Genomic DNA, 142,988 nt, shown 5'->3' with positions numbered 1-142,988 from the left:
AGATGTCCATGCTGACTGCAGGGGATTGGACTATAGGTCCCTTTATAGGTCCTTTTCCTGATGTTATGTTTCTATGTACTTTTCTCCACATTTCAAGCAAAGATGCTTGAGCTGCCCCTTAGCAGCTGCTTCTGGGCTGTGTTCTTTACCATAATGAAGGGCCATAACAAAGAAAGAGAGACATGGCACAACAGGTGATGGAATACAGTGCATGAGGATCATGTTAAACTACATTGTCAAGAGAAAATTAAATACCCTTTGGTATTAGAACCAGTGTGTCTGAAGGTGTGAACATGACACTTCAGGACATGGTTTAAAGGCCATGGTGGTGGTGGGATGATGGTTGGACTTGACGATCTTAGAAGTCTTTTCCAACCAAAGCAATTCTATGGTACAATGATTCTATAAAGGGATTCAGAAGGAGATTTCTGCTCAGGTGAGCTGGTATCTATGGTTTGCCAGATCTTGAGGACAGGGCAGATTTGCTCTATGTGGGGAACCTACCAGGGTCAGGTGTCACAAATACCTACAAACAAAAGACCTAGAAACACAACACTGCAAACAGCAACAGGCAGAGTAACATTGATTGTGGAGAGTGGGTCTCTTAACACATGTGACTTCAATGTTAAGTAGCCATAGTAAGAGGCATTAAAATAAATCTTTGGAGAAACAGGGTTACAGTGGGAGTGGCATAAATGCCATAATTTGGAATTGTACTAAACCAGGATTTGCTGTATGTCAAGGAAGGGATTAGGGTATCAATCCCTCTGACCTACACACCGAGATGAACCCAGGATTCTTTACACTGCTTTATTCATGTCTTCTCCCACATTCCCTTTCATCTGCTTCTTCTAATTTGAGTTTCAGACTCAAATGGCTGCAATTATGGAACAATGAAATCACAGGATGAGGAAAAGATGGAAAACAACCCACCAGCACGCGGTTTGGCAGGGTCTCCTCTGTCTTTAAACGTGGATTGTTCAAAATCAAATAAACTTATGCAAGCAGTTAGTGCAAATTCCTATAAAATTGGATTATTTCTTTCTGTTGCTATTCATCTGCAACAGATTAGTCAAAAGAGGAATTTTCCTTTTGGGGAGTGATGGTCAAGGCATCCATATAACAACTAGAAAGTTCACTCAGTATGGTGAAAGTTCACTCAGTTGTGTGAAGATTTTAAGAACAGCTGAAGCTAAATTTGTTAAACTGGCTTCGTTTAGGCTGAGAACCAACATAAAAACCATCAAGCAGGCTAATTTATTGGTTCTCATGTGCAAAGTCAAGTGGAGATGAAATGTCAAGAAATGAGATCTGATGAAGTCTGAAATTACTGGAAGAAACGGATGTATCTTTTTGTTGTCCTAACAGCAACCAGCCCTCTGGCTGACATTTCAGAAAATTCAACCCATAGTCTAAATTGTCTTAGAATTTGAGACATATTTCGAGGAACAAAGAGTGATTAAACTTAGGTTTCCCACGTGAGTAGGACCCATTCAATTGGGACTGTAGCACAGAGATTTCCAGGAACAAGCCACTTAGCTCAGAAACGTTGCTCTACTGCCTTACTCACCTTGGGTGAAACATCAGGGGATCAGTCTGACCCAGAAAGTTGATGCATAGCTTTATACATATAGAAACCCCTGAAGATGACACCATGTTATGAGTTTTCTTTGCCCTGCACACAGGAAGAGGCAGCAGTACACCTACAGGACATGTGCACATCGGCCATGTACTGATGCCAAGGTAAATTGACAGCTTGTGTAATTTGGGGACCTTCCAGCCTTGGAACTGAAAGCTGGAAGCCAGAAGGGTGTTACAACCACACCTACATAATGTTTTCTAAATGAGATAGACACTCCAACAGCAATGAAGAATTACAATTTCATTTTATTTCAGACACATTACAGAATCACAGGACCCAAGCATGACAGGGGTTAGAAGGGACCTCTGGAGATCAGCAAGACCAACCACTCTGGTAAAGCAGGGTCACCCAGGATCTCAACATCCAGGTGGGTTTGGAATCTCTCCAAGAAGGAGACTTGACAACCTCTCTGGTTAGCCTGCTCTAGGGCTCCAGCACCCTCACAGCAACGAATTTTCTCATTATGTGCAAGTGGAAGGTTCCATGTTCCAGTTTGAACCCATTGTCCCTTGTCCTGTTACTGGGCACCACTGAGAAGAGTCTGGCCCCATCCTCTTGTCCCTCACCCTTTAGCTCTTGCTGAGCATTGGTCAGATCCCCTCTCAGGCTGCTCTTCTCCAGGCTAAACAGCCCTAGGTCTCTTAGACTTTTCTCCTCACAGAGGTGTTCCAGCCCCCTCAGCATCTTCTTAGCCTCTGCTGGGCTCTCTTCAGTAGATCCATGTCTCTTGAACTGTGGAGTCCAGAACTGGACACAATACTAGAGATGTGGCCTCCCTAGGGCAGAGAAGAGGAGGATGAGACACTTACTTGACTGCTGGCCACATTCTTTTTAATGCACTCCAGGAGACCATTGGCCCTCTTGGCCATGAGGGCACATTGCTGGCTCGTGGTGAACTACTTGTCCACCAGCACTCCCAGGTCCTTCTCCACAGAGGTGCTTTCCAGCAGGTCAGCCTCTCACCTGTACTGCTGCAGGGGGTTATTTCTCCCCAGGTTCAGGACCCTCCTCTTCCCTTGTTGAAAGGCACACCACTCTTGTAATTCCAAGAACACAAGTAAGTCCCCATTTTCTGAAAATGAGTCATTGGGTTTTGGTCCACCATCATTGTTTCCAGCCAAAACATTTGAAAAAGGAAACTACAGCAGCCAAGATAATCACGCATTGAGTTCTTGGGGTGGATATTTTTGACACCTTGATTTTTAACATGGAAATTAATTCATCTTGAGTGAATCAGCAACCGGGAGAAAAACCAAAATGAGTAAATAAATACAATAGGCTGTGATTCATTTTTTCACTGTTAAGTGGCTACGTGCATTCATACCATGCTAAAGGACACCCTGTGAGGAACACAGACCAAGGACTGTCGTGAATAAGTTAACTGATGAAGCAGCATGTCTTAGTCTATGGATCACTGCCATGTCTGCAAATCCCCATAATTTCACTAATCTCATCAAAATTCCACCTGTTCTGGTCTGAATCAGGCTCATGTGACGCAGGGAGATGCAGCACTCATGGTTGAACCATCAAATATCCAGATCTGCCTCCTGCGCACCCATTGCACACTGACAAAGATCTCTCCTGCTTCCCAGCTCCTCTTGGGGACGGCAGCCAGCAGCTCCCCATGGAGGTCAGACTTTAAACATCAGGCTGAACAAAAACAAAGTCAGTATGGGCCAAAAAAATAATCACAGACTGTACACTCAGCAACATGAACTCCATCCTGTTCAGTTTCCCCCAAGAAACAAAATACCTTTGGAGTGAAGCAAGGATTTAAAAATGCTCAGAACTTGGGGATTATTTGTTGATCATTTTCACATGGTGGGGGAAAGGAGTTAGAAAGTTCAAAGCCATTTTGACAGTTTTAAGTGGAAAGTTTCTCCTCAGACACAGCAAAATCTTTAAGATTTTTTTATACTAGTTAAGATTAAAATTAAAATTAAAATGTTATCCGAAGGCAGCACAGTGACTTCAACATTAATTAAGGCATTTTCACGTGGCACAGAGTTAAGCCAAATCATTTTTTAATGTTTTAATTTCAACAACAACAAAAAAAAAAGTTAAATTTTCACTCAAAAAAAAAGGTGTTTTGTAGGTTTCAGTTGCTTTGCTGAGTCACATCTCTCTTCTGTGAGAGACTCTACTTTGCCTGTGCCCAACTCTATGGATACAGGACATCTACAGCCTACCAGCACACAGATTGGAGCAACTGTTGTAGCAAGCACAGACTAGATCAGGGGATTTAGGCTCGAGGTGAGGAGAAAGTTCTTCACAGAGAGAGTCATTAGCCATTGGAATGGGCTGCCCATGGAGGTGGTGGAGTCACCGTCCCTGCAGGTGTTCAAAAAGGGATTGGACGTGGCACTTGAAGCCATGGTTTAGTAGTCGTGAGGTCTTGGGTGACAGGTTAGACTTGACAGTCTTTGAGGTCTTTTCCAACATTACTGATTCTATAATTCTGTGATTTCCTGCAGGGGGAAAAAAAAAAAAAAAAAAGAAAGAAAAAATTTGTTGTTTCAAAAAAATGGAGCAGGCTGCCCAGGGAAGTGTTGGAGTCCCCTTCTCTGGAGGCATTCAAAACCCACCTGAACACATTCCTATGCGACCTACTCTGGGTGATCCTGCTTAATAATAATAATAATAATAATAATAATAATAATAATAATAATAATAATAATAATAAACAACCAGGTTGGAAGAAACCTTCAAGTTCATCGCGTCCAACCCCTCAATCAATCCAACCCACCTAACAACTAAGCCATGGCACCAAGCACCCCCATCAAGTCTCCTCCTGAACACCTCCAGACCAGGTCATCTCCATCCAACCCCTAATATTCTGTGATTCTGTGAATTTCAGAAGGTCATTATTAGCCTAATAGAAAGGGGAGAGAGAGGAGAATTAAATTTCCTTATTTTTATAGAATCACAGAATTGTTTGTCTTGGAAAAGACCTTGAAGATCATTGAGTCAAACCATCAGATAAGTATTCTACGTTCATAATGTTATTTTAGGAATCCACCTGGCATGCAAGACTGGATTCCTAGCTAAGATGGCTGCATCCAATTTGCTGAAGACACTCAATTTTATGTATACTCACAACCTAGGATGTTGGAGTACTTTTTCCTCAAAAAGAAAAACCAAAACAAAGCGGAAGTTGGGATTTTCCTTCAGAACACAAATGTTTTATTTCAGAGAATGAAGCCACAGAAGATCAGTAAAAAGAGAAACTAAAATAGAAATCTCTATTTTTCCTCGGAACGGATTCCTAAACCACTGTGCCGAGGCTTCAGGAGCAACCAAAGGAGAAAGTTTCTTTCCTGGTGAACTCCTTGGCAATGAGTATAAAATTACATTATTGTCCTTCATTGATCACTGGCAATATTTACTCCACTGTTCACAGGCAAGGATTACAAGACTATTTTCTTAGCTGGAAAGTAGAGCTTATAATAGTTCAGGCTCAGCTCAGGGGTCCACCCAGGGGAAGATGCCGCAGACATGGCTGTCCCCTTCCTCGACCCTGCACTCACTGTTACTAATGGCAGCCTGCTGCATCATGGCCAGGCAGACGAGCCACGCAGGCATGACTGTACCATGATGTGCTCCAAGGTGCAGCTGGATGAGGCGTAGAAAGGCAAGGAAAACCGCTCTGGCGTCTGACCTTTTGAAGCGCAGGGACTGCGGTTTCGTGGGTTTCCTCCCACCCCTTCCCCAGCAGCCCCCCGTGGTCTGACACCAAGCCTGTTTTCCAACCGTCTGGATATCAGGACAGCAGACATGAATGGTAGACTAGTTTATTATTTTGCCTAGCAATTATCTTCTATCTTTTGATAACAGGCTGTACCCTCCTCTTGCGCAGCCAAGAGCTGTCCTGACACAAACCTTCTCATAGGCAGCTCTGGAAACTGCTGGCCGCTCCAGTTTGGGGTTTCCATCCTTTTCCTTTAAATATTTATGTTGGAACAACCTGTTGAAACATGCAAGTGTATACAGAAGAAGCCTTGAAACTGGAGGAGACAGCCAGTTCTACTTCCTTCATCTACTTGTTTTCCTGCTGCAGCACAGAGAAGCCAAAGTATAGGGCTGGGAGGAGTTCAGACTTAAACCCAGCAGTGAAACACAGCAATGAGTTTTTTCCATTACTGGGTAGAGTTTGGTCTATCAGTTTGGAAAAGATTCTCAGACCCTGTGAGGGAGAGGTTAAGGGAAGGTCAGTAAGAATGAGAAAGCTTCTTCCCATCAAGCCCTTGCTTCAACACTTTCATTCTATGAAACTACACAACAAACTCTAAAGACAGAAAAAGTGCAGCAAAGGAGAATGATCACAGTCTTCAGCCACAGCTGTGGGACTTGCAGCTGGGTAATGACAGAGAAGAAGCTTTAAGCCATCTTTGTGGTCCCCTAGGCCCAGGCCAGATGTGCCTGTTCAGTCGTGTCACATAACTCACAGCATTCTGCTACAATCTAAGCCAGTCATTGACAACCTCCAGAGCTGCCAGAAGCCATTGCAAGCCTTGCAGCATCATTCTCTCTACATGTGGCCAAGATGGAAAGAGAATGGAGGAGGAAGATGATGGCTTTTTAATGCATCCACTCTAGTTTCAATTCCTTGTAAAACTGTGATGCTTTATTACATCTGGAAAGAGCAAGATACTTTCATTTCACCTCAAGCCTTCATTTCCCTTTCATCCTCCTTTGAAGTACTTGTATCATCTGCAAGGTATTTTCTCATTAGCTACCTGTCACATGATACTTGAAGTCCCATTAGCTGTAAGGACTGCATCTCTGCAGCATAATTTCAGTGATCTTTGTCTTGAGATAAAAATGTTTCCTATAACCCAGAAGTTTACTCAGTTTTCTCTCTCCTTGTAGTTCCCTCAGTAAATCATTTATAGGCTCTCAACACTTCCAGTCTGGCTGATACCTCCTGTTCAACTGACACCTTCTTCAGAAGTCCTTTGTAACTGTGAAAGTAGCTGAACTTTGTAACTTTGTCTTGGCACTTTCTTCTTGCTCCTCTTGTAAGTGCAAGAAAGGAAGAGTGTGACATAAACCCTCATCTAAAATCTCAAATACAGCACCAGTTCTGGTGTACCTCATAAAAAGGACATGGAAGTGTTGGAGCAAATCCACAAAGGATCCAAGAGCTGGAGCACCTTTGCTATGAGGATAGGCTGAGAGAGTTGGGGTGGTTCAGCCTGGAGAAGAGAAGGCTCAGGGTCACCTTATAGCTACCTTCCAGTACCTGAAGGGAACTTAGAGGAATCTTGGAGAGAAACTTTTCACACGGATGTCTAGCAACAGAACAGGGGTGAATGGCATGAAGCTGAGGGAGAGTAGATTTAGACTGGATATTAGGGAGAAGTTCTTCAGTGCAAATGTGGTGAGACTGAAACAGGTTGCCCAGAGAAGTTGTGGATGCCCCCTCTCTGGAGCTGTTCAAGGCCAGACTGGATGAAGCCTAGTAGAGAGGCATCCCTGCCCATGGGAGGTTGGAGTAGATGATCTCTATACTCCTTTCCAATCTAAGCCCTTCTATGATCTAACCAGACGTTTCCATCCAGAGCGCTCCAGCCTGGCTGTACATTTTACACACTCACTTTCTCCATCACACACAAAAAGATGTGCTCCTCCTGATGAGACTCCTCTGAATGGATTTGCTTTAATGAGAATTCTCTGGAGTTCAGCAGTCCCCTCATGAATCACCGTTTACCAGAGGGGATTGATGATGTGAAGTGTTAGGCACATTATTCTCCCTGATGATGGTGAACTTTGAATTCATCCATTCAGTTATGTAGGCTGGGGTTACTGAAAGGAGGCTGAGGGGGTTTAGGTGGCCAGGTCAGTGCAGTTTGATGGGAACATGACACTAACATTATGCATACATCTTCTGGTTTTTGGTATGTCCTAACCAGACTGCCATTTTACAAGCAAATTCCTATCATTTATCGTCATAGGCTTCAGGTTCTTGACTTATAAACAAAACACGACAGCTAAATAGATCCTACACAGACATTTAAAAAGTCAATTCCTCTGAATTAAATTGATTAAATTAAATTAATTAGATCTTGAGGTGGGCAGGGGTCCAGTTTTCTGAGCAAGCCAGTGTCAGATGAAAGGCTGCCAAAATAGACGCACCATCATGTTCAGGGATCTACTCTGACCTAAAGGCAGTCTTGACTATGTATATCCTTCTGTCTTGTCTCCTCTTATTTTAAGCTCTTTGGGCAACAGATCTGGGGATCTGATCCAAGCTAGCAAGACCAGATCCACAGAAATACCAGCAAAAAGTGTATATGTATGTATGAAAAGTAGAGGCCTCCAAACCCTTTCCCTCCTGCTGCATAGTTAGGATGTTTTCCAGTGGAAGAGAAACTGAGATGGAAATACTCACAGTGATTAGCCAAGCAATTCATGGAATCATAGAATCAGTGTGGTTGAAAAGACCATTTATTCCAACCATAACCCAGCTACCATGACCACTAAACTATACACTGAAGCACCACATCTACACAGCTTTTCAACCCCTCCAGGGATGGTGACTCCACCACCTCTCTGGGCAGCCTGTTCCTATGCCTGACCACACTTGCAAGACAGAAATTTTTCCTAATATCAAATTTAATCCTTCCCTGGCACAAGTTAAGCCCATTTCCTCTTGTCCTATCACTAGTTACTTGAGAGAAGAGACCAAAACCAGCCTCACTCCAGCCTCCTTTCAGGTAGTTGTAGAGAGCAGTATGATCTCCTCTCAGCCTTTTCTTCTCTCATATAAAGAACTCCAGCTTTCTTCAGACACTCCTCATACCACACCCTCCAAACCCCTCACCAGCCTCATTGTTCTTCTGTGGACACCCTCCAGCACCTCAATGTCTTTCTTATACAGTGACATCCAGAACTGAACCCAGTACTCAAGCTGTGGCCTCACCAGGGCCAGATGCAGGGACACAATCACTGCACTACAACCGCTAGACCCACTGGCTTTCATCCAGACCAAGATGCTGTTGGCCTCGTTGGCCACCTGGACTCACTGGTGGTTCTTGTTCAGCCAACTGTCCACCAGCACTCCCAGTTCCTTTTCCTCTGAGTTGTTTTCATCTTATTGATAAGATGATTGTGACCACAGCAATATTTCTCAACATTTCCCTGGATGCATTGTAATGCAATTGATAATAGAAGAAATTGTGCCAAGACCGATTCCAAGATTCTTTTATACAACCTCTTCAAGGCCACATCTTGAGTACTGGCTTCAGTTTTGGCCCCCTTAATCTAAGAAGAACATTGAGGTGCTAGAGTAGATCTAGAGAAAGGCAATAAAGCTGGTGAAGGGTCTATAGCACAAGACTTGTGAGGAGCAGCTGAAGGAGTTTGGGTTGTTTAGTCTGGAGAAAAGGAGGTTGAAGGGAGACCTTCTCTCTCTCTACAATACCTTGAAAGGAGGATCAAGCCAAGTGGAAGTCAATCTCTTCTCTATAACAACAAGTAATAGGACAAGAGAAAATATCCTCAAGCCCAACACAAGTTGGACATTAGGAAAAATTTCTTCTCCCCACAAATGCTTGTCAAGGCCTGGAACAGCCTGCCCTGAGCAATGCTGGAGTCCCCATCTCTGGAGGGATTAAAAGGCCATGTAGATGTGGTACAGAGGGACATGGTTTAACAGTGACCTGGCAGTGCTGGGTTATGGTTGAATGGTTGGATTTGATAATCTTAAAGCTTAAAGACCTCTTCCAGCCAAAATGACTCTGTGATTCATCAAGTCATGTCAAGGGGACCTCTGCCAGATATTGACAGGTCCACGCATGAAAAATCTATTAAATGTTCTTAATTTGCATGACCTTAGATTTTTAAATAACTTAGGTAACAGAGTATGTTCCAAAATTTACTACAAATCATTCTCTTTCCTCAAAGCCAGCTGTAACCCTTCATCACAGTAAAGTGCCTTGCTGTGTTGTGCAGCTGAGCACAGCCTGCTGCCACATCTCAGGGGAGGATTTGTAGGAAGAGGAAGGTGACACTCCTGCTGAATACAGAATAGAATACAGAATACAGCATTAACCAGGTTGGAAAGGACCTTCGAGATCATGGAGTCCAACCTATCACCCAACACCATCTAATCAACTAAACCATGGCACCAAGTGCCAGTCTCTTTTGAAACACCTCCAGTGATGGTGACTCCACCACCTCCCTGGGCAGCCCATTCCAATGGCCAGTCACTCTTTCTGTGAAGCATTTCTTCCTAGCATCCAGCCTAAACTTCCCGTGGTGCAACTTGAGACTGGAGTTATCATAGTATCATAGTATCAGTCAGGGTTGGAAGGGACCACAAGGATCACCTAGTTCCAACCCCCCTTCCATGGACAGGGAGAAAGTTTCATGCAGGACCAAGAAAAGACTGCAGCACTTCAGAGGCATGATTACATATGGCACTGTCAAAAACAGGTGTAGGAGAATCACAGTGCACCTTGTAAGTACTTTCTAACCTGAGAGTTTTATTTTTATAATCTTGGGCTAAAGCTGCACAGAGGGTTGGACAGTAAGAGCTCACTCTCCAGCTTGCTCCAGTTAGCTTAGCTGTCAGACCCAGAGAAGCTCCTGGCTTTCATAGAATCAACTGTTTAGAGCAGCAGTGCCTTCCCCTCAAACCTCTTCTGCTACTTGCCAAACACAAGAAGGAATGGTCAAAACAAAACATGGCCAGCCTCAACGTTATGGTGTTGCAAAAAGTAAGCAAGGTCATGGACATAACCCTTGCAAAGACACAGTATTCCATACAGACAGAATGACAGGCAGGTTGTTGTGAATTCCCTGCTGTTGTTTTTAACTCATTTGGGGAAGTGAAGAGAGAAGAGAGAAGAGAAGAGAAGAGAAGAGAAGAGAAGAGAAGAGAAGAGAAGAGAAGAGAAGAGAAGAGAAGAGAAGAGAAGAGAAGAGAAGAGAAGAGAAGAGAAGAGAAGAGAAGAGAAGAGAAGAGAAGAGAAGAGAAGAGAAGAGAAGAGAAGAGAAGAGAAGAGAAGAGAAGAGAAGAGAAGAGAAGAGAAGAGAAGAGAAGAGAAGAGAAGAGAAGAGAAGAGAAGAGAAGAGAAGAGAAGAGAAGAGAAGAGAAGAGAAGAGAAGAGAAGAGAGAAGAGAAAAGTTGTTCCTGCTGCTCAGGAAACAAAGCTTTGTGAGAGATATTCACATTCATTCTTACCCAGAAAAGTCAACTTTTCCTCCACAGCCAGAGAGAATAAACTAGCTGGGTTTGTATTATTTTAAATAAAAGTTGTTAGAAGTGCAGTATTGTAGGACATAATTTGGATCAGGCTGCAGTGCTTATACAGAAAAGATCCAAACCAAACCCTTGGAGGCTTCTGGAAAAAGGAAAGAGCCTTCAGCACAGGCATGTTAAGATCACATAAATGAGGCAAGACTGGGAGCCAACAACAGTATGAGTTAAGAAATGCTTTAGTTCAAACAATAGAAAGTGGAAGCCCCAGGACACAGAGAAAGCAATTTCTCTCCCTTAAAATATGGAATCTGCCAGATTATAGAGCTATTGGGCTTGGTGCCATCAACACCATGCCAGACGAGGAAAGAATCCTCCTCCTCAGGCAATGATTGGCAGGTTCAACAAAGAAACTCTTTCGAAAGTCAGATGAGGTAACACAAATATCCAAAGAAACCAGAAAAGGCCAGGGGACTATTTATAGCCCATTGATAGCTTTTGAAGTTTGTGAATCTGATGTACCAGTGAGAGAAATTAAGCCATTTGGCCTATCACCTGAGCAAAGCCAAAGACTACACTGAGGCTGCTTGGACTGATGAAAATTTTAGTGTCCCTCTCTTGATCAGTTATTGTGCTTTCTACCAAGAACCAGGTGCTTTGAAGTCCCAAAGCAAGACTTAATTATATCTCTGTCACCATCCCTGGAGGTGTTCAAGAAAAGTGTGGACATGGCACTTCAGGATGTGGTTTAATGGCCATGGTGATGTTAGACTGACGGTTGGACTTTATGACCTTGGAGGTCTTTTCCAAGGGTACTGCTGTAAATCTCATGCCCTGATTGCAAAATGTCCTATCTTACGCTACCCACTTTGGTCTACTCAAACACAGATGGACTCTGCTTGCTTCCATGGACTCCCTTGGGTACACTACCATGAACTGCAATGACAGCAGGAGTGACCTGTGAACCCCACTCACAGAACGGCTGACAGGTACAGATAGGTGCAATCTCCTTTCTTCAGCCATATGATATCTAGAACTTGAGCATAACCTTGTGCCCTAGTTCATCTGAGGAGGTTTGAACTTCAAATCATAGAATGGTTTGGGTTGGAAGGGACCTTTCAAGGTTGTCTAGTGCAACCCCCTGCAGTCAACAGGGACATCTGCAACTAGAGCAGGTTGCTCAGAGCCACAAGCAACCTGACATCTACCAACTCTCTGGCAACCTGGGCCAGCCTCTCACTACCCTCAGTTTAAAACATTTCTTCCTTCTCTCCAGTTTAAATCTCCTTCTTTTAGTTTAAACCATCAGCCCTTGTCCTGCTAGAAAATTTGTCCCTGTCTTTAAGTCCTGAAAGGCCACAAGAAGGTAGCCATACAGGACAACACAAACCAACATACACATCTGAGTCAGAGCTACTTTAGTAAAAAGCTAAGACAGAAAAAAAGCTCAGAATTTCAACTCCCAAAGGACATTTTCCAGGACTCCCATTGAGGAAACAAATTTTCAAGCTTACTTATCTGATAAAAATACTTGGGTGGAAGTTACTGAGCAGCAGTAACCATGGAGCCCAGAGGATGCCATTTGTCACTGTCATTTCCCAGCGTTTAACACCACCGCGCTGGAGCGCTTTTGTTTGTAAGACATGGACAGCACAGCAAACTGCCAAGAAACATCTTTGCTGGACATAATGACTACTTGGCCTCCATCAGAGGAGGAGTGGCTCAGCATAATTAAACTCTTCCATGACGCAGGGGAATGGACCTGATGACCAGCAAAGGGTTCCTTCCAAATATCTTTCTGTTATTATATGCTGATTAAATACCTGTGTGTATTGCCAGCTCATTTCCCCGTTTTGCTCCAAATTCATTGGGCAGGCTCAGACCTGCATCACTTTATGACATCCAATATTGTATCAGGACCTATGAATAACTGCCCGTCTCCTTTGTGTGTCTCACCCAGTCACTCTGCTTCTCTTTCCCCCCAACTTCACTATTTTTAGGTTAATTTACTCTGTCCATGTTATAACCACAGCCCTTGTACTCAGACCTCCCACCCAGCCCCTGCATGCTGCAAACCACCATGACCACTCTGACATTCCCGTGGTCTGTCCTCCAAAGAGCTTCCAAAAAGATGCCCTTGATAAACTGCAAAAGCCCAGGCAATTAGAGTTTCACTGCTGCCCATGGCATTCCACTTTAGATAAACTTTGGAGCAGCTGGCCATTGGAGAGAAATCTGAGAAGGAACACAAGGATACAAGCAAGCGCTGTGCTTCTCTCCCTGTTCTCTACCTGTTCGGGTATTCTACAAAACAGGGAACTAGAAGTTGTCCAAAAGACTTTTTCTGGGGTCTTAGTGACATTGGCCAGTGGATGATGACTGTGGCTGTGAGAGCTGTGGCTCTCTACCATATGACCTACACGTACTCTGATTCTTGGAGATATCATCAAAAGAAGTGTGACCTGCAGAATGAAGGAGGTGATTCTCCCCCTCTGCTCTGCCTTTGTGAGAACCTACCTGGGAGTACTTTATCCGGCTCTGGTGCTCCCAACACATTGATATTGAACTGCTGGAGCGGGTCCAGAGGAGGCCACACAGATGATCAGAGGGCTGGAGCACCTTCCCTATGGGGACAGGCTGAGAGAGCTGGGGCTGTTCAACCTGCGCAAGAGAATGCTCTGGGGAGATCTTAGAGCAATCTTCCAGTACCTGAAGGGGGCCACAAGAAAGCTGAGGGACTCTTTACTAGGACTTGTAGTGATAGGACAAGAGGAAAAAGATTGAAGCTTGAGGAGGACAGATTTAGACTGGAGATTAGGAAGAAATTCTGTACAGTGAGGGTGGTGAGACACTGGAACAGTTGCCCAGGTAGGTCATGGATCCCATTCCCTGGAGGTGTTCAAGGCCAGGTTGGATGAGGCCTTGAGCAACCTGGTCTAGTGGAAGGTGTCCCTGTCTATGGCAGAGGGGTTGGAACTAGATAATGTCCAAGGTCCCTTCCAATCCAAACCATTCTATGAATTATCTAAAGCAAGAGGAGCAAGATAGCCTGGCACTAGGAAACAGCTGTTATAGCTGCAGACTCTGCACCAGTTACTGTGACATCCTATATTCAGACATCCACTTACTGCCTGCCTGCAGGTAGCTGTCACCTTAACACCTGTCTGTGTGGTGAATCAACAGCTCCAACAGATTACATGTGTTGCCTGGACTCTGCTAAGGGAAAGCTTCCTATTTGCTCTTAAAGCCTCCACCAAACCTTGTGTGGAGCTCTGGTTAATCCCTGGGAAGGAAAACAAACATGTGCAAGATGTCTGGGCTTGACTGCTGAAACCTTTGGAATACTGGGGAGACCGATGGGTTGGTTCCCTTGGTGCAGTTTTGAGCCTGATCCTTTTCTCCAACTACATATTGCATTTGAGTAAATAATGCAGCCCATGGCAAATGCAGTGGCACTTCCACCTTGCTAACATCTTAGATGGTACCGTATTGACCAGGTTCGAGACCATCCGAGGAACACGAACAAAGTCCATGGGCCTTGGTGAAATGTATCCCAGGGTCCCAAGAGAACTGGGAGGTGTAGTCCCTAGGTCACTTTCTTCCATATTTGAACAATCTCAGAAGTCAGGCAAAGTCTCCAGAGACTGGGAACATCACCCCCAGTTTTTGAAAAGGCAAAAGGAAGATTCTGGGAACAATCCACCATTTAGCCATTCTATGTTCAGTAAGATCATGGAATGAACTCTCCTGGAAGCTATATTAAGGCATATGGAAGGCAGGAAGGAGATTAGAGACAGCCAACATGACTTCATTAATCATGTCTGACTAGTTTGATGGTGTTCTACAACGAAGTGACTGCTTTGTTGGGTAGGAAAAGAGGAACTGATGTGATCCATCTTGAATTCTACAAAGCCTTTGACACAGGCCTACACAACATCCTTCTCTCTAAATTGGAGAGATACGGGTTTGAGGGAGGGACTGTTTGATGGATATAGGACTGGCTGGAGGGCCATGTCTAAAGAGTTGTTCAATGTCCAAATGGAATCAATAACAAATCTCTAAAGAGTCCATACTGGGACCAGTACTATTTAATATCTTTACCAAGAACATAGAGAGTTGGGACTGAATGCACCCTCAGCAAGTTTGTGGATGACACCAAGCTGAGTGGTGTGGTTGACATGCCTGAGGAACAGGATGCCACCCAGAGAGACCTTGACAGGCTTGAGGAGTGGGCCCATGTGAATTTCATGAAGTTCCACAATGCTAAGTGCAAGGTCCTGCACCTGGGTCAAGACAATCTCTGGTATTAGTACAGCCTGGAAGATGGAGGAATGGAGATTAGCCCTGAGGAGAAGGACTTGGGGTGCTAGCGGGTGAAAAGCTGGACATGAGCCAGCAATGTGCACTCACAGACCAAAAGCCAGCTGTGTCCTGGGCTGATCCCCAGCCGCATGGGCAGCAGGTGGAGGGAGAGGATTTTGCCCCTCTGCTCAACTCTGCTGAGACCCCACCTGCAGTGCTGGAGCCAGCTCTGGAGTCCTCAGCACAGGAGAGACAGGGACCTGTTACAATCAGCTCAGAAGAAAGAGGGAGAGAGATTTTTACCCGAGCCTGCAGTGACAGGATGATGGGTGATTGGTTTAGCTTGAAAGAAGGTAGATTTATATTAGGTGTTAGGAAGAAATTTGTAACTCTGGGAGCAGTCAGATACTGGAACAGGTCACTGTGGATGCCCCAATTGTGGAAGCATTCAAGATCGGGTTTGACAAGGCTTTGATCAACCTACTCCAGTGAAAGGTGTCCCTGCCCACGGCAGGAAGAGTGGAACTAGATGATCCTTAGAGGTCCCTTCCAACCCAAACCAGTCTATGGTCCTATTGAGGAGTGGCAATATAAGGGACATCTATCACTGTTTTGGAAAGACATAATGGCAAATCCTTATGAGAAGACAATAGGAGAATTGCTTCATCTTACTCTGAACTGCTATTCAATTTTAGCAAGCAAAGGCTACCACCAGGAATGACAGAGTCAGAGAAGTCTTATTACGTGGCAACAAATTAATGCAGAGACTGCAGGAGTGTTGCTGAGCAGTTCCCAGCCTCACCCTTTACCCATTGTTCAGGTGAAAGAATTTGCTGCCGACATACACCAAGACAGAAGAAACTATGGGGTGAGGGGAACACCACTGTGCCTTAGGTAAGAGTGCTCCCTTCTGGCTATTGGTCTTAGAGAAGATCATCTTCAAAGAAACCATCTTCAGTTGCCTAGATGTACGTTGAGAAAGTTTCACAGGATGCTCTATGCGTTATGTTAAAAAAGACATTTAGGGGACACATACCTGGGCTCAGAGGGAATATTTCAGCATTCCCAGAGCCCCTCAGCCCACTGCCAAGACACTTATGGGGTGAAAACACTTCCAATGAGGGACAAAGAGTATAAGAAGAGATGTATAGAACCACAGAATCACAGACTAGAATCATAGAATGCACTGGGTTGGAAGGGACCTCTAGCCATCATCTAGTCCAACCCTCCTGCGGTAAGCAGGGACATCCCCAACTAGAGCAGGTTACTCAGAGCTTGACCTTGGATTTGTCCAGGGCTGTGACCTCCCCTGGGCAACTTGTTCCAGTGTTCCACCACTCTCATAGTAAAGAAATTCTTCCTAATGTCTGGCCTCAATTTGCCCTTCTCCAGTTTAAAGCCATTACTCCTCATCCTATCACTACAAGGCCTTGTAAAAAGTCCCTCCCCAGATTTCCTGTAGCACCCTTCAGATATTGGAAGGCTGCTATAAGGCTTCCCTGGAGCCTTCTCTTCTCCAGACTGAACAACCCCAACATAGGAGAGGTGGTCCTACCAGGTCCATGTCCTTCTTCTGTTGAGGGCCCCAGAGCTGGATGCAGTACACCAGGTGAAGTCTCACCAGAGCAGAGTGGCAGAATCAGCTGTCTTGGTGTGGTCACCACACTTCTTTTGTTATTTGCCTGCATTTATAAAAAGCTCCACATGTCATGCCAGCCTCACCACTCCACAGCACAAAGTAGTGTTCAAAGAAACTATTCCTTAGGGGTATTTAATTGACTGCTTTAACTTGATGTGGTGGGTTTCCAAAAGCACTGGTTGCACCAAGCTCTCTGCAAACATGTCCTTAATATTCTCTTGTTCGTGTAAACTTTACAGTCAATGGAACAGTAAGAGCTACCCAATTCAATCAATTGGTTTGATTTTTGTAGAAAATCCCTCCTCAGAGAGGTGTTAGCCCATCTTAATTAAACCAAACCACAGATCTGCTAGTGCTAGCTTTTTCTTTTATCAACAGGCATGAAACACAAGAATTCAGACTCTCTTGCAGTCAGGCATACTGCTCACAATCCTTGCCACCCAGCACACCCCACGGACCTAAGGAGTGCTTAGTTTAGTAGGCAAAGTTTCCATGTCTTCATATGATTTTTACTTTTTTTTTTTAATCCAACCAGGAAATTAATGTAACAGCTCTTAATGCTTACAAAGCGCTTGGACAGTTCAGTAAACAGCACAGCACACAACTGAGCAGTAGTTTACAAATACAGCTGACACAACTGAGAGTGGTGCAATCCATGTGATCCTTACCCCACTTTCCATGTGAAAGCAGGCAGAAAATAACTCACAGTAATATATTTAAATGTGGACATGCAACATGAGCTATGGTTCATAGAAGCAGAGACTACTTTGGGTTGGAAGGGACCTTTAAAGTGCATCTAGTCCAACCCCCATGTAATCAGAAGGGACATCTGCAACTGGAACAGGTTAATCAGAGCCCTGTCCAACCTCACCTGGAATAGTTCCAGGGATGGGGCATCTATCACTTCTCCGGGCAGCCTGGGCCAGGGACTCACCACACTCAGTGTAAAACATTTCTTCCTTCTCTCTAGTCTGAATCGCCCTCCTTTAGTTCAAACCATCACCCTTTGTCCTGTCACAACAGGCCCTGCTCAAGTCTGTCCTCAGCTTTCTGATCAGCCCCTTGAAGAGCTGAAAGGCCACAAGAAGATGTCCCTGGAACCTTCTCTTCTCCAGGCTGAACAACCCAACTCTCTCAGCCTGGCCTCACAGCAGAGGGCTTCCAGCCCTCCCAGCATTGATGTGGCCTCTCCTGGCCCCACTCCAACAGGTCCATGTCTCTGCTGTGCCCAGGACTCCAGAGCTGAGTCCAGCACTGCAGATGGGGTCTCAGCAGAGCAGAGGAGAGGGGCAGAATCCTCTCCCTCCACCTACTGCCCACCCTGCAGGGGATCAGCCCAGGAGATGATTAGCATGTAAAGACCACCTTAGAAGACAGTCCTTACAAAATACAATTGCAATTTGGGGGTTTGGAGTAACCATTTTTATACTCTACTCACCCAGCACTCACTCAAAACCACTCTACAGACTTTCTTTCTCAAAGTATCTTCTGTAATATCAGGCAATTCACAGAATCACAGTCTCACAGAATACATCTGGTTGGAAGAACCAAAAGAACATCTAGTCCAATCTTCAACCCAGCTCTGAAGGGCTATTATTCTCATTCTCATGTGATTATTCTCATGCAGCCACCACTGCAGGTGCCACTGACAAATAACCACAGATGGGTCTCAGGATAAAGAGGGAAGGTTTTCTTCTGCAAGCACATCACTGAAAACATTTCATGCTTTCAGCCAGCAAATGACTGCCTGAAATATATCTAAGATGATAACTGCAGAGATGGTTCTCACTCTGAATCATCCTCCATTCCGCTTTTAGATATGCAAACACTTCATGAAATGCCAAGTTTGGGGGGATTTATTTTAATGCCATGTTTAATCTTTTTAAATGTGTTAAAGATAGCAAAACCTTAATGACCAAAATACATATGAACATTTTCCTTCTCAATAACAGCTTTAGAACCTCAAAAGAGCTCAGTGCTCATGTCATTAACTGAGGGAAATGCGTAGAGGCAGATCGGAAGGGCAGCTGCGTGATGCGACAGGGTGCTTCGGGCAGAGGATTCTGCTTTTCAAAGGCAAACACCGACCTCTATGGGCAGCAGAGTAACGGTGCAAAAGAGAGCGCAGAAGAAAGGCAAAAACACTGCATAGAATCGTTTCAGTCGGAGAAGACCTTTAAAACCATCCAGTCCAATCATTCTCTGGCTCTACCAAGGCTGATGTTAAACCATGGCCCTCAGCACCACATCTCTATGTCTCTGAAACACCTCCAGGGATGGGGATTAAACCACCTCCCCGGGCAGCCTGTTCCAGTGTTTGAGAACCCTTTCAGTGAAGAAGTTTCTTCTAATGCCCAACCTATACCTTCCCCTTGGTGCAACATGGGAAGGTTTTGTCCCCTCTTCTTATTAGAGAGAAGAATCAACACCCACCTCCAACCTCCTTTCAGGTAGTTGTAGAGAGCAAGAAAGTCTCTCCTTAGCCTCCTTGCCAAAAACCTTTGCAAGTCAAAGTCATTACACTGAAGATGGACACAGATCACAACTTCTTGCACTGCTAGTGGTCCTGAGCCCTCAGGATGATGGGGAAACATGGGCATCTCAACCACACACCAGCACTTAAGATCCTCCTTGCCAAGGCTGTGATGGTAGTCCAGCCCTGGCCCCAGGCTTGCACAAAGTATGTAAGGAGGGGCAACAAGGCCGAAGGAACAGATACAAAGTATGTAAGGATGGACAATCAGGATGAAGAAGCAGATATAGAGTATAAGAATGGGCAACCAGGAAGAAGGAGCAGATACTATGTATGTATGGAGGGCAACCAGAAGGAAAAAGATGCCACAGTGCTGGATAATGTCTGGTTGGGAATATTTTTGCCCCTCTTCAAAGACAGGGTACTGCCAGCAGGTTCAGAACCATCACCTTTTGAGTGACAGAGACTCAGACTACGCTGTGAGAAAAACCACTAGGACAGAAAATATAAAACTATGAGCCAGCAGTGCATGGCTGGGCAGTGGGAAGATGACTACCCCCCATCACCTCCACTACCATCATACAGTTGCAGGAGATGTTCTCTCACCTCTTCACTGACAAAATAACTAAACAGACCAAACAGGGCAACACACTGCAACTTCATGATGAGTGAGACATGGGAAACACGTTGCTCCTCTTCCAGCTCCTTGTTTTAATCTTCCTTAAGTTAATGACAAGGATGCAAACAAATGGAGTTCTCCTAATTGGTTTAGGATCAGTTTCCATGCCAAGATTTAATCCACCCTTTTCAACCAAGGGCTTCTTAAACCAATGATGAACAACTGCAATTTTGTAAACATGGCTGCAGGTACAGACTCCTCATCATCAGGCCGCAGACTATCAGGAAATAACACCAGAGATCAATTTCTTAAAGAGGTATTTGTCTGAAATGGTGGCACTCTCCACTACAGCTTGCCAGCAAAGAAATGTAACTTTAAATGAAAAACGTTAGGGGCACAGTTTAACCTAAAACTGTGGACATTTCCCCTCTCTATAGAGGAACCTGGAAAGGCTGGAGTGACTGGTCAAGGCCAATGGGATGAGGTTCAACAAGGTCAAGTGCTGGATCCTGCTCTTGGGTCACAACAACCCCATTCAATGGTCCAGGCTTGGGGTGGAATGGCTGGAAAGCCGCCTGGTAGAAAAGGACCCCTGGGGCTGTTGGTTGATCAAAGTCTGAAAATGAGCCAGCAGCATGCCCAGGTGGCCAAGAAGGCCACCAACATCCTGGGCTGTATCAGCATAGTGTGACCAGCAGGAGCAGGGCAGGGATTGTCCCCCTGTACTCAGCACTGGTGAGGCATCATCCTGAGTACTGTGTTCAGTTTTGAGCCTGTCACTACAAGGAGGACATTGAGGTGCTGGACTGGGTCCAGAGATGGGCAGCAAAGCTGGTGACAGCTCTAGAGTACAAGTCTTGTGAGGAGCAGCTGGAGGAACTGAAGTTGTTTAGTCTGGAGAAAAGGAGGCTGAGGGGAGACCTTTTGGCTCTCTACAACTCTCTGAAAGGAGGTTGGAGCCAGGGTCTCTTCTCCCAGGTAACAAGTGACATGGCAAGAGAAATGGCCTCAAGTTGTGCCAGGGAAGGTTTAGGTTGAACATTAGGAACAATTTCTTCCCCAAAAGGCTTTTCAATGTCTGGAACAGGCTGCCCAGGACAGTGCTGGGGTACCCATAACCAGAGGGATTGAAAAGCCATGTAGATGTGGTGCTGAGGGACATGGTTTAACAGTGACCTGGCAGTTCTGGGTTAATGGTTTGACCCAATGACTTAAAATCTCTTCCAACCAAAACAATTCTGTTTCTCTCTCTTCTTTATACACAGCCATCAGATATTCATAAACACAACATTCCCCTTGAGCCTTCTCTCAAGCTGAGCTCATTCAGCTCTTTTGGCATCTCTTTATACAACAGATGCTCCAATCCCTTAATCACCTTTGTGGCCCTTCCCTGGACTCACTTCAGTAAACCCACATCCTCCTGTCCTGGGGACCCCATGCCTGAAAACAACACTCCAGACATGCCTCTCTAGTCCTGTGGTAAGCAATAGTGGCCTCATAATGATACGGGCCAGCTCCCTCAGTACTCACCAGTGTGCCCCATGTCCCATGGACTTGATTACATCCAATTTGTTTAAATATTCCCTAATCTGATCCTTATCCACCAGGAGAAGGAGGAGTCTTCCTGTTCCAGACTTTATGGGCTCAAGAGGATGTGGCTTAATGAAGGCTGGTCTTAATGATGACTTAGACCTCTGGTAAACTTTCAGTTTTGTCAAGAGTCACTGCTGGATGGATGAAAGCAGGATTGGCAGTTGACTGAAAGCTGATCATTACTTTATCTATATTACTATCTGTATTAGTCACAAATCTCAGCTGACTCAAGTTACCAGAGGGCCATTCTAGCAACCATTTCAGAACTAAGTTTTCCAGAGCTCTTGGTATTCTGTGAGTCTTGCTCACTATAGGTATGGGGCAGTAACCCTCATGTTGCACCTATGTAGCATGTTCTCCATATGGACATGGGGGTGTAACTGAATTTGATGCAGAAATAAACTATCTCCATGGCTTCTGCATAAGTGCTTTGGATGGTTGGACTGAAACTGTGTGGTCCATAAAAGGAATGCAGCCTGCACTAATTTTCTTTACTAGCTTTATCCCAGCAGACATTATGAAACTTCTAGTGGGATAAATCCACCAGCTAGCTAATTCAGGGTCCAAGTAGAGAGTCCAAACTCCAAAAGAAACATGCTGCAAGAGAGAGCAAACAGCATCAAGCACAGCAGTTGCCACTGTCCCATGGGGCCTTGGTGACACCAGTTCTCGGTTCTTCTTGGCTGCACCACTCAAATGAGATACACACTCAAGAGCAGGAGTGCTCCCAGTACTTCCCTGTGCTTGCTCAATTTCTACACTGCCTCAACAGAGATCAGTCATAGAATCATTAAAGTTAGAAAAGACCTTTAAGATCATCAAGTCCAACTATAACCCAACTACCATGACCACTAAACTATACCCTGAAGAGCCACATCTATACTCTTCTTAAACACTGCCAAGGACGGTGACTCCACCACCTCTCTGGGCTGCCTGTTCAAGTCTCTGACCACTCTTGCAGCAAAGAAGGTTTTCCCAATATCCAGCCTAAACCTCCTCTGGCACAATTTCAGGCCATTTGTGATTCTGTGATTTCCTCCTGTTTTGTTACTTGATAGTAGGGAGAAGAGACCAACTTCCACCTCACTAAAACCACCTTTCAGGAAGTTGTAGAGAGCCATGAGCCCCAGCTTCCTTTCCTCCAGACTAAATAATCTCATTTCCCTCAGCTGCTCTTCACCAGACCTGTTCTCCAGACCCTGCACCAGCTTTGTTGCACTTCTCTGGACACTCTCCAGCTCCTCAATGTCCTTGCAGTGAAGGGCCCCGAGCTGAACCCAGAACTCAAGGTGCTGCCTGACCAGTGCAAAGTACAGGGGAACAATCACTGCCCTAGTCCTGCTGCCCATACTATCGCCAATCGAGGCCAGGATGGTTTTGGCCTTCTTGGCACCTAAGACACAACAAAGGCTGCATGCAACAATGGGTTCTTCTACCATGCTTATAATTCATCTGTATAGCTTTGGCGTTTTTAATACACCTCTGTCTGTAACACCAAGATACCATCTGTATCTCTTCTCCAGGCTCAGTTGTTTTTCTCCCTGCCCAATTATATCTGTGCACTAAATCCTTTAAACCTCAATCCAGGCTGCAACTTCATTGGCTCAAAGTAACGAACAGAATTTTCTAATTCCCTTATGGCAATCCTATTATCTGTCCAAAGCTATTTCTGCAAGGGTCATCACTACACAGAGATGTAAATCTGAGACCAGGTCTATCTCTGGTCAGTTGTAATCCAGCTCCTCTCCTGGAAACCACCAAGGACATTTGTCAGCAGTCAGAAAACGTGGAGCTGAGCAACTGAGCCTCTCAGGTAGAGTGATTTGCATGTTGATTGACTTTCAAGTTTTATTTTAGTATGGGAATAGAATATGGTGTTTTGGAGATGGCCACAGCTGCTGGAATTTATTAGCTGTGCCTTAAACGTTCTAATAGATAAACTTAACTGATACGGTCTCTTGGAAGAGCCTCACCTTTGGCACCAGGCTGAAATGTAGCTGTTGAGATAAAAAATAATGCCACATTTCCAGTTAGGAATTTGGCAGGCTGTTTTGATTAGGTTGAGAATAATGAGCTCAAAGAGCTGCCATTATTCATGCTTAAAATAAACAGAGGTTTTGATCTAGCATGGTCAGTAAGTGCTGCTTCACTACAGATAGCGAAGAGGAAATGCATTAGAAACCAGACCCCTGAGCTGCTGCTGGTGTGTGTCCAGACACCTAGACCTAATTTACTAGAGCTTTATATTCCTTGCATGGAATCCTATCCCTCTTTATTCAGTTTTGGCATTTATTTCATTCAAAATGGGATTTCTGCTCTTTTGTAACCTGCCTTTGAATACTAGGTAAGAATTGTAAATACACCATTTCTCCTGCTTGTATGGGAAGTTCAAATGTCTGGGATAATCCCCAGAAAATTTTCATGTCTGGGCCCATCATTTTCAGACCCACTAAGAAAATCTAAAGCCTACCTTCTGGATAAATCCTCCTTACCTGGGTATCTAACTTCAGGCTCAGAATTGTCTTCTTGCAGAAGAAAGTTTTGGTAAGGACAAATATTGGTCATAGAATCACAGAATGCTTTCAGTGGCAAGGGAACTTTAAAGGCCATCTAATTCAACCCCCTGAAGTCAGCAGGGACATCTAAAGCTAGAGCAGGCTGCTCAGAGCCCTGAACAACCTGACCCAGAATGGTTCCAGGGATAGGGCACCCACCCCTCTAGTGTGAAACAGTTATTGGTATGAAAGAATAATAAACCACATGTGCCAGACAAGAAATTTTTCTGTGTAGCTGGTGTGACAGCATGAATTTTAGGCTAATTGAAATAACTAAAGGTATAAATTACATGTTGCATGAAAAGGTGAAGAAAATTATTCTGTCTAGCTGGTGAGCTACTCTGAGGGCAATCTGCCATTGACAGCAATGGAAAGAATCACCAGGCCCACAGCTGAGTGTGGATGCAGAAGATGCTTCATCTCCCTGCTAGTATTTTGCTGTCCTCAGTAGCATGTCTTTCTCATTTGTGCTCATAGCTGAATTTAGGTGTGAACATAAGAGCAGTTGTGTTTTATATCTATGTGTCAATCCTCAGAAAATAATCACAACATCAACAGACAAGGAAAATTTAGTATATATAACCATCCACTAAATCCCCATTTTTCAATATGGAGAGATTGCTTTCTACAGCTGAGGTGCCCAGAAGATGAGTATGCTGCGAATTGTACAGGTCTAAGTGGTCAAAAAACCTTGGGGCAAAACACCTTCAATTCTTGCATCCAACCTGCTCACATGAATTATACCATCCCCACAATCAACACCTTTACAAGTTTGCTGCAAGTGCTTGAAACGTTGTTGACAGGAGGGAGCAGTTTGTAGATGACATTGCTCTTCTGTAGCTGATACCTACCAGACTGCTGGAATTATACATGAACACATCACCCTGTTTCAGAGTGGGGTTTTATCTGATCACTGTTATAAATATTAATGTCTAATCATAGCAATTCTGATTACAACACAGCTAAAATCATGGAGAGATGAATTAGGGAATGAAAGATAGCAACCAAAATAACACAACCTGAGAGTAAATTGCATCGCTAAGGATGACTGTTACACACCAGAATATGCAGCTGCTGGTTTCCAGTGATAAAGGGAATTCATCACTAGCAGGGATAGTTCTTGAAGCCATCAGAGACTTCCCTTATTTCTAATTTACAAAGTGCAACCCACCCCTATTTCAAAACACTCGCACTGCCATCTGTCTGTGTCCTCATCTCAACTGCAAAGCTTTATCCTTTTCAGTCCTAAAAAAAAAAAAAAAAAAGGCAAAGAGAGCAGCAATTCAGGAAAAAAAGGGCCTGGTACAATCAGCAGCCCCACCTCAGTGGGGAAATAATTTGCAATAATTGCACTAGGCTGGATTACAGGGATTAGACAGCTCAGTTGTGCAACCAGCTGCAGTTACAGGACTCTGTGATTCTCACTACACACAAAAGCTGTGCAATAGTCCTAAATGCAGAAGATGCAAAGACTTAGGAAAAATCAACACCATCCTTACACTTCCACCCTGTCTTTTGGGCTTCTTGCCTTCTTAGACCACTCTCAGCCAGCCAGTGGTGTAAAACCAGAATTAAAAAAGACATACACTACAAGCCACCTGTGGGCAGAAAACCCTCCAGAGACTGTGCAACCCTCCAGTTGGGCACTAGTGAGCAAGGGGAGGAAAAATAAAATCAGATTGACTCCATGATTTGGTGTGTTTAATCTGGCCAAAGGACACAGAGAACTCACCTGGAGAGCCTGGTAACCAGCTTTCAGTGCTATCCCATCTTAAACAACATAATGGGCTTCATTTCAAGGCTAACCAGGGGCTGACTGAATTATAAACTTAATTCTGAATTTCTTGAATGAGAACAAAGATTTGGCCTGGGTCTCAATGCAGTAAAATATTTCTCAGTGGTTTAAATGTAACCTGGGACTTGCTTTAAATCAAGGCAGAGAACTCCATTGCATTGTGGCAAGCATACATCATAGTTTTTGCTCTTGATATTCAATGTCTATGGATTTCAAATGAAAGCAGTAGAGCAGTTCTCACAATCAGCATCCAAGTACAGAGCAAGCCCTATTCTGCTGCTTACTGGAAGGCAGATTTCAAAGAACTCTGAGAAGAAAAGCATAAAATGAAAGAAAACAAAAAGGGGGGGGGGGGGGGGGGGGGGGGGGGGCAGGGGGGGGGCGGGAAGGTGAGAAGGAGAGGTCTAACCAATATCTGGCATGAGCAGAACTGGCCAAGATTATAGAATAATAGAATCATTAAGGTTGGAAAAGACCTCAAAGGTCATCAAGTCAAATTGTCAATCCAACACCACCATGCCCACTAAACCATGTCCCAAAGTGACTCCACCACCTCCCTGGACAGTCCATTCCAATGCCTGACCATGCTTTCAGTAAAGAAATGTTTCCTAATATCCAATCTAATAGCACTTTCTGAGTAAAAGAACAACAATCAAAAGAAAGAGAAAAGTCTTTTCCAGCTCTTTGAAGTCAAAGTCTTTGTGAACTCATGTCACCTCTTATGTTAATTCCTTTTTAAAATCTGAAACAATTTGGGTTTTCATTGCCATCCTCATTTCAGCCTTGTATGCAAGAGGAGAGGAACAATGAGCAGAGGAAGCATAATAAACCTGAAAATAGCTCTATATATTTGCCTGCCAAAGCAAGAAACTGCTTTGGGTGACTTAGAACCCTTTCCATTCTAATAGCCACAGATAATAGAAGCAAAGGAAGGAAGGTGCAAATGCCATATCCCTTTTCCCACTGCATTCAATCAGAGGAAGAGGTGGCAGTGTTGTGGCAATGTGGATTCTTACAGAGAGACCCTGGCTGGACTTTGATGAGCCATCTCAGCAGCTCCCAGCAAGGTACCTGATGCATTATGAAACTCCACATGGTCAAGGCCCCTCCAAGAAATTTCCAAATTATCACTCCTGTTACCTAAGCTAGGTTCTGTAAGTTGTACTAGCAGCAGTGACTTCAGCCTCCACCCAGCCACACCGGCTGCCAGGCTCAGTTCTTCATCTTCCTCACCCTCATACAAAACTGCTGCTCTCAGGTCTTGCACAGAGCCAGGTGAAAATGTGTTACAAAAAGTTATTCTTAACAAAAAGTATTTCACTGATCTTTATTTTTCTTTAATTGTCCTGGTGTAGATGAGAACATCCACAAAAGCAATATCTTTATCTTTAGAACTGCAACGGTTTATGGATGCATAATGAAAACTGTAACACATTCAAATGGCAGCTTCAAATAAAATGGTTAGATTTGCTGAAATAGTTTAAATTTGGTTCTATTTGCACATCCTTGACCTTTCAGTAGTGTAACAGTCATTCAGGACATGACATCATAATTAAAATACTCTTAAATGATTCCATTTAGGCAATATTGTAAGGAGAGTTGCTTTGCTTAATCTGAGATGGAAGCGAGTTATAGTAAAGTCTTGTCACTTAGATGCAAAGCATCAAATGAAATAATTGTGGTGCTGAGCCCTGTCCTTCACAACTGCTGGTATCCCAATAAAACAACTGTCTCTGGAGGTACTCAGGGACAAGCATACATTCCCATTTCTCCTTGTAACAGTGATCCTATCTAGTCTGAAAACAGTAGAGACACCTTTTCTCAGAGAACAGAATAAGGCAGGGCTTTAAATAAAGCAAATTGGGACTGTTTTGAAAGGAATTATGGAATTAAGGAATGTCACCTCTTTGAAAGCACACAATGATGAAATGACTCCACAATTTTAAGTTAAATCCTGTCATATCCATGCTGTTGACCATTAAGTTCACTGGTGTCAGTCTTTGAACCCTCAATGAGATGCAAAACTGGCAATGCGGAGATCTCAATTGGTCTTCTCAAGACCTTTTCAAGAGAAGAGACCCCAGAAGGCAGCATTGGGTGACTGCTCACCTTTGTTCTCTTTCATGTTGAAGGCTGTCTGGGTTTATTTTATCGCACATTACATTGGGTCACGGGCCAGAGGCACTTTTGGAAACACAGCCTAGCTAAAAATAACCTTGCTAAACCTTAAGCCAAACAGGATGAAGTAAACCCTCAGAGTTAGGAGAAGTCAGGCTCTATCAGATGAGGAAACATGTCAGCTATCTGAAGTCTAAATATAGAATGATAAAATGGTTTGGGTTGAGAGGGAACTTTAAAGGTCATCTAGTCCAACTCCCCTGCAGTAAGCAGGGACATTCCCAACTAGATCAGGATGCTCAGAGCCTCATCAAGTCTGACCATGAATATCTCCAGGGATGGGGCTTCCACCACTTTCCCAGGTAACCTGTTCCTGTATTCCACCACCCTCACAGGGCTGTCAGACCCTGGGGACTTCCTTGGTGCCCAAACTACTGCCATCTCCCGTCACTCTTTGTCTTTAAGGTGACCATCTCTCCTGATGAATGACAGTCTTTTTTTCCCATTATTATCCATGTCTGCATCCTCTCAAGACATGTAGTTAAACAAAAAAGGGTTTCAGGCCACTGAAGCAGGTTATTCTGGAGATGTTAGGAACCCACAACCTGTGGTAAAGCACCCAGTTCCATTCTTACTTAGATAACTCCATAAATTATTTTAGGAAGTGAGTATTTATTTAAAATACAGCAGCAATCTCTTCAGCACTTAAGAACTTTGTTCTACTCTTTTGTATGACCACTAATGCATTGTCCAAGGCTCTCCTGCAAAATTTAAAATGCAGGGTTTAATGTAGACTTGCTGTCATACAGATCAACCTACTGTTTCTTGACTGCTCAATGAATTAGAATCAGATTTCGTATTTTTCTTTTAGAAAGCTTTGGAACACATCAATAAGTGAAGCTCTTACAAACTGACTCACATCTGTACTGTTCTGCTGGGACAGTTAATGCTAGCACAGTCATTTATCATGTGAATCCTAATATCTGACATCATGGTAATCTGAAAGAGCATGTTTTTCCTCTGATTTATGGAGCTCTCTAGTTTTGTGTCTGAGTCTGATTCTCCTAAAGGGAGATGAGCAATCATATCTTATTCTTTAACACTGTAGAATCCACAAGTAGAGCCCTTTTAAGTGCCGCAGAGAAAAGCTTAGAGAGCCCAAAATCATTAGGAAAAAAAGATCCTAGAAAAATCAGATTTCATTTTTCTAATGAAGTAATCACAGATTTTCGCTCCTTTCCTAAACAGAGCACTGTGCTCATGGCTGCTACTCTATCCACCTCCCATGGCTGCCACAGCTGCAGTCAGGTTCTACAGCATCTTAGGTTGAGCCAAATGTTACACTCTGCTGCATAAACAAATATAGCAGTAGGAGAAAACCCACCACCAAAACACCTTCAGTATTCCTTGTTCTTACCTCTCTTGATCCCATGGCTAACTGCTGCAAGCATAAGAGGTCGTGACCTGGCTTGTCACAACAGCCCCATTAACAATGAGACTCCCTGGAAGGATTCAAAGCCAGGTAGCATGGTGCCTTGAGCAACCTGGTCTAGTGAAACATGACTCTGCCCATGGCAGGGGGTTTGGAACTAGATGGTCTTTAAGGTCCCTTCCAACCCAAACTATTTTACAATTCTATGAGACAGGGCTGCTCTGGCACTTTGCAGAAGGTACCTAAATCCTGCAGCAACTCCCTGCAGGGAACTCTGTGATCAGTCCATTACTACTCCATTCCTGTTTTGTTCACTAGAAACTCAGGCTGTAAAGTACATTTTCCATTTTAGGTTAGCACTGAGAAACCAAAGGAATTCAGACATCTGTGGACTGCAGGATTTGTGATACTGTTATTTTGTGGGATTTGCATAAGCATTTTGACACACCACAGGTGATGGTAATGCTTCACCTGGGGTTGGCCCCCAATTCTGTCCTTGGGAGGAAAACTGGCATTTGAGCACTGCAATGGTGTGCACACACAAAGTGGGTGAAGTGAATCAGAGGTATTTATGGTAAGATTTTTCCTGATAGGATCATTCCACTCGCTTCATTTTCCATTTCCCCCTTTCTTGCCTTTCCCTGACTCTCCCTGAATCAAACCAGCTTCCTGGTACCTCCTGCTGCTTGTTCCAACAAGACTTTTCCTGCTGATGCTCTTTTCTTGTGTTCAGATGGGAAACATAGAATCACAGACTGGGTTGGGTTGGAAGGGACCTTAAATATCATCTAGCTCCAACCCCCTTCCATGGGCAGGGACATCTTCTTCTAGACCAAGTTGCTCAAGGTCCCATCCAATCTGGCTTAGAACACTTCCAGGCTTGGAGTCTCCACAACTTCTCTAGGCAACCTTTTCCAGTGCATCACCACCCTCCTGGGGAAGAATTTATTCTAAATGTCTAACCTAAATTGAGCTCCTCCCAGTTTGAAGTCATTACCCCTGGTCCTGGTACTCCATGCCTTTGTAAAAAGTTCCTCTCCAGCTCTCGCATAGCCCCCTTTAAATTCTGGAAGGAGTGTTAGAAGCCTTAAAGAAAAGATGTCTGTTAGATGGTTGCAACCAGGCCAGCTTCTTATGAGGCAATACACCCATACCCTGACTATGTGGAAGGATAAAATATTGGGAATTTTGGGATAGAGCCCTGGCAATCCCTCTGAAGGAGCCTGAGAAACAACTAACTGTACACAGAAAAACTGGCCCAGAAATTGTGCTTGAGTTGTTACATAAATAGAAGTAAATTTGAGGGAAAGGATGTCCTCTGGTACATATCCCAGCTGTGTTTTGGAGCAGGATGGGAAAATTGTATTTTAAGACATCAGTGACATTTGTTTAGATGTTCAGAGAAACTTGTGTGAATCTCTCAGTTGCTGCATAACTGGAACCCCAGTCTGCCGAGTTTTGGTCTGCAAAGGAAGCAAACTCATTCATTCCTGCAGTTTTACAAGCCACAAGTAAAGCTGTTCACAGCTTAGCCAGAGAAAGTTCCCCATTTCTAATTAAAGTCAGTCACAGGATCCAAAGGAAAACATGAAGCCTCTGGAATGACATCAAAAATATAAAAGATCTGTGTAGGAAAAGGATAAAATTGGAAGCCATGGCCCTGATGTGGGAGTTGCCAGGCTCCCTATGTCTAAAGGATATTGTCCACTGTAGGTTCCGTCTTCTGATTAATAAAGAAAACATGAGGAAAACATTCATGGAGTCATAGAATGGTTTGGGTTGGAAGGGTCCTTGAGGATCATTTAGTTCTAACACCCCTGCCACGGGCAGGGAGACCTCCCACTAGATCAGATTGCTCAAGCCCTCATCCAATGTGTCCTTGAACACCTCCAGGGAGGGGGCATCCATGACTTCTCTGGGCAACCTGTTCCAGAGTCTCACCACCCTCACTATAAAGAATTTATTTCTAATCTCCAGTCTAAATCTGCCCTCCTCATGCTTCAATCCATTCCCCCTCATCCTGCCACTACAAGCATTTGTAAAAAGTCCATTCCCAGCTTTCTTGTAGGCCCTTTCTACTAATAGTAATTCCTACTACTGCTTTCCTTTAGGCAGTTGTAGTTGCCACAGGAATGTCGGGATCATATAGTGGAGAAGACGTTATTCCTGAGATTGCAAACAAGAGGGACAGACAACCCTGGAGCACACACCATGAGGCTGCAGCTGTTTGGAACAGGGCTCTGACATCCATTACTTAATAAATTACTTTATAAACAGTTACCCATTTTTTGGTAAATGGTCAAATAAAACAACCCAAACATTCTGCTGTAACACATCTAGCTGGTCACGGCTTTACAGTGCAACAGAGGAAGTGTTTTATTTCCCATCAGGTTATCCTGACCCAACTCAAGATTGCCTGTGTGTTCCTCACAGTGTCTTTGCTAACTTTTGACAAATGCACCTCAGAATCACAGATTGGGTTGGGTTGGAAGGGACATTTCAAGGCCATTTAGTCCAACCCCACTGCAGTCGGCAGAGACCTTTGCAACTAAAGCAGGTTGTTCAGAGCCCCATATGGTCTCCTCTGGATTGTTTCCAGGGATGAAGCACCTACTACCTTTCTGGGAAACCTAGGCCAGTGTCTCAATGCCCTTATCATAAAAAAATTCTTCCTTCTCTCTAGTCTGAATCTCCCTCTTTTAGTCTAAACCATTACCCCTTGTCCTGTCTCAGGAGGCCCTGCTCAAGGTTGTTGCCAGCATTCTGATTGGCCCCTTTAAGGACTGAAAGGCCACCAGAAGGTCTCCCCAGATTTTTAGATTTTCACCTGTGGATCTTCCTGTTTAAGATAAATATGGAATTTAATCCCCCAAACTGGCAAGTTTCCTGTAAAGCGAAACCGCTTTAGCAGCCAATAGCTGCACAATAGCTGTGTTAATGTAAGTGCCAGGAGAGAAGAAAAACATTTTGTGTTCATATTTTCTGCACACCTAAGAAACGTTAGTGAATGGCTGGGAGCTGAGATGACAGAACTGTGGAAGTATCCCACTTTCAGGTACTGGCTCTCACCATACTAACAGCATGGCTGAAAACAACATGATTTCATAGTGATCTGGCAGTGCTGGCTTAAGGGTTGGATTCAAGGATCTTAAAGGTCTCTTACAGCCAAAACAATTCCATGATTTCATTACTACAGAATGAATATCTACTTGACAGTGTAACAGCCAGGAAGATGGGAGAGTCACACCAGCCTAACTCAACCACCTGAGTTACACAGCCAGACTCTCTAGCTGCAAAAGGCAAGATGAACTCTTTTTTTTGCAGATCCACAGGCAGGGATTACCCCCCTGAACTGACTAAAACTGACCAAAAACCCATCTTCCTACTGTTAGTGCCTTAACTTAAATGCCTGTAATGGGATGAGGTAAACAACTGGCTCCATCAACTCTTCTAACTCATGGAGATGTGCTTAGGGGAGTGTCAGGACTGAAAGAACAGTAGCACCTAGTAATTCTGTCAAGCTCTAGCTGCTTGGCTCTGCCAGTTATTCAGGAACAGCTCCAAGACAGCAGGTTGGAAGACACAAGCAATTCCTGAAAGCACAGCCTGAAGATATCTTCTTCATTAATGTCCTTTTCCTTACCACAGCACATCTGGCTTGAATGCAAAATTTTACTCTTCTATCATCACCACAAGGTGTATGTAGATCTAACTATTAAATCCACCCTGTCAGGAGCTACTACCCTACCCTGCCCAAAGCACTGGATCACAGAATCACAGAATTGCCTAGATTGGAAAAGACTTATTAGGATCATCAAGTCCTATCATTGACTAAACCATATCCCTAAACAATACATCTACATGACTCTTAAATATCTCTAGGGATGGTGACTCCATCACCTCCCTAAGCAAACCCTTCCAATGCCTGAAAACCCCTTCAGTGAAGAAGTTCTTAGAATCATAGAATTGTTTTGGTTGGAAAAGACCTCTAAAATCATCAAGTCAAACATGTCCACTAAACTGTGTCCACATGTTTCTTGAACATCTCTAGGGACAGTGACTCCCCCACCTCCCTGGGCAGCCCACTCCAAAACCTGAGCACTCCTTCACTAATGAAATTTTTTCGAGCATCCAATCCAAACCTCCCCTGGGAAAATTTCAGGCTATTTCCTGTCTTTCTATCACCTGACACTATAGAGAAGATGTTGCACTCTGTCCAACCAGGATGAACAACACTAATTCAGTGTTCAAGACTCAGAAGTGGAAGATCATAAAACTTTTCAAATGATGACAAAGCAGAAAACAAAAGTTTCACATATTACAGAGGACATGTTTTAATGCTCAGAGAAAGCCAGGAATGAAGAACACATGAATTTGAAAGCTGTCAGGAACAATTTCTTTTTCAAATTGTCTAATTCTCTCAAATTCAAGAGAAAGATGGCTTAGGCAGAGCCTGCAGGTATAGGGAGCCTGTTGGCTGGGTCAAGCCTGTCTTCTGTAGACAATGATGGGAATTAGAAAATGGTTGGACTTAATCATCTTGAATCTCTTTTCCTACCAAAACCAATCTGTGATCCTATATGAGGATAACATGAGCAAACCTTCCTACTGATTTACTTTTACAGTTGCAAATACACACTGCAGAAAAGCCTTCATCCAAGCTAAGACAAAATATAGCATCCCACATCAGAGATAAATATTCACCCTTCTGAGCCAAACCCATTTTGCCAGCTGTTTTCTGTGTGCACTATCCAGAGCCTTAGGGGGCATTCTTGCTCAAGCCTTACCCCAAACCAGACAGTGAATGTTTTCCCAACTTCCCAAGTTTTGATCCTTCCCAGCCCTCCCTTGCAGGCATTCTGTTGTGTTTTCCTCATGGAAAGGAGCAATAAAAGCCTGCTCAAAGTCCCTTCAGGGTACTACATCTTGTAGATCTTTAATTAACCATACAATAAATGTAAGTTTCTTCCCTTTTCCATAAAGGATTGCCCATCAACCTCTTTAAACACATGTCTCTAATCACTACCCTGACATAAGTGATTTTTGACAAATTATAGGGATTATACATGCTGCCAAACATCTGCTGAGCTTGGGAACAAAACATACATAAAGCCTTTTCCCTAGGCTTCTGCCCTTCATCACGTCTTTGCTAATTGCAGCAACAAACTCCAACCAAAACTCTAAAGGATGTGTCAGTTCTAGCAGCCATACAGATGTTTACTTAGAGCTCAGAAATTATGTCCTTAAAGGTCAGCTGGAAACTCTGTCCCGACTTTCAGAGCACCACAGTGAAACACGCAATCAGTCTGACAAATGGGGCCAGGCATTGAGGTTAAACATGGATTGAGGTTCATGCCCTTAAATATCTGCATTTGAAAGTGTGGGCTGTTCTGCCCCAGCTCCAAAGAGAGATTTTCTTACATCCAGCCATCCTTCTCTTCCACCCCTTTTGATACAGCCAAGATTTGTAGGAAGATAAATGAATTAGAGGCTTCCTGACATTAAAAACCAAAGGATGAGTTTGTCACAATAGTACTATGCAAATGTGTAAAGTTTCCTTCTCTGGAGGGATTCCAAACTCACATTGTGATTTGGGGAAAATCTGCTGTGGGTGACCCTGCTTTAGCAGGCAGGTTGGACTGGATGATCTTCAGAGGTCCTTTCCACCCCCCACCATGATTGGATTCTAGGATTCTGTAATTTGCTCCAATAATTCAGATCTTGACTTTAAAAAGACTTCCACCATTTAATATTCAAAATTATGCTTAAAAAAAAAAAATAGTTAATGCTAACTGACATTTAACACAATTAATGTCAATTAATATTTTTTCTGAGATTAATCAAAAAAAGACTTGTCTTAAAATAGCTGCACTCTGCCTCTCCATATGAATCACAGTGGTACTGTGGTAGAATCATAGAATGGCTTAGGTTGGAAGTGACCTTAGAGATCATCTACTCCAACCTCCCTGACATGGGGATTGGTTGCTCGAGACCTTGTTCAACCTGGCCTTAAACATCTCCAGGGATGAGACTTCCACAACCTCCCTGGGCAACCTATTCCAGTGTCTCACCACCCTCATACTGAAGAACTTCTTTCTAAGATCCAGTCTAAAACTACTCTCCCTCGTCTTAAAACCATTCCCCTTTGTCACTAGACACCCTTAGAAAAAGTCCCTCTCCTGCCTTCCTGTTGGTTCCCTGCAGGTATTGGAAGGCAGCTAGAAGGTCTCTCCAGAGACTTCTTCTGTCCAGGCTGAACAACCCCAGATCCCTCAGCCTGTCCTCAGTCCTTGGATCATCTTTGTGGCCCTCTTCTGCCCTCAATCCAAAAGTTTCATGTCCTTCCTATGATGGGGACACCAGAACTGGACACAGTATTTGAGGTGGGAACTTGCAGAGTAAAGGGGAGGAATCACCTGTCTTGAAGCTGACTGATGTGCAAGACAAAGAGGTAATTTCCCATTTTAGAGTGAAATCCAGAAACAAATGTGCACTCAGTATTTTTTTCAGTCCTATGATTTTTAACCTGACATAATGCTGAGGCCTGGGGTAGCCACATCGAGAACTTCCTGACTGGCAAAGGCCTTAAGTGTAAATGAAACATGGAACTGAAGCTATTTAAAACATTTCCATCTCACAAATAAAGAACAGCATAACTCCCCTAAAGCGGATAGAGGGAATAATCCAATCCCATAACCCTCTCATCAGTCACAGGGACCTGCAGCAAAGCTGACAGCTTTCTACGTCAGCCCACCCTGGTTTGTATTTTCTTCCTATTGTATGACCTCTTCTTTTAGCAAATGAAGTCCCATTCTGGTGTTTGCAAATGACAGTTTTAAAGCTGTGGAGATGTGGTGCTGAGGGACACGGTTTAGTGGTGACATGGCAGCTCTGGGTTAATGGTTGGACTCATTGATCTTCAAGGTCTTTTCCAATCAAAACAATTCCATGATTCTGTGTTATTTTCCCTCAGCACAGTGACCTAATCACTATATGATACATCATGTTTTTCCTTCAGGTGAGCCCAGGTAATTTCCCTGTACCCATATTATGAGCCTGGCTTTGCATATCTGGGTAATGCCAGTGTGAGTAGCCAAACCAGGTGGCTGCAGCTCTGAAATCTATATTTACCCACCCTGGTGTAAGGGACCTGACTGTCTCTGAGCACACAGGTTGCTACAGGTACTCCATGTTTTCCACTAGCAGCTCTCTGGCATGGCACCCAGCAGTCCTCAGCAGCAGCAGATCGCTAAAGGTGCTTATGGCTTTCAGCTCCCTCTGCAGCGCTCTGAAATTCTGACCTCTGCTCTTGACACTGATTTTGCTTACGTAATGACACTAATGCCTCTTGCAAAGCTGAATGCATACATGACTTAGTGACATGCTTTAGTGGTGACCTGGCAGTGCTGGGTTAGTGGTTGGACTCAGTAATATTAAAGATCTCTTCCAACCAAAATGATTCTGTGATTCTATGCCCAAGGTTGGATGGAACTCTTACTTTTTTCACTCATCCCCCTTTCTTTTTGTTTCTTTTTAAAAGAAACCAACACACACTTCATTCATATGATACTGACATGTTCCCTTGTCCTGTCACAACAGACCCTGGTAAGAAGTCTGTCCCCAGCTTTCTGATCAGCCCCTTTAAGCACTGAAAACCCACAAGAAGGTTCCCCTGGAGCTTTCTCTTCTCCAGGCTGAACAACTCCATCTCTCTCATAGAAGAGCTATGCAGTGCTTCATGAAGTAGCTACGAACCAGACCACAGCTAGGGTTGAAAGAATAGAATATAGAATATAGAATAGAATATAGAATATAGAATATAGAACCAGGTTGGAAGAGACGTTCAAGATCATTGCATTGAAGTATGCATGTCTTAACCATGCAAATAATGCAAATCCACATCTTACCATTTCTGCTCAGTGATGCAGATCATACCCTGTGGTGCACTCAAGTTACTGAGGAGGCTTCAATGGTATCAGTGGAACAGGCTGCTCAGGGTAGTGTGAAGTCCCCATCTCTAGAGGGATTGAAAAGCCATGTAGATGTGGTGCTGAGGGACATGGTTTACTGGTGACCCGGCAGTGCTGGGTTAATGGTAGGACCTGATGATCTTAAAGCTCTTTTCCTGCCAAAATGACTCTATGATGAGCTCTGGGTTAGGTTAGCGCCCCTGTAGATCTGTCATTGTTGTTAATCCAGTAGATGCTTACCTTCCCAAGAGGAAGTGCAGAGCTTCTCACATGGGCTTCACTTGATTCTGCTGCACTGGGACATTTCCAATGCCTGGGCAAGTGTAAACAATGCCTTGTTCCAGTTCCATGCATTTTTACCCAGTTCCTCTGTTTCCAGCAACCTGGACATTTAAACCCATAGCTGCTCCTTCCCTTGGCTTGCTTGCTTAAAAAGCTGCCCATCTGCCAGGTGCGTTTGGCAGAGCGGACAAGAATAGACGGGGAAGGAATTCTGCAAATGGAAAACAGGAAAAACAGGCAGAGAAGCAAGATTCAAATTAGGGTAGATGGAAAAGCTGTTAAAATTCAGACACCCTTCCCAAGAGGCAAGAGCCAAGGGGACAGGCAGGGCACAGGTACTGACCAACCACCCACACATAGCTTCAAATATAACTGTGAAACTATATCTCACTGACAAAGAGTTCTTTTACTTTTCATTCCTCCACTTCCATGAGCATCCAAAATTTCCTGCTGCCCAGTTCAGAGGCAACATCCCATCAATGGCTGGGGATAGCAGCAAGCTGCTGACTTATGGCTTCATGCAGACCCAGGCAGAGAGCAGCGTTTTCAGTGGGGTTTGCACGAATGGAGAGCAGCAAATATGTGCCCAGAGCATCTTGAGATGAATACTGCTCATGTTTACTTATTGCACTGGTAGCAAGACCTTTTTTCTCTACAAAGCAAGATTTATTTATTGGTTTTGCCTTTTATGGAATAGATCTTGCCTTTTACAGTTTGTTTAGAGAGATTTTTATTGTGGGTTTTTTTAATGCCCCTCTCTTCCATAACTATAATTTGCCACTGGAAAACATCATTTTTGTATTTACAACTGCAGTATATGAAAAGGATTAAAGAAGCCTTCATTACAAATACACAGGCACAGTGCTTTCCTCCTGAGCTACCTCAGAACTTCAACATACAGGAGAGAAAGTAGTAAAAAAGAAATAAAACTGAAAATTTGGTTAACCAGAAGACTATGTGAACAACCAGGGTGTGGAGTGTTTGTTAGTAAGTAGAAAGTATTCCTTCATATTGGAATCCTTCATTATGGCCTGAAGGTGTGCCAGGGGAAGTTTAGGTTGGGTATTAGGAAACATTTCTTTCCTGCAAGAGTGGTCAAGCATCGGAACAGGCTACCCAGGGGGGTGGTGAAGTCATCATCCCCAGAGTTGTTCAAGAAATGTGTGGACATGGCACTTCAGGACATAGCTTCATTTCCACAGTTGTGCTGGGGACTCAATGATCTTAGGGGGCTTTTCCAACCAAATCAATTCTAAAAAGTGAATATTTCAGTAAATTGTCATTTCTACCTTTCTACCCTATAGTAAGCATGGCCTTTACTGATGACCTTCTAATGACCACAGAGGATGAACATCAGTAACAGGAATGACTAATTTTGAGCTACAATAGATCCAGAACTCATAGAAATTAAATGGGAGCTCCAAGGTATATACTTCAGGTCTGGGGTCTTTTGCTTGCTGAAGAAGTGATTTTTGGGACACAGGAAGGTCACAGCTCTCCTCTGTGAAGAAATTGTAATTTTTGCTTTCTTCACTCAAAGTCTAAAATTAAGACAGGAAAGTAGAGAAGTCCTAGAACTAGCAGTCCCTTAAAATACGTGTGTGAAGTCACTTTATTCATTACAAACTACTGGCTAATACATTATTGATCTGCACACCTCAGAAGGATTATTTTTTTCCTCCCTATTAACACTGTTCATATAAAATCATCAAGAGCTGCTTTTGGTTGCCAAAACCAATGACCAAAGCTAATGAAAATATATCATATCTTCTAAACCAGCATTTCCCCACACACACAAAGATTGTTGTTCATCTGGAGTGGCACATGGTGTTAAAATGGTGCAAATGCAAAGCTTGAGAGCAGCAGCCATGCAGCTGGTGGTCTGAAAGGTCTTTGAGTGCTTCCTTAGAACAAACAGACAGAAATAGCTTCAGTGATAGCATTTATTATCACTTCACCATCACTGCACATCACCCTGCACAGATCTTGGAACTGACTACCCACTTGGCATATTCTGCTCTCACAATGTGATCTTATACTGAGCAAGTATTTAGCAGGATTGTGAGCCAGCATATTTATACTGGAAAAAAATAGCCAAAAATACCAGATTTAATCCACTAAGGATTCTGTACTTGGCACTGCCGAGGCCACACCTCAAATACTGGGTTCAGTTTTGGGGCTTTCACTCCAAGAAGGACATTTTGAGGTGCTGGAGCACATCTAGAGTAGGGCAATGAAGCTGGTGAAAGATCTGGAGAACAGGTCTGGTGAGGAAGAGCTGAAGGAACTGAGGTTGTTTTGTCAGGAGAAAAGGAGGCTGAGAGAAGACCTTCTGGCTCTCTACAGCTCCCTGAAAGGAGGGGGATGTTGATCTCTTCTCCCAGGTAACAAGTGAGAGGATGAGAGGATATGGCCTTGGGTTGCATCAGGGGAAGTATAGGTTGGACAAGAGGAAAAAATCCTTCACTGAAAATGGTTAAGTCCTGGACTGGTTGTCCAGAGCAGTGGTGGAGTCCCCATCCCTAGAGGGAATGAAAAGCCATGTAGATGTGGTGTTGGTTTAGTGGTGACATGGCAGTGCTGAGTTAATGGCTAGAGTCAATCATCTTCAAGGATTTTTCCAACCAAAATGATTCTATGACATCATAAGAGATGATTGCAATGGCCAGGGCTGTATGCACAGAAGCCTGTCCCTGTCTAATATGATCATCCCCACACATCAAAGTCCTGTGTCCGACCTCTTGTGCCCACCATGCTCTCGGGCTGCCTCAGATTTAAGGGGTTTGTATTAAAAGGTGATCTTAGTGAATTTCTGAATTAGTCAGTCAAGTAATTAGCACCCACTAGGAGTTGACTGCACAATTATGAGGACTGTGGTCTGTCCACAGGGTTGCAAAGTGCATCTACTCTTAGGAGACCTGTGATGCAGCACAGAGGATGGCTCTAGCTGTCCCCACACTGGATTTCAGCACAGCTCTAAGGCCAGCGAGGTGACAACTTTAGGTCTAAGCCATGTTGTGCTGGGGTCATTACAAACTGCACTGCGACACTGCTTGCTTTACTGTCTCAGCATCACGGAGTGTTGACATTTCCTCATGGAGGCACTTGCACAATGTGCTGTTAGCATCCATATTCCTCCAAATCTTAGGAACCTACTTTTTTCTTTGGAAAACACTGCTTGCCTAACACATAAAAGGGAACTTCGCCTCACCACCCAAGAACTCCAACTCAAGTACTCCACCTAAACCCTTTACAAGAATATGGGACAATTTCCGGCCCTGGTGATTGCCCATTTTTGCCCACACACTAACACAACCTTTTTGCACCATGCTTTCTCAAAAGGAAGACTAGTACCACAGGAGAGCCAGCTCATCCTAGAAGTGAGCTTCCCACGGATCACCTTGCAGTTACATGTTCCTATGCTCTTGTCCTCAGGTGCCTACTGGGAAACACCTGGCTGGGATGGCCTAATTCTCACAGTGCCAAGATAAGGACGATAAATATTTATAACTCCACTGAATGGTTTGCATGCCTTGCTCCAGGCTTACAGCCTGACTCAGTTGCAGGGCCAGGATTAAATATGAGGAGTTCCCCACTCCCAGATCCATGGTCAGCTTTCCAGCCTGGCAGGGTTGTTGCCTCATGCCACGCTGCAGCAGAATGGTGAAATGCAGCTTTCTGTACCATAGTGACTCACCTAACCTTTTCAGATTTATTAGGTACAACAAATCAGAAACATAAACTGTACAAAGAGCTTTCATTTGTTAAGCAATCAGTTCCATCTCACATCTTTCACCAGAAGCATGGTCAGTTTTCTGGTCGGAGCCTGCAACAGGCTGCTGGAAATTTCCTATCCTCTATTTTTAGTGCCTTTCAGAGCTAAAAGCTACAAAACATCAAAGCATATAGAAAATCAGACCAAGTTTCCTCATGGAACAAAGCAAATCCTTAGCAGCAGCTGACAGAAGCAGCTTAGATGTCCACAGAAGTCACAGGAATGATTTACAAGACTTCTTTGCTGCAGTGCTACTATGACCCAGCATACTCACATAGCTGTCCATCCCCAACATGCCAAAGGCTTTTAGTTTTGCCTGTGCGAGAAAAGATTAGTGTCCTGTTTCTGTTTCAGAACTGACTGAAAGGCAATTGATCCAGGAAGCTGGGTCTAGAGGCTGACAACAATCACAGAATTATAGAATCATGAAGGTTGGAAAAGACCTGTAAGATCATCAAGTCCAACCATCAAACTGACACAACCATGCTCACTAAATCATGTCCCAAAATGCCATGTCTACATGGTGTTTTTTTAATATCTCCAGAGATGGGGATTCAACCACCTCCCTGGGCAGCCTATTCCAATGCTTTATCACTCTTTCAGCAAAGGATTTTGTCCTGATATCCAACCTAAACCTCCCCTGGAACAACTTGGGCAACAAGGCTGGTGAGAGGCCTTGAGCACAAGCCCTATGAGGAGAGGCTGAGGGAGCTGGGATTGTTTAGCCTGGAGAAGAGAAGGATCAGAGGTGACCTCATTGCCCTCTACAACTACCTGAAAGGTGGTTGTAGACAGGAGGGGGTTGGTCTCTTCTCCCAGGCAACCAGCACCAGAACAAGGGGACACAGTCTCAAGCTGTGCCAGGGGAGGTTTAGACTCGAGGTGAGGAAAAAGTTCTTCACTGAGCGAGTTGTGCGTCATTGGAATGGGCTGCCCAGGGAGGTGGTGGAGTCACCGTCCCTGGAGGTGTTCAAGGGGAGATTGGACGTGGCACTTGGTGCCATGGTCTAGTTGTGAGGTCTGTTGGAACAGGTTGGACTTGATGATCCTTGGGGTCTCTTCCAACCTTAGTTACTGTGATACTGTGATACTGTGATTTACTCCTGTCCTATTGCTGGTTACTTGGGAGAGGAGACTAACACTCACCTAGCTCCAACCTCCTTTCAAGGAGTAGTAGAGTGAGGAGGTCTCCCCTCAGCCTCCTTCCCTCCAAGCTAAATAATCCCAGTTCCCTCAGCTGCTCCTCATAAGGCTTGTGCTCTAGATCCTTCACCAGCTTCAGCACCTCAGTGTGAAACAATCTAGCTAGAGATCAAACTACAGAACAATTAATTGTAATACTGTAAAATTATCTGCCTCTTTTTTCCCCCCCCAAACTTATTTCCAATGCTTCCCACAAGCTTTGATCAATTGCCACAAGTAAGGGAGAATCTATTTACACATTTACTACTGAGCTTTAGTCCCAATACACACAAAAATTAGATTCCTTGTGCCTTGTTCAACCGCTACTCTTCTTTATCCCTTGATGCTCTATGAAAGATGAAGGTTGGTGTCCTCCTCTGCACTCATGCTCCAACATTAACATCAGCAGCATCTTCTAAATGCAACACTCATGGCAAGAAAACATCTTAATCTTTGCTTCAGGATGGGATTTCCTGTGAAGTCAAAAAAGCTTAACATCTGAACAGCTAGAACTGGACTAAATGAAAGCTCTCAGATCACCTGCCTTAAGATTCCTATGGACAGTGACACTTTAGCACATTAGAATTACAATTTCTGATTAAAAAGGAAATTTATGACTGATGTCACAGAAAAATGAGTAGAAGGGACAGCAGATGGGGGTGTGTATCTCTGTGTGTTGGCAGGGGCTTTGAGCAACCTGGTCAGGTGGAAGGCATTCCTGCCCATGGGGGTTGGAACTAGATGACCTTTAAAAGTCTCTTCCAACCCAAACTGTTCTGTGATTCTGTGCAACATGAAGAAAGATTGAGTACTCTGTGGTGGAAAAGCTCACGCAGAGGGCTGTGTAGATGTTTATTAGCAGCAGAGTCAAAGCGCATGTGAAGAATCCATACTTTTCTCCACCAGTATATCCTCCTGAAGCAGATAATTGATCCTCTCAAGAAAGTTGTAGGCCCCCAAGAATATTTACTGTGAGTTTTGGGAATCAGCAGAATGCCAGTCTGACCCTGTGAGCTCAATGCTGCAGCCAAATTGCGCTGCTCTGTAGTGCTCAGACACCACAGAACTGGGCTCATCTTCATGGTGGGAATACACAAAGGAAAACCTCTCCTGTTCCCTCAAAGAACAGTGGTTCTACCTCACCCCTCAAAAACTCCACTGTAGAAGACAAAAAGGGTGTTGCTGACTACTGCTGTATTGCAGTGCCCTGTGATTGCTTGGGTGGCCTTATTTACAGAACAGGTGGAACAAGAAAGTGATTTTGATTTATAACCCACATGATTTTGTGTTTTGTAACAAACACAGCACAACAGGCAGCCTAGGTCTAGGATATTCAGAGGTCTCTTGCCCAACAGGTTCAATTACTTGGCTCCATCTTCTGTATGAGAAATGAGCAGTTCAGGCAACCCTTAAAAATAAATGCTGCACAGCACTTGGAAAATTAATGTAGTTCCTGATTTCAAGGTGAATAACAAAACCCAAACCCAAACAAACACTAAAATAAAGAAAATACTACACAATCCCGGTGCAGAAAGTGTGATAACCACTATTTCACACCATGTTCCAAATACTCTCCCTCACCCAGGCACCTCCAGTAAGAACCTGGCCAGACATCTCATTAAAGAGTCTGACACATATCCTGATTGCTTTTTACAAGATAAGAATATGTCTCTACAATTATCATGTGTGTTTTGATCTCATTGATACCAAACAGTGCTGTACCTGATGCATGCTTAGCTCTTCCCTATCCTGTCATTAACTGTTTTCCTTTCTGAAGTTGCAGCATCTCCTGCTCCAGCCACCAAAATGGAGGAAAATGCCAATGCCAGCATTGAAGAAGATTTTGAAGGACAGGCAACACACACAGGCAAGGGAACTAACCATTTTTCTTTTTCCTAAATATCATAGACTGGTTTGGGTTGGAAGGGGTCTTTAAAGCTTATCTAGTCCTACTCCCCTGCATTGTGCAGGGACATCTGCAACTTAGGCAGGTTGCTCAGAGCCCAGTCCAACCTGCCCTTGTCTCTGTTCACTCGGGAAGCCCAGAATTTGAGTAGCTCCAGTTGGTTTGCCAAATCCCTTGCACAGAAACATGAGCTCCAAAGCCAATGAGAATGTGTATTGGAGCAAGTGACAGCCTTCAGGGAAGGGCAGGTAACACGAAACTCATCTTTTTGCCAATCCTCCTGAAGCAATCAGCAAATGCAGAAGACACCCAAGAAGCCACCAACAGCAATGGCCCAACAAAGCTCTTGTTGATTTATTGCTTCAGTCATGAACAATGATCTGTCCTCTTCTGAGGAAGAGAGGAAAAGAAACCAGGAACAAAACCACACTCACATGCTAGTATTAGGTTATAAGGCCTCACTGCAAAGGCTGGATTGTTCTTTCCTTCTTACAGAAGGAACATTCAGTGCTAAAAGCGAACCTGTGAATCCTTTTGGCAAACACAGCACAGCCTTTACAAGCAGTACCCTTGCTCAGAATCACAATTCTTTTTAATCCAGCACTCAGTCATCGTGGGTTTTATGGGTACAGATGTTGCATTCAGCTCTACAGACACTTCATCCCACCCCACCAACAGGCAATCATTGCTTCCCAGTGCGCCTATGGCTTCTTTTTCTTTGTGCTATTATAAATACAGCTCTTGAAGTAACTGTTTCTGGGGGTTTCCCCATTACCATCATCCTTACTGCTGTTGGCTTAGATTATTAGATATGCCTTTATTTATTTTTTTGTTTAAATTCTATTTATTTATTAAATACCAAAATGTAGGGCAATCCAGGTAGGAATAACCCCCTACCCCAGTACAGGTGCAGGGATGACCTGCTGGAAAGCAGCTTGGTAGAGAAGGACCTGACCGCTGGTAGATAACAACTACCCCATGAGCCAGCAATGTGCCCTCTTGGCCAAGATGGTAAATGGTCTCCTCAGGTGCATTAAAATAGTGTGGCCAGAAGGTCCAGCAAGGTTCTTCTCATCTGCTCAGCCTTAGTGAGAACACATCTACAGTAGTGGGTCCAGTCCTGGGCTTCCCAGTTCAAGAGAGATCTCTGTGAGGAGGAAAGGCTGAGAGACATGGGGCTGTTCAGCCTGGAGAAGATCAGTCTGATCAATAGCTAAAGGGCAGGGGGAAAGAAGATGAAGGCAGACTCTTTTCAATGTACCCAGTGACAGGGCAAAGGGCAACAGGCACAAACTGGAAACCAGGAGGTTTCATTTAAACATGAGGAGAAAATTCTTTTGTGAGAGGGTGCTGGAGCCCTGGACCAGGCTGCCCGGAGAGGCTGTGGAGTCTCCTTCACAATCTGCTGTTGGTGACCCTACTTTAGGAGGAGGATTGGACTAGATGATCTCCTGTATTCTCAGTTTTACAGTCTTTACTTCTGTTATGTATTCATGGATTCATAGAATGGTTTGAGTTGGAAGAGACCTTAAAGATCATCGAATTCCAACTCCCCTGACATAGGCAGTGACACCTTCCACTAGACCAGGTTGCTCTAGGTCTCATCCAACCTTACTTTGAACACCTCCAGGGAGGAGGCATCCACAACCTCTCTGGGCAACCTGTTCCAGTGTCTCACCACCCTCACTGTCAGGAATTTCTTCCTAATCTCCAGTCTAAATCTGCCCTCCTCAAGCCTTAATTCATTCCCCCTTGTTCTATCACTACAAGTCCTAGTTCCTGGTTTTCTTGCAGACTGCTTTCAACGTATTCAGATGCTCTGTCTCTAGAAAAATGCAAACAGACCTACAAAACACTATCTTGGGCTGACATGTCAGTGTTGTTAACTATTCATGTAGTTCACCAAAATCCTTTTATGGGATCCTGACAGGAACCAGAGCACCCCCTTTCCTTTGGAGGCTGATGTAACACACTGATCACAGAGTTCAGGTTTGCAGCACTCGTGGAGGGTGCTCAGGAAGAGACATGAACGGATAAACTGTGGCACAGAAGGAAAATGAATAGAAATTAAAGACAGTCTACTGTTGCAGCCAGTTTCTCATCCAACTTCATCTCTCTTAGGGCCCAAAGGCGTCATCAATGACTGGAGGAAGTTCAAATTAGAAAGTGAAGATAGAGACTCCTTATCCTTGAGCAAGAAAGAAATCCTTAGACAAATGTCATCTCCACACAGATGTTACAGTAAAGATGATAAAGACACCAGAGAGAGATTCTGCCGTAAGGTAAGTAAAGAAAAGGCAAAATAAGTTAATTTGGTTTCTATGTAAAATATGCAGTTTATAAGCTAGAAAATCTTGAATTTTCCAAACTCCATTCCTTTGCAGCTCAGCAGAGCTCACACAACATAGACAGAACAAATGCACATGCAACCACATCTCTATTTCTCTCCCAAGCAAAGTCCAACTGCAGTAAACCAAGATGCATATTTCACACTGACATAGCATACAACACAGTTTGATCCTTCTTCCTCCTTCCCTTGCCTCAACATTCTTTCCATCATTAAGCCAATGGAATCATTTGAACATGATATAAAAATACTAGTCACAATAGAGTTCTGAGCCTGAACATAGCTCATTACCATTGACCAGTTCTGACCCAAAAACCCCACAGAAATCAGACTTTTACCCCATGACAGCAACAGGCAAAATTCCCACCAACCCTGGAAGATCCAAAAGTCTTTGGCAACTGTCCTCAATACCAGCAAATTGACATGCAGGTCTTAAGACAGGATCTTCACCTGTCTCTTGAAAAGACCTCCCAGAGCCACTGTAGGCAGTGATGGCTCTTCTAGCCAAGCTTTCAACGTGAAGTCCTTAAAACAACCACTGAGTCTCTTCCTGTTTCAGTGTCAACTGACAACCACTTCACTAACATATCGTTCTCTCAATGCCCACAGATGAGCATGCAGGAGTACGAATTAATTCATGATGAGCAAGAAGATGAAAGCTGCCTACAAAAATACCGCAAGCGCTGCATGCAGGATATGCACCAGAGGCTGAGCTTTGGGCCGAAATATGGCTACTTGTGTGAGCTGCAGAACGGGGAACAGTTCCTGGAGGCCGTGGAGAAAGAACGCAAAACCACCACCGTCATTGTCCACATTTATGAAGACGGCATCAAGGGCTGCGATGCTCTCAACAACAGCCTGACCTGCCTGGCGGCTGAGTACACCACCGTGAAGTTCTGCAAGATCAAAGCCTCCAACACAGGGGCTGGAGACCGCTTCTCCAATGAAGTGCTTCCCACTCTGCTCGTCTATAAGGGTGGGGAGCTTCTGAGCAATTTCATCAACATTTCTGAACAGTTCAATGAGGAGTTTTTTGCTGTGGATGTGGAGGCTTTCCTAAATGAGTATGGGCTGCTGCCTGAAAGGGAGCTTCCATCCCTGGGAAATGGCAACACAGATGAGCCAGATGTTGAGTAATTAGAGCGGCATAGTCCTCCCTGTCTCCCTTCCCTCTTCAGTTTGTTGTAAATCAAGCTCAATAACACCCATCTCATTTAGAGAAGGCTGTCTTTGCTAATTTATCTGTAAGATACATATACATATTTATATAAATGGCTTAAAAGTATGGTTAGCATATGAATGTTACTTAAAACATATACAGCTGGCAGTCCTGTACATAACTATTTCTATGCCAGCCACAAGTAGTAGGAAAAACAGGAGATAACACAAAGCACAAGAAGAATTTCAACAGGAAAAGAACTGACCCATCCCTCTTGTATACACAAAAGGCTGTCTCCGTGCTCTGGAATTACAGTGAGTCCTGGCTCCTCAGGTTCACTTTCATGACTAAAGTCAGAAAATTTCATCCAACAGATTTCAAGCAGTCAGAAGAAGATTTCATCCAGCAGTTTTAATGAAAAACACACAGCCCAAAGTCCTTGCATTCCTAAATGGCTTAGGTGTCTAGGACATTAGTTTATGCTTCTCCATTTAACTTTTAAACACTTGTGAAAATGCAGGAGTTAGCTCAGTGCTTCTCTAACTTTGTCATCTCGACAGCTAAGACAGACACACTGTCAGCTAATTTCAGTTCATTGTTGCTCCATGTTTTGATTAGTGATATTTGAAATATCTGCTGAGTTGCTGGAAAAGTATATTGTGCTCATGCAATAATTCCAAAATAAAGCCTAACAGCTGTCAAAGCCTGCCACTGGAAGTGTGAAATGTGTTGGGAGAGTGTAACCTTAACCTTGAAAACATTAGTAAGCACACATCAGGCATTTATTGAACTCAGTGTCAAGTTTTGCTAAAGGAACACTGCTGAAAACTACAGTTTAGCAATTAATTTGAGGGTAAAAATAGGGTAAACTCACTATAAACCTTCCTCCCTCTCTCTGAAGGTCTAAAAGACTCCACCTCCTCCAGTTCTGATACACAACAACAAAGCATTAGAAGTGTTTCAAGAACTTCTTTTGCACAATGGCAAAGCTGAAGACTGAATTTTATTCAGAGGATAGAAATATAGTATCACATAATCATTCAGGTTGGAAAATCCCTTCAAGATAGAGTTCAACCACAAACCAATTGCCATGGCCACTAAACAACTATACCCTGAAGTGCCACATCTATAGCTTCTTGATCACCTCCAGGGATGGTGACTCAACCACCTCCCTAGGCAGCCTTTTCCAATGTCTGGCCATTCTTTCAGGAAAGAATTTTTCCCTAATACCCAACCTAAACCTCCCCTGGCACAACTTAAGCCCATTTCCTCTTGCCCTATCATTAGTTACTTGCCTTTAAGGTAGTTGTAGAGAGCAATAACATTTCTCCTCAGCCTCTTTTTCTCCAGATTAAACAACCCCATCTCCCTCAGCCACTCCTCACATGACATACCCTCCAAACCTCTCACCAGCCTCATTGCTCTTCTCTGGACAGCCTCCAAGACCTCAATGTCTTGGTGCCCAGAAATGAGGCCATTACTCAAGCTGTGGCCTCACCAGGGCCATGTACAGGGGCACAGTCACTGCCTTACTCTTGCTGGACACAGAATCACTGGAAAAGACCTTTAAGATCATCTAGTCCAGGCATCATAATTAAGTATCTGTATGTTACTATGAAGACAAAAATATCTACATCATAATGGGGAAAAAAATGCCAATAACATTTGAGATTATCAGAATATTCAAGATTGTTCCCAGCTCCCCAGTTCAAGAAGGACAGGGAAATACTAAAGAGTCCAACAGAGGCTATGAGGATAATTAAGGGACTGGAACATCTGTCTGGTGAGGAAAGGCTGAGACACCTGGGGATGTTTAGCCCAGAGAAGAGCATCATGAGATAAGATCTTATTAATGTTTCCAAATACCTGAAGAGTGGGTGTTGAAAAGATGGTGCCAGACTCTTTTCAGTGGTGCCCAGTGATAGGATGAGGGGCAACAGAGAAGTTCCACCTCAACATGACATAAAACTTTTTTTACCATGAGGGTGCTGGAGCCCTGGAGCAGGCTGCCCAGGGAGGTTGTGGAGTCCTGCCTGCACACACTCCTATGTGACCTGCCCTTGGTGATCCTGCTTTGGCAGGGGAGTTGGACTTGATGAATTGCAGAGGTCCCTTCCAACCCCCAACATCCTGTGATTCTATGATTTTTTTGTACTCACATGACTCACCAGATTTTATTTGATTTGATAGTTTCACATTTTGCTCACTCTGGAGCAGGGGCTTTCAGTTCTGTTTCATGTCATGATCCCACCATAGATATGTCACCCTGCAAAATTCTGCACATGTAGCAGTTAAGAATTCAGAACTGAGTGGCCAGGACCAAGAAACCATTGCCACAGTGATGTTCTTACTGCTTTTCAACACATTTCTTTTCTCCACTTGTCACTCACATGGAAAATTCACAGGTGTATCTGAATCTTACACTGCTTTCCAGCAGACCTGCAAAACAAAATAATTCTACTCAAAAGGATTTTGGAAATGGCCTCAAGTTGCACCAGGGGAGGTTTAGGTTGGACACTAGAAGAAAATTCTTCACTGAAAGGGTTCTCAAACACTGGAACAGGCTGCCCAGGGAGGTGGTTGAATCCCCATCCCTGGAGGTGTTTCCAAGACACAGAGATGTGGTGCTGAGGGAAATGGTTTAGCACCAGCCTTGGTGGAGTTAGAGAATGGTTGGACTGGATGATCTTAAAGGTCTTTTGCAATCAAAGTGATTCTGTGCTTCTATGATTTTGCATCAGTAGGCCTATTTCAGAAGTCACTGTTTGCAGACACACTAAACACTATCAATATCTGATATCTTCCCACAGGTTACGTAGAAAATGATGAGTTCTTTTCTGTCTACTGCAAAATTAACCACTTGCCCAAGTTTTGGGTAATATTTGTCTTGTATTTTCTGGTATTTTAGAGAGGCAGGAAAACTTCTGTCCTCTACACACCAGAAAATCTGCAAATAACTGACGGCAACTAATGTTCTCGAGAACCTTCCCTCTTTAGTAGACTTGGTTTAAAAGTTATTAGGCTGCACATCAGCAGCCTCATTTCTTTGAGAAACCGGGCTGAATGCAAAAAAAAAAACCCACCCCAAACAAACCTTGAACAACTAATAACCACCACAGAAACTACGTTTATAGCTAGTTGCAAGAAATAAGCTGACACTCCAGTTTAAGAGACAGACAAAGCATGTTTAAGCAGGATTAACTTCAACCTGTAATTTGAAATAAAAGAAAAAGAAACCACACGTGACGCCAAGCCCCAGCAGAAGCTCATGACTAATAAGTTGCAAATAAAGCTCCGATCACAGCAGTCATCCATATTTCTGCACACAAAAAAATAAAACACCCTGCAGAAGAAAAAGCAAGAGTTGACTCAAACATTGTACCACTGGATGAAGCATCTTGAGTAACAAGAGGTAAATGCTTCAATACGCACATGGGAGCAGCCTCCGTATATCCTCAGCCACTCCTCCTTTTGAGTTGAAGTCAGAGTGTTCACAACTATTCTGATGCAGACAAAGATGGAGGAGAGGTGACAGCTAATTACCAGTGGAGTCACTGATGACTGAATCATGAAGACAATCTCTAGGAGATGTTACCAGCATGCCCAAGGCTACCCCTCTGTTGTGAGGAATTATAAAACTCATTATGCAAGGCCACTGAGGCTTTTTCAAACTACAGAGCACAGAAAATAAGGTTTCTGGAAGAGTATTTTGTAACATCAACTTTAGAACTGCACTTAGATGAGAGGTTTTCAGATGTGGAAGCCACAGGCGCTCCTCTAAACTCTTGTTCACCAAAATCATAGAATGGCTTAAGTTGGAAGGGACCTTAGATATCATCTACTCCAACCTCCCTGTCATGGGCAGGGACACCTCTCAACTACACTTGGGTGCTCAAAAAGCCTCATCCAACCTGGCACTGAACACCTCCAGGGAGGAGGCAGCCACAACCTCTCTGGGCAACCCATTCCAGAGTCCCACCACCCTTGTACTGAAGAACTTCCTGAGATCCAGTCTGAACCTAACCCCCCCCCCCCCCGCCCCCAGGTTCAAACCATTCCCCCTTGTCCTGTCTCTATGAAAAGTCCCCTTATGGAAAGTCCCTCTCTAGCCTATTTGTAGCTTGCGTTTAGCTACAGGAAGGCAGCTAAAAGGTCCCCCTGGACTCTTCTCCTCTCCAGGCTGAACAACCCCAGCTCTTTCAACTTATTCTCATAGCAGAGGTGCTCCAGCCCTTCAACCATCCTCGTGGCCCTCCTCTGTATGTATCTGCAGTCACAGATATGAGTTTAAAAGGCTCAATTTCAGTCACAATAGTTTCAAGTTAACAATACTCCTTATTTCCATCAACTGAAAGCTTCAGAAGATTATCTAGGAAAAAGATAAACCTGGATGAAGCTTGAGCTTCATCCAGTAAGTAGTACCCAAGAAACAGACTTTAAAAAGATTGCTTTCTATTTCTTTTTCTTCTTTTTTTCCTTTTCTGACCTTGTCTTACAGAACTCATTTTCTTATGTTACCAATGGCTAAGAGTACAAAAGGATGGGAAGCAAGACAGCCCTCAAATTCCCCCTTGGTTCTGCAATTTTCAGGCAAGCAAGAACCTGCTTTCTTCTGCATCCACTGTTTCCTCATGGCAGGATGACTGGAAGGCTCAGTCTGTAGATACAAGTCAAATTACTCATTTTCTTTTTGACAGGGCTAAGTTATTTTCTTACTGCATGGATGGCAGTTGAATGCAGCCTCCTGTATTAAAGCAGAAAGCTCACCCATACCCATTTCTTTCATTGCCTTCTTTCGAACTTGAACTGGTTGGACTTACAGCCAGTTTCCAATGCTGGACTTTGGCAGGACGTCCAAGCAATTTCCAATGAAAATTAGACTTCTGCAGAGCATTAATACCTTTTTTGTTACAAGCTGAAAGATTTATTTGACAGTCTGTAGTAACACCATGAAGGAAAGGGTCAGTTACTGAGCAATGGATTAAGCTTAAACCAGAGTTCTTTGCTAGGGGATCCATGGAATAATACCTCCAAAAAATCTGTTTTTTGCACCACAGATGCTAAGCAAGAACTATTGGAAGAGTGTTTCATGACTATTTTTTTCTCTGGTATAGGATATTTATTATCTCAGATGTTGCACTTCACTGCTGTGGCTGAGTTTTGAGTTAACAGGCAAGTATAGGAAAACTGTTTTGCATTTCAGAAAGGTGAAACAGAAAAGACAAAAAGAAGGAAAAGATAAAATTATTTCTTCTTATTACTCCCCTACTCCTCCTTCCAGTATAGACTTTAGGAGAGTAATTTTTTAAACCAAACCTATCTTGAAGCACATTACAAAATTAATCTCATTTTCTGGATTGCATTCAACCTCCCCTGGATTCAACTGCTCCTGCATAATGCCATCTTGTCTCCTGATTCCACCTGTTTGCACCTGTAAAACATGCAGGAGCTGAACACAGTACCTGCATTACCACACTCACTTTCCTCCATGAGACCCCACTTGAGCAATACTGAGCACAAAAGATCATCATTGTGTTCCAAAATATCATTACAATCACAGCATGGTTTGGGTTGGAAGAGACCTCCAAAGGTCATCTAGTCCAACCCCTGCAGTCAGCAGGGACATTCTCCACTAGATCAGGTTGCTCAGAACTTTGTTGAGCCAGATACTGAGAATCTCCAGGGATGGAGCCTAAACTACCTCCCTGGGCAAGCTGTTCCAGTGTTCCACCACCCTCATGGTGCACAATTTGTTCCCAACATCCAATCTAAGTCTGCTCTTCTCTAATTTCAAACCATTGCCCCTTGTCCTGTCACTGCAGGCCTCTGCAAACAGTCCCTCTGCAGCCTTCTTGTACTGGAAGGCTGCTATTAGGTCTCCCGGGCTCTTCTCTTCTCCAGGCTGAATACCTCAGCCCATCCTCATCACATAGGTGTTCCAGCCCTCTGATCATCTTTATTGCCCTCCTCCAGACCCACACCATCAGGTCCACATCCTTCCTGTATTGAGGGCTTCAGACTTGGATGCAGTAATCCAGGTGAGGTCTCACCAGAGCAGAATGGCAGAATCACCTCTCTCCACCTGCTGGCCACAGCAGATGCAGCCCAGGGATGCCATCGGTCTTTTGGGTTGCAAGGACACACTGCTGGGTAATGTCCAGCACCTCATCCATCAGAAATACCAAGTCTTTTTCTGTAGGGCTGCTCTCAATTTCATCACCCCCTATACTAAAAGCAGCTCTCTTTCCAAACACATGACAACAGAACACACAGATGACACCTTTCTCATAGTTGCCTTTTATTTAAAGCATCCCAGGACATCCTTATGCTTTAGAACCAAAGTCTTGATACTTTTTCTTATTGTTCCAGTGTCTATATACAAAAAAAGTCATTTGCAGCGCTAATAAAACATCCCAAAATCTGGAATTCTTCTCTAGGGTAGTTCAGATCCATGTAAACATCACATGTCATCTACACATTATCTTTATTAACCTTCCTAGACTTCTCCCTTTATTCTGCTCTCCTCGTGGCAACTCCCTGAAATGAGGTTGGAGCGAGGTCAGTGTGGGTCTCTTCTCCCAAGTAACCAGTGACAGGATGAGAGAAAATGGGCTTAAGTTGTGCCTGGGCAGGTTTAGGTTGAACATTAGGAAAAACTTCTTTCCTGCTAGAATGGTCAGGCATCGAAACAGGCTGCCCAGAGAGGTGGTGGAGTCAACATCCCTGGAGGTATTCAGGAAGCTTCAGGATATATTTTAGTGGCCAGGGTAGCTGGGTTACAATTTGACTTGACAATCTTATAGGTCTTTTCCAACCTGCATGATTCTGTGATTATCCCTTAACATATACAGAAGAGTATGTCATAATGGTTGGATGTGATGATCTTAAAGGTCTTTCCCAGTTGAAACAATACTATGATACTAATGCAAGGCTATCTGTTTACAATCTAAAAACCTTTGATTAACAAACAATTGGGACAACTTGCACACATCTACAGGACAGCCCAAAAGGGCTACCAAATGGAGCTGCTGCTAAAATGTCATAGAATGATTCAGATTGGAAGGAACTTTAAAGATCATCTACTCCCAACCCCTCTGCCATAGCATAGGCAGGTACACCTCACATTAGAGTAGTTTGCTCAAGGCGCTGTCCAACTGCCTTTGAATAATTAAGATCTGAAATAGTTCATTTTCCAAGACAACAGTAACTGGATCAGAGCTGGACAGAGAAATCCTCATCAAGAGTCAACATATACATCAAGGCAGCATACACATAGCTCAAAAGCTCTACCCGTTTTATTGATGCCTGAGTTCTTTGGGTCCTGAACCCAGGTATTTACAGGCTGAATTGCCCTAGGCTTAAAACTACTAGAAGCTATTTGTTTATCTATTGTGTTATTAATACCTACTATTATCTAAATCAATGCCTACTCTGAAATGCTGCCTAATTTTGCCCTCCTTTGAGCAATGGAATCCTTAAAGGAAGAATTGTCCTACCAGGTAACTATGCTAGTCCTGAAAATCACCAGTAATAGCATTTGACATTAAACCAGGAACAGGAAGGAAATTAAGGTTCTAGAGTTGTTTAAGGGTTCTTTTTAGGGGCTTGTTTCTTGTAAACTTGATTCACCTGATATTGTACCTGCATGATTCTACCTTGATATAGCAAGTGCATGCTGGAACAAAGGTAACTGAACCTATCATTACAACTTAGACTGCACATCTAACTGGTGACATTTAGGCAACTATTCTTAATTACAAATGCATTAAACCCCGAGGTTTCCATCTTGTAAGTGGCCGATACTCCTGTGAAGCTCTGGCTGCTGGAGTTTAATCACTGAAGTAATTGAAGGAGAAGATCGATGCGAAGACTGCGACAGCAGCTGCTATTACCACACCTAGAACAACAAAGGAAAGGCCTTCAGTGAGGGCAGCACAGTCAGCAGCACCTAGGGTGTGGAGGGCAGGGTCAAGGGAAATGACAAGCAGGAAGAGAAACACAACTCCTTACCATGGTTAAGACTAACTCTAAAGTTACCCCGCCAGATAACCAAGTTATAAAAGCTTTACATGATATTTCTGACCACAGATTGACTTCCTTGGTACTGACACAATTGAGAAGACATAAAAAAGAGGCTTGGAGCACAGGTCTTATGAGGAACAGCTGAGAACTGCATTGTTGAGCCTGGAGAAAAGGAGGCTGAGGAATTACTTTCCGGCTCTCTATACTCCCTGAAAGGAGGCTGAATCCCAGTGAGGGTTGATCTCCTCTTCTCCATAAGTGATAAAACTAGAGCAAACAGCCTCAAGTTGCACCAGGGCAGGTTTAGGTTGGGTATTAGAAGAAAATTCTTCACTGAAAGGACTTTCAAACACTGGAAAAGGCTGCCCATGGAGGTGGTTGAATCTCCATTCCTGGAGGTGTTTCAAAGCTGCAAAGATTTGGTGCTGGGGGACACGGGTTAGCACCAGTGCCGGCGGAGTTATATAATGGTTGGGCTCAGTGGTCTTAGAGGTCTTTTCAAATCAAAATGATTCTGTCATTCTATGAAAAAAACCAAAATGTCTGACTGATGAGTCAAGGGAAAACATTTTTACATCCAAAGCAAACATATTTACTGTCCTACTCTTTATCTGCCAGGTACCATATTCTAAGGATTAACAGAAAACACAAGTTACTGTTTTCATTAAAGTATAACTGTGTTTTAATATTAAAACACAGTCAAGAACTTCCATAGAAAAAGAACTGTACTAAGTGTAGATATATCTGAGAGATGTATAAAGGAGGATCATGCAGAGGTTCTGTGGCTGGTGTGCCCTGAATTATTGAGGCTGACAAAAAGCACCCAAGCCCAAATGTATTTGTCAGCTTTGGAAGCAGATTAGTGAGTCACCAGCTGATTTATGGATGACTGCTTGACAAAGCCATTCAACTGTGTTTGGCTTTTTGAAGCATGGCATTACGGAAGTGGTGGCTCCCCAAAAGAGAAATAACTCCACATGTGCCTTTAGTATTGCCTTGAAGGCTGAACAAATGCAAATGCTACTTTTGCTCCATCAGTAGGCTGTGGCCTTTCCTTCCCCAGAAACACCCTGCACCTACAGTACTAAAATGGGGACCTGGTTTAGGACACTATTGTGTTGATCATACCAGCTTATCGCTAATGCTGTGGCAGCTAACAGTACTGAAGGGGCCCAGTACAATTCCTGGATTTCCATAGCTAAAGCCAGGGAAGTCACATACCCATATTTTGTTGAAGTTTCAACAGCAATGTCGCTTTTATCAGCTGTTGAGGCTGTGGGGCATCCACGTGGTCAGTAACTGGACAAATATCAACTGCAGGGAAACCAAGTGAAAACGTGAATACCAGGTGAAAAGGCAACAGTTGTGCTTTACAGTTGAATTAATGCCAAGTGCACTTCTAGCAGAAAGTCTACTGCAGTAGAAATAGTACAGTAGAAACAGCACAGTGCTAAACTGGTTTATATGGCTTTAAAAATAAAGAGAAAAAATGCATTCAGGAATGTATTTTGGAAGAGTTCTTCTTCCATAGAGAAAGAGTTTGCAAGACTTCCAAGACTCATTTTCCACCCCCTGTTTCCAGAGTAACATATTCAATCCCCTCTACATAACCTGGAGAGAATCTGACTACACTGAGAGGGAACCACCAAAATGAACCTTTAACCACCTTCCAAGATCAAAGTGTTCCCTTCAGAGTTCAGGCTACATGCAAAACCTACCATCAGTAGAAGAATGGGCCCAGGATCAACTCCCTACCCAGCAGCCATAAGTGTTTGGGTTTTTTTTCCAAGCATAGAAATTCCTTTTTGAAGATTCCCTAAGAAACAGGGACTAAAATCTTCCAGAGCAGGCACAGAGGACACATTCCCCTCTGGAACAGTTACTAAATCCTCAGACTGCTCAGCCAGGATGAAAGAGCTTGACTCTATTTCCAGGCTGAGGGGATTCAAACCCATTTCTATTTCCTTTCCAAAGATTTCTCTAATCACTTGGCTATATCCAGCCTGTTAGAGAGGGGGAGGGGAGAATGAAGGGGATTAATCTCAAGTCCTCTAGCTGAACTTGTTCCTTTGGCCCTCACAGAGCAAGCATGCTTAGGACTAGGAGTTCAGTGATAAGGCTACTAGACGGTGGTGGGCCACAGGCCTTCAATTTGCACTCCTGTTCCCAGAAGAGTTTGCTAAGGTACCACTTGTCAAAAGTTCTGATTACAATTCAGTAGCTACTATTGCTGCAGACATCTTCTGGATAAGTGAAGAGAAGGAGAAGAGTTGTTTGTGCTATTGCAGTGAGGTCTGGACATCTTCAGAAAGAACAGAAGGGGCAGGCTGAGATAAGGAAGAAACCTAACAGATCATTCGTGCTCAGAAGATGAAGAAGAAAAATGCACAGCAGTACCAGCTATCCAATTGTAGCAGTTCCAAGGAACACTGATCTAAATAAAAACAGAACTCTCATTTCCAGAGCAGGATTGTCAATCACCTATAAATTACAAATTATATGGTTGAGTAATCAGGCACATCCGTTGTGTGATTCATATGAAAATGATTCATGGAAAACTACTTTCTCTATATCGTATCATTAGCAGTGGATTAAATGTATAATCTAGATGTGCGATCAGAAAAGTTGTTTCTGGCATCTAAAATGAGTCACAACCATGATTGTCTTCAAAACCTCCTGAAGTCAAACTTGCACAAGACTTGTTGCTACACAAAAGCAGTGGAACTTGACATTTAGAACCTGACTTTAGCCATTTCTATCCCTGAGCCCACTGCTTTCGTACAGGATATATTGCAGCAGAGCGATTAGTAACTGTCCAGCATGAAACCTCATGGGATTGATATCTATACAGACACAGACACACATCCATGTGAGTACATTCAGCATAAGCATTGCTTTGAGATCTCTGCAAGCTGCACATGCATGTAAAATAGAAAGATGGGCACAACATTTCAGTGCCAGGAGTGCTTTTCTGAGGGGAAATTATCAACTATCTCTGAAGCTCACAATGAGTTTCAGCACTATTTTTAGTGTGGAAAGGAAAACACACCCTCATGTGCCTGAAACATGAGCATTAATCTTCTTCTGTTGCGATATAGCTTTTAGAGTAAGTACCAGCGTGGGAAGAGCACCACATTCTCTCTGAACTATGACAGTTGTCAATTCCCTAAAATAACAAATAACTTTTAGAACAGCTGACCACGTTTCTTGGGTCATGTTTGAAGTCCAGATCCAGCAGGTTTCTCTCTGCTTTAGTGCTGATGAGCAAGTAGGAGAGTCTCTGGCCTCTAACTTTGAGTTTCTTTGCACCTCCCTAAGAATTGCTGCACTGTTCTGAAGGAAACTTTTGAAGTTGCACATCAAGGCAGCAGTGCTGCCTCGCTCAGGGGCAAGAAAAGAAATGAAAGAGGAACAAAGAGAAAAGAAACTAAACACCCTGGAGCTATTTAGTGGCCAAAGGCATTTGTGCCATGAAGTTAGAGAAGACCTGCATCTGAAGCAGCTGTAGCATAAATCACACTGAGTTTTCAAAAGCAGCAGCCTTCTAATACGCATTTTATGACTCTTTAGCTCTTCATTAATTCTTCAATTTGCTAACAAACATGGGGCAGTGATTACCACTACTGAAGCTTTATTTATGTTTATCCACTCATGGTATTTAACACCCCACCCCCTGCACCCAGGAGGAGCAGGGATTTAGTAAAGCCAATCAGAAATGCAGAGCTTTCAATTGCTTGCATTAAAGCACTAAATACCTTGAAAATACAGCCTTAGAGCTGTTTATATCGTTCAGTTATAAATAGGGCCCTTTTTACTTTCTGTTATCCATGCAGCAATTTTAAAGCATGACCCAGTAGTGGCCTTACTGCAGAGTTTATGAGGGATCAGAAGAAAACTGTAGGAGACAGCAGCGAAGCTGTACTAGGCAAGCACACAAAACTGACCTTCTCAAAATACCTTTATTTCATATGTTTTGACTAAAAGCTGCTTAAAATAATTATTTTGGCTATGCTGATTAGAGCCTGTTCTTCTCAAGTGCATATTTTAAAGAGCAACAAAGCCCAACATTATCACAGAGGCCATGTTCTTGACTGTTAAACAACTCCTTTTATCAGCAATCCTATCCCGAGTGGATAGGATTTCCAGTTAATTCAAGGCTGGTGCCTGAGACCACAGGAATGGGGATACAAACAGAAAAGATCATTTCAAAATTCACTGCACACCAATTTTTATGCCATTGCTGAACAGTGAATTATTGTTAATAAAGATGATGTATCTCAGAGTGTAGCAGTAAAGGTTTCCCAAACTGGAATGGTGCACTGAAAAAGTCTTTACACGGGGGAAACCCCAAACTCTCATTACATCACACAAACACGTTTACAACAATACTGATGTTGGAAGGAGGGAGTTAACTTTCAGGCTGACTAATATTAGAATAAACAGGTCTGAAACCAAGCTAACAAGAATGGAAGATCCCTAAGACTAAAGGATGGAAAGACCTTGAAGGCTAAAATGCTCAAGAAGATGACACAGGAATTAAAAGCAGTATTTAAAGATGACATGTCTGAGTATTGTTATAGCAGGGTACCAATCAAAATCCAATTGCAAAATTTCTTTACAATGCAGAACACATTTCTTACACAGTTAACAAGCCTAATTCCTAAAATGGCCTTAATAAAACTGTATAAATAAGTCACGAGTTAATAAAGCTGTAATAATCATTACCAGAATCCACCGCTGCTGTGCTGAGAGCATTATGATTATCATCACTATGAACAGAGCCCAGTCTACAGACATATTTCATAGTGTTCACTGCAACAAGGCCAGTCTCTCAGTTTATTCCCAAACTCTCTTTGTGTGTTTATTTTCCCTCTCCTCTGCTACACATTTCCTTTAATTAATCCTCATTTGCCAAGAAAAACAATACCCAGAGGAAGGCCACAAGGATGATCAAAGGGCTGGAGCACCTCCGCTATAAGGGTAGGCTGAAGGAGATGGGGTGGCTCAGGCTGGAGAGGGGAAGAGTCCAGGGGGACCTTAAAGCTGCCTTCCAGTACCTGAAGCAATCCTACAGGAAAGCTAGAAAGGGACTTTTCATAGGGTTTCTATAGACAGGACAAGGGGAAATGGTTTGAAGCTGAGAGAGAGCAGGTTTAGACTGGATCTTAGGAAGAAGTTCTTCAATACAAGGGTGATGGGATTATGGAATGGGTTGCCCAGAGAGGTTGTAGATGCCTCATCCCTGGAGGTGTTCAGTGTCAGGTTGAATGAAGCCTTGAGTAACCAAGTTTAGTTGAGAGGTGTTCCTGCCCATGCAGATGATCTCTTGAGATCCTTTCCAACCTAAGCCATTCTATTGTTCCATGATAACTCTATAACAAGAACACACAAACTCGTTTCATGAGCTACCTGGACATCGTTTTACATACACTAGTGGCATCAAGTCCTGTTCATCTAATTGTGCTTTCTTCCTATCTCTGTAGTCCCAAAAGAGGGTTCTTTCCCTGGTGTTTGAAGGAAACTGACACAGAGTTGAGCAATTGGTTTATTTCAGTGCTGCAGAATCAAGCGCTGGATGGTGAATCACAAATCCAGCCTTCTTGAGCTCAAACAGCAGCAGTTTATATACAGTACAAATAATAAATTAGCTATGATTGGTGACATGACTTCACATCAATCTCTCTGCTCCACCCATTACCTGGTTTACTACGCTAAGGGGGTCCTACAATGACATTGAAACTCTCTTCCTAGAGGGGTGGATTTTAGTATTAAAACCTCCACAGGTTATGGAAGAGACACCTTGATGATTTGATCTCTGCCCAAATTTGTTTCTGGTTAATGTTAAGGCATTAGCTCAGGAGGTGACAGAATTGCACTCTCTTTAGATACTGCTCTTAATTACTTTATCTTGTTCCTGATTATGTTACCCATCAAGGTCATCCCACCCTTTAGTCTGAGAGACCTTCCATGCTTGTTAATCTGGTTTCAGACCAGTTCATTTTCAACTTATTCAGCCCAAAGTTTTTAACTCCATCCTTCCAACATCACCTCCAGATCATACATTCTTACATGAGCAGTAAAACTAAACTGAATCATCTTCCCTCTCCCTCCCACACCCATCTCCACTGCTACAACAACATTAATTTGCTTCCCTAATTTACATTAATTCCTTAAAGCTCAGTAATAATTGACTTTAAGATTATTACTCTTACAATGCAAGAGAGATTTTTATTGGTTTTCCTGTTTTTCTTGAGGTTCTTGAACTTTTGCTTCTTGACATAATGAGTCAGATTCCCTGCTAACAGGTTTAGGTAAAACCTGGGAAAACTGATTATTTTAGAAAGACAGAAGAAATTCCTGGTTAGTGCTGAAATCAAGAAACTCAAACCCCCAAGTAAACAACCAAGTAAAGTCATCACAATTCACCCTGCACAGCAAACTCATGGCTACATTCTCATTTTTTTCTGTCCCCAAATGCCAAAAAGCATCCTTAGCTCTTAGCTGAGAATTAGTGTCATTTGTTTTTAAAATATTATCAAACTGTAACCCACAGCTCATAGGGAGGAAAAAGGAAACATTATAAACCAGAAATACTCAGGAATTGGGTAACTAGATTATGGCAAAATATCTGTATTAAAAGGAATAGAAACGTTTTGTAATCAGATCATGGACTTGTAAGATAAGCAGTAGAAAATGAAAAGCCCTCTCAATTTCCTTTCCATTGAGGGTGAATCACAGAATTTCATGTTTGGGCACTGCATTTGACACAAATCAAAAGACTCAGCAAGAAGAAGGGTACTTTGTAGTTTTAAAGAGACATGAGACTATGTATCTATTTTGTAGTATTTAGTGAAAAAAATGTAGATTTGATTAATACTCTCAACTTTTCATCCTAAGTAGAACTCAGCTCTTAAACCAGCTAAGAGGAACTACTGAAAAGTAGCCAGAAGACATTATTTCAGATGTGGCCTCACCAGTGCCAAGTGCAGGGGGACAATCTCTGCCCTGGTCCTGCTGGTCACACTATTGCTGATCCAGGCCAGGATGCTATTTGGCCTTTTGGCCACCTGACTGCACTGCTGGCTCATTTTCAGACATCTGCCAATCGACACCCCCAGGTCCTTTTCCACCAGGCAACTTTCCAGCCACTGGTGCAGCCTTTGCTGGTTCTCAGAGGCTGTATTTACCTGTGCTCATGTCCTCAGCTATATGGATATCTTCATCTTGTACAGACTGATCCAACATCTCAACAAACCGTTCCTGAATCTCTCCAGTGGCCTCATCACCAAACTTATAATCACTCAGCATCACACTGGATCCAGCAATGGGAACAAACAGTCTTTGAGGTAAGACATGATATGCCCGCTCCAAATCTAAAGGAAAGAGGGAGAAAAAATACCAGCCAAATAAAAACCTTGCCAGTGATGATAAGAGTCTTTATTAATCTCTGCCCACAAGATAAAGCTATTGCAAAAGAACTGCTCAAGGCTTCCATGTAAAAATCCTGCTTTCAGACATTACACTGCTTTAGGCAAGTTTTGGCTGCTGTTATACTGATTTATATTCTCACATTAGCTGCTCCAGCAACCTTCAAAACAAACGATAAAATGTTCAATAGACTTTATTTTCCATGTTTAGAATGGCTATCAAAAGAACTCTGGGGAAAGGCTGCCGGTAAGAGAGAGCAGCACGATTTCAACACCAGCAAGGACTGCAAACATCTGGCTGCTTTGTACCACAAAGCCATGTGGTGCGAGTGCCACCTGAAGAGGAAACTGCAAATTGCATGTGCTTGAGAACAGCAAGTTTACATCATGCAGGCTGGATCAAGCTGGCCAGGAGCAGAATGGACCAACCACATTATCCTGAAGCCAGCAGTGATTCTGAACATTATTTGTCCTTACACAATCAACCTGTTCCTTTCCTGTTTTGTCTAAAATCACTACCAAAGGCAGTATCTTTTCAAAGGCTTTCCTTTAAGTAACACACTCAAATTGGTGTTTCAAGTAATACTTGGTTTAAAAACAATTCTAATTAATCCTATTCATTAATTATAATTAATTGAATGTTAATTATGTTTAAAAGAAAATGACATAACAACTAGACTCATAGAATGGCTTAGGTTGGAAGGGACCTCAGAGATCATCTGCTCCAGCTCACTGCTGCCATGGGCACGGATGCCTCTCTAACATTCAGTCTGGCCTCAAACACCTCCAAGGACAGGGCATCCATAATCTTCCAGGGTAACCTGTTCCAAAGTCTCATCACCCTCATACTGAAGAACTTCTTCCTCAACTGTGTTGCTTTTTATTCTGCTCTAGCCATACTGGAACTACAGTAGACAAGCAGAATATTCTACAGCCACCAGAATTCACTGCAAGTGTCAGCTGTTGGGGTTTTTTTAATGCCTACTTTTTTTGTGAGGTCCTTCATTTATAATGAGATCTTCAAACAGTATTTCACACCGATCACTCAATGTATTTATGATGTCTCTTTTCAAAGCCTGCAAGGACAAAAGTGGAAACATTAGTAATGGAAAAAACCTTTTGAAAACTTTTGACTAGAGCAAAGGCATATAATAAAGCCCTCGTAAGTTTAATTCATGCTGAAAGAGTACATTTTCCCCCTCAGAAAGTAGAAACTCTAAAGAGAATTTTATGAGTCTAATAATGGGAAGTTAACATCAAAGAAATTAAAATCAAAGAAGGAAACCATAAAACAAGAAAAGTGGCAGAAAATTTTAGCAGTGTTAGAACAAGAACTGACAGCTTCTAGATATTACCATTAAACACAAGCAAGAATAATCATAGAGCATGGATTAGGTAAGAGGAAAAAAAATCCAGCCACTGAACAAATAAATCTGTATTTTCCCTCTACAGATAGAAAAATAAAGCCTGCAATTGTTTCTTGTTTAAAGAAAACTGGTCACAGCCTAATCACTTGGGCAATTCTGGTACAAATCCGGTAACAGTCTTGGCAACAGGAGACACACCTTCTAGAAGGGAAGAAGGAACTGAACCCACCTAAAATAATCCCTGTGTCTTTCAAGGAGACAAACACCTTCACCCACCTTCACCCCACTTTAGATCGCAGCATTTCAACAAAGGAAAACCAAACAACTATCCTGGATTTCAGACCAATCTTTTTATGAACTAACAACCTTTTCACTACCTGAACAGCTTCTTTAACTTTGGGCTTGTTGTTATGTATGTAGGCTCTGCATTTCACAGCACCTTTGAGATTTATGGAACCACTGCAGATCTGGACTGCGGCTGTTGATCTGTGACTTGAACCCTGGGACTGCAAAAGAAACAGGTTTCAGTTTTATCTTGTTACCAAGGCACTTGGCAGTAACAAGTAACAAAAACCAGAACTAGAAAATTCATAGCATACCTTCAGATGTTTACATGTAACATGTTTTCCTCATAATTTATAACTCTAATCTAATTTCATTTTTTAAGTTAGGACTGAAACTCTCTCTCCTTTTCCTTATGGAAACTGTATTTATTTTCCAGGCATTCCATTTCTTGAGATTTAAATAATAGTGTCTGTAAGACTTCTAAAAATCTTCCAGGCAAGCAGCTTGTGCCTTACCACTACAATCTAGAAATCTTTGTATGATTTTGTGGTTTATGCAATGAAGTCTATCTGTTTACTGTATAGTCAGCATAATTTAAGGTGTCTTAAGAGTCATCGCATCAGTCAGCACTAAATTATAGATGTGGTCACATTTAGAGTGCCATCAAACTGTCGCCTGGAAATATTCACCCTCATGACCAAAACAGTGAGTGTGTTGTGCGAAGCACTCCAAGACAACACCTGGAAAGACGAGGATGTGTAACTACCATGTGAACCACATAAACTCCTTCTGCCAAACCAAAAAGCTTCCCTTACTCTGAGGCAATTAGCCACTGGAACAACGTAACAACAAAAGAAGCTCAGTCATTAAGATTTATTTTTAAAATCAAGTCTTCAAAAGGGCATTTTACAGGTATCTAAAGGTTTTGCTAAAGATATCTGCAGAGAACCCAGGAACCACCTGTCCAAATGGGAGGGCATGTGCCCTGCAAAAAGCCTGGACACATCTGGACTTTAAGACCTAGACTGGGACACCTTATTAAGGGTTCAAGTCAGCATTGCATCTGGTAGGGAGGAAACTCCTAACACAGATCTGACACCTCTAGTTTATGACTCAGCTCTTAAGTTCCCTTAACCCAGAACCAGTGAGTAAACTTCTGTTGAAAGCATTCAAGTAAATGTCCATAGCTAGCCATGGAGGTGATTCTGAACTTCATAATGAAGTAATGTCACCTTGAAATCACCATATGTAGGTACATACAGGAATCCTACTTTCACATGAATTTATCTGCAGGACTTCACTTCTACACCACCAGTTTTCATTAGTTTCCTTGGTGCTATATTGGGCAATTCTGAGACAACATGGTTATCACAGACACAAAGAATCATTAAGGTTGGAAAGGATCTCCAAGATCATCCAGTCCAACTGCTAACCCAGCACTGCCAGGTCACCACTAGACCATGTCCCTAAGCACCACATCTACACATTTTTTGGAAAACTTCCAGAGATGGTGTCTCCACCACTATTCTGGGCAGCCTGGTGCAGAGCTTAACCACTCTTTCTGCAGAAATTGTTCCTAATGCCCAACCTAAACTTGCCCTGCTGCCACTTGAGGCCATTTCCTCTTATCCTATCACTTATTAGGGAGAGGAGAGTAACCACCACCTGTCTCGAACTTCCTTTTAGGGAGTTGTAGAGAGTGAGGTCTCCCCTCAGTCTCATCTTTTCCAGGCTAAACAACCCCAGTTCCCTCAACTGCTCTTCACAAGACTTGTGCTCTAGATTCTTCACCAGCTTCATTGCCCTTCTTTAGACATGCTCAAGAATTTCTGAAGACATGAAAAATATGCCAAGGGGATTGGTCTCTTCTCCCAGGCAACCAGTACCTGAACAAGAGGACACAGTCTCAACCTGCACCAGGAGAAGTTTAGGCTCAAGGTGAGGAGAAAGTTCTTCACAGAGAGAGTTGTTAGCCATTGGAATGTGCTGCCCAGGGAGGTGGTGGGTCACCATCCCTGGAGGTGTTCAAGAGGGGATTGGGCATGGCACTTGGTGCCATGGTCTAGTAGTCATGAGGTCTTGGGTGACAGGTTGGACTTGATGACCTTTGAGGTCTTTTCAACCTTGTTGATTTTATGATTCTACAAACAGTTCCATAGTCAATATATGCAAAAGGAAAAAAAGCCTTAGGACAAAGCAAGCTGGGTTTCTAGAGAATAATTCAGAATGTTACTTTATTTTTTAATTCTATTTTATAAGAGAACAGCACAGTTATACATTACAAGCCATTAAATACTCACCAGTTGTGTCAGAACCTTGACATCAGAAAACTGAGTGCCAGACTGAGTATTTCCTTTTGACTTTTTCTGAGGGAAAAAAATTGTCTGTCATGAAACAGGGAAAAAAAAATACACCTCCCTGAACCAAGTCTCCTCACTGGGGAAGTGCTTTAAAGAGAGTAAAATGGTGCATAGAAAACGGCCATGAGAATAGAGCTCCAAAACTAAAAGGAGAGATGAAGGTACAGTCAAACAAGGTGTTTCCACTCTGCTAAACATTTAGACATAGGCAGGTCTTAGAAATCTCATCACCTGCATTCCTGACACCTTATGGTCTTTAAGGAGGAGACAGCACATATAAAAATACTCAGACAGAGTTCATATTTAATTATTGATTTCACATTGCCAGAGGAAGAAGTAGAAAATGAAGCAATGAAGAAGGGAATGCAACCCCTCCTGTGTGTTAGTTACCTGAAATAGGTCAATTAGACCAACAATTATTGTGCACAAGATATCCCAGTCAGTGCTTTATCACACTGGAGGTTATAGCTACACACACAAACTGTTCAATACTCACCTGCCCTTCCAGTAGTTCTGTATCATCACCTCTAACTTGTCCATTGATCAGAAAAACACTGTCTTCTATCTGTTTTGACCATCGATTTAACCCATTCTGTGAAAAGAGGGATAACACAAAAACCCCTTAAGCAATCATAGAATGGTAGGGGTTGGAAGGTTCCTCTAGAGACCATCAAATCCAATCCCCTTGACAAAGCAGGATCACCTAGGACAGGTCACACAGAGAAGTGTCCAGGTGGGATTGGAGTCTCTCTAGAGCAGGAGACTTCACAACCTCTCTGGGCAGCTAGCTCCAGGGCTCCAGCATCCTTCACAGCAAAGGAGTTTCTCCTCATGTTGAGGTGGAACTTCCTGTGTTCCTGCTTGTACCTATTCATTGTTCCTTGTCCTTTCACAGGACACAACTGAAAAGAGCCTGCCACCTTCATCTTGACACCCACCCCTCATTTACAAACATTGATAAGGTCCTCTCTCAGCCTTCTCCTCTCAAGACTAAAAATCCCCAGCTTTCTTAGTCTTTCTTCACAGGAGAGATGTTCAAGGAACATATTCAAGGAAAGAGAATTCCACTAAGAGTTGGATAGCATCATGCAGGAAATCATAGAAATACACATTTCAACAGCTACTCCAAGAGTTTTAAAGTCTGCAAAAAAATCCACCTATATGTGTTTCTGAAGCTAAATCTTAAAAGCAACATGTCCAGAATATATTCATTAAGAAACAAGCATTTCAAAAGATTGCAGTGCTACCCCAGGGATTTTTGTAGAGGTATGCAGCCTAGTGAAACTCAATTCATGTTAAAAGCACCCTGTGTATCCCTGTTCTGGATGTAACATGTCACTAGACCATAAATCATGGAATGTTAAGGGCTAGAAGGGACCTCCAGAGATGACTGAGTCCAATCCCGTGGGCAGAGCAGGATCACCTAGGGCAGGTCACACAGGAACGCATCCAGGCAGGTTTTGAAAGTCTCCAGAGAAGGAGATGAAGCAGAAGATACTTCAGTTGGAATACCCATAACTACTAAATAATTTTGAGCATACTGCCAACACTAAGCACAGAAGAGAAGTTATCCATATTTTTTATGCTATGAATGCTTCAGGATAACTTTGAATTACAGTGGTAAAATACTGGAACAGGTTGCCCAGGGATGTGGTTGAGGCTCCATCCCTGGAGACATTCAGGATCAGACTTGAAGTGGCCCTGGGCAGCCTGATCTAGTTGGAGGTGTCCCTACTGACTGCAGGGGGTTGGACAAGATGACTTTTGAGGGTCCCTTCCAACCCCATGCAATCTGTGAGTCTCTGAATAGCTACTGAGTATTGCCCACCGATTAGCCCCACTCCTTTACTCCTACTGTTCAAATCTTTCTCAATTATCCACAGAAAAAAAGTAGTGTAGAGACCAACTAGAAAACTGAGACGCCCAGTCAGTTACCTTGGTGTTCTTCTCCAAGTCATGGTTTGGTGAAGTAGCGAGAAGTGGAATGTGAATATTAACATTTACTGTGCAGCCCAGAGCTAGCCAGGAGGCAGAAAGAGCACTTTGGTATTTCCAGTCGGCTGGTTTAGCTGAACTCTGAAGAGCAGAAAAACAGCAGCAAAGCATCAACACTAAACACTGTATAGATCTATAGAGACATTTTGGAAACATTGCTTGTCATGCACTAGAAGCTGTGTGTGACACACAGGATGAGCTTACCTTGGGATCTTGCACGTCATAGGTTCGGCAAACTACTCTTTGCTACTTAAAGAAAAAGATCCAGTGAAAGGCAAAAAAACCAAACTGAGTAAAACCAATTTCCAATTAACTTTGTCCTTCACTTCTTTGTTGAGCTAATTTATGCTCTGAAGAAAGTTCTCACCTGTCATTAGGGTAAAAAAGTGGGAAAAGATTTGACTGTAAATTCCAACTATCATAGTGGTGCTGTCCCATCTCTTACAAATATATTAAGATCAATAGACATTGATTCACAGGGATAATCACTTAGGCATTAATTTGCAAGCTGTCTTTCTCACCTAAGGAAAAATCTTGCTTTCTTCCTTGAGAGAAATCATCAACAGACCCAGCATTGCTCTGCAGTGCTTGTACAGGTCCCAATGAACACTACTCCACTTCCATGTTACAGAAAGCTAGAGAACTTTTATAGTATTTCAGACCCTTTCTTCAATTTATGCAAATCAAAACTGGCTTGGAGAGGGGTTTGATGCCACCTGACAGACACACCTAACAGTAAGAAATGATGGGAATTTTGCAAGGATAAGAGGATCATGGCTGATGAGAAATTATGACTTCAACTTACTGATCCATGCCTAACTGAACTCAAACATCTTCCTCCTCACACCTATCATTTAATCAGAAATACCTACAAAATAGGCTGGGGGTAGTACCCTCTATCAGTAAAGCTGCTCAGAAAGGATACTTTTTTGTAGAGGAACAAATCTGAAGAGCTGCTCTGTCTGAGACCTCCTCTTCAGCAAGTTTCCAGAGCCTTCTCTTAGTCAAGGACTTTTCCACTGAGAAGATCAACTGAAGATGAAAAAAAAAGGTATTATGGATTTTTCCACGTCTTGCAGAATCATGGAATCACAGAGTCATTTTGGTTAGAAAATACCTTTAAGACTGAGTGCAACCATTACCTAACTCTGCTGAGTCTGGTGATGTGCTGGTCTCTCAGCACATCTCTGCATTCTTTAAACACCTCTAGGGATGGGAATTCAGCCACCTCCCTGGAGAGCCTGTTCCAGTGTTGGAAAACCCTTGCAGTGAAGAAGTGTCTTCTAATGTTCGACCCAAACTGCCCCTGGTGCAATGTGAGGCCACTGCCTCTTTTTCCTTTTTCTACGCTCAGTTGCCAAAATGTCATGCTGAAGCAGCATTCAACAAAGATTCACAGGCAACTACTCCAAAGTGAAAATGGCTTATGAAGAAGATGACGACTCAGCTACCAGCTAAAGATACTCCTGTCTCTGCACCAGGAGCTCTACTTACCTTGCGCAAAGCATTTTGACTCTCCTTTGACAGTTCTGGAGTTGCAACAATAAATACACCGAGAACTAATAAGCCCCCAGGAAGCATTCTAGAAACCTGGAAATAGGAAAATTAGCTTTTATTAATAGGAATCAAAGATCTAGCGACCATGCAATTCGATCTTCAAGATTTTCCAATGAGCTAAATTTGTATCAAGAGCAGAAAAGAAGCAAGACTGGTTTTCATCTATCGGTTCCTCTGAACAGCTCTCTCACAGATTTTCACGCTTCAGTCCTACCAAGTCTTATGTTTCATCAAAACCTTTGAAAAACAATAGATACTTTGTTGTAAAATCTGAGCCTACTTAGCTATAGAATCCTAGAATGGCTTGGAACAGATTTCCAGAGGTCATCTAGCCCAACCGCCCTTCAGTAAGCAGGGACATCATCAGCTAGATCAGGTGTCCAGAGCCCTGCTGAACCTCGTATCTTGAGTAACTCCAAGGATGGGGCCGCACTACCAACCCGTGCTACCCATTCTAGTGCTTCACCGCCCTCAGGGTAAAGAACCCATTCCTAACACCCAATCTACATCCACTCTTCTATAGTTTAAAGCCACCTCTCCTATCCTTACAGGCCTCTGTAGGCACTCTTCAGGTACTGGAAGGTAGCTATTGAGGCTCTCTGCAACCTTCTCTTCTCCACACTGAAAAACCCCAGCTCCCTCAGTCTGTCCTTGTAGCAGAGCTGTTCCAACCTCCAATCATTCCCATGCCCCTCCTCTGGACCCCCTCTACCAAGTGCATGTCCTTCCTGTATTGATGACAACAGAGCTGGATGGTTAGTAGGATTCTTTCACTGTGAGAAAAACGTCTGTGTCATTACTTGTGTGATTTCAAGATTTTTGTCATCTTATTTCCTTTCTGTCTCTCCCACCCCTTCTTGAATTCATTCTGTGCTACCTGACTGGCATGTGTAGTTATCCATTCCTCATCAATGGATGCCAGATTAGAGGGGCTGATGTTGTCTTCTTTCTGCTCTTCCTTTGGAGGCGTTCGAACAGCCCGAATAACATAGTCCCGTTGCGGGGAACACTTTCAAAGACATGAATGCAAGCAAAAACATCATCAGTTGATATCAAGCCTGAGAAAATACTGCCTCACATAATAACTGTAAAGGCTGCTTTACACCAGGCATCGTTAAACTCTACAGTAAGATGGTACAAAAATAATTCACAGATGAATAGAATGGTTTAGGTTGGAAGGGACCTTAAAGATCATTTAGTTCCAACCTCCCTCCCATAGGCAGGGGCACCTTCTACTAGACCAGGTTGCTCAAGGCCTTGTTCAATCTAGCCTTGAACACCTCCACAGAGTGGGCATCCACGACCTCCCTGGGCAACCTGTTGCAGTGTCTCACCAGCCTCACTGTAAAGAATTTCTTCCAATTTCCAGTCTAAAATTCCCCTCTTCCAGCTTCAATCCATTCCCTCTCATCCTATCACTGCAAGACCTTGTATAAAGTCCCTTCCCAGCTTTCTTCTAGCCTCTTCAGGCACTGGAAGGCTGCTATAAGGCCTCCCTGGAATTTTTTTCATGATTCTTGGAACACTTCCCAGCTTGCAGCCTCCACATCTTCTCTGGGCAACCTGTTCCAGTGCCTCACCACCATCATGGGGAAGAATTTCTTCACCATGTCTAAGATAAACCAAGCTTCTTCCAGTTTGAATAAGATACTTATCCCAGATGATTAAGGCCAAGGGGGACTTTGCCCTATTAACATGATTGAAAATAACAGACTCCAGATATTACACACTTACCTGCCCTATTAACAGCCCAGTGACATAAGGCTTTAATTTTGTGCTGAGGTCTGAGAGATACTGCCCAACAGCTTCCTCAACAAAGTAAGTTCTACCCATTCCTGCAGGTTTCAGATCAAGTATTGTAGTTTCAACCTACAAAACAATGTATAAAACCAAATGATACATATATCATGCTGGTTACACTAGAATAAGTCTCACACAAAGATCCTGAATAGATTAATATTTTAGGTCACAACAAAGGTTAAGTACCTTTACAATCTGCAAGGTTGGGCTTTTTTCAAAGGAAAACATAACTTTATACTGGAGGAAAAAGTATGTGACTCTTATTTGAAAGAAAACTCTTTTAAGTATCTGTCACTGAAATGACATGTCAAGTCAAGCAAGCAATGCTAAGAAAAACATGTCTCCAAGCCACAATTTCTTGCTGCATCATGTTTCATCACAGGCCAGAATGTAAACTGTGCATTTTGCATTCACATTTCTCTTTGACTTGCTAAAATGTCACATTTGTAAATAGGCATGCCAAATACTATTTTCATTCCAATTTCTTAGGCATCAAACCGTCTGTGGACTATCCCAAAGGCCATCTTTACAGCTCTCACCAGTAGCCATACGAGTCCAGGGCACGGGGACTACCGCAGACACTCCTTCCTTTCACGCAGATTTATTTTCATGCATTGAGGACTTTCACAAAAACTAACTACGAAAAAAGCTCAAGCTAAAGTGCATATGGCGAACAAGGAAAGGGCACTCTGAACCTCCGCTGAAGTATCTCCAGGAGAAGGCTGCACCGGGACGGCGGGACCGAAGCGCTAGACCACGGCGAGAAGGACAGCTGTGACCCACCTCACCTCAGCCCACCCAGCTGCGCCAGAAGCACCTCTGCACCTGCCCGCACCTGCCCGCACCTGCGCTGAAGCCCGGCCCACAGCTCGGCGGTCACTGTCGTCAGCTCCCCGCTATGCCTCTGGGCGCGGACCGACCCCGATCTGGGCACTGGCCTGACGGGCAAGACCACCGCCGGGTCCCCAAACCCGGCCACTGCCACCTCAGCGCAGCCAGGACAGCCGCAGCTCAGCACGGAATTTGCCAATGCCAACGTCACCGGCAGGCGCCACGCTCGCCCCGGCGCAGGAAGATGACACACACCAATCCAAGCCCGAGAGCGGGAAAAGGGCGCGCAGATGGAGATCTCGGCTCTAGAGCCACCATGCTTGGAGTGGCGGAAGGGGCCACGCCTCCTCCTGCCTCTCCCAGGCGCGCAGGGAGGCGGCGAAGGGCGAACAGCCTCGTGGCGAGCTTCGAGAAGCCTTAGAGTTCCTGTCTCGATTTTTAGCAGCTTTAATTCATCAACCAATACCTTTAGCCTCACTCAACATGGCGGAAAGCGTGGCCTTGTCGGAAGCGGAAGCGCTTGTAGGCTAGAGACGTCCAGCTCGAGAACTACAATTCCCATAGTCTCGCGGGGCATGCCCCTTCTGTCCGCGCATGCGCCATTGGCAGCGCCTGCTCCGTCGCGCGCGCGGCGGCTTGTGTTGGCGAGGCCGGAAAACGCAGCGCTTGCCTGCAACATGGCGGCTGTGCTGCAGCAGGTCCTGGAGCGGGCCGAGCTCACCAAGCTGCCCAAGCCGGTGCAAGGGAAATTGGAGCGCTTCCTAGCCGATCAGCAGAGCGAGATCGACGGGCTCCGAGCCAGGCATGAGCGCTTCAAGGTGGACAGCGGTGAGTCTGGGGAGGGGGGAGGCGGGAAGGACAGGAGCGGAGGTGAGGGGGCAGTGGGACCGGGACAGGCCTATAGCAGCTCCGCTGCCCAGGGGCTGAGCTGCCCAAAGGCTCATCCCGGTGCTCGGGCAGTGGCAACGGGCCGGTAGCTCGGCTGCAGATGGGCGGCCTGGGGTCCGGCGCCCCCTCCTCCGACGCTTTTGCAATGTCGCGGGCTCCTGTGGTGAAAGGAGGGAGGGAGAGCTGGGCCTGGCGGGTTGCTGTTGTCTTGGAATCGCTTTCAAGGGGTGTTCTTGGCCCTGTGGAATGAGTGCTTGCATCCCTAGCCTGGGAGGGGGCCGTGAGATGGGGAACGTGTTTCTTGACCTGATCTGGTTTTGTCTCTTACTTTCTCTTAGAGGAGTCTGATACTTTGTTTGGGTTTTTTAAACGACTTTCAGGGTTTATACTGCATTCAAAATGGTCTTAAATAAGATCTTTGATCAGGGTTTTAAAAAGAATTGATAAGCTTCAATCCGATTTGTTTTTTGTTTTGGACGAGAAATAATGATTTGTTGACCCAACTCTTAATAGCCTTAAGTATACACTTACTCTGTTAAATTCTATGTTGAAGACCATGAGCCTTCCCTAAAATGCTTCCACTGGAGTCAACATTCTTATATTGATTTGGAGGCTACTTAGTCACAGAAAAACAATACCAGTAGAGAACTGAAGCAGAACTGAGAAAAGTTTGTAGATGAGCGTAAGCTCTGGGCAGGGTTGATGAGTGAATTTATTGGGTGGGTGACATACTTCTGACATAAATTTTATCACCACCTTTCCTTCAAACATTCTGTCTCTTTAATGATAAAAATCTTGCTGAGGTCAAAGGGTAGTGTAAATGAAGGTAACCCATTGATTTTTATCAGATTAGTCTATTTCAGGTCCCTTTTTTCTCATATGCAACTAGAGAAGAAGCAATACTTGAAATTGTGAGATCAGGCAGCCTGATCTAGTTGAGGATACCCCTGCTTACTGCAGAGGGAGTTGGACTAGATGACCTTTGGAGGTCCCTTCCAACCCAGACTATTCTATGAGTCTGTGATAGGAAGCAGAAGAGAAATAAGAATCCTTTGGTACTTTCTTAGAAGCTGACTATACCTGAGAGAGAAATTAGTTCTTCTTTTATTATTTTAGTGCTAAGTTCTATGACACAGTTACTATTTCAGATAACCAAAATTCAGATCTAATTATTTTTTTCAGTGCTATGGGATATGCAGCATAGAGTACAAGAATTCATTTTAAGTGGTCTTTATTAAAATTTTTCTACATCAAATCCTATGATAGCTGGGCTGTGTTTTAAGTTAATGAGACCACATTGCATAATTGTGCTGACATAGCATTCTCTAGCTCCATCAAATATGTTAAAGAACTAATAAAATTTTAAAAAGTAGACTGTTACTCTGTGGATCATTTCTGGAAATACATTACAGAATCCCAGCATGCTGGAGGTTAGAAGGGGACCTCTGGGGATCATCTAGTCCAACCCGTCTGCCAGTCCAGGGTCACCCAGAGCATGGATCCCAATGTCTGGGTGGGTTTGGAATTGCTCCAGAGAAGGAGATTCCACAACCACTCTGGGCAGCCTGGTCCAGGACTCCTCACAGCAAATAAGTTTCTCCTCGTGTTCAGATGGAACCTCTGGCTTCCAGTTTGTGCTTGTCACTCCTTGCCCTGTTACTGAACATGACTGAAAAGAATCTGGCCCCATCCTCTTGCCCCTACCCTATAGCTCTTGCTGAGCATTAATCAGATTCCCCTCTCAGGCTGCTCTTTTCTGGGCTAAACAGCTCCAGGTCTCTCAGCCTTCTCACAGAGATGCTCCAGCTCCCTCAACATCTTTGTAGTATCTGCTCATCTCCCTCTAGTAGTTCCCAGTCTCTCTTGAACTGATGAGTCCAGAACTGGACACAGTACTCTATATGTGTCCTCATTAGGGCAGAGCAGAGGGGAGGCAAACCTCCCACAGCCTGCTGGCCACACTCTTCTGAATACAACCCAGGTGACCATTGGCCTTCTCCGCTATGAGGACGCATTGCTGGCTCCTGGTAAACTTGTTAACTACCAGAAATCCCAGGTCCTTCTCTGCAGTGCTAATTCCTGTGCTTACAAAATATATTAAACCATGGTAATTCAATGCAGAAATGTGGTTTTGCCTTCAGAAATACTTTTCCCCTTCAGTGTCTACTGCAGTCCTATTATTTTTAGACTTCTTTTTGATAGATACTTTAATAAAGTTGTCCATTAATGAGGATCATTAAAAGATGAGAAAGAAAAAGTAATGTTTATAAAGTGAAGCTGAGGTAAAATTTTTGTTTTGCAGAGCAACAGTACTTTGAAGTAGAAAAGCGTCTGGCTCAGAGTCAGGAGAGGCTTGTAAATGAGACACAAGAATGTCAAACTCTCCGTGAGGAGCTGAATAAACTCCGTGAGTATATCTGGGCAGGAGATTCATTCTTTAGTCCAGGCTTGTGCTGCAGTGCTTCCAGTTTTAAGTGGGAGCTGAAAATCCATCCATCAGCTACATTTGTTACTTCTGCAAGTAGAGAGATGTTTCGCTTTTGTGTTCAAGCTGGCTGGTTTTTAAGGGCATTTTTGTTTGATTTTTGTGGTAATAGCAGAGTGGGTTATGTCTTGATCTTCGCTATAAACACCTTGGATCTATGGATTGCATTAGCTTGCTGTAGTGCTGCCTAATCCATCCCTAATGAAGTCTTGAATTATTTTCTCCTTTTGTTGTTGTGTTAAAGGAAATTTTAGCCTTGTTTCATTGGGAGTGTGAATTTGTCATTTTGTTGCAGTGAAGATCCCTCATTCCTATTTCTTCTTTTTCAACAGATGAACAGTTGAAGTCAGTGAATGAGAAGAATAAAGAACTTGAAGCTGCTCAGGATCGTAATGCAGCCATTCAGGTACTGGAGGAACTTGCTAGTATATTGAAAGGCTCTGGTTCTGTCTCATTGCAGCAAAGAATGCAGTGTCCAGCCTGGACTGGATCAATATCAGTTCAAAGATGCACTGATGGGCATACAGAAAGCTGATCACACTTTTTTATTGCTCTTTTGCATTTTTTTCCAGAGCCATCTAAGTAGAGAAAAAGAAGAACTGGAAGCTGAAAAGAGAGATTTGGTTCGGACGAGTGAAAGACGCTCTCAGGAAGTTGAACATTTAAACGGTACAGACAGGACATATTAACTAAATACTTCATGTAATTATGCTAAATAAGAGATGGTTGAATAGCTAATCTGGTGTGGAGTATCCAGTTGTAGCATCAGGCAGCATCAAGGAAGGGATGAGCAGGAAAAAGCATTCAGAGAAAAAGAAACCAGGCAGGAAATTACTCGCAAGTAGCAGAAAAACCCCAGCAGTTTAATGCTTGGTGTTGTAGATCTAAACCCACACATTATCCAATATCTTACTGCACAAGACACCATTGCATACATCTTATCTTGCCTGTTCTCATTCCTTGCAATTTAGTTGACCTAATTCAAACTGTATGTACTGTAACTAGAGTATACTATACCATAAGTAAAAATATACAGTGAGCTATTTTTCACACTGATTTCCCTCCTCCAGAGGATGTTAAACGGCTGAATGAAAAGCTTACAGAAGCAAACACGGAAAAGGTGAAACTTCAGTTGAAGTTAGATGAACTTCAAACATCAGATGTTTCCATGAAGGTGAGTAGTACTTTTTGTGGTAGTACATGTTCATTTGCGAAGTAGTTGTTGTTTACACATTACGTCATCATCATTTTGTTATTACTGACATTGAAAGTAGGTCAAGTGCACTCCTGTTAATTAAAACAAATTATTTTGTTATAAAATTGATGGCTGTATCTGGAAGTGAGACTTATAGAGGGCAAGGAGGCATCAAGTTGAGCAAGCATGTCCAAGCCTGATTGGTGGAAAGGTTACTGCTTCTAACCGTTAGGAAGAAAGTCTCTGGATCCGTGAAGGCAGGTGGAAAGGAGAAAAGAAATTTTGTGAACCTTTACTGTGTTTCTGTGGGCAGAATAAAATCCATAAGTAGGAGAAAGAGAGCAGGGAGAAAAAAGGAGGAAAACTCTGTTACCTTTATTTACTTCTTTTAAGTACATATTAATCTTGTTAATCCCAGCATGCTTGGGGGTTGGAAGGGGCCTCTAGAGATCATCTAGTCCAACCCTTCTGCTAAAGCAGGGTCACTCACAGCAGCTCGCCCAGGATCACAATGTCCAGGAGGGTTTGGAATCTCTCCAGAGAAGGAGATTCCACAACTTCTCTGGGCAGCCTGCTCTAGGTCTCCAGCACCCTCACAGCAAAGAAGTTTCTCATGTTCAGATGGAACCTCCTGGCCTCTGTTTTGTGCCTGTCTCGCTGAGTGGCAGCACAGCCTGACATTGTGTCAGCCACTTCTCCCAGCTTTGTGTCATCAACAAACTTGCTGAGGCTTCACTCTGTCCTTGCTGTTCCCCACTAACATAAACTTTGAGGAAACTCAGGTTTCAGGAAGCTGTAGTTTGAGACTGGTGAGTTAGTATTGCCAGAGTAATGAGAAACACTGCTTGTCATTAGATGCTGTTTACCAAACGAGAGCATATTTGTGCTACTCTGATCATAGTATTTTGATTAGCTGCCTTATTTTTGTTGAAACCAGCAGAGTTACACTATGCAATTTTTTTTTTAGTACCGTGAGAAAAGGTTGGAGCAAGAAAAAGAACTACTACAGAATCAAAACAACTGGCTGAACACTGAGTTGAAATCCAAAACAGATGAACTTCTGCATACTGCCAGAGAGAAAGGCAATGAAATCCTGGAGCTTAAATGCAGCCTGGAGAACAAGAAAGAGGAGGTAATGTCATTACTGAGTGCTTTTGCTGTTTCTTATAAATTATACCTCCTGTATTAAACAAAACCAAGTACTTTAAAAGTGTGTTCAAGTGAAAAAAGGTGGGTTTAGCTTTTCAACTGGAAAAACAATTAAGTGGGTGTTTTCCAAAATAAAGGGAATCGGAAAAACAGATTCATTCATGGTATTCTCATTTATACTTTGAACAGGTTTCCAGAATGGAAGAACAGGTAAACAGCTTGAAGCAGTCAAATGAAAATCTTCAGAAGCATGTGGAAGAACTTTTGAATAAACTGAAAGAGGTAAGCCAACTCAACATACATATGAAGCAGCATTACATTTGTTTCTGTGAATTAAAACCTAAAACGAGTGAATTAGAAAATGTGGAATGATCCCTCGCCCTCTCTTTAATTTACCAGGCAAAAGAGCAGCAAGCTGGTATGGAGGAAAGATTCCACAATGAACTGAATGCCCACATCAAGTTATCCAATCTGTATAAGGTGAGTCTGATTCTGTTACAAGCACAGATTGGTCTTCCTAGGGGTGAACTAGCACTAAGTGTGATACAGGCCAGTTTGGGGTTTTTTTCCCCCACAAAGTATTGATGTGGGGAAGCAACAGCCTGCAGTGTTCCAAGCTTGGGGAGGAGTGGCTGGAAAGCTGCCTGGTGGAAAAGGACCTGAGGGTGTTGGTTGTCGGCCACCTCAACCTGAGCCAGCAGTGCCTGGGTGGCCAAGGAATCCAACAGCATCGTGGCCCAGATCAGCAAGTGTGGCCAGCAGGATGAGCGCAGGGGTCATTCCCCTGTACTGGGCACTGGCAAGGCCTCACCTTGAACAGCTGAAGGAACTGCAGTTGTTCAGCCCTTATAAAGTCCTTCCCCAGCATTCCTGTAAGCCCCCTTCAGGTACTGGGAGGCTGATCTAAGGTCTCCCTGGAGCCTTCTATTCTCCAGGCTGAACAGCTCAACTCTCTCAGGCTGATTATCTCCGTGGCCTCCCCTGGACCCGTTCCATGAGTTTCCCTAAAAATACCACATTTTCAGAATTACTGGAATTGAGTGCTCAGATTTTCTGCAGAGAAAAGAGGAGCTAGGCCAGAACCAGCTACAAAGCAGCTAAAGGGAATTAATTTTATTTGGTTTTGTCTTGTCAAGTCCATGTCTGACACTTCTGACTTTTAGTCTTTTTACAAGGACTTGTGATAGGACAAGAAGAAACAGATTTAAGCTTGGAGAGGGGAGATTGAATCTGGAGATTAGGAAGAAATTCTTCCCAGTGAGGGTGGTGAGACACTGGAATAGTCTGCCCAGGGAGGTCATGGATGCCCCCTCCCTGGAGGTGTTTAGGGCCAGGCTGAATGAGGCCTTGAGCAGTCTAGTCTAGTGGGAGGTGTCCCTGTCCATGACAGAGGGGTTGATTTTTAAGGTCACTTCCAACCCAAACCGTTCTATGGGTAGTTTGTATCAAAGTGAAGCTTAATCCAAATTGTTCAGTTTAAGTGAATCTTTCAGCATTAAAAAAAAAAAACAACACAGGTTTTTTAGTCCTTTTGGGCTTTTGTTGGAAGAATGCATTTGCTATTGCTATGTGCTGAAGTGAAATTAAATGCTTCTCTTTAGAGTGCTGCTGATGACTCGGAGGCAAAGAGCAATGAACTGACTGGCGCAGTGGAAGAGCTGCACAAGCTGCTGAAGGAAGCAGGTGAAGGTAAGCTGTGAGGGAGAAATGCCAGAGCTGAGTAGTTGTGTTCCCTTGTAATTAGCTTGATGCACTGAAACATACACAGGAACATCATTTTATACCAAAGAATTTATGTGACTAGTTGAATTGACTTAGGGAGGGGGAATTGTATACCTGGCATTTTATTTTTAGTTTTGCGGAGAGGATTTTGTCAGGTATATCTTTTAGTTCCATGTTTTAGTTTCCTTTTCACTGGTGAAAGGATAGCTCATCTTTTAGCCCTGTTCTGAGCAAAGTTGATTGGCAGACATTCATGCTTCTGTCCTGCTGCTGAGTATTCCTGCCACCTTTTGCAGACCACAGATGCACAGATTGCATCAGGTTGCAAAGGACCCTGAAAGGTCGTCTTGTCCAACCCCCCTGCAGTCAGCAGGGACACCCAACTAGATCAGGCTGCTCAGGGCATCATCGAGGCTGATCATGAATGTCTCCAGGGGTGGGATCTCAACCACATCCCTGGGCAACCTGTTCTAGTATTTCACCACCTTCATGGTAAAGAGCTTCCTCCTGATAACCAACCTAAATCTCCCTTGCTCCACTTACAAGCCATTGCCCCTTGTCATATAACCACAGGCCCTCCTAAAAACAGTCCCTCTCCAGTCTTCCTGTAGGTCCCCTTCACATCTTGAAAGGTAGTTCTAAGTTCTTCGTGGAGCCTTCTCTCCAGGCTGAACAGCCCTGATTCTTTCAGCCCATCTTCACAGGATAGATGCTCCAGCCCTCTGATCATCTTTGAGGCCCTCCTCTGGACCTGCTCTGTCAGGTCTATTTCCCTCTTGCTTTGGGGGTCCCATAGCTGGTCACAGTAGTACAAGTGAGATCAGATAAAGTAAAAATCAAAGACAAATGCAGACAAATAAAACCAGGCAAATTTAGATCTCTTTAAAAGAAACAAACCATAACCCAACCAAACACAGAAACCTTGCTTGTCTGATTTAATTTTAGCTAATAAAGCAACCCAGGAGCATTTGGTTGAGGTGGAGGAGTCAAAAGCTGTAATGGAAAAAGAGCTGCAGGAGAAGATCAGTAAACTGGAAAAGGAGCTGGAGAATGCCAATGATTTGCTGTCTGCTACAAAGCGCAAAGGTAAGGAGGACACTGGGACCTGAAATACAAAGAGCCTCAGCTTCTTGGTGACTTGAATGAAAACACTAGGCTGAATTTCTGTAGGAAGTGAGTCATCTTTGGTCATTTCACATCATGGATCTTAGAAGCTTGTGTGTGTGTGTATATATATATATATATATACTCTATACATAGACCCTGAAAATGCATTTCCTCCCCAGAATACATTTCTCTTGAAACGTTTTTGAAGTTCTTTTGTTAATCTGACATAATTTTTAAAGACAGCACAGAGAAAACATGTCCTTAAGGCTGTCATGGTTTTCTGTAGAGGGTACTGGGGATGAGAAACATTTCCTATTTTCCTCTTAAAAAAAAGGGGATGGGGGAACAGAAAACAAACTTCTGTCCTTAAATTTCTGTTTAATATTAAATATTCCTCAGTATTCACTGTCCTCATCTCTGGTTTGGGGGTTTTTGTAATTGCTTACTACATGTAAAGGATTTCTAAAGGAAAGAGAAAGCAGAGCAGGGAGAAACAAAGGCATAAAGTATATTTGCTCTGTCACTATGTTAATTTAATGGAAGTAATCTTGCCCTTGTTGAACTTCATGAGGTTCCTCTGCCCAGCTCTCCAGCTTGCTCTGGTCTCTCTGAATGGCAGCACGGCCTGAAAGGGTGTCAGCCACCCCATCCAGCTTTGTTTTTTGAACCCACACTTCCTAAACTTACCTATGACCCCTTTAAGAGGTTACAATAGTGTAGTTATAATTCAGCAGTTACCAAGCACAAAGGTGTATGAAGACTGACAGAGAATACAGATGATGGGAATTACTACAGTTTTGTAATGCTAAATGCTGGAATTATGTCTTCAGGAGCCATATTGTCTGAGGAGGAGCTGGCAGCTATGTCTCCCACTGCTGCAGCGGTAGCCAAAGTAGTCAAGCCTGGGATGAAATTAACTGAGGTGAGAACAAACTCTTCAATTTCAAGGCCCTTGAAGTGCCAACTGAGATATGCCCATAACATAAGGGTGAGGGCTTTAGGTTTGTTGTAATGCCTGACTGGAGTTGAAGAGATTTTTGCCCTGCATTTGAGGCAGGCTTTCTTTTGTGATGCTAGCTTTGATACATGTGCTGTCTTAAATTTGGTTAAGATTTGTCCTTTTACCTAGAATTCTCTAGTACAACTGTGTGCAATCGATGTTTGCCATTTAAAAATTCCTGGGGATAATTGCTTTGCCATGGTATGGTCCTAAAAACACATTGTTCTGAAAGACCATCCTGTCTAGGGCTGTATAAAGTTTTACTGCTTTAAGGTATGAATAGTTTAATTACCAGGGAGTCTTTTGCAAGAGGGATGTACCAAAACCAACCCGAAAACTCTTTCCTTGCAGCTGTACAATGCGTATGTAGAAACTCAGGATCAGTTGCTTTTGGAGAAGCTAGAGAACAAGCGTATCAATAAGTACCTGGATGAAATAGTGCAAGAAGTGGAAGCCAAAGCACCAATCTTGAAGCGTCAGAGGGAAGAATTTGAGCGTTCCCAGAAAGCTGTTGCTAGTCTGTCTGCAAAGCTTGAACAAGCTATGAAGGTCAGTATCAAATCAAAGAGCGTGTCAAATGATGGCAAAGATGGATTTGTAGTTCTGTAATCCTAATGGCTGTTAATAAATGCATATGATAGATCTTGTAGTCAGCTTTCAGTGTGAAGAAATACCCTACCTTGCAGTTTATTGCATTGTGTAAAGTATTTTACAGAACCAAACTTTCAGTCTTCTATAGTGAAGGGTTAAATGTGTTGACTTGGATAGCCTGGAGAAGACTCTGAGGGGACTTTATAGCTGCTTTCCAGTACCTGAACAGAGTGTACAGGAAGGCTGGAGAGGGAATTTTCATAAGGGTGTCCAGCAACAGGGAAAGGGGGACTGGTTTTTAGGTGAGGGAGAGTAGGTTTAGACTGGATCTTAGGAAGAAGTTCTTCAGTACAAGGGTGGTGAGACTCTGAAACAGGTTGCCCAGGGAGGTTGTGGATGGTCCTTGTCGGGGTGTTCGGGGTCGGGTTGGATGAGGTCTTGAACTGCCTTGTCTAGTTGAGAAGTGTCCCTGCCCATGATAGGGGGGTTGGTCAATCTTTAGGGGGGTTGGATGATCTTTAGGGTCCCTTCCAGTGAAAGCCATTCTATGATTTTCTGAGAGAGCCAATTTCTTGGTAAACAAATACTAGTATTTGCCCAAAGAAATAACATTGGACTTCCATGTTCACTTCCCATTCATGTTGGTACACTAATGCAGCATGAAAGAAAGAGCGTGGCTTTTGATTCCTAGATACGTGGACTTTTACTGTTTTAAAGTTACACTCCAGAAGTTAAACACAATTTGATTCACAAGGTGTGGCCCAGCATAATGGCTTCTCTCTGGAAAGGAATGTGTCTGAGTTGGATTGCCATGTGTTTCTTCATGTTTGTGTGCTTGCAGGAGATCCAGCGACTGCAGGAGGATACTGATAAAGCCAACAAGCATGCCTCTCTGCTTGAAAGAGAAAACCAGAGACTGGAAATACAAGTGAAAGATCTTTCCCAGCAGGTAGAACAAATGTTGCTACAGTTAAATGTATGGTTTGCAATTTATTTATTAATATGGTGCTTGCTTGCAAGCAAGTTCTTGCTTGCAAGTTGTGTTCAGCCCCACTCTTGTAGACTTCCACTGTCACAAGAGCCTTGCTGATGTTAGGAGCTGTTCTTTAGACAATGTGCTATTGACATTTCTGCTTGCAAAATTGGAATAGTTGGAATGTTAATGGGAATAAAATTGGAAAATTAGAATAAATTTAGCTGCATAGCAATGATGCTGTTTAGGATAATATTGTTGGACATCTGACATGGGAAACACATATATATGGCCACACCTTGAATATTTGGGTCAGTTTTGAGCCACTTAATCCCAGAAGGACATTGAGGTGCTGGAGCATGTCCAGAGAAGGGCAGCGAACCTGGTGAAAGGTCTGAAGAACAGGTCCTGTGAGGAGCAGCTGAGAGAACTGGGGTTGTTTAGTCTGGAGAAGAGACAGCTAAGGGGACATCTTACTGTTCTCTACAGCTTCCTGAAAAGAAGTTGGAGCCAGGTGGGGGTTCATCTTTTCTCCCAAGGAACGAGTGACAGGATGAGAGGAGCCTCAGGTTGTGCCAGGGGAGTCTAAAGTTGGAGATTGGAAACAGTTTCTTCCCCAGAAGGGTTGTCAAGCCCTGAACCAGGCTGTCCAGGGCAATGGCAGAGTCCCCATCCCTGGAGGGGTTGTAAAGCTGTGTAGATGAGCTGAAGGACACGGCTTAGTGGTGACCTGGCTTAGTGGTGACCTGTCAGTACTCAGTTAATGGTTGGACCTGATGATCCAAAACAATTCTGTGATTCTGTGTAACTTAGATAAGGATATCCTGTGATCTGTTTGTGGAACAGATGGGGTTTCCTTTTGTTAGACTGTTTTTTCTGTAATGTAATTATCTCACAAGGGTTTATTGATCATAGTAGTTTGTATATTGTAGGAAAAAAACACTTAATCTCCAAGTGCTTTAATATGGTGGTTTTCAGAGTGTGTGTTCAGGTCTTATACTAGAATGTTCCCTTTCAGATTCGTGTGCTTTTAATGGAACTTGAGGAAGCCAGAGGCAATCATGTGATCCGTGATGAAGAGGTGAGCTCTGCTGACATCAGTAGCTCTTCTGAAGTCATATCTCAACATCTAGTCTCATACAGAAATATTGAAGAACTGCAGCAGCAGAATCAGCGTCTCTTGGTGGCTCTTCGGGAGCTGGGAGAGGCTAGAGAAAAAGAGGAGCAAGAAACAACATCATCTAAGTAAGTTACCTGCTCCCTCTAGGAAAGTCATTTCATTAGGAGGTATCTTGGCTTTATTCAAACACGTCACATTTTTGCTCCTGAGGGCTATTAACTGCATATGGATATGGAAGTGCATATATGAGCAGCTGTGGGACTCAGAAAGGCAAATTGCTATTAAGCAACATTGTCTTCAAGTGTAGATCAAAGTGACTTCATAGTTGTATCTTTTGTAATAGGTGCTCTTATCAAAATCCAAAGCAAATGTAAATTTTGGTCTTTTAGTGAATGTAATTTCATACAACAGAGCTGGTTTTTGAGACCTGCTTGGGGAATTCCTAAGGAGAATTCAGTGATGCCCAGTGACAGGACAGGGGCCAAGGGGCACAAACTGCAAGGAACATCTATCTGAATGGGAGGAAAAGCTTCTTTGGTGTGAGGGTGCTGGAGCCCTAGAGCAGACTGTCCAGAGAGGTTATGGAGTCTCCTTCTCTTGAGCGATTCTAAACCCACCTGGACATTGTGATCCTGGGCAAATTGCTGTGGGTAACCCTGCTTTACCAAGGGGCTTGGACTAGACGATGTGTCAAGGTCCTCTCCAACCCCCACCATGCAGGGATTCTGTGAAGAAGGAAGATTTTGTTCATTCCTGTTAGCTGAGTGAAAACTTGAGTATGTTTCTGTGTCATCTACAAAATGCCACACCCAAAGGGCAGTCTGCCTGTAAGTTTGCTCAGAACTATTAGTGATGCTTAACTTTCAGAGAGTCACTAGATGTGCATTGAAGGACTTGTGACAAAATGTGAGGGTTGTGTCCTCTTGGAATGTCTTGCTCTGTATGTGACCGGAGCAACCTGTTGGTTTCAGAATTGCTGAGCTTCAGAGTCAGCTGGACGAAGCTCTCGGTGAGCTGGAAAAACTCCGTGAGTCGCGTCACCATCAGCTGCAGCTTGTGGAGTCTATCGTTCGGCAGCGCGATATGTTCCGCATCCTGCTGGCACAGACCACAGGAGCCAACATTCCTCTGCAAGGTGAGCTTCACAGTTCTGCACCACTGGAAGAAAAAAGTAAATCAAATGGTCATTTGTTCTGGGTTTTCAGCCACAGTGCTGGAATGATACCAGTCTCTTGATCTGTTCTCTCTCTGTAAAAGCCATGAGTTTGAATTTAGACACCTGATTTGTTTTTCACACTGTAATCACTTGGTCCACAGTGACTGAGGGGCAGTGGTGACTACCTGTGCTCTGGTAGCATGTTGTAGGTATAATGAATGAGCTGCTCAGGAGAGCCCAAGGCTGTCCTAGCCACACAGTATTTGCTTTAGCCATACTTCCATGTGGTTACATATTAAAGATATTGAGGTCCTGGAGTGTGTTCAGAAAAGACAATAAGACTGGTGAGGGGTTGTGTAAGGAGTGGCTGAGGAAACTGGGGTTGTTTAGTCTTGAGAAGAGAAGGCTAAGGGGAGATCTTAACTGCTCTCTACAGCTACCTGAAAGGAAGTTGGAATGAGGCTGGTGTTGGCCTCTACTCCCAAGTAAGACACTACAAGAGGAAATCACAGAATCACCAAGGTTGGAAGAGACCTCAAAGATCATCAAGTCCATGGTCTTAAGTTGTGCCAGGGGAGTTTCAGGTTGGATATTAAGAACAATCCCTTTACTGAAAGAGTGGTGTGGTGTTGGAACAGGCTGCCCAGGAAGGTGGTGGAGTCACCATCCCTGGAGATGTTCAAGAAGCTGTAGATGTGGTGCTTCAGGATGGTGTTCATTGGTCCCGGTAGCTGAGTTACGGTTGGAGTCAGTATCTTAAAGGTCTTTTCCAACCTTAATGATTCTATGATCTTCTTTGGCCAGCATTCATTTGGTTGTTTCATCTAATACCCCCTTTATCTGTTTTTTAGCTTCAGGTATGTTATCAGAGGACATCTCTCTTCTGTCTACTCCAAAGCGCCCAAGTTTACCTCAAGCCATGTCAACTCCTGCGCCAGTGTCAATGGCTGAGTCAGTGGAGACAGTGGAGGCTAAAGCTGCTCTTAAGCAGGTATATTTTTCAATAAACAATGTAGAAAGCTATCACTATTTCTTTCTACTCTTCTAAGCACTTTAATGTCTATTCTCTCAATATAGTTGCAGGAAGTTTTTGAGAACTATAAAAAAGAAAAGGCAGAGAATGATAAACTGCTGAATGAACAAAATGAAAAGCTTCAGGAGCAGGTCACAGACTTGAGATCCCAAAATGCAAAGATCTCCACACAGCTGGAATTTGCCTCCAAACGGTAAATCACTTCTTGAATTTCATTGCCTTGTGTATGTTTGCTCTCTCCGTAGAGTCATGTGGAGAAGAGAAGGCTTGGGGGAGACCTTATAGTGTCCTTCAAGTACCTGAAGGGGCCTACAAGAAAGCCACAGAGGGACTATTTATAAGGGCTTGTAGTGCTATCACTACAAGGGTGATGAAAGAGAATGGATTGAAGCTGGAGGAGGGCAGATTTAGACTGGAGATAAGGAAGAAGTCCTTTACAGTGAGGGTGGTGATACACTGGAACAGGTTTCTCAGCGAGGTTGTGGATGCCCTCTCCCTGGAGGTGTTCAGAGCCGGGTTGGATGAAGCCCTGAGCAATCTGATTTAGTGGAAGGTGTCCCTGACAATGGCAGGGGGGTTGGAACTAAATGACCTGTAAGGTTCCTTCCAATCTAAACCATTCTGTGAATCTACGAATATCACTTGCTCAGGAAGAGTTGCCAGTGAAACATTGATAGTATCTATTGTTAAAGAACACAATGGAAATAGTGAAGGCATCAAGAATATACCTTCTGGTTGAGCAAGCCACATGTGTTCTTGTGCATCACTTTCCATATGAAATATTAGCTGTGTCCATGCAGTTAAACTCAGTGTGCCAAACACATTGTTTGCTTTATTGTTCCATGTGAAGGTATGAAATGCTGCAGGATAATGTTGAAGGCTACCGTCGTGAAATAACATCTCTGCATGAAAGAACCCAGAAGCTCACAGCAACAACTCAGAAGCAAGAGCAGATAATTAACACCATGACTCAAGACCTGAGGGGAGCTAATGAAAAACTGGCAGTGGCAGAGGTTGGTAGCACAGAGGATTATACTGTTAGGCATTCCAGATCATCATGAGGGTTCTGCTTATGATTGTGTGTGGCTTTTTAAGTGCATCAGCTCTTACATGTGTAAAAGTTTGTGTGCATGTATATTCATGCACATCTCAAGCACTGAGTGAAGCTGGAACAGTGATCCAAAGGTGTTACTCTGTTTGCAGAGAAAACAGAACGTGATTAGTCACGTAAGGAAGCCAGGAGGGGACTTTTTACAAGGGCTTGTGGTGATAGGATGAGGAGCAAGGGATTGAACCTTGAAGAGGGCAGATTTAGGCTGGAGATGAGGAAGAAATTCTATACAGTGAGGGTTGTGAGACACCAGAATGAAGCGATGAACTCTTCTTGTCTTAATTTGCTTGAATTTTAATTCATAGCATATAATCTTCAAAGCTCTTCTTTAACCATAGTAGTAACTTATCATAAAAATAATATTCAGCTTAACATTGGGGATTGATAACAAAGTTCTTGTTATTATTTTCTGTCTTAAGGTGAGAGCAGAAAACTTGAAGAAAGAGAAAGATATCTTGAAGATGTCGGACGTGCGTTTGACTCAGCAGCGTGAGTCTTTATTAGTTGAGCAAAGAGGACAGAACTTGCTGCTTACTAATCTGCGAACTATTCAGGTATGTGGCATTATTATGTCCACATTTGGTGTGATGGTTTCAGAGTTCTTCATTGAAACCCACTGAAATCAAATACCACAGTCATGGGCTTGGGTCTTAAAGGGATGCTGAATTTTTTGTTACACATTGACACTGAACACAAAACACTGGAGCAACTTGCTTAAGCAAGATTGTTTTTCCTGTTTTAAATTACAGAATCATAGAATCATTATGTTTGGAAAAGACCTCCAAGGTCGTTGAGTCCAGCTGTTAACCTAGCACCACACACCACTAAACCATGTTCCTCAGCACCCCATCTACACTTTTTGGATTACTTGCAGGGATGGAGACTCCTCCACTGCCCTGGGCAGCCTGTTCCAGGCCTTTTCAAGCCTTTTGGGGAACAAACTGTCCAACTTGAACCTCCCCTAGTGCAACTTGAGGCTGTTTCCATGAGAGGAAGCATGTTGCTTATTACTTGAGAGAAGAGACTGACCTGGCTCCAACCTCCTTTCAGGGAATTCTTGAGAGCCAGAAGGTCTCCTCTCAGACTCCTTTTCTCCAAGCTGAACAACCCCAGTTCCCTCAGCTCCTTCTCACAAGACTTGTGCTCTGGAGCCTTTGCTAGCTTTGCTGCATGTATTTGGACCCACTCCAGCCCCTCAGTTTTTTTCTTGTAGCAAGAGGCCCAAAACTCAGCCCAGTATTCAAGGTGTGGCCTCACCAGTGATATATTTTAAGTTCTATTTCTCATTGTTTTCTTTCATAGATACATAGAATGATTTGGGTTGGAAGAGCATCTAGTTCCAAACCCCCTGCCATATCCAGGGACACCTTCCATTAGACCAGGTTGCTCAAGGCCTCATCCAGCCTGGTCTTGGACACCTCGAGGAAGGGGGAACCACAGCCTCCCTGGGCAACCTGTTCCAACGTCTCACCATTCTTTTTCTCCCTATTATTTCTTGCTCCTTGCAGGAGTTATTTTGGGGATGGGAGATGAGTTGTTACAACTTTGCATGAAGTGCTGCAGTAACTCAGAAGAAAGTGATTGAGAGGTATTTTAAGACTACCTTGTGCTCTTTTATCAGGGAATACTGGAGAGGTCTGAGACAGAAACAAAACAAAGACTCAATAATCAGATAGAAAAGCTAGAACGTGAGATATCTCAGTTGAAGAAGAAACTGGAAAATGAGGTGGAACAAAGACATTCCCTTACCAAAAATCAAGAGGTAAGTACAGTTATAAACATGCTAAACTAGGTTTAGTGACAATAAAGCCAACATTGCATGGGTTCTGTCAGGTTTTGGTTTTCATGCAGGACATATTTGCTCTTTATGCCATTTGTGAATAATTACAAAATCAATGACCTTGTGTTTTCAGGTTCATATCCTGGATCTCAAGAGGCAGCTTGAGACTGAGACAAACCGTCATGTGAACACAAAGGAGCTGTTGAAGAATGCCCAGAAAGAAACTGCCATGTTGAAACAGCAGCTCAACAATACAGAGGCTCAGCTAGCATCTCAGTCATCACAGAGAGCTCCAGGGAAAGGTGAAGCAGTTTTCTGCATTGAGTTTCACTTCCTCCTAAATGCTGCTGTCTGCAGAGTGGTAAAATTTAGCACTCAGGATAATTTAGAATGAGGAGTGTACAGCAAATAATAAATTTGATTGTTACAATCACATATCCAAACAAATGATAATAAGGATGGTTTGTTAAGGTAAAATTAATGTCCAGGCAGCCCCAAAGGGCACAAATAAAGCAAAACTTATTAAAGGATCCCTTTTTTTTCCTGTGAAACAGCTTAAGTCATTTCAGTGTACTTATTTTGAAATAGCCGATTATTTTTGTCTCAATCAACAATGTTTCTTGTTAGTCAGTATTTTGGTTGGAGCTGCCAGTCTTATTTAGGGAAGCTTTATGAGAGTGATTGTTTTTTAGAATCATAGAATCAATAAGGTTGGAAGAGACCTCAAAGATCATCAAGTCCAGCCTGTCACCCAAGACCTCATAACTACTAAACCATGGCACCAAGTGCCATGTCCAGTCCCCTCTTGAATGTCTCCAGGGACGGTGACTCCACCACCTCCCCGGGCAGCCTATTCCAACAGCTAACCACTCTGAAGAACTTTCTCCTCACCTTAAGCCTAAACTTTGCCTGGTGCAGCTTGAGACTGTCCCCCCCCTTGTTCTGGTCACCTGGGGGAAGAGACCAACCCCCTCCTGGCTACAACCTCCCTTCAGGTAGTTGTGGACAGCTCCTCTGAGCTTCCTCTTCTCCAGGCTAAACAATCCCAGCTCCCTCAGCCTCTCCTCATAAGGATTGTGCTCGAAGCCTTTCACCATCCTTGTTGCCCTTCTCTGGACATGTTCAAGAGTCTCAATGTTCTTCTTAAATTGAGAGGCCCAGAGCTGGACACATGTTACTATCCTAAAAGACTTCAGTTTTCACAGAAGAGTAGTTTAAAAGCACCGAATTAAACTGCGTCAGTTAATGAGTGTGTTCTGATGTTTTAGGTCAGCCTAGTACAAATGAAGATGTGGACGATCTTGTGAGTCGACTAAGACAAGCTGATGAACAAGTTAATGACCTGAGAGAGAGACTCAAGACTAGTTCTAGTAATGTGGAACAATACAGGGCCATGGTTCTTAGCCTGGAGGAATCCCTTAATAAGGAAAAACAAGTAAGTAGTTACCATTGTTTATTAAAGCAAAAGCAGAAACAAACTGAAAGATCTTTTGGGGTTTTTTGTACTACAATATAGTTTATAAGATATGAGAGGAATTAGGAAAAACTAAAGTTAGGTGTCCTTCATAAGCTACTGCAGCTTTGAAGGGAAAAGAAGAAGAAAAAATTCAGTTCTCTGTGATTCTTCATGCTTTCAGTATTGCTTTTAATGAGATCTTGAGAATTTCACATTAGAATGCCATATTTAAAGGAAAAAATTGATCTCTTACGATGGATTTTAATGAAGGTGACAGAGGAAGTTCGTGCAACAGTTGAAGCTCGTCTAAAGGAATCTTCAGAGTATCAAGCACAGCTAGAAAAGAAGCTGATGGAGTCAGAGAAAGAAAAGCAAGAACTGCAAGAGGAGAAGCGTAAAGCCTTGGAGAATATGGAGCAGCAGGTATGCACTGCATGTCCCCCCCCTTAAACTGCCTTGTGGAGAGTCCACTATCTCAGAGAGTCTGCTATTTCAGAATTCTTAAACTTCAGTTTGGTTTTGCAATATAGTAGTGTTCAAAACAAAATCTTGTAGAATGTACAAAAGATTAACAAACATGAGTAGTACCTGAACCTTATCACTTTGTTTGGGGTGATTGTGTATTTAAAGCTGTCAATATCTTCCTGAACTTTGAGCAGCTCAGAGCAAAACATGAATAAAAAAAGCTGTAGTGGGAGGTTTCAGCAAACTCTTTTTGGACTGTGAGCCATTTTGAAATGCTAAAATGGTTTTGAAACCAGAGTGGTCTGTGCCCTTGTTGTCTGGTTTATATTTGGGCTTTTATTGGGGTTGAAAGAAACAGGCTGACTGCAACTAGGGTTGCTGCATACTCAAATCTGAAAGAACAGGAGTGTTTCTTTACCAGGAAAAAGCTCTGTATGTTAAGTCAAAATATTGACAGTATTTCTTTTTAGATTCAAATAAATAATGCAATAACCACACTCCAGATCTACATTACTCAGGACTGTCTATATTCAAAGCCTTGCTCTGGTCAATATTCTGTAAAAGAATTTCCTCTTAGTCTTGGTTTTGTTCTTGTTTTTTGTTTGTTTGTTTGTTTTTTCCCTTGTTCCTTCATCACCATAGCTATCAGAACTAAAGAAGAGTCTGTCAACTGTGCAGTCAGAAGTTCAGGAAGCCCTTCAGAGAGCCAGCACAGCTCTCACTAATGAACAACAAGCCCGACGTGACTGCCAGGAACAAGTATGTTGTAGTATTTGCCTGTTTTAGACAGAGGTACAAAACTGAATGCTGGATTTTCATTGTTTTTCAATTGAAGACAAGATTTTTAGAGGTAGTATTGCTAATCAGAGGCTCGTGAAGCAAGAAAAGTCCTGTAAGAGCACTTTAATGTTGTGAATAGCTGCTCATTTAATGCTTCATTTTTTCTGCCTGATTAAACATTGTGGTAATATTAGCTAAACTGACTTTGAATACAAAGTTGTGCTTCAAGCACAGTTTGTGCCACATTTAAGGAAACAACAAAAGATGCAATGGATTATTGTTAGTAAGATCTGTGATTGGGGAGTGTACTTAATTTAATGATCTGCTACCTCAGTCTCCTGAGGGAGCAAGAAAGAAAACTGAATTCTCACAGCAGGACATTGGGGAAAATATCTTTCCAATCCAAAGCATAGCTATCAGCTTTTGAAACTGGGACAATGTGATGGTATTAGCAGCACCTGATAAGTTTTTCTTGTTACCAACTGTTTATAAAGGGGATAGACTTTTCTGCAAGTCAGGATTTCAGCAATGATGATGTTTGACCCTGCCCAAAATGTAGTAAACAGGTATTTAGTTACTACTATGGCTTTAGCCTTTTAACTTCGTGCAGTTAATGTCTTTGCCCATTCACATGTAGAGATAACAAGTGAATGTTCCTGCTCTAATACCTGCCTATTATCCCTGCAGAATCTTTAGCAAGAGGTTTGATTGCAATTACGGAATCATTTTGGTTGGAAAAGACCCTTAAGATTATCAAGTCCAACCACTAACCCAGCACTGCCAAGTCCACTACTAAACCATGTCCCTCAGCACCACATCTACACAGCTTTTCAAACCCTAGAGGGATGGGGGAATCCTTCCAGGGCTTGACAGCCCTTTTGGGGAAGAAATCACACAGACTCACAGAACATTATGGATTAGAAGGGACCTTGAAACATCATCTAGTTCAACCCCCCTACCAGAGCAGGATCACCTAGGGCAGGACACACAGGAATGCATCCAGGTGTTAGAAATCCTTCCTAATGTCCAACATAAACCTCCCCCGTCACGTCTTGAGGCCATTTATTCTTCTCCTATCACTTATCACCAACACTGATTTTCAGTTTCATCTTCTAAGTTCTTCCAGGGGTGATGCTTACAGGATGGTGATAGTGTGTCCTCCTGCTAGCTACTCAATGAAAATGGTTTCAAATTCTACTTTTTCTCAGGAATTACCATTTATTTGAAGGAGCTGTTCTAAGCTTATCCATATTTTTTGTCCTTGAGAGTGACAGAGGCTTTGGCCGGTGATTTTCTTTTTAATTAGTGGTCACTGATCCTACCTAGAATTTGAGAAGCTTGTTGAACATTAGAGGTACAGAATCTATTTGTTACATTTCTCTGCAGGCCAAGATGGCTTCTGAAGCTCAAAATAAATACGAGCGGGAATTAATGCTTCACGCTGCCGATGTTGAAGCGTTGCAAGCTATCAAAGAGCAAGTTGCCAAGAACACAGCTGTAAGGCAGCAGCTAGAGGAAGCTGCTCGGAAAGCTGAGTCTGAGTTGTTAGAGAGCAAAGCCTCCTGGGAAGAGAGAGAGAGAATGATCAAGGTATGACTCTGATAGCTGAAAAAAAACCTCACTGGAGCTAAGTGAAATTCAGCCACAGAATTCACTGCCATTGAACAATTTTTTCTTGTAGGATGAATCTTCAAAGCTTTCATCCCGCTGTGAAGATTTGGAAAAGCAAAATCGATTGTTGCATGAACAGCTGGAGAGTTTGAGTGATAAGATGGTGACTTCTATGAAAGAAGCCATGCCAGCTGCAGTGAACGTTTCTCTCAATGAGGAAGGCAAATCCCAGGAACAGATCTTAGAAATTCTTCGGTAAGTTTAGCTCTGGGCCCCTCAGGAGTTATAAATTAGTTGCCAAACTAAATATTTCTGTATGACTTTGTATTTGAAGGATAATATATAAAACTTCAGCACTTTTTTGCGAGGTAAGAGGTGGTTGTACCGCATCAGTAGAAAAGATTTCTTTCAGCTCCTAGGAAACAAATGAGTCAGTTGTGACAGGAAGCTAAATAAGATTTTAGCAAATGTGAATGGCAGGAAAATCTCACAGAGATTTTGTTTTTTCCTTTTTAAGGGGGTTTATGTAGATATTCCAGAATCTTTTAACTAGGATTTTCTTTTTGATCTTTCTAAACTGCTTTCTATACTCAGTAGACCCTCATATGTAAGATGCTTCAACTCAGAATGCTTTGTCTTGCATTTTTGTTGACTCGGTGTGTTCATTCTCTTCCTGCAGGTTCATACGCCGAGAAAAGGAGATTGCAGAAACTAGGTTTGAGGTGGCCCAGGTGGAGAGTTTGCGTTACCGTCAGAGAGTGGAGCACCTGGAAAGGGAACTTCAGGAGCTACAGGACAGTCTCAATGCTGAGAGAGAGAAGGTGCAGGTAAGGTTAGCTATTGCTTGTGATTTCACTAAGCAGAGAGAGCTATTCTCTCTATTCTACCCTGTCTATGCTGCTCATGCGCAGAAATGAAGTTCTGGAAGAACTGGCTGCTTTTAAACTGAGGTTGCCTTCTACCCTAATGAAGACTTTTGTTCCTAGTCCAGTGAAGCAGTGTGGCAATCCAAGAATCACATAAATAGGGAAAGTAAAGATAATTTCTCTCAGCTTTTTTTCCCATTGCCCATTTCGTAAGTGATATTTACTTGTTTTGTATGTACTTGTGAGATAAAGAATGCCACGATGGCTTTTCCAAGGCGGTGGTGTGTCTGATTCAGCTAAGTATATTACATCAGCAAGCAAAACTAATGACTGAGTTCTATCTTTTCAAAAGGTAACAGCAAAAACCATTGCACAGCATGAAGAATTAATGAAGAAAACTGAGACCATGAATGTACTGATAGAAACCAACAAGATGCTAAGAGAAGAGAAGGAGAGGCTAGAACAAGAGCTACAACAAATTCAAGCAAAGGTTAGTGCTGAGGTTCATTTATCCAGATATTCAAGCTGTTCTGTTAGTGTCTGGATATACCATTGCTAATTACTGTAAATGAATGATTTAGATGGTGATTAATCCTTTGCATCGCACAGAAAAGAGGAAACTCCATTTAGAATTTGAGAAGACATTGGTCTATGTAGAACATCAGAAAGTTTGACATTCAGTTTCATTTAAATTCATTTATTTATTCATTAATTCATTTAAATAGAACTGAAAATCTGCATTGGTGACAAGTGATAGGACAAGAGGAAATGGCCTTAAGTTGTGTCAGGAGAGATTCTGAAGGACTTTTTCCCCAGAAGGGCTGTCCAGCCCTGAAAGCAGTCCCCATCCCTGGGGGACTTGAAAAACTATGTGGATGTGGTGCTGAGGGACATGGTTTAGTGGTGACCTGGCAGTGCTGGGTTAGTGGTTGGACTTGATGATCTTAAAGGTCTCTTCCAACCAAGACAAATCTATGAATCATTGGCTAGAGATACACCAGTTATAAGGGTGTCATCAGCAGACAAGTGAAAAATGGCACACAAATACTTACAAAGCAGAGTACAACTTTCTGAAGGGAGATAATGCCTCTTCCCATTTCTACACACCAGTTATGTAATGGAACCAGTGCCAGTGCAGTGATTCTTGGCATCTAATCTCTTTCTTGTACCAAAGTATAAAGACTGAGATTCCAAGATTGTGAAGTTGTACCTATATTCTTTTTTTCACTGTAGGATCATTCTCTGCTCCTGCTTCCCATTCTTCTCCCTACCCTTATCTGCTCACTGAAAGAGAGATGGAGAAGAAGCTATGTCAGGAGGGTGTTGATTTTGCTCTCTCTGTCCCTCTTACTGTCATTGTTCAAGGTCTCACATGTTCCATTTCCTTGTCTCTATCTCCTTTAGTTCTCCTTCAGTTCCGTTTCATTTCTCTCAGATCTTATCAGATCCAGAGAGTTTTATCCCCAGCTTGGGTGTTTTCAGGTACGCAAGCTTGAAGCAGACATTCTACCTCTACAAGAATCTAATGCTGAACTGAGTGAGAAAAGTGGAATGTTGCAAGCAGAGAAAAAGCTGCTGGAAGAAGATGTCAAACGCTGGAAAGCTCGGACTCAGGTGGGGAATGCATGTTTTCAAAGATGATACTATGAAAATACCACCAAAAAACCCCAAGCGCTTTACAAAAGCTCTCTGTTTTCCTAAAAACAGCAACAAACTAAGAAGTGTAGCTGAATTGTGAAGTGTGTGTGAAGCTTCAGAACCAGCTGTTCTAATTCATAGGCATTCCAAATCAAAAAGTACAAGCAGTAGCTTCCATTGAAAGAGATTTTCCTGGGTAGAACTATAATCATCTTCTGAAAATGTAAACTCTTTTTAATCCCTTCCAGCATTTATTGAGTCAAAAGAAGGACACTGATCTTGAAGAGTATCGGAAGCTACTCTCAGAGAAGGAGGCAAACACCAAGCGTATACAACAGATGAGTGAAGAAACAGGCAGGCTAAAAGCAGAAATAGCCAGGTATGGTATTAGTTAAGTAGTAAAAAAGCTTTGTGCAGAATGAAATATTTTAAATCAAGCTGTATCTAGAAGTTTAATTTCTTAATTCATAGAATGATTCAAATTGGAAAGGACCTTAAAGATCACATAGTTCTGACCCCACTGCCTTGGGCAGGACCACCTTCCACTAGACCAGGTTGCTCAAGGTCTCATCCAGCCTGGCCTTGAACATCTCCAGGGAGAGGGCATCCATGACCATCCTGGGCAACCTGTTCCAGTGTCTCACCACCCTCACTGTGCAGAATTTCTTTCTAATGTCCAGTCTAAATCTTCCCTCGTCAATCTTGAAGTCATTCCCTCTCATCACTACAAGCCCTTGTAAAAAGTCCCTCCCCAGCTTTCTTGTAGCCCCCTTCAGGTGCTGGAAGGTTGCTCTAAGGTCTCTCCAGAGCCTTCTCTGGATTGAGCAGCCTCAGCTCTCTCAGCCCAACCCCATGGGGGAGGTTCTCCGGCCCTCTAGTTATCTTGGTGGTGCTCCTTTGGCCCCACGCCACCAGTGCCATGTCCCTCTTACGCCGAGGGCACCAGAACAGAATTTAAATTTCCTCTCCTATTGCTGGTTACTTTTGGAGGAGTATCTTCTCTCTTCTTTCTTTATCTCAGTATATCGTCTATCTAGGAAACCTTTGGTATTCTTGGTGTAGCTTGGTAATTTGCAGGTAAAATGAAGCGAGAATTGTTTGGAAGCTGTCTTTTAGCTGAACTTAATCTACTATGTTGTAGAATAATTTATATTCTCTATTTATATTGCAAAAGGCAATATATCTGAAGACGATGTAATTGTCTGCAGATAGCATCTGTGATAGGACATAAATGAGCAATACTGAAATGTATTTGTTGTTTCAAACATCTTACTTGCATCTTCCTCTCATCTCTTGTTATTAAGAACTAATGCATCCTTGACTACAAACCAGAATCTTGTGCAGAGCCTGAAGGAGGAAGTGACTAAAATAAGAACAGAAAAGGATACTTTGCAGAAAGAACTAGATGCTAAAGTGGCTGACATACAAGAAAAAGTGAAAACTATAACACAGGTCAAGAAAATCGGGCGCAGGTACAAGACTCAATATGAGGAGCTGAAAGCACAGCATGATAAGGTTGGTAGAATTTCTTTGCAAAGAAAATGGATTAAGAAAAAGTGTGTTTTCACCTAGAGTCATACATAATGTGGCTAATATTCTTCATGTTCATGCACTCTAAGCAGATAGTACTCTTTAGCCTGGTATTTCCTAATGTGTTTCAGATGGTTGCTGAAGCATCAACTCAGCCCTCGGCAGAACAACAGGAAGAACAAGTTTCTGTCCAGGAAGTACAAGAGCTAAAAGACACTCTCAGTCAAGCTGAAGTGAAGACAAAGAGTTTGGAGACTCAGGTTGAAAGTTTGCAGAAGGTAAGAACAGAGCGAACAAGGTGAGAACAGTGAACAATTTAGAGTACCATACTCTGCTGGAATCTTCAGTAGCAGTGAAGAGTGTGAGGGGTTTTTCTCTGTGTAGGAGGGTGTGTGCCTGTCCACAGAGAAATATGTGAAGTGACCTACTTGTGCCCCTACCTCGTTGGGAAAGAGGGGCCTTGAAGCTGGTTTAAGTCCTGTGTCTAGTGTCTCACACTGTTGCTGGGGATAAATAAGTGGGAGAAAGAATGCTGTTCTCTCAGCTTCTTCATTCAGAGAGGGCTGGACTGTAGTGGATTTGAAGCCTTTTACTTCTAATGCAGTGGCCAGCTAATACCAGATATTTGGAGCTTGTTAGATTATATTTGCCAAAGTAGCAAGCTGTGGCCAATGGTTGCAACATCTCTCCCCCCTCCACTCTTCTTCCCAACGTGTCTCTCCCCTTCCCCTCTCCTCTGTCTCTCTCCCCTTCCTCTCCCCTGTCCTTCTAGACTATAGCAGAAAAGGAGACAGAAGTCAGAACTCTCCAGGAGCAGATAACCCAGTTACAGTCGGAACTTGCTCGTTTCCATCAAGATCTGCAGGAGAAGACAACACAGGAGGAGCAGCTCAGGCAACAGATCACTGAGAAGGAAGAGAAAACCAGGAAGACTTTGCTTGCAGCCAAGCAGAAAATTGCACAGTTAGCTGGTATTACAAGATTTTTTTTCTGTCCTAAAGATGTCTTCTTGCATTGGAGATTTTGATTATTCTGATGGAAAAGTATTTAAAGTGCTTGGGGAAATATGGCCCACTTCATATCTTACTTAAAAGATTTTTCTAGAGTGCACATTACAGGAATTGTTCTAAAACTTAGATTTTCATTTCTTCAGAAGATGGTAAAAGTATATAACTAGCTTTACACTGGAGCTTAGTTTTTTCCAGCCAGTGTTGTAACTCCCTTTTTTTCCCCCAATCCTTCTGTTGAACCTGTTTGACCCTGCTAATTATCTCAGTTAATTCTCCCCTTCCATTTTGCCTTCCTGAGTCTACAGATGCAAAACATACTGCTTGGCTCTAGTTTTGAATGATGTTAGGAGGAATGATGGTGTAAGAGCATGCTGAAATCAGATTGTTCTCTTGTGACCACTTCTTGATTTTTATTTTCTTTCAGTCTCTATATATTCATTAGTTTTATTTAATTGTAATTAAATAGAAAAATGGTATATGAAAGTTAAAATTGGCTCTGAGAGCTCCTTTGTTTGTTAACATTTGTAAGGGGGCCTGTCAGAAAGCTGTGGACAATCTTTTGTGCCTGTTGTGACAGGATAAGGGGTGTTGATTTGAAACTAAGGGAGATTTAGTCTAGAGAGGAGGAAGAAATGTTTGATACTGAGGGTGGTGAGACCCTGGCCCAGGTTGCCTGGAACCATCCCAGGTCAGGATGTCTGGGGCTCTGCTCTAGTTGTAGATGTCCTTGCTGACTGCAGGGGGCTGGACAAGATGACTTTTGAAGGTTCCTTTCAACTCAAATTCTGTGATGTTAAGGTTTCATAATCCTTCAGTAACTTACTAAAGCAGCAGATAGTCAGCATTCAGAGACTCAGCAGGCAGCTTTCAGCAGCAAGACTGAATTCTTATCTGTTCAATTAGGTACGAAGGAACAGCTCACAAAAGAGAATGAAGAGTGGAAGCAGAAGAGCAGCTCATTGGAGGAGCAGAAGACTGAATTGGAGGTGCGGATGAGTGCCCTCAAATCACAGTATGAAGGTCGAATCTGCCGCCTGGAAAGAGAGCTTAGAGAGCAGCAAGAGCGACACCACGAGCAGCGAGATGAGCCGCCAGAGTCTACAAACAAGGTACAAACCCCTTTGTAGCTTGCTTCATGAGAGGACACAACCAGCTTCTGTGTCTCGTGGCTGCAGGAGAGCAATGGTTGGCAGTACAAGCACTGCTGTCCAGCTTGGTTTGGTTTTGTGTATACAGTGGTGAATACTCAGCACTGCTTATGTGAAGGTGTTTCCTCTAACCATCCTCAAGAGCAGATGAAAATTGTTGTCGTAAGACTCCTGCACTATAAAAAAAACAACAAACAAAATGGGAAAAAAGAGCTCAACAAACTGTGCACTGTTCCAGTTCTCCTGTTTCTGCTTTTGCAAATACACAGGCTGGCTTTAAGGATTCAGAACTTCATCTAAAACTGTGTCAGCGCAATCCCAAGCACAGATATGGGCTGGGTAGAGAATGGATGGAGAGCAGCCCTCTGGAGAAGGACTTGTGGGTGCTCATGGGTGCAGAGCTGGACATGAGCCAACACTATGTGCTCCCAGCCCAAAACCAGCCATGTCCTGAGCTGATTTCCAGCAGCTTGGGCACCAGGTGGAGGGAGGGGATTCTGCTCCTTTGTTCCTCTCTGCTGAGACCCCAGAACCAGCTCTGAAGTCCTCAGCACAGGAGAGACATGGACCTGTTGAATGAGGGTCAGAAGAGGCCACAGAAGTGATAGGAAGCCCTCTGCTGTGAGGCCAGGCTGAGAGAGTCAGGGTTTTTCAGCCTGGAGAAGTAAAGGCTTCAGGGAGACCTTAGAGCAGCCTTCCAGGATTTGAAAAGGGGCTACAGGAGAGCAGGAGAGGGACTTTTTGTAAAGGCAGAGTGACAGGACCAGGGGTCCCTGCCCATGGCATGGGGGTTGGAACTAGATGATCCTTGAGGTCCCTTCCAACCCTAACAATTCTGTGATGGCTTCAAACTGGAAGAAGCTCAATTTAGATTAGACATTAGGAAGAAAATCTTCTTCATGAGAGTGGTGAGGCTCTGGAACGGGTTGCCTAGAGAAGTTGTGGAGGCTCCAAGCCTCCTATTCAAGGGCAGGTTGGATGGGGCAATCTATTGTAGTAGGAGGTGTCCCTACCCATGGCAGAGGGGTTGGAACTAGGGGTCTTTAAGGTCCCTTCCAACCCAGACCATTCTGTGATTCCATGATAATGAGTTCTGCCTGCTGTTGTCTCAATAGCTTCAGAAAATGCCTTAGAATGACTGAATTGGTTTGCACACTCAGTATGATCAGGATGGTTTGTTTCAGAATTTGCAGCAGTCATGGAGCCTGACTAGGTATGCTGACTAGGTATTCTGTCTGCTGAAGTATTTTATCACGTGGCTTATTCTCTTTCATATGCCCATAGCATGGTAAGTTCTGTTTCTTTCTCAACAGGTCCCAGAACAGCAGAGGCAAATCTCACTTAAGTCGACTCCAGCTTCAGGTGAAAGAGGAATGTGAGTTGAAGAATTCAGGGCTTTTGCAGTGCTGTGGTTTCTTGGGTTTGTCTTTGTTTCTAGTAAACTGCTGACTTTTTACCATTTTTCTTATGCAGCTTTGAGGATTCTCGTTGACACAGGTTCCTTCTGTTTTCTCGGCTGGGTTTAATCGGTCAAGCTTTCAGCTGTTAGGTTGTGTATTAACCACCAGGAAAATGTTATCTGGGAAACATAAAAGATTTTTTAAAATGTTTTCAGACTTCAAGGTTCTTGAAGGTGTTCAGATTTGGTTGTTGCTTTTAACCTCTTCATTTTGGGGGATGCAAGAATCTCAAACACTGAAGACAGACTAAATACATTGTAACTCTTGCAAGAGATTAGACAGTCAAATAAGCTTTTAAATGGGAAATATTACTGTACTACTAAGTTTAGACACCAAATTCCCTTTCACTTTTTAGGATAGCATCCTTTTGAAAGTCAGGCTTTCAGAATGCCATCTGAAATGTAACTGATCCTTGTCTCAACCAAGAGATGATATTGTGCTGTAAGGAGCATATCAGTGGCTTTTAATGTAAGGTGTGTTACTCACTGTAGTAAAGACCCAGCACAGGTCATAGCATGAGCTGTGTGCTGTTCCTTTTGATCTGCTCACAGTTGCTAGTTGATTCTCTTTTGGAGAAATCTGTCAGAACTCTTAAGCTGGACAGAATGCTACTGATGGCATCATGGGTCTGTCTTTTATCTTTATACACAAATTCTAAACAATTTGTTATCTTCTTGTCAGGCTTTTAAATGATAAACCTCTAAAAATTAGTATTTCTGGCTATGATCATATATTTACGTTTGATGTTTTTGAAGTCCCTTCTCTGTGCCACCAGGATGAAACCAATATCCTGTTTTTCAGTGCTAGCACTTCAGATCCACCAACAGCAAATATTAAACCAACTCCTGTTGTGTCAACTCCAAGTAAAGTGACTGCTGCTGCAATAGCTGGGAATAAATCTACCCCGAGAGCCAGTATCCGTCCAATGGTTACTCCTGCTACAGTCACCAATCCCACCACTACTCCAACAGCCACAGTAATGCCTACAACACAGGTGGAGACTCAGGAAGGTGAGCATTTCAATATAGTGCTGGGACCTACAGTAATCATAACTGCTACTTTTGTCTCAGAATCTCTGTTAGTTTGAGTGTACCCCAAATCAGAATCACAGAATCATTTTGGTTGGAAAAGACCTTTAAGATCATCCAGTCCAACTGTAACCCAGCACTGTCAGGTCACCACTAAACCATGGCCTCAGCACCACATCTGTGTGGCTTTGAAACCCCTCCTGGGATGGGCACTCTGCTGCTGCCCTGGACAGCCTGGGCCAGGCCTTGACAAGGAATTGTCAAGGAAGAAATAGTTCCCAGTGTCCAACCTAAACCTCACCTGGCAGAACTTGAAGCCATTTCCTCTTGTCCTTTCACTTGCTACTTGGGAGAGGAGACCAACGCCCATGTCACTCCAGCCTCCTTTCAGGGAGTTATACAGATCCAGAAGGTTTATCCATAGCCTCCTTTTCTCCAGACTAAACTGCCTCCTTGAATATTGCCCTGTTTATAACCACTTCTGTTGCTGCAAAGTTGATGACTCCTCACCTGAAGATGGGTATAACTAACTGGAGTTGCCAAATACTGATTCTTTAGGGCATTCTGAAATGGAGAATTGAGAACTGTACTAGGTACTATGAAGACAGTTGAATGTGCTTCTGTTTGCCTTTCAGCTATGCAGTCAGAAGGACCTGTGGAGCATGTGCCAGTCTTCGGGAGCACCAGTGGGTCTGTGCGTTCCACCAGCCCTAATGTTCAGACATCTCTCTCTCAGTCCATCTTGACTGTTCAGCAGCAGACACAAGCAACTGCTTTTGTGCAGCCCACTCAGCAGAGTCATCCTCAGATCGAGCCTGCTAATCAGGAGCCATCCCCTACCATTGTAGAAGTTGTACAGAGCTCTCAAATAGAGAGACCCTCTACTTCTACAGCAGTGTTTGGCACAGGTTGGTTTTATTTTACAGGCCTGCCTTCTTGGATAGTTCCTTTTAAGTAGCTCCTTTTGGACCATAGTCAAACAAAGGCCTTGCTTTAGCAGAAGAATTTGTTCTTTCCCATTTCCCTTTTTAGTTTATTACATGTTTTATAACCTTGTGAGGTTAGACTCCTTTCTTGGACCTTCAGAAATGGTACCTCTGAAATACAGTTAGAACTGCATCTCTTAGAGTAGAAAATGAAGTCTCACACGTTTGTGCATCTCTTCAGAGCAGTACAGGGCTTCCACTTTTTCCATGGTACTATTGGAGCAAGGTTAATTTCAAGAATTATGAGTAAGCTACTTAAGGTGGAATGTAAAATACAGAAAAGCTAGTCAGTGTGATGCCCTGTTGTACACAGTGTAGATTATGGTGTTTATACCCCAAAATACACTGTTTGTAAACTGCTTTTTTTGTTTCCTAGCTGATACTTTGTTGAACTTCAAGGTATACTTCTCAGAAGCAAAGATGATGGAAAAAACATTCTAGTTTTACCCTGAATTTGGGTGCAGATATAGATCCAGGAGTGTAAGACTTGTAACAAAAGAGACTGATGTTTTCATGTCCTAGGAAACAGCATAAAGTGATTCTGTCTGATTGTACTTGCTGTCATTCAGTGCAGAAAATGAGATCTTCCAAAGTAAAACACCAACCTTTTTGATGTTGTTTTGTACATTCTTGCTCTGAAAATAACAGGGAGGCTCTTTTAAGTTTCAGCTACTCCTAGTTCTTCACTGTCCAAACGTCCAAGAGAGGAAGAGGAGGATAACACTGTGGAAAACTCAGACCAAATTTCAGAGGAAACAGTGGATGTACCTATTCCAAAGAAGCTGAGAAGCATACAGAGAGTTGGACCTGAGGTTTGTAAGAGCATAAAATTCTACTAAGGCCTCTTCGAATGTTTAGGTATCAAAAAAGGGCGAGAGTTTTATCTGTTGGCAGGAAGTAAGGCCAGGTTGAATGAAGCCTTGAGCAACCTGGTCTAGTGGAGGATGGGGCCAGACTCTTTTCAGAGGTGCCCAGTAACAGAACAAGGGGCAATGGACAGAAGCTGGAGTACAGGCGGTTCCATCTGAACATAAGGAGAAACTTCTTTGCTGTGAGGGTGCTAGAGACCTGGAGCAAGCTGCCCAGAGGGGTTGTGGAGTCTCCTTCTCTGGAGAGATTCCAAACCCACCTGGACATTGTGATCCTGGGCAACCTGCTTTGGGTGACCCTGCTTTAGCAGGGGTATTAGACTACATGATCTCTAGAGGCCCCTTCCAACCCCCAGCATACTGGTATTCTGGGGCTCTACATGTGTGCTGAAAAGATTTAGAGACGCTGAGATCCAGTGGACTGAGCTGGGGAAGTGGTGTTTCTTCAGGGCAGAGAAATCTGCGGTGCTAGATGAAAGCCAAGAATTGTAATAAAAGGGGAACAAAACAATTGTCATGATCTTATTTTTATATTATTTTATAGTAAAAAAAAATCAACAAACTTTAGGGTTAGTGATGTGTTTTAAACAAGAAAGATGTCTGTTCTTTCAGGAGGAAGTGACAGCAGAAGAGAGCACTGATGGGGAGGTAGAAGTTCAAGCATACAATCAAGACTCGCAGGACTCAATTGGAGAAGTAAGTATATTTGTAAAGAAAAACATTTCAGCAAAAATAGTGCTTTTTTTTATTATTTCCAACTCAGAAATCTCAAATCAGATCTTGCAGATTTCCACTGGAAACTACTTACGTTTAAAGTTCACATTTCTTGTGCTCAGGAACAGATCCTGGATTTTTTAGGTGATTGGTGGCACTCTTTTGTGCTCTTCTCTCTTCATTAGTTATTAAGAAACAGTGATAATTAGTGTTTCTCTTGTGATCAGAATTTGTTTCTCTTTGTCACTGGTCTCACATGCTGGTGGAGTGTTCAGTGCCCCTCTAAGCAGTCAGGCAAGCATTCAGCGTGAATGTGAAGTAAGGGCAGTGTTTCCTCTGGTGATCTACCTTTGTCTTTCACAGGGTGTTACACAGGGAGAGTACACACCTATGGAGGATAATGAAGAAACTTCCCAGTCTATCCCAATAGATCTTGGACCTCTTCAGTCAGATCAACAAAATACTTCTTCATCTCAGGATGGTCAGTCCAAGAGAGATGATGTCATTGTAATTGATAGTGATGATGAAGATGATGATGATGAAGAAAACGAAGGCGAGCAGGAAGTATGTACAGCATGGGATTACCTTATTGAGCTACTCCATTTATGATTGTCTCTTTGATAAGGTGTAAAGCTTTCTGTGCAAAACCAGTTTAATCAAAGTACTGTTTCAACACGTGACATCATCCCACTACCTTTTCCACATCTCCTTAAGGTTTTGTTATGGTCTTCTAGGACTATGAGGATGAGGAAGAGGAGGATGAGGATGATGATGAAGACACAGGGATGGGAGATGAAGGGGATGACAGTAACGAAGGAACTGGTAGTGCTGATGGTAACGATGGATATGAAGCAGATGATGCTGAGGTGAGATTTGTACCTTTTTTAACAGCCTGCTACATTTCTTGGAATAAATCAATCTTGTAATTGATATGCACAGATCTGAGTACATGAAAGAGAAACTCCTAGTATGAATTCTTCCCAGAAAATGGAGGCTGCCTGTAAATGAGAGTCATTTCTGTCTTCTCACAAGAAAAATCAACTTCAGCTGTTTAAGAGGGCTGAATGAAAATGCAAAATACAGGAGCCCACAGTAAATACTGCAGTTGCAAGGCTATTAAAGCAATTTCTTCCAAAGCTGGAGATTATCATTTTGAAGCGCTTATGGTTACCTTGTTCGTGTTTGCGCATAGGCAAAACTACTGAACTTCCATAGTATAGATGTTTCCAGATACATTGTGAAGTTTTCATACAGATTTCACTGGTTTTAGATTCACAGCCTGTAATTTGTTCAGTGCTAAGTCATACTATGTTTATTTGGGTTATTTTTAGGGTGCTGATGGTACAGATCCTGGAACAGAAACTGAGGAAAGCATGGGAGGAGGTGAAAGCAACCAGAGGGCAGCAGATTCTCAAAACAGTGGTATGATTATTCCATGTTTCTTCAAGTAAGGGGGTGGAAATGTAGAAGCTGGTTTGCATGTGTTAAAATATGCACTTAGAATTAAGAATATAAGGCAAAATGCTAAAGACCTTATAGGACGTGTAGGAGGCCTGATGCCTGCACACATTAAAGTCAAGCTTGATGGGGCTCTGAGTGACCATATCTGGTTGAGGATGTCCCTGCTGACTGCAGAGGGCTTGGACTAGTTGAGCTTTAAAGGTCCCTTCCAACCCAAACCTCTCTCTAAGTCAGCACCTGAGCCATCAGTAGTTTGTTTTGGTTCTGTGTTGATGTAGCTGGCACAAGTCCTCTTTGACGTGATTTCACGTAACAATACTGAGCTGTCCCACTCCTGCAAGGGTGAAAATGTCTGTTAATGTGGCAATAGACTTGTCTTTCTGGTTTTAGCTCACTTTGGAGAGTATGGATTTACTCCTGTGCTTCTGTATGTTCTAGGAGAAGGGAGTACAAGTGCTGCAGAATCCACTTTCCCTCATGAAAGTTCAAGAGAACAGCAGCCATCATCTGCCTCTGAGAGACAGGCTCCTCGGCCCCCACAGTCACCACGCAGACCACCACATCCACTACCCCCACGACTAACTATTCATGCTCCTCCTCAAGAACTGGGTCCACCAGTACAGGTAGGAACTATCTCTAGCAGGTCAGAACACATTAAAAATACTACTCTATGATTTCTAAACAAAAGTTAAATAGGTATTCTGCCTTTTGGAAAAGCAGATTAGCATTTAGCATCATACAGAGATGCTGAGAGGCCTGAAGCATCTCTGTGAGGAGGAAAGGCTGAGAGACCTGGGGCTGTTTAGCCTGGAGAAAGAGCAGCCTGAGAAGGGGATTTGATCAGTGCTCAGGAAGAGCTAAGTGGTAGGGGTCAAGAGGATGGGGCTGGGCTCTTTTCAGTGGTGCCCAGTAACAGGACAAGGGGCAATGGACAGAAGCTGGAGTGCAGGAAGTTCCATCTGAACATGAGGAGAAACTGGAGCCCTGCTGGAGCCCTGGAGCAGGCTGCCCAGAGAGGTTGTGGAGTCTCCTTCTCTGGAGAGATTCCAAACCCACCTGAACATTGTGATCCTGGGCAACCTGCTGTGGGTGACCCTGCTTTAACAGGGCGTTGGACTAGATGATCTCCAGAGGTGCCTTCCAACCCCTACCATGCTGGGATTCTGTGATCCTACAAATGGTAGCTGAGGAAACTGAACATGTCTCATCCTGCAGACTGTAGCTGGACAGGGAACATGAAAGCAGTAATGCACTCATGATGGATTTGTATCTCAAAGCTATTATGCCAGTGTTTCAGTCAGTAAGTACTCATGCTACCACTACAAAAGCTCTTCTTGAACAGTTGGTAACTCAGGTTATCAGGGATTCTTCCTAGTCCTAGCCCCAGCGCATGTTGGGTAAAGGAATGTTGCCCTTCATTTTCAAAGTCTAACCTTTCACAGTCCGTGCCTGACAAAGCTTGTGCTTTGACTTAGACCTCTAGATTTTGTAAGTGAAAATATCTCAACCTGAACATTGCAGAAATACCCTACCTGAAATTACCTTCTAGCATTAACTTGCTCTGAGGTTTGGGGCCACAACGTTTCTGTATTCAACTTTACTGTCCTCAGTACAGTGTTGAGTGAAAAAGTAATGTCACTTACCCCAGATTTAAAACTACAGGATAATTCTTTTTTTATGGTTGGAGCAGGCAAGAGATCTGGAGGAGCTGTTGCAAGGTGTGATGCCTGTACTGAGCAGTGTTGTACACTGATGTGTAACTGTTAGGCTTATTCATTTAGCCACTCTCCTTGGCTCTGATTGAACAATTGTGTGTTGCTAACATTCCAGAGACACATTCACACCACTTCATTTTTTCTTCCCTATAAAGAGAATCCAGATGACTCGAAGGCAGTCAGTGGGGCGTGGACTTCAGCTGACTCCTGGTATAGGTGGGATGGTAAGTGTGCCGAAGTCTATCTCTAACAACCTGCAGGGAGGGAATATTAATAACTTCTGGGGTTTGTTTTGTGTGAAGCCATTGACTTCAAGCATGAGATGGTTTCTGTACCCTGGCACATAATATCTTAGCCCTCTTCATTTCTGTATCAAGGGAAGGCAGATCCTAGAAAAGTCTAAAGCTCTCTGAAAGAGGTGGAATTGGTTTTGTCCAAGGCAGTTTAATTACTTGTTTATAGAATCAGTGTTCAAAGTGGATATATTACTGAGGAGGAAAAGTGTTCAGCCTCTTCCTGGGAGAACAAAGCTAATTTATTTATACTTTCTGTCTGTCTCCTTCAACTAATTTTGAACTCCTTATCCAACTTCCACTGTATTTGGCAGAAAAAATGCAAGACTGACTAAAAAAAAATCTTTTCTGAGCTCAAAGGCTGAGTTTTTGAATCTGCGTGGTTTGCTTGTACCTGTTGTCCAGTTTCTGATTTGAACTGGACCTACTGCTTTTTGCATGGGACAGTAATTGAACACATGAAAGGGAGTTTAAGGAGTATTTTGGAGAGAGAGGTTTCAAAGATGTGCGAGGAAGACAGGGAGATAAAGAGAGGGATGAGGGAGCTAAGGTTTCTGGCTTTGTAGGCAATGCAGGAGCAAATGGCACACACCTATAGGTAACAGTTGATTTGATACCTGAAAAGTCCCATACATTAGGTACATGACAGCAATCTAGATTAAGACAGATAATTCCTGTCTATTTATGAATGACTCACCCTAATACTCCCTTGTAGTCAACAGGGAGATGTAGCACTTTCAACGGTAGGATGAGCTCATGAAGCAAATATCTAAAAATCCTTCAAAAGATGGGTGCCCTGCAGGTGTGTGGGTTGTGTTTTCAGGTGGATTTTTATCACCTGTAAGGGTGATCTGTATGCATAGCTCACATTTAGATGGCTGAAGTTAGACAAAAACTTTTTTTAGAGCTAAACCTGTCTTTGTTTTGCTGGCAATGTGGAGAAAGCAAACCAGCCTTTCACTTGGCTCAGTAGATGAGTTGTGACTTCTCAAAGCCACAAGGTTGGGACCTTGAGCCAACCTGGTCTAGTAGGAGCTGTCCCTGTCCATGAGCAGGGGGATTGTAGCTAGATGATCTTTAATGTCCCTTCCAACCTGAACCAGTCTACGATTCTATGATACCAGTATTTTTTTTCCCAGCAGCAACACTTCTTTGATGATGAGGACAGAACAGTTCCAAGCACACCAACTCTTGTCGTTCCACATCGTACAGATGGGTTTGCAGAAGCTATTCAGTAAGTAGACGTAAAGCACACAAAAAAAGGCATCTGTTTCTTTCTGATTTTCAGTGGAATGAAAATTCAAATGAAATGAACTTGTAATTGGACTAACATGCTGAAATGTGCTAAGTAGTGTGAAAGCTGACTGCATCTACAAATTAGCAGTAGTTTAGCTGAGATTTGTGATCATTATTAATTGATTTTTTTTTGTCTCACATGTAATTTGTTCCCTTATTTTGGTCAGAAAGCTGTCCTCCCTCCCTCCCACCCTTCCTTCCTTCCTTCCTTCTTCCCCCCACCCCAATAATTGGAAAATGGCAGGTTTCTTTAACTCTTTCTTTTGATAGTTCCCCCCAGGTAGCTGGAGTTCCTAGATTCAGATTTGGACCCCCTGAAGACATGCCACAAACTAGCTCAAGTCACTCTGATCTCGGTCAGCTTGCATCCCAAGGAGGTAAATGCTTTCTGTGCTTCCTTTGCCATGGTTGCTAGAGTGAAAAACAATGCAGTCAGTAAAATTCTACTTTGGGTAGTTGTTGAAGTGTAGAAACCTGCAACTCTTAAGTAATTGTCAGCAGACAGAAATACTAACAACATGAAAAGATATATCCTTCAGGTGGCTGCACTGCTATTTGTAATACTGTTTAAAAAGTAGAATGCTTCTGTAGGTGGGAGCAACTGGTTTGTGAGCCAGAGATGCTAAAATCTTATGTAGGACAAATTGCCTGTTGAGCACAAGAAATTAAAGGAATGGCTTCTGATTTCAGTTTTACTACTGATGTAGCTTTCCTTCAGTAAAGTAATAGAGGGAAACAGCAAATGCAAAGAAATCTCTGGGATATCTCCTTACCTGCTAAGAGATACCTAAAAGATTGGTCTCTGTTGTCTTTGTTGTGCTGAATCGGTCCCTTTCCCCTGCATCCCTGTCACCATGGAACGGTGTGCTGTTTTTGAAGAAAGCTAGCAGCAAAATAATGGTGTGAGGATGAAAGTAAACCAAGCAGTAGTGTTTTCGTGAAGGTTTTACCATCAAAGAAATTATAATTACCTCTGGCAGTAAGTCAAAAGAGCTCAAAGTAACAAAAATGTTCATGTTTGAGTACAAATTGCTGGTTTTCACCTATTTGCAGAGAGAAAACCAGGTATTTTTTTAGCTGCTATTTTAATCACAGAATCATAAAATTGCTTTGGTTGGAAAAGCTCTATAAAATCGAGTCCAACTATCAACCTAAGACCACCATGGCCATTAAACCATGTCCCAAAATGCCATATCCACACGTTTCTTGAACACCTCCAGGGATGGTGACTCCACCACCTTCCCAGGGAGCGTGTTCCAATGTCTGACCAGTATTTCAGTAAAGAAGTTTTTCCTCATCTCCAGCCTCCTCTGACACAACTGCAGGCCATTTCCTCTCATTCTATCACCTCATCACTGAAACTTTGTGTTGCAGGTTTAGGCATGTATGAAACCCCGCTGTTCCTTGCTCATGAGGAAGAGTCAGGTGGTCGTAGTGTTCCCACTACACCATTACAAGTAGCAGCACCAGGTAAGTGTCAAAGAATTTTTGCAGACTGAAGTAAAGGCTGCAAACCTTGATTTTCCAGGAAAGAATTCAATTGCTGTTAGACTGCTTAATAATATGCCAGGAGTATCCATCCAGTAGCCCCTTCCCCAATTTGCCTAAGATTTTGATGTCTTTTCTGTAGGGAATTCAAACTAACTGGATGTTCATTAAACCTCTTCCCCTCTACAGTGACAGTTTTTACTGAAAGTGCATCAGCAGACGCTTCAGAGCATGCTTCTCAGTCTGTTCCAATGGTTACAACATCTACTGGCAACCTGTCTACTACTGCAGAGGCTGGAACAGGGGATGATGGGGATGAAGTGTTTGCAGAGGCAGAATCTGAAGGGTAAACTAAGACTTGTTTGCTTCACTAAAACTTGATGTCATGTTAGTTTTGATGATTTGTTTTCATCCAAGTGTGTCTGTGATTCATTTCCAGTTGAACCTGTTCTGGTGAGAAGGAAAGCTCAGATGGGATTTAGTAATTTTGTGAATAATCTGACCTTCCAAGTCTGAAACCAAAAATCTTCTTCAGACTCTTTTTTTTTTCTTTTCCCCTTCAGACTCTTTTTTTTTTCTTTTCCCCTTCAGCTTGGTTTTACTGTTTTTTAACTCCTTCAGATTTAACATAGCTAATATAAATTCCCCTGATTTTTGCATTGTTTTAGACTGCAGTGGGCTCTGCAGTAGTCAGATATTGAAGATAAAAGCCTCACTTTGAGGGACTGGGTCTTGTAGAATAAAAACTAAAGCATTAAAGTTTGTTAATAGAGAAAATCACTCCTTGAAAACAAGAAAATATAATGAAGTCATTCAGTTAAGGAGAAAAGATATAGCACAAGATGGGGAATAAGCAGCTATTGAGAACCTGATAGACAAATTATTTTGTCTCCCACTTTGTAACTGCAATTTTGAATAGCAACATTGCTAGTTTCTTATCACAGCTGCTGTGTGAGCCTACCAGGGGTAAGGCTTTGCTTGACCTTCTTTTTACAAACAGGTAAAGAGAAGGGCTGGTGGGAGATGTGGTGGTTGGAGGCTGTCTGGGGTCCAGTGACCATGAAATAATTGAGTTTTCAATATGCAGTCAAGCTAAGAGGGGCATCAACAGAACCTCCACTCTGGACTTCTGGAGGGCAGACTTCAGGTTACTTAAGGAACTAACTCAGAAGGTACCTTGGGAAGCAGCCCTTAAAAACAAAGGGGTCCGGGAGGGCTTTAGTGAACGAGAAGCATATCCACAGAGGAACTGAATGGTTCACAGAACAGTCTGTGGTGTGGAACAGCCTGATAGCAGAGAACGTCAGCCTGTGCTGTTAGAGAGCAGGTATTTCCTACAGTGTGTGAGTTTAAGTTATCACCCTCTAACAGCTTTTATGTACCAATAAAGGTAGGTAAATGTATACCAGAAATGAGCTGCATTTAAACTAAATGGAATATTTAGGGGTTTACAGCCCTGCAATGTTATTTGTTTTTGAAGGTAGAGTCCAGATGATTTAGTTACTGCACCAGTGGGGGATCTTTAGGCATAACTGGTCTCTCTGAGTCTGGGTCAGTGTGGTCCCTCCATGTTGTTCTTCCCCTGTTTTAAGTATACACCCTCCCACATCATATAGCCTTGTTAAATTGCTTCTTTGGCCCTCTCTGAACTTATGTTGAGTATGCATCTGGAGTTGAGCTTCACATCAAGGAAACCACATTGTTGTTTTTCTTGAAGCTAGATAAAACTCATATTTGAAGCAGGGGGGACACAACAAAGCAGAACAAAGCTAATGAGAATTTTTTGGGAAAGACATCTGCATAGGAATCTTACTGCTCCAGGATGAGCACAGCACTTACAGGTTTTTCTTCCCTCTGCTCTTTTTTTAGAATTACTTCAGAATCAGGCCTAGAAATTGACAGCCAGCAAGAAGAAGAATCTGTTCAAGCATCAGATGAGTCAGATCTTCCTTCGACTAGTCAAGATCCTCCCTCTAGTTCATCTGCAGGTATGGTTTAATTGCTGGAGTTGTTTCATACCAGTTCATGAAGTGTGGGAACTTTCCAGGCAAGCACCATGCACTGCTGGTAGCCAAGATGCACAAAGCAAGATGGAACTCTTAGAGCGAGGTCATGCTTTGGTGCCTGTAGTCTAAATGGCAACCTTTTTTTTTTCCTCTTGGACTGCAGTAAACAGAGTAGGCTGTGGTGAGAATAATACTTAAAGGAGTAAAAGTTCTTTATACTTTGGTGATTCTATCCATTGGTATGTTTCATGACCTGGTAGTGTTGGGTTAATGGTTGGACTTGATGATCTTAAAGGTACTTTCCAACTAAAACAATTCTATAATCCTATGTGAGGTATAAATATTTTTTAATTCAATTAAATCATTAAAGAACAGGAATTAAGTTACTATTGAGTTTCCTCTCCAATGCTCCAGGACTGGGGCAGAGTGGCTAGAAATTGCCTGGTGAAAAAGGACCTGGGAGTCAACAGCCAGCTGAACAGGAACCAGGAGTGCCCAGGTGACCAAGGCGGCCACTACCATCCTGGCCTGGATCAGCAATAGTGTGGCCAGCAGTACTAGGGCAGGGATTGTTCCCCTGCACTCAGCCCTGGTGAGGCTGCATCTTGAATGGGTTCAGTTTTGGGCCCTCACTCTTAAGAAGTACATTGAGGGTCTGAACTGTTTCCAGACAAGGGCAACAAAGGTGGTAAAAAGTCTGAAGAGCAGGTGGTGTGAGGAGCAGCTGAGGGAACTAGGTTTGTTTAGCCTGGAGAAAGGGAAGTTGAGGGGAAACCTTATTGCTCTTTACAACACCCTGAAAGGAGGTTGGAGTGAGGTGGGGGTCAGTCTCTTCTCTCTGGTAACAAGTGATGGGACAAGAGGAAGCAGCCTCAAGTTGCCCTGGGGTAGGTTTAGGTTGGACATAAGAACAATTTCTTACCCAAAAGAGCTGTCAAGCCCTCAAACAGGCTGCCTAGGGCAGTGGTGGATCGCTGTCCCTGAGGATGTGTAGACATGGTGCTGAGGGACATGGTTTAGCAGCAAACTTGGTAATGTTAATGGTTGGACTCGATGATCTTAAGGGTCTTTTCTAGCCAAAAATGATTCTGTGATTCTATGAAAGAAGTTCCAAACATAGTTGTTTTGAGGCTTTTATTAGAGAAGATGTCAATGAAATAAGGATGCACCTTCATCATTTTAAATTAAACTCAAGAGCATAATGCAGACCAAGTCATGTAAACGTTGACAGACACCCTTCCTTGCCTTCCCTTGCTCACAGACACCAGCAGTAACCAGCCCAAGCCGTTCCGACGTGTCAGACTCCAGCCACCCACACTGAGAACTGGGGTTCGCGGCCGTCAGTTCAACAGACAGAGGGGTGAGTGTTGGGCCTTGCTTAAATTCAGGCTCTTTCAAAGTAGAGCTAGGACTTCCTTCCTGACCATCTATGAAGGCTTGCAGGCTTGCATTGGCTTGTGGAACAACACAGCATCCCTGCCTCAGGCTTCAGTGCCTTACCCGGAGAGTTCTGATTTTGGTTTAGTGTGTTAGTCTGAGCGGGTTTAGAGAGGCAAAATTCCCTCTTCTGCAGCACTTGGGTCTTATCAGCAGAGGGAATTAAACTCCAACAATAAAATTCTGTATTAAGAAAAATGCTCAGGTGGATTGTACTCAATTTGGCATTATTTTAACAGTGTGGAAGACTTGATATTTGTATTGAAAGTGTTTTAAGACCAGGCCAGATGAGGCTTTGAGCAACCTGGTCTAATGGAACCTGCTCATGGCCGGGAGGTTGGAACTAAATAATCTTTAATGTCCCATCCAACTCCAACCATTCTATGAATCTGTGATTCTATGACTGAAATATGGGGATCTGGTATTTGAGAGGGGGAACCAAAAGGGAAGGACTCACTGATTTCAAGAAAGAACTCTGTAATTACTCTTTCAGCACAGGGTCTGAGCTAGGATGAGAAGTAACACCACTCTTTAAAAATCCAAGTATCACATTTCTGTATCACCAGGCTCTAGGGAGGATGGAGAGCTCAAATTTAACCAGAGAGGAAGCACTCCACTGCAGCAGCCATTCCTTAGAGACGCATGAAGTATCACAGCTGATGGAAAGGGTGAAAAGGATTTCTTTTAATGCCTTTGTTTTCTTTCCCACCACAGGTGTAACTCATGCAATGGGAGGCAGAGGAGGCCTGAACAGAGGAAACATTAGTTAAAGGCTCTGTAATTACAGCTGTGTATACAAAGTGCCAGTTTGGCTGTGGTTGCTTTAGTGTCATGAAGCCAGAGCTTGAAGCAGCATTTTCTACTTAGAGTTGTGTGCACATGTTTCAATGTTTTATTAATAAAATTAGACCAAACGTCAACATTCAGATGGCATCTTTCTTTCAACTCCTCTGTTCTCCATCACTTGCTAGGACAGTTGTACCAGTCTTTGGTCACGGTCTTTCCGGTGAGAGCAGTAACAGGTCTTGCAATTCTTTTGCCAACATCCAAGCTGTAGTAGCGATCTGAAATGGAGGGAGTCAGAATTCAGTGCCTGAAACTACTCCAGTTAGTACATGGAAGGAACCCTGAGGTGAAAGCCTTCCATTTAGTTTCAATTAGGCATAACTAGCAGATATTCCATTCCATGCTCCATATAGATCTATGGAGCTGAGAGGCTGTAACAACAAATTTTTGTTCTTAGCTTTAGTTTTTTCCATATCCTTTTTGGTGTTTAGCTAAGTTGTACAGTACTGCTAATAATTAAATATGCCCCAAGAGCAATGAGTAGGGAGGAATCTTCTTATACTGCCACAACACAATCAGACTAGAAATCAAATTAGAAACAGAAGTGGGACCATGCAGAAGACTACAGAAGTGGGACCATGGGGTCTTCAAGTATGAACTGGCCTGTCCTAAAGTTAGGAATTAGACCATACTGGTAGAGACATACTTCAGTATCCTGTGTTTGAATACAGCTAGTTCTTAGAGCTTTTCTTTCTACATTATCCAGAAAATCCTGAGGAATGCTTTACATGATGCTAGCTAGGGCAAGGATCTACCCTAATCTTGCTAATCAATTATTTTTCTTCCTGTTAGGCAAAATGGTTCATGTCCCTACCTTTTCTGTTTTGTCAGAAACACCATTCTGTTGAAGCCAGTGACACAACTATTGCTGTGTAGTGGTTCAAGGATTTCACTTTGTCATTAATACCATTTGAGTGTCAGGATTTTTGCCACTTTCTAAGCCTGAACTCTTAGAGAAAGGCATTCTGCAGCTGGCTGGTGTGAATCATTGTACCTCATTGCTGCTAGTTGCCCTGTAACTATTTTTGTAAAAGCAACGTCTGTCAATTACAGGCAACACTTTAATTCTCAGGACTTTGTAGTAGCACTTAAAATCAGTCTTGCAAAACAACAAGTGGTAACCTCACACTTTGGTAAGCTGAGAGCTACATGGGCTTCTTCCTTCACCTTCCCCCAGGCTTTTGAGGTAGGTAGTAACTTGTGTTAGCTTTAACTTACTGTAAGAGAAGGCATAATAATCATATCCATCTGGCTTGTTGTCGTTGGGTAATGACAGGGTATAATGGATGACCTTGGGGAGCCCTCTCCAGTATGAATTCACTTTGATTTCGTTGCGCAGAACTCCTGCAAGAGAAACAAAACTGAAGTCAGGAGGCATTGCAGTGTGTCCACTGGCATTGACTTCTGAAACCTACTGGGTCAAAAAACTTTGCAAGTGCTGTATTTCCAAAGAATGGAACCTAATGCTGTGTTTCAGAACCTGCTGACATTGAACTGGCTGTGTAAAAGAACCTTTAAATAAAGTTACCTGCTGGGTATGGGTTGACCCTGACAGTCTGGATAACAGTTGGCATTCTCACTGCACGTTGGAAGCGTCTGCGTATCACAATCCTTGGGACGTAAGCTGGGTATCGGATGGTAACCCGCCTTCTCCTTTGACATTTCCTGGCTGGTTCTTGTTTGTACACATACTGTTGCATGTTGCCATCTAAACAGAGATTTGTTTCATTTGGTTAAAAAACAAAACCCCCACCAAGCACAATCGGTTATGAAAGTGGCACACAGGAAATCAATCAACTCTTAATACATCTACACCTCTGGTAGCCTTTAGTTTTTAATATCCATTCCTACTTTGAGATTTGAAAAAACCCTCTGCTCTCTAAACTCAACATATATTTCTAGATGTGTTACAGCAGGCTCACTACAGTCAGGGTAACTGCTGCCATCGCTCCTATCATCACGGAGAGGGTAAGACCGTTTCCTTAGGCTGCATAAGAGGAGAGCTAGAGACCAGAAAAAGCTCTGCATTTTGTAAACTTTGGTCTTTTTTAATTCAAGTAACTAACAAAGCTGGTGAAGGCACAGCAAAACAGGTTACTGTGAGGAGTGCCTGAGGGAATGCTGGTTGTTTAGCCTGGAGAAAAGAAGGCTGAGGGGAGAGACCTCACTCTCTGCAAGTCCCTGAGCGGACACTGGAATGAGGTGGGGGTTGGTCTCCTCCCAGGGAACAAGCTATAGGAGAAGAGAAAACAACCTCAAGTTGCACCAGGGGAGGCTTAGGTTGAGCATCTGGCAAAATTTATTCCCCAAAAGAGTTGCCAGGCCCTGGAACAGGCTGCTAGGGAAATAGTGAAGTCCCTGGAGGAATTGAAAAGCTGTGTAGATGTGGTGCTGTAAGCATTAAATTATTCATATAACTATTTTAAAATACAAAATAAGAAAGGGGTAGGCCATTTTCATGCATAGTTATGAACCAGTAAGATTAAAGCTTTTCCTTCTCTAATTGAGAGTTTAAAGTTTTATCTAGTGGTAAAACCGTTTCTGTTTGCAGTGCTAGATTCTGTCCCCCATGGTCCCATCTATTTTTAACTGCACTTGAAGTTCTCTACACAAATAAAGCTTCAGATCCACCATACTATGACATCAGTTATGGTTTGGGATTTAAAAGAACTACTCCTTTCAGCCAAGAGAAATGGTGGTTTATTCCTAAGGTATTTCAAGCACTGTTTAATCATCTGTGACCTTCTGAACTATAAGACCTACCTTTTTTGATAAAATAAACAGATTCTGGTCTGCTGTTGTATCTTGCCACTGGGAGGGTTGCTACTATTTTCCCACGGAGCCCTGCAAATCCATTGGCAAGAGGTTTGGGATAGCCTTGATCCATAACTCCATTTGTGAAACGCCAATATAGGGGACCCTAAGGGTTAAAAGAAAAAAATAAGCTTGAGAGGAAATCAATTTTGGGTAATTTGACTTCAATATAGGCATGGTAAAACTTGCCTGGAACCATTCATCCATCAAATACAAACATGAAAAAAAAATAATACAGCTTCAGCAAATACCTTCTGCAGTCTTCTGAGCCTACCTTTGAGTAGAATATGTTAAAAGTGGTTAGTGAGCAAAGCAGTTTGCTTACAAAATACACGTTTTCAGGGATAGAAAATGCTGCTTGGACTTCAGGGCTGAACAATTAATTTGGAATAACTGTATAATGAAGTGTGTGCATTCATTATCTCTCAGTAAGGGAAATGTATTAGAAAGAAGGGCAACAGCAAGCCATGGTAAAGGACACGTAAAGCGTTGGAAGTATGCTGAAGCACGGTTTGTGTAAATATCACTCAATGATCTGTTTTCTGTCAGTGCTTTGTCTCCTGCCCAATTACAGGGGGAAAACAACTGAATTCAGCTTTTTCTGATAGGATGAGGTTGTGGATGCCCTCTCGCTGGAAGTGTTCAAGCCCAGGTTGGATGTGACCTTGAGCAACCTGGTCTAGTGGAAGGTGTCCCTTCCTATGGCAGAGGGCTTGGAACTAAATGATCTTTAAGGTCCCTTCCAACCCAAATCATTCTACGAATCAGGAAAGACAGACAAGGAGAGAAGGGGGTTGAGACACTGAACTTTACCCACAGACTTCCAAATCCACCTCACTAAAATTGCAATTTGTCCTGTAAAATAAACAACTCTGCCCCAAGGCTTCCCTTCGGGGCTGCACGGCAAAACCTGCTTCTTTCCTCAGGCTGCTCTGCCCCACAGCCCTCTCACCCGCCCCCGCTCGCGGCCCACCTTGATGAAGAAGGTCTTGCCGTCGCAGTTGCACCTGGAGAAGACCGAGTCGATGGGGGAAGGGATGCCCCAGCCGTCGCTGATCCGGCGGGGGTTGGTGGTCGGCGGGCTCCGGCCATTGAGCAGCCAGTAGTAGTGACCTGGGAGGCGGGATGGGACGCGGTGAAACGCTTGTGGACCGTCCGACCGACGGGAGGACAGACAGACGGACGCGGGGACAGAAGCCCGGGGAACGCGAGGCCCCCTACCCACCTTCCCGCGCTCCCGCCCTCAGGGCACGGCTGAGGCGGCTCGTGCCCTAAGGCGCGGCCGGGTCGGGCCGGGGAGGCCGCAAAAGGTAGGGACCGGGTCGGGCCGGGCCGGGCCGGGCCGGGGAGGCCAGCGGGAGTAGGGCGGCGGGGAAGAGGAGAAGGAGGGGGTCCGGGGCTGGCATACCTACCTCGAAAGACGGCCAGAGTGCCATTGGGCAGGGCCACCATGCCGTCTGCCGGCTTCCCGTTGCACAGGTCCTTCTCGTCCCTCATCGCTGCAGAACAAAAGTGCCTTGGGTTTGTTTCACAAAAACGGCGTTATCCCCCTCAGCCCACCACCGGTAGCACTACGGCCGTTAAACCTCATGCAAAGGGTTTCATTGAACATTTGAGGCATATTCTTGGCAAATCCTGATCTCACGTTGTGGTGGGTTGAAAATTCCCCCCAACATCAAAGGTTTTAAAGGCATGGCCTAAAACTGCCACAGGCGTTGTGGTGCCAGGAGTGCAGGACCAGCAACTGCATCACCAGGTATGGGTATCCTCGTTCATTGCTTCTCCAAGCACCTGTACTTTAGAAAAAGACTTATAAATCCATTGTATATTGCATCCATAACTTCATGCTCTGGATGTTTACCTGATGTTTCTTCAAGCTGCTCTACTGAGTGTCCTCCCTCCTTCTCATGTCTTAAAAAAAATTTACTTTCAGTTAAATATAAAGGAAAGGTGAATCTGTTTGGGACAAAAATCCAAATGTTTTCCATCTAAGAACCTTGTTGGGTTTTTCTCCCCCTCTGAAATATCTCTGCATATATGACTGAAAAATATCATAGTATCAGTCACGGTTGGAATGGACCACAAGGGTCATCTAGTTCCAACCCCCCTGCCATGGGCAGGGACACCCCACACTAAATCAGGCTGGCCAGAGCCTCATCCAGCCTGGTCTTAAACACCTCCAGGGATGGGGCCTCAACCACCTCCCTGGACAACCCATTCCAGGGCTTCACCACTCTCACGGTAAAGAACTTCCTCCTCATGTCCAGCTTGAATCTCCCCACCTCCAGCTTCATTCCATTCCCCCTAGTCCTATCACTACCTGAGATCCTGAGAAGTCCCTCCCCAGCCTTCTTGTAGGCTCCCTTCAGATACTGGAAGGCCACAATTAGGTCTCCTCGGAGCCACCTTTTCTCCAGACTGAACAGCCCCAACTCCTTCAGTCTGTCCTCATAGGAGAGGTGCTCCAGCCTTCTGATCATCCTTGTGGCCCTTCTCTGGACACCTTCCAGCACCTCCATATCCCTCTTGTAATAGGGGCTCCAGAACTGGAGGCAGTACTCCAGGTGGGGTCTCACCAGAGCTGAGTGGAGGGGGAGAATCACCTCCCTTGCCCTGCTGGCCACACTTCTCTTGATGCAGCTTGGCTTTCCAGGCTACAAGTGCACACTGAGAGCTCATTTTGAGCTTCTCATCCACCAGCACCCCCAAGTCTCTCTCCTCCAGGCTGCTTTCCAGCCAGTCATTGCCCAGAACTTGCAAGAACTTGCCCAGAAATGCCCAAGGCTGTATCTGATCCAAGTGAATTGCGAGGGCACAAAAAATGTTGTGGCACAGAGGAAAAAGAATAGAAGGAAAAAAACCTTTTTTGTCTGCCTGATATTTTTTGTATCTGACTACAAAATGCCTGGTTAGGTGCCATGAATAATGGTAGATACTTGACTCCCTAGGCACTGTTTTCATGGGACTTAAAAATATTATTTTTTTTAGTGATTTTTCTGTTTGTATTTTCTACATCACTTGCAACAAATTATTTTCACCAGCACCAACTATTGAAGCAAGGTCACACTCTAAAGCACATGGAGAACTTCATTAACACCACAACTGAAAACTGAGGTATTCAGGAATATTCAGAACCATGGTTCTGGTTGACCACTGGGGCCAGATAGAAAGGTCTTCCATGACCTTCCCTCATATATTTTGGTGTGTTCTGGGGTGAAGTTACCGGTGGTTTTGTACCTACTGGGATGCAATTACCTTGTGTTTCTCCAGTCTGAATTGGCAAGTCGGCAGTTTCGGTTAGAGGCTGGTTGTTTATCTCCGGCTCTTTTACTGGCAGAGTTTCAGGGCTGGCTGGCTGAGGCTCCTCTCTCGTGTCACCAATCTCCTGGAAATGTATAGTTGGCTTGGATGTCCCATTAGAAACAAGGAACATTTCTTCTATTGTGTCTTTTTTATCTCTTGTAGTGGTCACTTGGGTAACTGTAGTTTCCTCTTCTCTCTCAGTAGCAGGGGCTTTTTCAGTGGCACCTTCTATTTCTTTCTCAGATGTGACGCTGGTTTCTTTCATGGTCGTTACCTCTTTTCTACCAGCTGTTGTTGTCTCTACAACAACACATACAGTATTTGTGCCCTCTTTAGCTGTCGTAGTTTCTTTAGCTTCTGTAGTTGTGTCTTTGGGTTTAGAGGCTGAATCTGTTTTGGCAGTTGTTGGCAACAGAGTGGGCTTGGCCAAGGGAGTTGTGGCTGCTGTGGTGGTTTTTACAGTTGCTGTTCCCACAGGATGTTCTTCTTTAGCTGTTGTCTCTTTCGGTGTGGGAGTCTTGTCCTGCGCAGCTAGGGTTGTTTCTTCTTCTGCAGCAGTTGTTGAAGTCTTTTTGTCAACGGTAGTTGCTTCTGATTCAGACATTGTAGTGACAACTGGTTTAGCTGTTACCCCTAGATCTACAGTGGTAGTTTGGTCTTTCCTAGTTGCTGATGTGAAAATGTCTTTAAGCACAGTAGTTTTTTCTTTCTTGGTTGTTGTTACCTCTTTATTGAAGGTGGTTGCTTCTGCTGTAATTGTTGACTTTTCAGTTAGAGAAGTAGTAACAGTTTCAGTTCCCTCTTCAGGTTTGGCAGTGGTGGGAGAGTCAGGCTTGGTGGTTGGTGCCTCTGGGGTGGTCTCTTCAGGTTTGGGAGTGGTGGGAGAGTCAGGCTTGGTGGTTGGTGCCTCTGGGGTTGTGTCTTCAGGTTTGGGGGTTGTGGGAGAGTCAGGCTTGGTGGTTGGTGCCTCTGGGGTGGTCTCTTCAGGTTTTGGAGTGGTGGGAGAGTCAGGCTTGGTGGTTGGTGCCTCTGGGGTGGTCTCTTCAGGTTTGGGGGTTGTGGGAGAGTCAGGCTTGGTGGTTGGTGCCTCTGGGGTGGTCTCTTCAGGTTTGGGAGTGGTGGGAGACTCAGGCTTGGTGGTTGGTGCCTCTGGAGTTGTCTCTTCAGGTTTAGGAGTGGTGGGAGCGTCAGGCTTGGTGGTTGGTGCCTCTGGGGTGGTCTCTTCAGGTTTGGGGGTTGTGGGAGAGTCAGGCTTGGTGGTTGGTGCCTCTGGGGTGGTCTCTTCAGGTTTGGGAGTGGTGGGAGACTCAGGCTTGGTGGTTGGTGCCTCTGGAGTTGTCTCTTCAGGTTTAGGAGTGGTGGGAGCGTCAGGCTTGGTGGTTGGTGCCTCTGGGGTGGTCTCTTCAGGTTTGGGAGTGGTGGGAGACTCAGGCTTGGTGGTTGGTGCCTCTGGGGTTGTGTCTTCAGGTTTGGGGGTTGTGGGAGAGTCAGGCTTGGTGGTTGGTGCTTCTGGAGTTGTCTCTTCAGGTTTGGAGGTGGTGGGAGTGTCTTCCTTGGTTGTTGGTGCCTCTGGTGCCTCTGGAGTTGTCTCCTCAGGTTTGGGGGTGGTGGGAGAATCTTGTGGTGCTTCTGGGGTTGTCTCCTCAGGTTTGGGGGTGGTGGGAGAATCTTGTGGTGCCTCTGGGGTTGTCTCCTCAGGTTTGGGGGTGGTGGGAGAATCTTCTTCTGGTGCCTCTGTGGCCTCTGGAGCTGACTCCTCAGGTTCAGGGGTGGTGGGAGAATCTTCTTCTGGCGCCTCTGTGGCCTCTGGAGTTGTCTCCTCAGGTTTAGGGGTGGTGGGAGAATCTTCTTCTGCTGCCTCTGTGGCCTCTGGAGTTGTCTCCTCAGGTTTAGGGGTGGTGGGAGAATCTTCTTCTGCTGCCTCTGTGGCCTCTGGAGTTGTCTCCTCAGGTTTGGGGGTGGTGGGAGAATCTTCTTCTGGTGCCTCTGTGGCCTCTGGAGTTGTCTCCTCAGGTTTGGGGGTGGTGGGAGAGTCTTCTTCTGGTGCCTCTGTGGCCTCTGAGGTTGCTTCTTCAGGTTCAGGGGTGGTGGGAGAGTCTTCTTCTGGTGCCTCTGTGGCCTCTGGAGTTGTCTCCTCAGGTTTGGGGGTAGTGGGAGAGTCTTCTTCTGGTGCCTCTGTGGCCTCTGGGGTTGCTTCTTCAGGTTTGGGGGTAGTGGGAGAGTCTTCTTCTGGTGCCTCTGTGGCCTCTGGGGTTGCTTCTTCAGGTTCAGGGGTGGTGGGAGAGTCTTCTTCTGGTGCCTCTGTGGTGGTCTCCTCAGGTTTGGGGGTGGTGGGAGAGTCTTCTTCTGGTGCCTCTGTGGCCTCTGGGGCTGCTTCTTCAGGTTCAGGGGTGGTGGGAGAGTCGTCTTCTGGCGCCTCTGTGGCCTCTGGAGTTGTCTCCTCAGGTTTGGGGGTGGTGGGAGAGTCTTCTGGTGCCTCTGTGGCCTCTGGAGTTGTCTCCTCAGGTTTGGGGGTGGTGGGAGAGTCTTCTTCTGGTGCCTCTGTGGCCTCTGGGGCTGCTTCTTCAGGTTCAGGGGTGGTGGGAGAGTCGTCTTCTGGTGCCTCTGTGGCCTCTGGAGTTGTCTCCTCAGGTTTGGGGGTAGTGGGAGAGTCTTCTTCTGGTGCCTCTGTGGCCTCTGGGGTTGCTTCTTCAGGTTCAGGGGTGGTGGGAGAGTCTTCTTCTGGTGCCTCTGTGGCCTCTGGAGTTGTCTCCTCAGGTTTGGGGGTGGTGGGAGAATCTTCTTCTGGTGCCTCTGTGGCCTCTGGGGTTGCTTCTTCAGGTTCAGGGGTGGTGGGAGAGTCTTCTTCTGGTGCCTCTGTGGCCTCTGGAGTTGTCTCCTCAGGTTTGGAGGTGGTGGGAGAATCTTCTTCTGGTGCCTCTGTGGCCTCTGGGGTTGCTTCTTCAGGTTCAGGGGTGGTGGGCGAATCTTCTTCTGGTGCCTTTGTGGTTGTCTCCTCAGGTTCAGGGGTGGTGGGAGAGTCTTCTTCTGGCGCCTCTGTGGCCTCTGGAGTTGTCTCCTCAGGTTCAGGGGTGGTGGGAGAATCTTCTTCTGGTGCCTCTGTGGCCTCTGGGGTTGTCTCCTCAGGTTCAGAGGTGGTGGGAGGTTCTTCTTCAGTTGTTGGTGCCTCTGTGTCTTCAGGAGTTGTGTCTTCAGGTTCAGGGGTGGTGGGTGCATCTGCTTCAGTTGTTGGTGCCTCTGTTGTTGTAGGTGGATCTGTTGGAGCTATAGTGGTCTCTGCTGTAGTTGTGGAAAGAAACAGACATAAAGAGATTGTGTGGCAGTGTCTGCACTTGCTGCATGTGAGTTTATTACCATCAGCTGCTTGTCTTTCAAGGAGTTGTGTGTATGGTGTTTGCTTTAAGACTTTCTGTGTAAAATTGCATTTAATTAGCGCTGAAGTGGCTGAAACACTTAAACTGGCAGTAAAAAATACCAGGCTCTGTTGAAACCTGACTGAGCTTGATAAATGGGTAGTCTGTGGTATTCCCTATTTGTCTAAAGATCAGTAACTGAGAAGTGCTAACTGCTCTGGCCTGGGTAAGGTGTGCATCCGTTCTGACTGCAGGGCGGTTGCAGCAGCTTAGCTAAAGTTTTACAAGTCTTTTTGCCAGCCTGTACTCGTGAAGTGCAGCACAGCAGGATTTAGGCTGGTGTTGGGAGGTGAGGCCCTGTGCTATTTCCATCCTTTATCATAGAAGGTGAACCTCACTAGTCCTAGTAAGACTTTCTCAATCTCTTATCCATTCCTCTGACTTAATGTTAGTTGTAGCTTGTATGATGCCCTAGCCTTGAACAGAGGTAAGGAAATGAGAGGAAAGGAGTACAGACACCTGTCTGCACCTCCTACTGTTGCTTTACCTCTCAACTAGACTTGGCTGCCCAAGGTCTCATCCACCCTGGCCTTGAACACCTCCAGGAAGGGTACATCCAGAACCACTCTGGGCAACCTATTCCAGAGTCTCACCACCTTTGTACTGAAAAACTTCTTCCTAAGATCCAGTCTAAACTTGCTCTCCCTCAGCTTCAAACCATTCCCACTTGTCCTGTCACTAAACACCCTTATGGAAAGTCCCTCTGTAGGATCCCTTCAGGTACTAGAAGGCAGTTCTAAGGTGTCCCTGGTATCTTCTCTTCTTCGGGCTGAACAGTCCAATCTCCTTCAGCCTATCTTCAATCTAAAAGTCTAAACAAATCTGAGCCGTTGTTGATGGTCATGGCTTGATGACTGTAGCAGCACCCTTGCAGTGGCCTTCCCAGCAGAGTGGAGTGTGAGAAATAACCCCTGTGTAAATCTGTTACAGAAAGAGTGGCATGAGCAGGCTAGTACAGAACAGGTTTTTCCTCCCACCCAGTACATCTGAAGCACCACAAGCCAAGTGGCATCCTGCTAATGGTAATCTGAATGTCCTAAATTTTGTTTCATTTAACCCACTCTATTGATTGTTTTGGTGATAGGGGGCTGCCACAGCAGGAAGGTTAGTACTCTAAATTTCAAACAATTTTAAAATAATGTTTAAATATTGGCCAAAATTGGTCTCATTTCATTCTTATTACTCCAGACTTCCAAGTTCAAACTGGTCTCCTGAGTTCTCATTCTCAACTGCTAGGCAGAACACCAAAGCACGCAGGAAGGCAATAGAATGAATAAGTGATGTATTTTCTGAAGCTGCATGAGGCCTGGCTAGACAAAACCCAGAGAAACCTGCTAGGAGACTTTCCTCGCTTGGTCCTGCCAGTTCAGCACTGCCCCAGAACACAACACCCTTCCTGTTCTAGCCATGGACTTGGTCCAAAACTGTCGATGGAGCATAACATGTTTTTGGAAGATGTTTGAAAACCCAAGAGGAGACATCCCCACACTGCAACATCTGTTCTGAGTGACCTCTTCACAGTCAGTGTCCTGAGGTCTAGGTGAGGTCATTGGTTTATAAACCAGTTCCAAGCTTGGTAACCGTCTGGTAATGTCTCACATTGCCTTTCTATTTCCAGAGCAGGAAAATGGTCTTGAATGTTCCTTCAGGTAACACCCATCCTGTTTCATTCATATACTGTCCTACCTTCATCCTCTGGTGGCTTCTCCTCATCTTTGGATGACCTTTTAGATGTTGATTTGTTTTCTGGAGCAGTTGGTGATGGCTTTGGTGTGTGTGCTGAAAAAAGAGAAAACCATCTATTAACAGGAGGCTTCACAAGTGCCTGGTGCCAGCTGTAGAAGAGGAAAGAGATTACATTTCAGTGACTGACTTCCATATAAGTTTCAGTTTCTTCCTATCCACAGGATTTTTTACAGGAGTATTGAGGGGAAAATGAGCACAAATCCCCTTTGGATCCATTTGAATCATCACAGAGGGGAGAAATATTCTTCCCAGAAGGTTGAGGTGAAACACTGTTTTCTAACAGCAGTTCTGAGATGGGAAAAACACGCATTCTGAGTGCTACGTTCTGAAAACCTGTCTAACAGTTTTTGTCACCTAGTATTTATTATTAAGGATGACTTGGGACTAGCTTGCTGTAGTAGATCTCTGAGAGTTGTCCCATTATCCTAGCATATACTTCGGTAATCTCCTGAAGGCTTAGTTTTCTCGGCATTCTTGAATCATAGATTTGCTTTGGTTGGAAAAGACCTGTATGATCGTGGAGCACAACCATTCTCTAACTCTGCCAAGGCTGGTGCTAAACTGTGGCCCTTGGCACCACATCTCTGTACTCTTTAGACACCTTCAGGAGTGGGGATTCAACCACCACCCTGGGAAGCCTGTTCCAGTGTCTGAGAACGCTATTCCAGTGAAGTTTCTTCTAGTGTCCAACCTAAACCTCCCCTGGTACAACTTGAGGTAGTATCCTCTCATCATATCACTTGCTGCTAGGGAGAAGACACTGACCCCCTCCTCCATCATCCAACTTTTCCAGGTCCCTCTGTAGAATCTTCCTACCCTCAAGCAGATGAAGATTCTTTCCTAGCTTAGCATCATCTACAAGCTTACTGAGGATGTACTTGACCCCTAGAGATAAAATAGCTCTACCCAAGTGATCCTTTTGGAGAGACATCTTGGAAGCAATAGTTTCCTTGAAGGAGACACAGGCCATGAACTAAAGAAATAACACAAGGTCTGAGCATTAAGTAAACTCCTGGTATGCTGAATTTTAGGAAAAACTGGTGATTTGTGTTTGGATTTTCCCACCTGAATCATAGAATGGCTTAGGTTGGAAAGGACATCATCTACTGCCACCCCTCTGCCATGGGCAGAGACACTTCTCAGCTGGACTTGGTTGCCCAAGGCCTCATGCAGCCTGACCTTAAACATCTCCAGGGAAGTTTTTTGCATCCAGTAAGAACTAGAAAATATTTTTTAATTAATTGTTGGCTCAAGTTGTAAAACTGGAAGTGAGATTCCTTCCCACCCTTGTAGAAGGATCTTGTTAGTTGTGAAGAAAGTGATGGTGCTCAGAGAACCTGTAGAACTGATTTTGATCTTTCTAAATGAACAAGTGCTAGAGGTCTGTATAATCAGCTTTTTACAGAAGGGAAGTGACTTCTGTCTCGTAAGGTGATGCCCATGTTGCATTTACTTTCATAGCAAGCTGGTAGTCAAAGTAAGGTTGGGTGTTGGACTATATCCCAAAGATTTTATTGAGAAAGAGAGAAATTATTTGTTGAAGTGAATCACTTTGAGAGCTGAATCAGCTTTCAGAGGAGTCAGAAGTGGGGGGGAAATACATTTGACATGTCTTAACTCTGTGCGTGTGTATTCAGGGAACATAGGGCTTCTGGAGGGTAGGAGAGAGAGAATTGCTCTCTAGGTAGACATTATAAACTTAGCTTCACTATACTGAAGAAAACATGCATAAGATGCAGAAACAGCAGAGTTATCCCTGGAGGTTTAACATGTTCTTCAGTGCCTCACACATAGACAAAATACTAACATGTTGACTACAGCAGGAGGGAAGCTTGGGGGATTTTTATTGTTGAGTTTTGTTTTTTTGACAGAAAGTAGTAGTAAAGCTAAGTAACTAAAATATCAGAAGAAACTCTCTACGATTAAGAGCAATTGCTTAACTTCTCAGTCAGAAAGTGCTGAATACAGGATCTATTTCAGTATTGATTACTGTGCAGCTGAGCTGCAAACCTGAGCTGTTCTACCAGCAGTCAGGGACTGGGAGTGGTTGGTGAAGTGAACCAAGTGATAATCCATAACTCATCTTGTTTGTTCAACTGCTCACTTTGGAAGTTGGCTGCCTTGGAGGTTGTCTGGTCTGTGAACAGAGCAACATGGTGCCAAGCCATGGCTGCCAAGTGTGCTCGCAGGAATCAATTTAGGTATGTAAGCAGCAGAAAATTTAAGGATGTGATGAAATGAAACTTTCTGTGGGTGTTTACTGGACTAGAATTCAAGTCTGAGCCTCGTCAAAGCTAAAGTGAGGGTGAAACTGCACCTCCTGATCTTTGCCTTTGTGCTTGATTAATAAACAGCTTGACTAACCACCAGGTTCTGCAGCGACAGACACAATACATAAAAGCAACTGTTGGTCATTGCAGTTCTTTCCCAAAGTGAATTTGCAGCCCAAAGGTTAAATGTGCGTTTCCTTAAAGTTCTCTTGCTGCAACGTGAATGTGTAACTGCTTCAAACCAGGCTGATCCTACTGTCCTTCCCTCTTGCCATTCTAGGACAGTTTTCTGTGCTGGGCTCTCTTCCCAGTTTGGATTTGGGCTCTAAATGGCTCCAGAGATAGAGACTCTACTACCTCTCTGGGTAGCCTGGTCCAGTGCTCCACCATCCTCAAAAGAAGTAAGTTCCTCTTCATGTTTAGGTGGATCTTCCTATGTTCAAGTTTGTGTCCTGTCGCTGGGCACCACTGAAATAAGATTGGTCCCATCCTCCTAACACTCACCCTTTAGGTATTGATCAGCATTGGTAAGATCCCCTCTCAGTCTTCTCTTGTCCAGACTAAAAAGCCCCAAGTCCCTCAGCCTTTCTTCATTAAGAGAGATGTTCAGAGCCCCTAATCATCTTTGGAGCCCTTTGCTTGTACCCTCTGAAGCAGTTCCCTGCCTCTCTTGAACTGGGGACCCCAGAACTGGACACAGGACTTGAGATGAGACCTTACCAGGGCAGAGTAGATGGGGAGGAGAACCTCCCTCAACCTGCTGGCCACACTCTTCTTGGTGCATCCCAGGATGCCATTGGCTTTCTTGGCCGTGAGGGCACATTACTGGCTTGTGATCATCCTGTTGTCCACCAGCACTCCCAGGTCTTTTTCTACAGAGCTACCTTCCAGCAGGTCAGCCCCCAAATTATACTGATCCATGGGGTTATTCCTTCCTAGGTGCACTTGCTGATCTTCATGAGGTTCCCCTCTGCACAGCCCTCCAGCCCATCCAGGTCTTGCTGGGTGGCAGCACAGCCTGACAGGGTGTCAGCTGCCCCTCCCAGTTTGGTGTCATCAGCAAACTTGCTGAGGGGCCTCTCTGTCCCTTCATCCAGGTCTTGACGAATGACTGGACCCAGTACTGACCCCTGGGGTACACCACTAGTTACAGACTTCCAGCCAGACTCTGCCACTGACTGCAACCCTCTGAGCTCTATCTTGCAGTTGGTTTTCAATCCCCCATGTTCTCTGATAACCCAAAGCATCTCTATTTAAATCTAGAGAAAACACAGCACTGAAGACATTTCTTACCCTCTTTGCAGAATTTGGTGTAGTCCGGGCAGCATTTGCCGTACCTGTCACAGTCTGCATCACAGTCACACTCCCTTCCTCTTTCAAAGGCTTCAAAGCAACGTCCTTCACAGGAGAGTGCTGTGTAGGGCAGAACAAGAGAAGTTAGTATTTCTGGCTGGCTCATGTTTAACACTGGGACCTTTCTACAGTGAAGCCATTTGATTGAGCCAATGTAAAAACCAGCTTCATAGACCCAGGTGGTTGTTCTGGGCTGATCCAGAACTTGAATTGGATCAGGCTGTGAACCAGAACTGCACTTTGCCATTCCAACATTGTGAGACCATATGGAATTTAGAGTGGAATAAAACATGATCTCAGTGTTCACTTTAGCTAGGTCCCATCATAGAAGAGTTCCATTTCCCTAATGCAACAGCAGTTATCCAAAGAGATTTGCATATCTGCTATTTAAATATTCAATTGTCAGTCATCTGAAAGGATCTGCATAACTGCTATTGAAATATTCAATTATCAGTTATCCAAAGAGATTTGCATAACTGCTATTTAAATGTGAAATATTCACTATTTCAATTCTAAACTGGGCTTTCACAGAAGGTGCTCATCAGGGTACCACTTTGTAGCCAGGGTGATGTCTGCCAAAGTACTTCTGAAAAATCATTTTCCCAAATAGGTCATGACCTGGTGCCCTCCAGGCAAGCAGTGCCACTTAATCCTGTCAGTGAGTTAATGAAGTTACACAGAGTGGCTGGTTTTGAAAAGTTATCCCAATCTATTTAATACAGTTCTTTAATTATGAGTACTAAAGGACTATCTACTCATTTAGTATTAAGGGACTTGAACATCTGTCCAGTGAAGAAAGACTGAGAGACCTGGGGCTCTTTAGTCTGGAGAAGAGAAGGCGGGGGGTGGGGGGCATGTCTTATCGATGTCTGTAAATATCTGGGTGGTGGGTGTCACGATGAAGGTACCAGGCTGTGTTCAGTGGTGCCCAGTGATAGGACAAGGAACAATGAGTACAAGCTGGAACACAAGGAAATTCCACCTCAACGTAAGGAGAAAGTTTTTTAGCGTGAGGGTGATGGAGCCCTGGAGCAGGCTGCTCAGGGAGGTTGTGGAGTCTGCTCTAGAGACTTTCAAAACCCACCTGGGTGTATTCCTGTGTGTCCTGCCCTAGGTGATCCTGCTTTGGCAGGGGGATTGATGATGATCTTTAGAGGTGTCTTCCAACCCCTGACATTCTATGATTCTGTGATCTACCATGTTTTTTCCTGATTAATAACCACATACTTTTAGCATTTATTTATTGGTTAACTCCTGACTATTTCAGTCTCTGCAGTGCTTCTGTTTTATATAAAAAATGACCAAATGATTGCAGACTTCATCAAAACACTGTTGCTCTATTGTTCAAAGACGAAACTTGGTCCTAAACTTTTATTCAATGTTATCTAGATGCCAGGATAATTTTAGAGTCTGGCCCACCATAAATAGCCAACAATTAAAATGCGTCAGGATGCACTTTCAGGTATGAAAAATGCTAATGTCCTCTCACAGATCAAAATCACAATGGGAAAACTGAAGTGCAAGTGCTGTGTCTGCATTTTGAATAGCACTCAGCCTAAGAAGTCTTAGCTTGCACCTGTGATCTCACTACAACCACAGTGTAATGTAACAGACTGCAGTTACCTAAACCACTGATATTTTTTGCATTAGTGATTCAAGAGGAAATATACTTGTTACTCTCTGTTAGATCAGTTTGAGGGACCTGTATTTGTTTATATGATACAATTTTGCAGAGAAATAAAGGCTGTAAGATAATACTCATGCAACCATCTCTTCAAACTTTGGTCATGGTTCTGATCCAGAGCCAATTTCTATCCATGGAAGGACACCCTCTGACTTTGGATTAGACCCTGCAGCCTTTACACATTTTAAACTTGCGTTGCAATGTCCCAGAATTTCTTTGTGGAAAACCTTATATTTGCTTTTACTTTTTACATAAGAAACAAACAGGTACAGTGCAAAGGCCCTAAGGAGAAGAAAGCAAGCAGCAGATAAACTGTTTCCCCCTGCTCTTGCCTAGACCTACTCTTCTGAAAAGCCAAATCCTTTTCTCAGTGACAGTTGTGGATACACAGTTTTAATTTGAGCAGGTTGTGAGGTTAACGCTGTGGTTTTGGTGGGTGAGAACAAAACATGTATGAGAGGAGAACAAGGACACAGCCAGCTAAGAGACATTTAAGCATTCAGAGGAGAGACAGTAGTATGGTAGGGAGTTGAAGCAAACAGGATGGGGGAAGTCTTGCTGACAGGAGCTGGCTGCATTTGGGAACTTACCCTGTGTGCAGACTTTCTTGTAGTCAGAGCAGCACTCCATGAAGCGATGACAGCTAGAATCACACTGGCAGTCATGCTGTCTAGAATACCCTGCCCCACATCTCCCTGTACAGCTTGATGATAAATCTAAAATCACACAACACTGCTGTAAACATTTCCAAAACAAAAGGCCACAGAAGGAAATGCTGAATGATGAAGCAGTAAGATCAATCTTTTTTTCTTACAGATTGCCATTTCCTCATCACTGGGTGTTGTGGAAACTGGGGGCCTGGTGAAACCCCTCCTGAAGGCATCAGAGGTTTGCTGTCAGCTAGCCTGAGGACCAGCAGCAGCACACGCTCAGGTTAGAGGGGTGTTCTGCTGAGGACAACTTGTTTCTCTTGTTTCAGGGACTAATGTTTTAGGTATTAATTAATGATAGTTCAGCACTATGACCATAGAAGCTCTGACATCCAGATGAGTCTGTGCTGATATGTGAGCCAGGCACTAGCTTGTTTTGCAGACTACTTCTCTATCTTGATTCAACCTAGGTATGGTTACAGATTTGTGTCTGCACAACTATACCTGACAGAACCATTAGGTCTCTCTGACTTTTGATAAGGTTCTTTGAAATAACCAAATAGAATCAGTTTAACTTGCACACTGGTGAACACTGTCCTAATAAATACAGGTCCCAGAGCCATTTTTACTGGAAGTTTTCAAAATCTACCTGTCCTCTGCATTGTTTGTTTCAGCTTTTTTCACCAAGGTCAGCTTTGATATCAACTCTGAAGTTGGGAAGAGACATGATCTAGATCAGCAATCTTCTATAAAGTGCTTTCTGTTTTTTAATTAGGGGAATCACTTAATAGCAGGCTAACTTAAAAGCTCATCCCACAACAACTTTACTGCTAGATTACTGTAGTGTTGGAAGATGCTAGATAATAAATGGTGCAGATCACACTGGTAAGCAAGACATCAGGAGGTCTGCTTTCAAGCTGCAACCATTCCAGCTCTGCAGTGCTTTGTTACCTGCTACTGCTAGGTCAGATATTCACCCTGCAACACCTCCCCTTCCTACAATAAGTCTCTAGTAATAAAACATACTAGCAGCTTCTTCTGGAAATGAAGCATGCAGGACCACAAGTGAAGCGCCCCTAAATACAAACAAAGAAGCTGAACAATCAGCAAGCTCAAACAACATTAGGATAATCAGCTGAAACACTGAGGAACAACAAGAAAATAACAAGAAATAACAACATGGAACACAACACAACACCAAACACAACTTCTAACAGTACACCTTCCACCTGTGTGTCTGCATGAAGGACCACAATGGGATAACAAATAATCACATATGTTGTGATTTTCAGCAGCTGGGGATAATGTTTGTCTCCAGTTTGTTACAAATAGTGACTTGGGAGCAGGGAATAAATGGAGAAGTTAATGGGCTTTTAATATGGGAGCTGAAAAGAGAAGATGTAGACACCTTCCTTGATGGCTAAGTTCCAAATATATTGCACATTTCCACCATAATGGGAAGAAGAAATACACAAAAATAACACTTTTTCATTCATTTATTTAAGTTTAGGATTTGTGAGTTAAGTTACTTGTGCAGAAAATGCCTGGGTGGTTCTAGCTGCTCTTGGGAAGAGTCTTGATTTTTGCTGAAAACTGTGAGAGTGCTTCTGTCAACTAAAGAGGGTGCAGTATCAGACTGCAGGTCAGATCTGACATCTGCAGTGCCCTTATGAGCTGCTCAGATCTTCTACTATCAAGTATTATTAGTAGTAATAAATCATTTTCTACTGGCAAGTAATATACCAAGTTATTACTACAAAAACTTGAGAGCTGTGACAGGACAGACCTTGCCAGGATGCAAGTTCTTCTATTTCATCTGTGCTACTTTTGTTAGGAATCAATTATAGAGCTTTGCAGGCAAATATCTGTAGTATTAGGCAAAAAGTTGCCAAAAATTGGCAATTATTTGGTGATAATACTACATTTAATGGCAAAGTAATTAGCATGGTATAGACATTTCATTCCCTGAACCTACTTACTTAAATATTTCTAACTAAAACTATGTGGATCTTTTAACTTTAGTGTGATCAAGGATGAACCTACAAATCCCTTAGGCTAAACATGTCAGTCTGAGGACAACAGGATCTGTAGAATATGTCTACAGACAAATAGGTTCACAAACATTGTGAGTTACATTCATGCTATTCCTCCAGAAACCAGGACCATGCCGTACTAAAATATTTCTGAAAATATTTGATGATGGTAAGACTTACTCAGAATGCCTTTCTGAATCAATAGAAGGTTCTAGAACTTTGTATCTTTATGAAGATGAATTTGAAGCATGCCTAGCTTCTGTCAGATATCCTAGACAGCCTCCCTTCAACTTTGGATGTTACAGTACCTTGAGAAGAGACTTCTGGAATCAAGGACAGTGAGAGGATCGCCAGGGAAACGCAAAGTATGTTCCATGTGATCATTACTTTCAGGTACGACATCATTCCTGAAAAGACATAACCTCACATTACTGCAGGCAATTCAATTAGTCAGCTCATTAGCTAAAGAAGATGACAGTTCATGTCTTTAGACAGCATGCCTAATGATTGACACCATTTATAAGATAAAATTGTGTTGTTTCATAACACCATGAAATGAATAATAAAATTATTCAAGGACAGATTACTAATTTAGAATTACTCCATAAATTCTCTCTTAGTTATTAGTCATTTAACTGATCAGTTTTGTGGTAAGACTGAGAATATTCATTGTTAACAAGTAATTTTGGGCAGGATTTTATTACATGAAAACAACAGACTAGTCATTCTTTTCCTTTTAAAGTGTCAGTGCAACAATTTCTAAGCTTAGAAATACTAAATAGAAATGTTTTAAAAAAAAATCTTAGAATCACAGAATTGTTAGGGTTGGAAGGAACCTCAAAGGTCATCTAGTTTCAACCCCCCTGCCACGGGCAGAGACACCTTGCACTAGATCAGGTTGCTCAGAGCCACATCCAGCCTGGCCTTAAAAACCTCCAGGTATGGGGCTTCTACCACCTCCCCGGTCAACCCATTCCACTGTCTCACCACCCTCATGGTGAAGAATTTATTCCTAACATCTAATCTGAATCCTGTCAAAACTTTTAGTTATTAAGCAACATCATTTTATCAACCATAGCCTATCATTGCAACATTAGTTTTTGAAAAGGAAATGCAAGGTTTAAGTAAAACCTTCGTTCAAGAGGAAAACTCATCTGGTTTTTCTGTTCCCGTTCATTTTCCTTCCAAAGAGCACAGTAGAAGTAGATGTGACACTTACCTAGCAAAGAATATGTCTGCTCTCAGTGATGTTCCAGATGCCTTTTATATCACTTTGTAACTGTGCTGGGGTTAACTAATTAGCTTGTTAAACCAAACCACCAATGACAGCTTATGACAGCAAACTTTCCACAGGGCTTGGAAGAGGTCCCAGATGACCAGACTAACGCAACATCTGGAAAATACTCCCATTAAGAAAAATGATTGCAGAAAAATCTAAATAGGGACTTAGTAGTCAAAACAGGGTTTGATTACTGAGTGAACAAATTGTCCTGAGTGCATCTGGAAGGCATTAGATATTGCTGCATAGTGATAGAAAATCAGTAGAGGTCAATGCTGAGTCTATTTGCTTTCCTGTCAAATGTAGCTTAGGTGACAGTAGCCTACAATTATGCACCATTATGGTGTATGCAGCTACTGATGGTGTATCTTCTCCAAAAAGTTTTCAGGTTTAATTCATCCAGTCAGAAATAACTCCCCAGTCCCACACTGTGGATATAGAATGCTTTTCAGTGAGCTGAATGGAAATTTTGCCAAGGTATTAGCTAGAAATCAAAGAATTGAGTCTGATCTCAAATGTTTTGAATATATTATATGTAAAGCATCAAAAATGAATGAAAGAAACCTAAATGGTTTCAATGGTCTTTGTGTTTATTAGTTTTACATTCAGGGTATTGAAAATATCAAGGGACTTTTGACAAAGGCATAGAGTGACAGGATAAGGGGGTGATGGCTTCAAATTAGGAGAAGCTCAATTTAGGTGAGACCTTAGGAAGAAATTCATCCCTATGAGGGTGGTGAGGCACTAGCACAGGGTACCCAGTGAAGTTATGGAGGCTCTAAGCCTAGAAATATTCCAAGTCAGGTTGGATAAGGCTTCAGCATCTTTGGAGCCTCCTCTGGACTCCTCCAGTAGTTCCTTGTCTCTCTTGAACTGGGGAGTCCAGAACTGGACCCAGAACTCCAGATGCTGTCTCCCTTGGGCAGAGTAGAGGAGAAGGAGAATCTCCTTCGACCTGCTGATCCTGATCAGGCTGTTTGTTGTGCACCCTAGGTGACATCACAAGGGTGTATTTTGAGCTAATTGTAAACCTGTTATCCACCAGCACTCCCAGGTCCTTCTCTGTGGAGCTGCTTTCCAGCAGGCCAGCCCCTCACCTGTATGGGTCCAGGGCTTATTCCTCCCCAGGTGCAGGATTCTACACTTGCTCTTGCTACATTCATGAAGTTCACCAAGTTTCCAGCCTGCCCAGCTCTGTGCTGTGTGATCACAATGAAGGCACTTTCATTCAGTTGCATTGTGGATGCTTCTAATTGCTTTTGTATCACAGCTATGCTTTAATTAATTGATTGCAGTCAATAAAAGAGTGCCTTTTTAAAAATTGCTTTAGAAATACATCGAATCTTTGGTCAAGTTTCTAAGTTATGTAGACAAGAGTTAAGTGAGAGCATTTTCATAGTGCTGATTTGCTGTTAAGGGTTTTCTGCCCATTGACTACCTGCTCATGAAGTAACCAATACACCACTTGTGGAAAAGAGAACCAGAGGCTCTGAGATTTTTATGGAGTTTGTTCAAGAGAATACACAGAAGCAAATACACAGAAGCAAATATATACAACATGCCTTGAACAGTCTTGTTTTTAGTGGAGCTGACTATAAGCTTGATAAAGAAGCTCTGTGTTTTGAAAATAATGGTAGCTATCGGTGGATGTTGTTGTTAGAGTAGCTAAATGGGGTTAACAGGATGAGGTAGGTTTTCTAGCAAAACATTTAATGCTAGATTATTGAGTATATCCTTACTTTAAAATCCATGATGCGGTGGAAGTTTGTTGACAGTCAGTACAGCTATGAGTAACAGTCAATACTGGCTACATACCTGAGGTGACAAAATGCATACAAAATAGTAAATAAAAATTATCAGAAGATCAAAATTATTTACATATAACACATCAGTACTCAGTTAAGTCACATGAAGACAATTCAGTACATACACAGCTTGAAAAATGGCTAGTCATGATTGCCTCCTACATTTTGATGTCCTGTGGCTATGATCATTTTGGTGGGGTTGTTAGGTTGGCTTAGAAATGTTTGGGTCATCAGAAGTGACTTGGATTTGCAGCATTTGACTGACGAGAAGACAACTCCATAAGTGAGTTAACTGGACAAATGTCACAGCTGCATTGAACTGGTGTCTATGCAGGTGATCTTCACAGTGTGTGATCTGACCACAGCAAGGTGGAGTCTCTACCTGACCAGCTTCTGCTGGTCTTCCATTTCATTTTCGGGGATGGACTTTGAAATCTGCTTGAAATTATTGTTGTGTTTGAATATGGACACATTCGGGATCCTCGGTGCAGAGGTTTGTGTGCCAGTGAAAAGGGTCGCGTGATTAACAGTGTAAGCAGGGAGCTGTGTGACTAGCATGACTTAAGGACACATCCTAAACAGTTTTGGGTTGAGCTCCATCTGAAATGGACTTGGAGCTATAAAAAAGGGAAAGCACAAAATGTTCCATTTCCTTATTCCTGCTACATTTAGGGAAACAACACTTGTTACATTCCTGATGAATAAAGGAAGATGCAAGTCTTGACCACCATTTCTCTTCATCTTGGAGCGCAATGTAGGACGTAATATTGTGGTCAGCCACTCCAGCTGGAAAGAGATGACATTATATTTTATCTGTTATCCCATTGCTTTGGTTAGATATCTACTGACCAGTCATTTAGTTTGGCAAGGGTTTCAGGCAGCATAAACCCTTCATTAAATCTTGTCATGGGTATCCAAAAATCTAATCTGTATTTCCCAGTTTCAATAGTTGATTGTTGTGTTTTTTCAAAGGGGGAAAAAAAATGAAGTCTTTCCCTCCAAAGGCTGCTTTGCTTCTATACTGAGATCATCCCATTACATCCTATTACCGTTACTGTTATCTTTTATTTCTGGATTAATGGATTCCTTATGCTGATGCCTGTGACTCAACTGTATTCTTATGGCTTTCCAGACTGTCTTTTTCAGAAGCTCGTCAGCCATATTTGTGATAGTGGTTTTGGGATGTGCTTGTATCCACTGGAGATCACATAGAAAATCCTAGGAAACAGTTGTTGAGCTAATCTGGGTCTGGTCTGACAGATGCCTTGTTGTTTTCTCATTTCCATCATGGATCCTCATTGTTTACCCATCAGCATCCTCAAAATACCATGTAATGCCAGGATGTCCCAGGAGAAGTTACATAGAGAAACCAAAGTGAGAAGAAATGAAAAGTGCATCAATTGAGAGTAGGGGTGGTCTGCTACCAAGGAATCATAGAAGCGGTTTAACTAAAAGTGAAGTGAGAGTGCTGGAATTCTCACTACATGAGTTACTGAAAAAATTTATGAGGAATCACAAGAAACTTTTGCTCTTGCAGGAGGGACTGACTTTCAGGCTTACAGTCTTGGAGGAACAAGGAAGGAGAAGGATGCAGAGGAGGTAGGAACCCTAATGTGGGAAAGGTATGAGGCTGCAATTCATTCTCCTGAGATATCTGATGATTGAAGGGTGCTTCCTTGTATTGCCTTCTACAATCAGTCACCTTCTCCATGCCACAGCTGGCTACATTTCATTAGTGTATTTAGATTAGAGCAAAAGAATATTAACTTTGAAGAGCCCTTAAATCTGCTGATTTTTAAGATGGAGGAATATTAACACCACTGCTTCTCTGTGCTATATGAGTAGTGGTAGTATTGCAATGAATGCTGTTGTAGCAAGCTGCTTTACGTAGGGTCAGTTTCACCAAAAGAAATTCCAGTTAAACAAGAAATTTCCAGTTAAACAGTAGTAGCTGAATTCACACTGGCTTTTGGTTAATTTGTGAATGAAAGGTGCAGAAAAGTCTTTCAGATGACAGTTATTTCATTGCCACTGACAGGTCTGTTCATACAGGCTCCCAGAAACAGTCACCACTTCTCTGCAACGGAAGCGTAACACCCTTGCTTTGGCAAAATAGCAGTGAGAAGGTGTCAGACAGGGGGGTTCAGACTTGGTATGAAGTAATTTTCTTGTAACATGAAGAATCATCTTTCTTAGACACTGCCGGCTGCTATAAATAATCCTTCTAACACTTATTTGAGCAAAAATGGTTTGATTAAATGTCTGCTTTAAAGGAGGAACAACTTGCTGGATCATACCAATTGTATGTAGGAGCAACAAATAGTTGTTAATTTGTACTGCTCTGAGGAGATTTATTGTTTCTTTTCTTAGAACCTTTTTGCTCTTGCTTGACTTCAGAGTGAGAAATGAACAGTGGCACTGCTGATGTGCATCCAGCAGAGACGTCTTGAAGGTCAGTAAGTCCCTGTACAAATCCCCTTTTTTGGCAGTATTGAATACTGTACGTTAATGCTAAAAGAGAAAGCTTTAGGTAAAGCTGCCAAAGGCTTCTGGAAGCTGCCTTTTGTTTTTCTTTTTTTGTTGCAAACACATGGTTTTAATCATTCCTAGCTTTACAAGAGTCTGAATTATTCAGCTGAAATGTTCAGTATTTTGCCTCTGCCTGATAGGGTTCTGTTGTCTAAAAGACACCTACAGTGAACAAGAGTTGGCTGGATATTTGGCAGAGTGGGTAGACTCAGCAGCATAAATCCCTTTTTCTGTGTCAAGGGTAAAGGCATTAAAAAAAAACAAAAAAAAACTCACTTTCCCTTCAGTTTGCTTGACCTTTGAAATAGTTGTGTTCTCTTTTAAGTGCTCTCAAAATGAATTCTGAGAAACCAGTTGTCTTGTCAATCCTCCTGCAGGAGTTGCATGTGCAAAGAGCACGATTGCAGCGGCTCATTTGCAGTTTAAATCAGTCAGGAAGAGTTTTCAAACAGGTGAAATGATTGGAAAAATGTAAATGATTCAGCCAGGCTGTGGTACATCACAGTTAGTGCAGTGCTGATCTAAGTCTGAAAAAAGACTGATCTGCAGCAAAGGCAGGATTCTTAACCTGATCTGCTGAGGCAGTAATAAGGCAAAATGAAGAAAATTACCAGCTTCAGTTGTTTATCATCCAAATATATTTCTGTTTTAGCCACACCACCATGCTACATGTCACCAGGAACCAGAAATGTGGCCTCATGGCCAAGAAGGTCTATAGTTTCCTGGGGTGCATTCAGAAACGTGGCCAGCAGGTCAAGGGAGGTTCTCCTTCCCCTCTACTGTGCTTTGGTGAGGCTGCAGCTGGAGTATCATGTTCAATTCTGGGCTCCCCAGTTCAAGAGAGACAGAGGACTACTGGAGGAAGCCCAGCAGAGGCTACAAAGATGCTGAGGGAGCATCTCTGTGAGAAGGAAAGGCTGAGAAACCTGGGGCTGTTGAGCCTGGAGATGAGCAGACTGGGAAGGGATCTTCTCAGTGATTATCAGTATGTAAAGGATGGGGGGCAAGAAGATGGGGCAAGACTCTTGTCAGTGGTGCCCAGTGACAGGACATGGGGCAAT

At 43.4% G+C, this 142,988-nt stretch overlaps 4 protein-coding genes across 6 annotated transcripts; 2 read left to right on the top strand and 2 right to left on the bottom strand.

Moving 5' to 3' along the window:
• The first annotated feature begins 46,586 nt into the window (after positions 1-46,586).
• Positions 46,587-48,196, top strand: PDC (phosducin). Its single transcript, XM_009902645.2, has 2 exons — positions 46,587-46,767; positions 47,442-48,196. Exons 1-2 carry the CDS (start codon positions 46,702-46,704, stop codon positions 47,967-47,969), a joined length of 594 nt encoding a protein of 197 aa, XP_009900947.2. The 5' UTR covers positions 46,587-46,701; the 3' UTR covers positions 47,970-48,196.
• A 7,256-nt stretch (positions 48,197-55,452) lies between these two features.
• ODR4 (odr-4 GPCR localization factor homolog) lies at positions 55,453-72,869 on the bottom strand. Its single transcript, XM_009902647.2, has 13 exons — positions 72,739-72,869; positions 71,882-72,013; positions 70,942-71,037; positions 70,373-70,479; positions 69,652-69,688; positions 69,388-69,528; positions 67,949-68,044; positions 67,393-67,458; positions 65,185-65,313; positions 64,426-64,516; positions 63,201-63,386; positions 57,235-57,327; positions 55,453-55,888 (listed from the first exon to the last, which is right to left on the bottom strand). Exons 1-13 carry the CDS (start codon positions 72,835-72,837, stop codon positions 55,821-55,823), a joined length of 1,341 nt encoding a protein of 446 aa, XP_009900949.2. The 5' UTR covers positions 72,838-72,869; the 3' UTR covers positions 55,453-55,820.
• Positions 72,870-74,256: 1,387 nt separating this feature from the next.
• TPR (translocated promoter region, nuclear basket protein) lies at positions 74,257-117,135 on the top strand. 3 transcript variants are annotated; one of them, XM_054165695.1, is made up of 51 exons: positions 74,257-74,463; positions 76,826-76,930; positions 77,341-77,414; positions 77,581-77,677; positions 78,079-78,182; positions 79,171-79,335; positions 79,542-79,634; positions 79,752-79,832; positions 80,954-81,041; positions 82,020-82,160; positions 83,012-83,103; positions 83,533-83,730; positions 84,614-84,721; positions 85,764-85,990; positions 86,837-87,000; positions 87,873-88,012; positions 88,099-88,247; positions 88,905-89,067; positions 89,585-89,719; positions 90,787-90,927; positions 91,079-91,247; positions 92,214-92,380; positions 92,672-92,824; positions 93,509-93,625; positions 95,033-95,236; positions 95,328-95,512; positions 95,937-96,084; positions 96,476-96,613; positions 97,606-97,737; positions 98,010-98,140; positions 99,066-99,276; positions 99,423-99,569; positions 100,064-100,262; positions 101,205-101,410; positions 102,763-102,824; positions 103,711-103,919; positions 104,573-104,845; positions 105,587-105,735; positions 106,405-106,488; positions 106,870-107,070; positions 107,241-107,372; positions 107,838-107,925; positions 108,406-108,590; positions 109,838-109,906; positions 111,115-111,209; positions 111,542-111,648; positions 112,646-112,741; positions 112,949-113,105; positions 114,629-114,747; positions 116,027-116,125; positions 116,917-117,135. In XM_054165695.1, the coding sequence occupies exons 1-51, from the start codon at positions 74,313-74,315 to the stop codon at positions 116,970-116,972; spliced, it is 7,104 nt and encodes a 2,367-aa protein (XP_054021670.1). In that variant the 5' UTR covers positions 74,257-74,312; the 3' UTR covers positions 116,973-117,135. The 3 variants fall into 3 exon arrangements, with proteins under 3 accessions (XP_054021670.1, XP_054021669.1, XP_009900956.2); XM_054165694.1 differs by having other exon boundaries at positions 107,838-107,928; positions 111,118-111,209; positions 116,917-117,134; XM_009902654.2 differs by having other exon boundaries at positions 107,838-107,928; positions 116,917-117,134.
• A 27-nt stretch (positions 117,136-117,162) lies between these two features.
• Positions 117,163-136,719, bottom strand: PRG4 (proteoglycan 4). Its single transcript, XM_054165557.1, has 11 exons — positions 136,623-136,719; positions 134,222-134,347; positions 131,888-132,007; positions 128,265-128,357; positions 123,118-126,444; positions 121,275-121,361; positions 120,836-120,975; positions 119,812-119,968; positions 118,577-118,756; positions 118,267-118,392; positions 117,163-117,266 (listed from the first exon to the last, which is right to left on the bottom strand). Exons 1-11 carry the CDS (start codon positions 136,717-136,719, stop codon positions 117,163-117,165), a joined length of 4,557 nt encoding a protein of 1,518 aa, XP_054021532.1.
• Between the last annotated feature and the right edge of the window lie 6,269 nt (positions 136,720-142,988).

Source organism: Dryobates pubescens, chromosome 11 (genome assembly GCF_014839835.1).
Source record: "Dryobates pubescens isolate bDryPub1 chromosome 11, bDryPub1.pri, whole genome shotgun sequence".
In the NCBI taxonomy this organism is placed as follows: Eukaryota; Metazoa; Chordata; class Aves; order Piciformes; family Picidae; genus Dryobates; species Dryobates pubescens.
This window is presented reverse-complemented; position numbering and strand designations above follow the sequence as displayed.

Bases quoted from the DNA above. Each gene is read 5' to 3' on its own strand.
- PDC (XM_009902645.2), top strand. From the start codon at position 46,702: ATGTCATCTCCACACAGATGTTACAGTAAAGATGATAAAGACACCAGA. The intron at 46,768-47,441 runs GTAAGTAAAGAA...CAATGCCCACAG, and splicing joins GAGAGAGATTCTGCCGTAAG to ATGAGCATGCAGGAGTACGA.
- ODR4 (XM_009902647.2), bottom strand. From the start codon at position 72,837: ATGGGTAGAACTTACTTTGTTGAGGAAGCTGTTGGGCAGTATCTCTCA. The intron at 68,045-69,387 runs GTAACTGACTGG...CTCTTTTCACAG, and splicing joins ACTTGGAGAAGAACACCAAG to AATGGGTTAAATCGATGGTC. The intron at 64,517-65,184 runs GTAGTGAAAAGG...TTGTCCTTGCAG, and splicing joins AAGTTAAAGAAGCTGTTCAG to GCTTTGAAAAGAGACATCAT.
- TPR (XM_009902654.2), top strand. From the start codon at position 74,313: ATGGCGGCTGTGCTGCAGCAGGTCCTGGAGCGGGCCGAGCTCACCAAG. The intron at 99,277-99,422 runs GTTGGTAGAATT...AATGTGTTTCAG, and splicing joins TGAAAGCACAGCATGATAAG to ATGGTTGCTGAAGCATCAAC. The intron at 107,929-108,405 runs GTATGATTATTC...TGTATGTTCTAG, and splicing joins AGCAGATTCTCAAAACAGTG to GAGAAGGGAGTACAAGTGCT.
- PRG4 (XM_054165557.1), bottom strand. From the start codon at position 136,719: ATGATGTCGTACCTGAAAGTAATGATCACATGGAACATACTTTGCGTT. The intron at 132,008-134,221 runs GTAAGTTCCCAA...TGCCCTACACAG, and splicing joins CAAGAAAGTCTGCACACAGG to CACTCTCCTGTGAAGGACGT. The intron at 126,445-128,264 runs GTAGGACAGTAT...CCACAACTACAG, and splicing joins GAAGCCACCAGAGGATGAAG to CAGAGACCACTATAGCTCCA.